This window comes from Rhinichthys klamathensis, unplaced genomic scaffold (assembly GCF_029890125.1).
Source record: "Rhinichthys klamathensis goyatoka isolate OS25496 unplaced genomic scaffold, OSU_Roscu_1.1 h1tg000150l_1, whole genome shotgun sequence".
In the NCBI taxonomy this organism is placed as follows: domain Eukaryota; kingdom Metazoa; phylum Chordata; class Actinopteri; order Cypriniformes; family Leuciscidae; genus Rhinichthys; species Rhinichthys klamathensis.
The window spans coordinates 2,158,127-2,302,305 of record NW_026606685.1 but is presented as its reverse complement, the minus strand read 5'-3'; the positions used below and the strand labels follow the sequence as shown (position 1 = coordinate 2,302,305).

Below are 144,179 nucleotides of genomic sequence, written 5' to 3'. Positions count from 1 at the left end.
ATTATTAATTTGGAATTATTGCAAGCACTTTTTAGCATAAGGGGTCATATGATGGTTCTAAAAATAACATTTTGTGTATTTGGTTGCAATGTGTTTACGCGGTTTTAGGTTCAAAAGTGTCATTATATTACACATACTGTAGCCTACATTATTGTTGCTCCTCTATGCCCCGCCTTTCTGAAACGCGTCGATTTTTACAAAGCTCATCGATCTGAAAAGCGCGGTGTGCTCTGATTGACCAGTAATATAGTGCATTGTGATTGGCCCAAAAACCTTAAGCCTTACCATATTTGGAACATCAGCTCCCAAAGCAATAATGACAGGTGATAATGTCGGTACTGCTGATGACTTTGTCAGCGTGACTGGACCAGATCGTATCAGATTGGTAAGGTTATATCATTGGGTACATAATTACTGATTATAATGATTTACTCTGTATTTTTACGCGTCGCGCCGTGCTAAGGGTGTGAGAACACTATGTAAACATAAATATCTGCATTTGTGATCGAAGAAAGTAACGACAAACAAGCGCTGCTCTATAACAGTTAATGCTCAATACTTGCGTTTAAATAGTCGGTAGCAAATTCTTAAAATATGAAAACATACTTAGGCCTGCAGGCTGTGTCTGTGAGTCAGAAGCGCCAAAATGTAGATGCAAAAAATTGCCCCAGTTTTTAGAATCAGCCTTTGTGCATCAAATATTCATCTTTGACTTGTCAAAGCACACTTTCCTTAAACTGAAACTTTCAGTTATTCTTGTTCAGCTGGCTGACCGTACAAATATTCATATGGTTAGCATTTTTTAAAGGGAAATTACATGAAAATTTACCTTTTGTTAAAAAAAACTGTGAGTCTGCACATGCGCATAACCAGTAAGTAGCAAATCTCGATGGGTAGCATGAATCGTCAGAACACCTGCCTACTCTCGCAGGTTCAGGAAACAAAAATGCGCAGCAACGGCAGCACACAGTCGTACTGTTCTGGAACAGTGTTGTAAATAAAGTTGTTTTCTAATTGTGTCCTCTTTTGGAAGGCCAAACAAAGTAGCTTGTCTTTCGCAACGAAAAACACAGCGCCTCCACGACATGGCGGCGCCGGCGGCAACAATAAGCTTGAGATCAGCTTGAGATGCGCCTTGCCTCGCCTGAAATGTATGCGAGAGTAGGCGGCTGCAGTGAGGGGAGGAGTGAAAAAAGTGCAGGCAAGACGGACAGATCTCTCTTCTCGTAGTTGATCAGACACCTGTGAGATCAGAGATAGATATCGTGGGATTCACGCTCGTGCACGGTGTTGTAAACTGGATGTAATTTAAGTTATGTTGTTTTTATATGAAAATAAATATAATGAACAAGACACCCAAAGTACTTGTTATTTAATTCCATTCCAAATACGTGTTTATCAATCATAATTAATACCGACATATGTGGTTTTTTTTATATAGTTTAAAAAAAAATAAAAATTACCTTGCATAATCCATAGAGATCGCACTGTCAGAGAGTTTGGGAATATTCACACATAACGTATACACATAAAACATGATATCAGAGTTTTAAAATCAAACATTTTAAAAGAGAACAATACATCACGGTTGTTTAAACCAATCAGCATCAAGCTGTGTCGTCAGTAAGTCATTTCCCATCATGCTTTTGATCAGCGCAGTCGGTGGAGAGCAACTGCGCGCGACTGCAGAACCCGACACGGCCGCCTTGCGCTCGCAAGAGTTTTTTTGACATACGTCAGCATTACATCAGAGGAAGTGTAATGCATCTCGCACTGATCACCGGTGATCGGTTCTGCGCAGATTTTGCTCATCTCAAACAAGCCTATTAATACAGCGAGAATAAAAGTTCCGCCTTCTTCTTTCTTTGCGTATACATTTGGGCGGCGTTATGAATAGGCTTGTTTGAGATGAGCAAAATCTGCGCAGAACCGATCACCGGTGATCAGCGCGAGATGCATGCCGGTTAGAAATGTGTCCGAGTGCGGTCCGCCTTGCTCTGATGTCATGCTGACGTGAGTCAAAAAAGTCTCGCGACCGCAAGGCGCACGTGTCGGATTCTGCAGTCGCGCGCAGTTGCTCTCCACCGATTGCGCTGATCAAAAGCATGATGGGAAACGACTTGCTGACGGCACAGCTTAATGCTCATTGGTTTAAACAACCGTGATGTATTGTTCTCTTTTAAAATGTTTGATTTTAAAACTCTGATATCATGTTTTATGTGTATAGATTATGTGTGGATATCCCCAAATTCTCAGACAGTGCAATCTATTTGATGTAAAAAAAATGTTTAATTAAAAATAAAAACACATATCTGTAAAGAAAAAAAATGATTCATAAACATATAGGCCTATTTAAAATGGGATTAAATAAGTACTTTGAGTGTCTTGTTCATTATATTTATTTTCATATTCAAGCAATAAAACTTAAAATACATCCAGTTTATTAGCAACACCGTGCACGAGTGTGAATCCCGTGAATCCCGCGATATCCGCCTTTGATCTCACAGGTGTCAGATCCACTGCGAGAAGAGCGATCTGTCCGGCTTGCCTGCGCTTTTTTCACTCCTCCTCTCACTGCAGCCGCCTACTCTCGACTACATTTCAGGCGAGGCAAGGCGCATCTCAAACAAGCCTAAACTCTGCCCCCACACACTGACGTAGATTTGTGGGGGCCGGGGGCGTGTTTAAACGAAGCGTTTTATGAAGCCGTGGCTGAGCCTTAACTTTTATAAAGAATATCTCTTGAGGTTTGAGACTTTGAGCTTTGTAACTGCTGATCGTATACTTGCACTAACAGCTACATAACACACTGAAGTAAAAGGAAAACAAGAAATCGCATCATATAACCCCTCAGGAACAGTCAGGGAAGTGTAGGCCTACTCTCTTTAAGTGGCTTTTTATTTCATTAATATTATATTATCAGCAAGTACAGTTTAAAAAAATACTTTTAAGACTTGACGTACACTACAAGTGCACATTTTAAAACATAATGATTTAAAATGTACTTGAAAGTTCAGTCAGAGTGCCTCACAGTGAGGTTCAAATGTGAATTAGTTAACCAGATTTGGTCTGAAACCCAATGCAATTTAATTTACAGTATCTTTTATCTGTAAGATTTTTGGTGGTGACAGCCCATGGTTTTATAAATTATAATAGTAATCAAGAAAAGAAAAGGGCATCGCAGGTTCGACAGTCTCTAGGTTGCAAAAAGCACAACAGTGTTTCTTTGTATCCCAAAGACAAAACTACAAAGGTGTTTTTTGTTTGGTTTTCATTGAAAACCCAAAGGTCTGCAACATGATAGGACATCCTCCAGCAACTCAGCTAAGCAACAGACACCTAAACATAACAAAAAGCCAAGTTGAGTAACAAAAGACAAAGACTTTGCAATGACAGGGCTGGACCTACAGAAGAGTTTAACTCTGGTCATGACCTTTGAGGTTATAGTCTGTCACGGTGATGGATAATGAAAAAGATGGATAATGAATTTATTTTCACAGACGCATCTTCCGCAACCCTGTCTGAAGTCAATAAGAGGCAACTTTGCACTCTCATAACCCAGAACCCTGATCATCTCTCAGAAGGTTCTTAATAACTTTGCTGATTTTCCATCAGAAAATAATCCAAAAAATTATATTAGCTGCATATAATGCTTCAACATACAGTTTACAACACCCTGCCTGTGAAATATCACCCAAATAGGTTCAACTTTTGAATGTTGATTAAATATTTATACATTTACAATATTTATTTTTAGGTTAATATTTATATGCAAATATAAGGTATATTTTAGGTCCTGTTCTTCTCACAATTTCTTCAAGCTTTCCCCCTTTTAACAATTCATTTAAATAGTCCCGTCGAACAATTTTTAAGTACAAATGGTACATGTAGTCTCTCAATTTATGAGATCATAAAAATTACTTTTCTAATAATCATACAAGAATATAGCTGTTTAAAAAGTTTTAGATAAAGTAAAAGCGAATCAGGGAAATGCATTGGGAATGGAGGGATCAGGATGCAAATGACTCCGTTTCTGTTCTTGAAGTGACCTGAAAACATATCTGGCTACAAAACAGTGAATGGAAAGCTATTTTAGTCCCAGTCCCCCGCCTGCATCTGCGCAGCACAGGAAGGAAGACACATGGATGAAAATGTGCAGAGGGAATAGGGAAACACTGGCGGTCTGTAATTCATTAATCATTTTTAACTGTTCGACATTTTTAAGTGTCTAACAGGTATTCCTGCATATAATGGCAAGCTATTTTGACTTTTAATCATTCCCAGGACACGATGTTTTGAAATCGACAATTCAATTTTCACAAGCTAAAATGTATCATTCTTGATAACAGGAATGGAGTTTTTAGTAGCAAATGCAATTCTTGATATCATCAATTCATATCCTACAAGTTTTTTAATGTTAAAAGGGCGCAAATGCTATGGAAAGGTAATTACAGATAGCCTATCAAAATGTATTTCTTATACTAGTTAAGAAATTGCAAGTAGATCAACTTTTAAAACGAATTTCTGTGACGCATGCGTACAGTTCAACATTTAGGTGTCCCGTGATATTTAATGATGTTCTTCCCTCACGTTCTAATTTAATACCTTCTGTGCGACTGTTTGTGATCTCCTGACACTTTAACAGCTCCAAAAAATTTAAATAAAACTGGGGGACATTTTTACCTGCGATTTCATTTGCCATTTGGCGGTTGTTATACACCTACCTAGCACTGTCACACTCTTCACATCTCCTCTCTCCAGCATGTGAGAGTCTAAAACCCGGTACCAGCCGTTTGGATAAACTGGAGGTAATTCTCCAGTCTTCCGTCGCCGCCGCACCTCGTTGGCAGCCTGGGCACGAGAGCGCCCGTCCTCCGCGATGTACCCCACCTCATCCACACCGCGGAGCAGCTCCAGAGGAGCGAATAACAGTCTGTACAACCAGCCCATCGCGAGGAGGAACACGCCTGCGAAGATGCAGGCTGCCGCGCGTGTAGGGGCTCCGGCTAGTCCGGTTCTCCTCCACAGTTCTGGGTATCCGAAGAGCGTGTCTGATGGATCTTGGACGAGCATGACGAAAATAGCGGTGAGACCGATCGCGGCCACCGCGGCCGCCTTGAACATCAGTGATGCCCGTGAATTCTCCATGACACCTGCGATGTCACTCGGACAGTCAGTGCTCTCGAAAATCCCTCCTTCCCATTTTTGTTTCTATGCAGACAGAAAGCGGTAGGGTTTGTTTATGCATGCTTTTTCTAAATGTCACACACAGCATATGTCCGTATTGCGCTCAAGAGCGCCGTGGATACGTGACGCGGCGCGGCGCACGATTGACATCCTGAGACCACGCCCACATGCAGGTGAGATTTCAGAGCGATACAAGTACAGTGCAAAGTGTATTGGAAAATTCTTTGTTTGGATGATCAGTTTATTAAAAACGAGGAAAGGTAGATGGAATATATGTAGAACGTATGCTAACTACAAAAATTGTAGCTACATTTTAATAAAATTCCACATTTCTTTTTTAAATATGAATTTCTCTAAACATTATCAAACACCCAACATATTGAGTATTTCCCGAAATATATGAATATTCATTGTTTAGAATATAATCTATAGCAATTTTGTATTTAATGTAGGCTACAGGTTTTTTTATTTAATAAATTAACTTTAATGTTTTTTTGTTTGTTATTTTTGTTACTAATCATATGCGTCCCAGTAGTATGCGTCTTACTACATCTCTTATATCTTACACACAAAAAAATAACATCAGTTATATAACATAATTGATCTTTTTCAACTGATTTCAGCTGCATTATCTGCTTTGTTAAACAATATCAGCTCAGGTTCCCTTTCGAGAGGTTCCTCCTATTGCGTAAGTAGCTTACGCTATGGGAAAACTCCTTTTCTCGAGAAATATTGAAGTCTTTATGTAAAACGCATTGCAGCTGCACAGCATACAGCAATGAGCGAGGCAGCTCGGTCATTGGCTGTGCTGCGGCAACTGCACGAACCTATGACGGGGCGACTCTGAACCCGCTTCCAATGAGCGTGCTTCGCGCCCGCGCGCGTCAGAGCCCGCCAAGATGGGCGTGGCCAAGGGCTATATATTGGGCGCCCCGTCGTCTGAGTTCTTTAGATTTAATCTCCTTCAGCAAAGACCTTCTCTTCACTGGATCCTCCGGATTTTTGGAGTCTTTTTGCCGCCGCCGTCGACAAGCCTACAGCAGGACTGCTACGAGGACGCCGGCGCCTTCAGCCGCCTTCGATCGCCTTCTGCTTAGCCATCCGGCGCGCATCACCTATATCCTTTTCAAAGCATACCAGTGTTCGCCCCCGCGACACTTTTCTAAAAGAGCAAATTACTGGGCGTTGTTTCAAATGCCTTCCTGCGCCTCGTGTCGAGGCCCTCTTCAGGACGGGGATTGTCACATCATTTGCACCCGCTCCCTTGGACCGGACCACGTAGAGGCCGCCCTTACTCGAGGCGGATGCCCCGAGTGTGACGCCCTGGGCCTCACCGAGCTGCGCGCTCGCTTCGCCGCTTTTGCCGCGAAAGAGCCCACCTCCACCGTGCTACCATCCCCTCTGATCGAGCCGCGTAAGAAGCGCCGCTCACAGAGGCCGCCAGAGCACGCGGTTTGCAGTGACGTCACGCCGGGCCAATCCTCGCGTGCTTCACCACCACCCGAAGACTCCCCGCCGCCAGTCCAGTTCACACAGGCGGACCAGCACCCCTCCAGCAGAGCGATGGGTCTCGTCTCGTTTGGCGCGTCAGGGGATGACGACGAAAAGGATGACAGCCTTTCCTTTGATGCTGCATCCGACGACTGGCCGGGCTCGTCCTTCGACCCCGCGCCATCGACGTTAGCGGGCACGAGTGTGGGCTCCAGCATGGACTCGGAGATCGTCCGCATCCTGTCTAAGGCCGTGGAAGACCTCGGGCTCGATTGGTCTTCCCCGGAAGAACCCGCCCGCAGCCGACTGGAGAGTGGTTCCTGCAGAGGCGCCGGCAGGCCCCTCGACAGAGGCCCTCCCCTTTCTTCCCGGAAGTTCACGACGAACTCACGAAGTCGTGGAAAACCCCGCACTCCGCTCGCCTGAAGCCTTCTTTCTCTTTGTCGCTCTCCTCTGTGGACGGCGCGAAAGAAAGAGGCTACGAGGGAACTCCGCCCCTCGAGGAGGCTGTGGCCAATCACCTGTGCCCACCCTCCACCGCTGGATGGAAAGCCAAAGCTTCTCATCCCTCGAAGCCTTGCCGATCTACCTCAGCTCTCGCCGGTCGCGCATACGCCGCCGCCGGCCAAGCTGCGTCAGCGCTTCACTCCATGGCGGTCCTCCAAGTATTCCAAGCCAAACTTCTCCGCACCATGGACGAGTCTGGACCTGATCCTGAGGCATTTAAGGATCTGCGCAGCGCCACCGACATAGCACTGCGAGCCACTAAAGCCACCGCCCAATCCATCGGCCGTGCCATGGCTAACCTGACTGTCCTTGAGCGCCATCTGTGGATGAAGCTAACTGAGATGAAGGATGCAGATAAGGCGTCGTTCCTTGACGCGCCTATCTCCCAAATCGGCCTGTTCGGACCAGCGGTGAAGGAGTTCGCTGAGCGCTGAACGACCCCGTAAGGATTCGCAGGCTATGCGTCACTTCCTGCCCAAGCGATCTAGCTCATCCCAGAGCCGCCAAAGGCCGCCTCAGCAGCAGCGAGTCAAGACGGCACCTCCCGTCTCTCAGCCCAGACCTGAAACTGACTTCCGACGCCGCTCGCGCTCTGCCAACAGGAAGCAACCGCCCGAGCGACGGGGACCTCGGCCCAAGATTGTGCTGAACCCAGAGCCTCGTAAGTCCTCCTAGCTACAGGGAGAAAAAGAGAGAGCGTGTGTCTCGCAAAAGCCGGACTGCTCTCTCCAAAACGTTTAAAACATTACCCAGTCCCCTTACAGGCGGCTGGAAATGTCTATACAGCAGCCAATGGGCCAGTCGCACAGTTCGCTCACCTGCAAACAAACGCCGTTTTTACGGCGACACACAGAAATCACATAAAGAGCCATTTACTTCCTGTGTCATTAAAGGGTCACGTGTCCACACTAAAGTGCGCATTCCCACATATCAAAACTGTCAAAGCAGTGCCAAATGCTTCCCCAGCTCAGGCTGGACGCCCCATAATTGTAGATTGTGTCCCCACTATCATGTATGCCAGAGATGGGGACTCGAGTTTGAGACTCGGACTCGAGTGCGACTTAAGTCGCACACACAGTGACTTCAGACTTGACTTGAGACTCGTCCTCGAAAGACTTCAGACTCGACTCGGACTCGAGCTGCGGGACTCGTGAACAATGTTTATTTTTAGGAAACGTCTGATGAGCTCTCTGTTATTCCCCTCCCTCCGACCCGTTACCTAAAACCTGCCTACATAACACGTACTACGTGCGCGTGGCCACACATGGGACAATAAACATGTCGACTGCACCGGCCGCTGCTGTGCCATTCATCGTAAGCTTTGGGTTTAAAAACTTCAAACAAGACGGGCCAAATAAAAGAAGCGCTCATTGCAAAATATGCGGTATCTGCGCGCGTGCACCTCATGGTGTTCCATGAGGGAGAGAGAGCGCGAGAGGTATGGGTGAACGAGAGAGAGAGAGAGAGGGACGTGCGAGAGGTAGTGCGGCGCGAATGCGTTACGGCGCTCTGCAATCAAATACGATTTTAAATAGGCTTAGTAAAAAAAAAAAAAAAAATCGAAAATCAATGTGTGGCGGTCAGCCAGTGTTGATATTGTGGCGGGCCACCACAAATATATGAACGTATGGGGAACCATGTATTTCACATAATTTGGTTCCAATAGTGTTTTGCATTTAGCTACACTGTGATGTTTTGCACTGTGGCAATTTTAGTGCTGTGAGGTAGGCTATAACATTTTCTATATTTGGTCTTATGGCTCCACAGAGCCAGCACAATAGGAGCCAAGGCCTTTCATTATAATTCAGCAACAGACATGAGAGTCCTTTTTCTTCAGAACCTCAATTTTTACAGATACAGATATTAACTTAAAAGTAAAGCATTCTTGGTGTTTTTGTCATGTTGAAATAGCCTGTTTACACTGATTAGCCTATATACCTAAATCAAAGCTGATACTGTATGCTAATAGATAAAGGAGTCATAATAACATTACATGCTTTGAATTCCTTATATATGAAGTGTTCTAAGCAGCCTGGATGGGTCGCTGTACGTGATGCAACGCTTATTATAACCACAAGAGACTTCAGACTTGACTTGGACTCTAGTTCAGAGACTTGAGACTTGACTTGGACTCTAGTTCAGAGACTTGAGACTTGACTTGGACTCTAGTTCAGAGACTTGTGAGCATCTCTGATGTATGCACCACTACACATAAGCACTGTTCCCACAGTTATAAACACTTCCCCAGTAAAAGCGGGAAATTCTATAAGAGTAGCGCGTGTGCCCGCTGTTATGCACGCACCCCAACTCACAAACACTGTTTATATGGCCAAAAACCTCCCGCCACGAGCGGGGAGTTTTATGAAAGTGGCGCGCGTGCCTACCACAGTCGATGCACCCCCACCCTTAAGCACTGTCCATACAGTCTTAAACTTTTCCCCAACTCACACTGTGAGCATTACGGATGTGGCCGGCGGGAGCCATACGTCACTGCGGCACGCCCCCAGCCAGCATTCAGCCCATATCTGTGCGAGCGAAAGCTTGGGAAAATATCCCCGGCATGCCGAAATGGTTTTTGAACATAATAAAACACGGTTACTCGCTTCAATTCGCTCGCAGGCCGCCCCGCTTCACAGCGGTGGTCGAGACGAAAGTGAGAAAAGATGTTTCACATGTTCTACGCACCGAGGTGCTCAAACTGATAGAGAAGGGCGCTATAGAAACAGTCCCTCCCTCTATGAGCGAGGCAGGTTTTTACAGTCGCTATTTTCTCGTCCCGAAGAAGGATGGTGGTCTCCGCCCCATTCTAGATCTCAGACATCTGAACAAAGCTTTAATGATTCGCTCATTCAGAATGTTAACAACCAAGCATATCCTCGCGCAAGTTCGCCCGGGGGATTGGTTTCTATCAGTGGATCTGAAAGACGCTTACTTTCACGTTCCGATAGCGCCTCATCACAGGCCATTTCTGAGATTCGCTTTCGAGGGACAGTCATACCAGTACACAGTACTACCATTCGGCCTGTCACTGGCACCCCGTACATTCACGAAATGTATGGATGCAGCACTTTCCCCCCTGAGACAGCGGGGAGTGCGAATACTGAATTATCTCGACGATTGGCTAGTCCTAGCACATTCAGAGAGCCAGTTAGTGACACACAGGTCTTGGATTATCAGTCATCTAGAATGCCTGGGTCTAAGAATCAATTTTGCAAAGAGCATGCTATCCCCCAGCCAGAATATTTCTTTTCTGGGAATAGTGCTAGACTCAGTGCAGATGACGGCGCGCCTCTCATCAGAGCGCGCGCTCACTATCCGGCGCCTTGCAACATCGTTCAGAGCGGGCATACGTGCCCCCGTCAAGCGATTTCAAAGAATGCTCGGTCTCATGGCCTCGGCATCAGCTGTACTCCAGCTAGGATTGTTGCACATGCGTCCTCTCCAACGCTGGCTCAAAACCCGTGTCCCCACTCACGCGTGTCGCTCAGGCCACTTTTTAATCAGAGCGAATCACGGCTGCATAAAAGCCCTGACGCCCTGGAAAGCTGTCGACTGGTATCAGTCCGGTGTGAGTTTGGGCGTGAACACAAGGAGAAAAATGATCACGACAGATGCCTCCAAAATAGGTTGGGGGGCCCTTTACGAGGGCAGGCCTGTCTCCGGCTTGTGGTCAAACCCGGAGAAACGCCTTCATATAAACTGTCTGGAATTGAAAGCGGTCGCTTTGGCTCTCAGAGCCCTGCTTCCGTACCTGAAGGACGAGCACGTCCTGGTCCGAACGGACAACATGACGGTAGTCTCATATATAAATCGTCAGGGTGGACTCAGGTCGAGCTCCCTGCACTCGATGGCCAGGGAACTCATCCTATGGTCCCAGCGCAACCTGCGCTCGCTGAGAGCAGCGCATGTGCCAGGTGTTCTGAACCAGGGAGCGGACATGCTGTCCAGAGACAAAGTTCTCCCAGGAGAATGGTCTCTCCACCCCCTGACGATTCAGTGGTTATGGAAAACCTTTGGTAGAGCAGAGGTTGACCTCTTTGCCTCCAAGGAAAATGCGCACTGCCCTCTCTTCTTTTCAAAGAGCACAGACGCGCTCGCCCAAATCTGGCCGAGCCGCCCGCTGTATGCCTTCCCTCCGGTCGCGATACTACCTCAGGTCATCAGTCGGATCAGGGAGGAGAAATGTGCAGTGCTCCTGGTAGCCCCACTCTGGAAGAACCAGACGTGGTTTCCAGAACTGATGCAGATGATGCAATCTGCCCCATGGCCGATTCCGCTGAGGCTAGACCTCCTCAGGCAGGCCAACGGGATGATCCTCCATCCCCGCCCCGATCTGTGGGCCCTCCATGCATGGCCCCTCAACGGGTTCCCGGGAACCTCCCTAGTGGAGTGTTGAGAACCATCACTGAGGCACGAGCGCCCTCTACGAGGCTCTTATATGCCCAAAAATGGAAGGTGTTCAGTGACTGGTGTAAATCCAGGAACCTGAACCCTGAGACATGCGAGATACCGAGTGTGCTCGTTTTCTTACAAGAGCTGTTGGAGGCAGGCCGCACCCCCTCCACGCTCAAAGTATATGTGGCTGCCATAGCGGCATCACACGACCCTGTAGAACAGGGGTGGGGAACGTCCGGCCCCCGGGCCGTAACCGGCCCGCAAAACAGTTTGATGCGGCCCGCGAGTCAAATCCTCCCAAAAAAAAAAAAAAGAACTTCAGAACCAAAAATCTCAGCCATTACCTTTCCTGTGACAGAAAACACAAAATAGGCAAAGTGGCAAGCAGGGCGAGGCCAGTAGCGCGAGTCACCTGCGCACCGGTTTCAGTTTCTCACGGATGAGCTTCGGGGGCGCGCGCGCCGCACCGGTTTCAAGTTTCTCACCGCGCCCCGCACCGGTTTCAAGTTTCTCACTGATCAGCTTCGGGGCGCGTAAAAGGATCGGAACGAAGACAGCGGAGGACCAGGCATGGACTTTACTTTATGTGTGTGTGGTCGTCGTCCACGAGGAGCTACTGCTTTTACTTTCGTTTTGTCATTTGCGTATTAATGTATTAAAGTGGTTTAAACGTTTGCCGGTTCCCGGTTTGTGTGCTTTTATCCACCTCTAAGGCCTTGTCCACACGGACACGGGTATTTTTATAACCAGAGTTTTTCCTACAGCGTTTTAAAAAAAAATCCCGTCCACACATGCTCGGTCTCCGCCTACATGAAAACGTAAAAACACGCTATCAAGCGCGGTCAAGAGCATGCCATGCCAGCAGGCGGCGATATAAACCTTAACCGTAAAGCCACGTTGGCCAATCAGAAGCGCAAATCTGACGTCAAACACAGCGGATAACGGCGCAAACTCTGACGTCGCAAGGCAAAAACCCCGGTTTCACTGTCTACCCGACAACACTGTAACCGGCGTTTCTGAAAATCCTCACCTTGGCAGGGGTTTTCAAAAATGTTCGGTTTCAGTGCGTTTTCGTGTGGACGAACGGCCGAACCGCGTAAAAAAAGTCACGGTTATAAAAATACCCGTGTCCGTGTGGACAGGGCCTAAATAGCTATAAATTAAGCTATGTCGTTTTAGTTTCATATTGTTAATTATTAGTTTCATAGGTTGTTAAACCTAAGACGAACTCTTCATATTGCGCTGCATTACTGTCAGTGTTGTTGACTATTACTGACGGTTGCGCTGTTGACGCTCGCGCAGCCTCTCGAGCAGAAATCTACACTAAGCGCACACACACACTCAGTTAACAACATACTGCCTATAAAAATCTAAATGTGGAGTTTTTATATTTTTAACATATGTTAAGCAACCTCAATTATTTTTCCTGAACACCATCACGATTGAAAATGTGACATTAATTTCCAACAACAGTTCAATAAACAGTTAAAATTAAGTCACTTACATTTTAGATGCAATATTGGCTGTTTTTGTTCTGTTTCAGCAGCGAAAATAGTTCCAAACAAAAATCACAGCAGAACCACGGGGCATCTCACAGGAACACTCACTGTTTTCATTACTGAATGATTCAGCGTTTTGAACGAATCGATTGAGTCAAAGATTCAATGACCCATTCATAAACATCTGTCTCAATCTTGAATGAATCAGCCGTTTGAACAAATCGTTTGAATCATGAATGAATCAATGACTCACTCATTAAGACGGTCGCCTGCCGCCACCTACTGGCGGTTTGTGTTATGTTTAAAAGTAGATCATTCTTTCCAACGTTTCTAATTTGTAAATTTAAATCTATTTCATAACATTATTTTATGCAATTGTAATTTTTCAGTGTAAATGATTTAATTTGATCAGCCCTATAGTGTCTTATTATTCGAAATAATTTAATTTATTGATCAAATTTAGGAATTTAAAATGAAAGATGAAGCATACATTTAATAATATTGGGGGAGGGGATGCCCTTTAAAGGTGCAAGTATTACAATATGCCGATTTAAATATCAAAGCTAATTGAACACTGATGAGAATATTGTTTCAGAATAAATAAATAAATAAAAAAATCGGACGAGAAACTTTTTTGACAAGCGTATGAAAGGCTTAATCTCGAGCCCTGCCTATAGCAATGTCATCAGGATGTGGTCCACCAGAATTTATAGTTTACCCACCTCTTTTTTTACCACTAAACCTCTGAATAAAACGTACGAGTCCCAGTCACGCCGAACCTCTCTTCTTCCTTCCAAACACTGAAGACTGAACCTCATTACAATGGCCCTTAAAGAATGTTTAAAAATTGTAAATGGCCCTTGATAGGAAAAAGGTTCCCCACCCCTGCTGTAGAAGGACGCACACTAGGAAAAAACTACCTAGTTGTTTGTTTCCTGAGGGGCGCCAGGAGAATAAATCCCCCACGCCCCCCCGCAGTGCCGATCTGGGACCTGGCCACGGTCCTGGACGCACTCAAAAGTGCCCCGTTCGAACCCCTCCGAACTGTGCACCTTAAACAGCTCTCGCTCAAAACTGCTCTCTTGCTGGCTCTCGCCTCGGTCAAGAGAGTGGGCGACCTGCACGCGCTGTCATCAAGGGCTGCCTGCCTGGAGTTTGGACCTAACGACAGCTGAGTTGTCCTCAGGCCAAAACACGGGTATATTCCTAAGGTGCTCTCTACACCCTTCAGAGCACAGGTGATATCTCTGGCCGCGCTATCGTCTCCAGCAGACGAAAGCGACGCTAATTTACTCTGCCCGGTCAGGGCGCTTAGAGTATATTTGGAACGTTCTGCCCTGTTCAGACAGGCAGAGCAATTGTTCGGATGCTTTGGCGGCCGCACCAAAGGTCTCGCTGTTTCAAAGCAGAGAATATCGCGCTGGATAGTTGATGCTATAGCGCTGGCTTATGAAGCCAAGGGCCTTCAGTGCCCTTTGGGCATCAGACCTCACTCTACGAGAGGCATGACCTCCTCGTGGGCGTGGTCGAGTGGGATACCCATTCAAGATATTTGTGCGGCAGCAGGCTGGGCCTCACCGTCAACATTTATCAGGTTTTATAACCTACAGGTCCCCTCATTGCACTCCAACATACTGTCGGTCTAACTATGCATTATCTCCTCCCTTATAGGGTCTGTCTCTGACTGACTTAGAGGGTTTTTCATGCATATCAGTACATAAAAAATGTGCTTGTGCGTTTTCCTCTGGACGCCCATTGGGCCGTTCCACATTGTCCCTTATAAAGCCCGCCTTCGGCCGGCTCGTTGGATAATTACTTTGCTTAACGGCTCAGGCATCTGCCTCCGGCTTAATAGAGCGAAGTCAGCACGCACAGCGTTTTACATGGTGTTCCCATAGCGTAAGCTACTTACGCAATAGGAGGAACCTCTCGAAAGGGAACGACTCGGTTACTAACGTAACCTCGGTTCCCTGAGAGGAGGGAACGAGTATTGCGTAAGCTGCCCTGCTTGTGCTTGGTCAGTTCGCTTCAGTCGATTAAACCTAAAGAACTCAGACGACGGGGCACCCAATATATAGCCCTTGGCCACGCCCATCTTGGCGGGCTCTGACGCGCGCGGGCGCGAAGCACGCTCATTGGAAGCGGGTTCAGAGTCGCCCCGTCATAGGTTCGTGCAGTTGCCGCAGCACAGCCAATGACCGAGCTGCCTCGCTCATTGCTGTATGCTGTGCAGCTGCAATGCGTTTTACATAAAGACTTCAATATTTCTCGAGAAAAGGAGTTTTCCCATAGCGTAAGCTACTTACGCAATACTCGTTCCCTCCTCTCAGGGAACCGAGGTTACGTTAGTAACCGAGTCGTTTTCTGTCCTACATGTATAATATATCCATGTTTTGTTCCAGCTGGCCTGGTAGTGGCCTCTTTTCCAGTGACGTCCTGACTAAATTTAGCAATAAAGGGTAACACTAGCGCCAATCTTTTTTCTATCTGGTGTTATTGCAGTGGCTGTTTAGGATTATGTGACCATGCCAAAGGAACAAACAGTCTTCACATTTCTCAATAATATCACTATAACTGCATTAATGTAGACTAGTGCAGGGGTGTCAATTTAGTTCATAGGCTGCGTTTAAGTCCAATTTTTTATGCCCTTCCTAACTTCCCTCCGTCTTGTTCACTCGGATCATTGCTTTGGTTGCACGAGTGCCCACTACTGGTGGAACCCTTGCAATGTGTTTAAATGGAACACCCTGAGCCCTTGATCACTTGGAATCTAAGTTGCGATCTGCTGTGCTGTGATGTCACAATCATGTTGTATTGTGGTCTATGGATCTGCCTGAAGTGTACATATTGAGTAGACTCGCTCCCTCTGTCAAAATAGAGGGGTCTAGGGTCTGTCCAAATAAACTTCCCTCATTCACTTGACGAAGTTGAACGCACTTCAAAGCGGCGATGGGGATTCCCCCGAGGGGAAGTGCTGAGGGAAGTTCACGAGTGTAATGGAGTTAAACGCAGCCCTGGAGGGCCACTGTTCAGCTCCAACCCTTACCTGAACCAGCTAATCAAGGTCTTCAGGATTACTAGAAACTTCCAGGCAAGTGTTTTGGAGCTAAACTCTGCAGGACAGTGGCCCTCCAGTAGTGGAGTTTGACACACGTGATGTAGTGGAACAGTTCTAGAGTTATCTCTTAGAATTGACGTTTAACTGATAGAAAATGTTGTCTTCGTAAACTTTCTCTCATCTAACTGGAGCACCAAACAGCATTATTTTCATGTCATGGCAAATAAATAAATAAAAACTGGTTTTGATCATCTTATATTTTGTTTATTGCATGAATCTTAGCATGATATTAACTGCTAAATGATTCTGTGGTCAGGTTAGCAGTGCTCAGCTCTTCTGGACAGACGGGTAGCTGGCAAAGACAGTAGTCCAGTAGTAAACCATGCGCGTTCTCAACATCTGCTTCACACTGTTCTTGTTCATACTGCTGTGGATGTCTAGGTACTTATGGCCAGTGCCGGCGAACTCGGGCCAGGCTACAGGAACACTGGACTCACCTTTGTTAGGGTCACTGTGAGGGAGAGAGAAAGAGACATTTTAGCTATCATTATGCACCACAAGTGGCACAAGGGTTGTTATACTTAACTAAAACAATTAAACAATATTTTAAATTACAAATTAAATAACAAACTAAAACTGAATTAATATTAATAAAAACTATTCCAGGGGTGTCAAAACCTGCTCCTGGAGGGCCGCCGTCCTGCAGAGTTTAGCTCCAAATTGCCTCAACACACCTGCCAGGAAGTTTTTTTATTCTGCCTAGTTATTCCTATTTCTCGTCTTGAACATTGTGTGACTGTTGTTTTATTGTGCTATATAAATAAACTAAACTAAAATAGTTATAATTTGATTAGCTGGTTCAGGTGTGTTTAATTGGGGTTGGAACTAAACTCTACAGGACAGTGGACCTCCAGGAGCAGGTTTGGACACCCCTGAACTATACAGACATTAAAAAAAAAAACTAACTAATACAAATTACAAAAAAACACAATTAAATTAACAGAGCACCTAAAAAATATGAGATGGGAGGAACAATTATATTTCAATGCTTTTCCGCTCTCTCTCTCAAATGTTTCGCGTTACATCACTCTGTGTGAAACTCTGTGTTCGCTCACAAAATGTTTGCGTTCCCCCGAGAAACTTTGCGTCTGCTTGCAAAACGTTTGACTTGTTTCTCGGGGGAACACAAAAGTTTTGAAATACATTTTTTCCTCCCATCTAATTTTTTTCCATCGCCATGTCCCTTTAGGGGACTAACTTTAACTGAAATTAACATTAAATGAAAAATACAAAAAAAAAGAGAGAAAAAAAACTATAATAGTATCTCCATTTCTCCTATTTTCAATATTGGCAGCAAATGGAATTGCACAACTATAGATAGGCCAAGTAACATACTCTTATATTATATATATGTTATTTTTAGTTTAACGCGTTAAAAATATTTAAAGCAATTAATGCAGCATCCGTTTTTTCTGTCATCCTTTGGCTAGCGTTACATTATTTGATCACACTCTTATTCATGCAAATTCCTTTAAACCATTCAAGCGCGACAAGACAAAAAGAATGCCCTATTTATGTCTATGTGACAGACACATGACGCACAGAAAGACGCACGGCAATATCTTGCGCACAGACAGCGCACCAGAATCGAGTTATTAATGTTGATCAAAGAACAAAGGTAACAGAAAATTACTCACTGCTCATGACTTAAGAACTTTTGTAGCTTTAATAAGGATTAGTCTATTTTTAATTTATAATTTATGCAGTGCAGATTGTTTGCTAACTTTATTCAATTTCTGTATATTTCCTACCTGTTAGACAGGAAGAGCACAGGTAAATATGACATTTACTATGGGTTTATGTGAGGATTGTTTTAAGTTCACTTAAATTAAAAAATTTTTTGAAGCCTAATAAATATAAAAAAGTGATAGATTTCAATTACACTGTAATATTGAATGGCTATAATGTTTCAAATCAATTTCATTGAGACATCAGTAGCAGTATTAGTATCAGTGATATCATTTATTAAAAGATGCCATTAAACAAGTATTTAAAATACACTGTCTTTTTTATTTCTACATTAATTTGGAGATTAACTGTGAAATTACTACATTATAAAACATATCAAAAACGTAACGTTTTTAATCATGATTAATCAGAAGAAATGTGATTAATCTAGTTAATTTTTTTTTATTGATTTGACAGCACTAATATAATTTAATTATTACTGTTGACTCTACACATTAAAGTAGAATAAGATAAAGTATTTTAATATTGGAAGTATTTTTAGGTTTATACCCAGTTTGAGCAAAATTGGTCCAGTAGGCGATCATGTATTTGGAGACGTCACGATGGCGAGGAAAGTAGCCCAAAGGAGTCTCGAACGGCTTCCCAAACACAAACTGCAGGTCTTCAGCGTGATCGGCACCCATCCAGAGTGGGTAGACAGGGATGCGAGAGGGCTCTGTGAACAGGTAGGAGTAGGTTCGTGCAGATCTGATGGAGAAAAAAGGTTGTTTTAAGGTTTCTACTTTTCAGTTCACACTTTAGAGGTCAGTAAATAAGAAGATGAAGTCAGCTTACTTGGCCTGGTCAGTGTGGAGGTACAGGGTTGCTTGGGTTGGCACCAGGAAGATGTAGTCCGTCTCAATGTCCACAATTGTTTTCTTAATATCCTTATCACTAGGGCTACTACCCCAATTGACCGTGTACTCCTGATAAGTTGCGACACCAGCGTCTTGTCCTCTAGCTTCAGACAGTGAAATCGAGAGAGCCCTGACATCTGCCCTGTTATAAATCAATAACAGTTTTTTTTTAATTATGCCGTTGTTTGGATTATTAAAAGGCCCCATGAAACGACTAGACAGGTGCAGTTTTTCTGCATAGGACACATCGGTTTGTCTCTTTGTTGAAAGGCCAGTTGCCTTTAGCTTACATCACTGTTTTTACAGAAAACAAAAATATTTTTTTTTAAATGTGTATATTCCCATACCGTAAAACATTTATAATAATATAAAATGTATCTTAAGCAGCAAATTAAGAATATTAGAATGATCTCTGACAAATCATGTGACACTGAAGCCTGGAGTAATGATGCTGAAAATTGTGCTTTGCCATAACAGAAATAAATTACATTTTAAAATATATTAAAATATAAAACAGTTATTTTAAATTGTAATAATATCCTGCCCGGCCTCCCAAAAAAGTCGCAGTTCGGATTGAAATAGGAAAATGCGTTAAGAGTCTATGGATCATTATTCAAGTGATTATTATGGAGTGTGTAGCTTTTCATTTCTTAAACAACCATGTAGGAAGAAATGAAAAGCTCGAACTCCATAATAATCACTTGAATAATGATCCATAGACTCTTAACGCATTTTCCTATTTCAATCCGAACTGCGACTTTTTTGGGAGACACCTCTTGATGGAAATAAATGTTGTGATGTTCTTTCCATCAAGAGGTGCATCAATTTTTGGTCCCAAAAATTCCTTTTTTTTTATTTGAAAAGTATATTCCTTTAGCTGCACTACTTCTTCTTCTTTTATAAATTTATTTTTATATTAAGCATATGTTTGAAATATATTGGGGCACAAAAAAATTTAAGTATGGGTCTGCTTAAGCTTACTTTTGCCAACTTTTAACGTTAAATAGTACACTATGGCCTCAAAGCTAACATACATAAACCAAAGCCATGTCTCTGATTTTATGGGGTCTTTAAAAATTGTCAAAATGATTCCAGATGACTCTTTGATGTAGCACACTTACACAGGGGTGGACTCCAGAGCATTGTTGATAGAGGGGATATCAATGCTAGCAAAGAGGTGGCCGTCCATGTCATTGACTCCAGCGATGTAGTCAATGTCAGCAGCATTTTGGAAAAGGGTTTCAGGCTCACCGGGGATGAAGTCACCATCGATGACGGGGGACAGAGCCAGTTTGTGCACAATGGGATCTGGAAAAGATAGTCAGATATGATCTTTTGACTTTGCTGATTAAAACCACAGTAAATGCAACGCATGCAACCATTTTAAAGGGACAGTTATTATGTCATCATTTACTCACCTTCATGTCTTTCCAACCCTGCATGACTTTTATACACTGACTTGTTCACTGGTATTCCCATTCTTTGTAATTGTTCACTGATATTCCCATTCTTTGTAATTATATAGAAAAGAACGACTAGTCATGCAGATTTGGAACGACATGAGAGTGAGTAAAAGATGACTGAATTTTGGTTCAACTATTGCTATAGAAAGCATGTAAAGGGCTAAAACACAAGCAGCCACTCTTGAATATTCTTACCACTAGGAGATGCACTGAAGTCCACATTCCCAGCAAGAGTAACAGTCTTTGGATCTGTCATCTTCAGACAAGCCACCATCTTGCTATCAGTGGGACATCCTACCTTCTTTGCGATCTAAAGGTGCACACACACATTTTTACCCATATAGTTTTGAAGAAATAATTGTACCTTTAGAAATAAACCAAGTTGTGATATCTATTCATTAATTATTAACTGACAAAAATTATTGGAATGCCAGTCTGTATGAGAAACAGAACAGGTGATTTCACTAAGTAAACACTGGCAAGTGTAGCCTACAGTAAAGTGTTTCGCAAAAGGTTGGGAATGAGAGTAAACAAACCCCGAAGGATTTTGGGACCACTGTATATTAAATGCTAGTACTGTACACAATGCACTAGGTCTGTTTTATAATGAGTATTCAGCAATGTGGGACATTCATGAAGACGATGCTCACCTTCTCAGCAGATTGTCGTGGATTTCTGTTGACGGCCCAGGGACAAAGAGCAACACCACTCTGTGAGATAGCTCTGCGGACCAGGCCCTTGTTTTTAGGGGAAAGAATCTGTGCAGGATGGGACACACAACAGACCTTAGACCTTTAACCTTTATTACGGAGGACCTCTTATGGTTTTCATACCAATAATAAACCAAGCCATCACGCAAACCTGTTGCCATTAGATTTAAAGTGAAAACATTATTTAGCCAAATTATGAGCCCTTCAAATAACGAGGGCTACTTCAACAGTTTGCATTATTGTGAAGACATTTTCAAAAATGACCTCGTCCTAGCAAATATAGCCAGACCAGCACATGTACGCCCACTCATTAAAATGTAATACATAAGCCTGCAAGCAGAATGTTTTTTTAGTTTTTTTTTTTATGAAGCACCTGGAAGTTTACGCTGGCTCCACCTGCTGACTCGCCAAAGAGAGTGATGTTGTCTGGATTACCACCGAAAGCTCTGATGTTCCTGTGTACCCAAGCGATAGCGGCGTGCTGATCCCACAGGCCATAGTTTCCTATCGACCAGGACATGCTCAGATCATCATCAAGATCACAATCAATTGTAAGCAGATCTCTTGCTTTTATAACGTCCTTTGCTTATATGAAGTGGTGAACATGTAAGACCGCCTAAGATTATGGTTACAATTGACTATAACAGAGGAGGATTGGGAGCGGGTCTGGAGTCAGGTGAATAAGATCTCTGTTTGCAACAGGGTCAGATCTATTCAGCTCAGGATTGCACATAAAATGCACATCACACCGTTCCTTAGAAGTAAATTTGACCCAAGCAATTCTGCATTGTCTAAAATGTAAGGTGGAAGTGGGACACTATATTCATTGCATTTGGGATTGTTCTGTAATTAGGATTTACTGTTCAAAATTTGTTCAATATATGAGTCGAATGTTTGGAGTAGATTTACAGTTGGACCCCTTGTCTTTGATTTTAGGTCTTCCAAATATACTTTTGCCAAACAGATTCGCTAGACGATTATTTGACATCCTAGCCTTTGCCGCTTGGATAAATATATTGTTATCCTGGATCAGTTTTATATATACATATATATATATATATATATATATATATATATATATATAAATTATATATCAGTGCTTTTGCATTCTTTCCAAAAAATGTTTGCACTTTGCATACAGTAAAAATAATAATAATTTGGTCCCCCAAAAAATCTGTTCGCTTGCAAAAGCATTGGAACTGTTTTTTTACCCTTAGGGAGTTTGTTCCCCTTTAGGCTGCATTTTTTCCCTACCGTGATGTATCATATTTGTATGACTTCTATTCAAATGAAATTTACCAGGTGCGTCAGCATCTCCGCTGCTGAGGAATCCGAGGGCTCCGACACGGTAGTTGAACGTCACCACGATGACATTTCCTCTGTCTGCAATCTCCTGTCCATCATAAAGGTAGTTGTTCAAGAAGTTTGCACCCATCCCACCACCCATCAGGAAGCCACCACCATAGATGAACACCATAACAGGCAAATTGGTAGACACTGCAAAAAAGGAGGTTTCAACCCAGACAGGATACATTTATACATTTGACTACATATTTGTACCTTAAAATGTTATTCTTAAAGGGCTAGGTCACTCAAATATGACTACATATTTGTTAAAATGTTGTTCTCTAGTTCATCAAAAATGAAAATTCTGTCAACAAACACTGCAAAACAACATTGGACCCCATTGACTTTCATTGTATGGACAAAAATGTTGTGCGCAGGTCATACAAGTTTGGAATTACATGAGGTTGAGTAAATGATCACAGCATTTTATTTTTTTTGGTAAACGATCCCTTTAACATACTTTTTTTGTCTTGTGAATTAGAACAGGTTTGCGTTACCGGAACTTCCGTGAGGGACCCAGATGTTCAGGTAGAGACAGTCCTCACTGCCCAAGACTTCTTTACCGAGAATATTGAGCTGCATACACCTATTTGCATACTCAGTGGCTTTCAGGACGCCTGTGCAGGTAGAGTCAGCAAGAGTAAGCTGTTAATACACTCACTCACTTATTTTAGACCCCAGCTAGGCCTGGTAATCAGTGCCTAAAAAGGTCTAGACAAGCTTGCACGACAGACAGGTATACACACCATCCCAGCCTGGGTGAGGAACCGGCTTCGCCAATCTGCCAGGTTGAGCAGCGAAAGGAATTCCCTTGAACACGTCCACATAGCGGAAGAGTCCAACACTACGACTCTTTCCCTGTACCATCCCTCCCTCTGTGTACACAGATCCCAGCTGCAACATGTTCACAATTAAATTTGGTTAGAAATTGCAGCACAGCATAGTATTTTGAGCATTTTTGCCACATTGTATGTAATTCTTTTTGCAGGAAAACCATAAAATACAAAAAAACGTTTCTATAGTATCAGGTTTTGATTTTTACTTAAAATACCAAGTTAAAATAAATGTGATAGGATCACATTTTTTATTATTGATAATATTGCGTTATGCTTAAAAGTTATATTTATGTTTAACATAGGCTATTATGCTGAGGCCTAACACTTCATTATGTTTATGTACATTTATTTGTTTAGCTTAATAATTAAGGTAAAGTTATATTGCTAAAGAACAAATAATAAAGTAAATTAATTAAAATTATATCTATTTTAATTGATAATGGGGGAAAATACGAGATGGAAGGAAACGTTATATTTCAGTGCTTTTTTTTTTGTTCTCTACTAAAACTTTTGCGTTTGTTTGCAAATGCAGAATTTCTCTGGGAAAAGTAAAAGTTTTTTATCATGTTCCCTTATGGGGCTACATATTAAAGTTAAAATAGATACAATCTTAATTAACAGACTTGATTATTTCTTATTAATATAATACTTCATAATAACTTCATAATTAAACTATAGGCTACTATCTTTCTCCCACTCTCTCTCCCACTCAAAAGCACACACATACAGTACGGATACACACCCGCAGATAAACGTGTTGTCAGCGCTGCTCTGACGATTTTATCAGTAAAAAAGTTTAACAACTTAAAAGCAACATGATGTTTCTTACTAGCGATGTATCAACAGAGCTCTTCTTGGAGTAGAGACGCTGCTGCCGAACACTATTGACGAACATTGAAACGCAGATTCAGGTAATTCAAAAAGACTACGGTCTCTCTCTCTCATAACAGCATTAAAGGCACACTATGCAAGAATTGTACCTTAATATAACAGCTTCAAAGTCATTTCGGTGGTAAACAAACTCATAGTGGGGCGAATCATCCTAGTAATAAAGCTTGGCGGGGTCGCCGCTGGAAAAACCAGCAATGCAAGTTTGAGAGGAGCGCCCCCGACAAATCTCGCGAGAATCACGACTTGCTTTACGGCAACGACGTCACACACATCAACAACCACATATGAAGCACGAAGACACTTGCGCGCATTTCAGACGTGATACTTGACGATGGAAAAAGCAAAGAAAACGCGGTCGGAAGAGACTTGGAAAAGGAAAAGAGAATCTGACCGCGTGAGGAACCGGAAAAGAGTCCCTGATTCGCCCTCGCTATGTGTGTGCGTGTTGTGTTAGTGAGCGCGAGGGCGGGCGCGGCTGATGAGCTGATCAGCGCCAGCTGTTTTGAATGAGGATGTCCGATATATTGTTTGTTACCTCGTCCTGTCTTTGTCAGTTGGTTGTTGAGGCTACCAAGGTTCTACTCGCCGTGTTCTCCTGCATTCCACTCCTGTGGTTTCCTGAGATTTTCCCGGAGGAATTTCAACCTGTTCCTGCATCTGTGTCTGCCCACTGCGTCCCTGCGTTGCCGAGCCTGAGTCTTCTTCTGTCTGCTTCCATTTTGACCCACACGGATATCTACTATTGTGCTCAATAAATTACTGTTTACTCGCAACTGAATCCTTTGACTATTTCCTTGTGACAGTTCCACTCGGTCGGGCTTTCACTAGTTGGCGCGAGCTAAAAAGCAGCACTGGATTCAACCGCGATGCTGACCTGGCGATCTTGTTGATGGATTAAGTAGCCTAAATCTCTTATTTCTAAACTTGATTGCGTTCTATGTTGTTGCGCTTGCTTGTAGTATGCCATTTTTTTTACGATGCTGTTCATTCATCCATTGTTGATAATTAGACCAGTCCAAAAATGTCCACATATGTCTAGATAGCTATTTACGACAGTGTAAGTGTTCCACAGCGACTATAGGGGTCACTGTTTGACTAAAACACAATTTCTGCATAATGTGCCTTTAAGTGTCTGAAATCTCCGTTACTAGTGCTAGAATCACCTTTTGGAATTAGCAACGGAGGTTTGGGATTAGATGCGTAAGAAATTCCACAAGAGCGTTTCCCGCTAAAATAATGCACACCCGAGGTGTAACCGCATTACCATCTCAATTCGTCGTCAATTATTCCTTACCTAATACATAAACACAATGAACTGTTAAGCATGATAATATTTAAGCATATCATAACTTACAGAAGCTGCATTTGCTGTCCCCAGGATGAGGGCAACAGAGATGAAAACTCCCAGCATCGCCATCATCAGTGGCTGCAAGTGTGGCACTGAAGGGAATTCTGTCCGCTTTTATAAACTCAAATCATATCTCTCTTCATTCCCAGGTGTTACAAAGCCATATCTTACCCCAAAAGATATGGCCCATATCTAACCCCAAAATATACTAGATTACACAGTCCATCTAGTAACTGGACAACACGTGTGCAGTTGTGTTAAACTCTCACGGAAACACATTTCTTTTTCCATTATAGAGAAATATTAATAATAAAACATTTGTGCCACCTTGCAGAATAATGGCAAAGACTTTTGCCAACTAAAGCAATAAACAAATCTATTCACCATCTGCCAAAATTTTTGCATACAATACAGGCTAGTTGTCACACTAATTCTCTATATTGAACATTTCTCAGGGTTGATTTATTTTTTAAATTTACTTTTTGGAACAGTCGCTCTATGAAGGCACGAAGATGAGGATGAAAGGTTTCCAAGATAAATTTAATGATCAACAAGGTTATACAATAGATTAGTGCAGACGCAACCAAACACATACAAGACTGGACAAAGAACAACAGACAAGCAGGAACTTAAGTACACAGATAATGACAGACAGCTGTGATAATGATGATCACTGGCAGGTGTGGATAATGATGTAGTGAGTGCAGGTGTGAGCCGGAGAGGATGATGGGACATGTAGTGTAGGTAGTGATACACGGAACTGTGACAGAATGCCCCCTCCCGGAAGCCGCGCCGTAGAGGATGAGATGATGAAATAGGCAGAGGATGGAGGTGGTTCTGGAGGTGGACGGCTGATTGGGAGGAGGCAGGACAGAAAAACCCAGGGTGCTGATGATGGTGATGGGATCCAGGGCGGAGCATTGAGCCGGAAGCGGCAGATGGTGACCCAGACAACAGCCAGGATAGTGGACCATGGCGGTGGCGCTGGAGGGAGGAGCCATGGTGGTGAGGGCCTCGACGCCACCTTGGGGATGAACGAAGGCGACGAGATGAGGGTGGTGGATCCCATGGCACAGACATATGGCTGAAGAGGAGTGACGCAGAAGACAGTTGACCATGACGGAGCCGCAGTGACGACCCCCCGAGGTGGATGCAGGGATCCGAAGGGCTGAGGTTGAGTAGGAGCGACCGAGGGTGGAGGCGGAGTTCAAGGGAGGGCGGAGCTAGCCTGAGCCGTAGGGCCACAGGGCATCTGACGGCCCGCAGGTCCGTGGCGAAGGTGACAGACTCGGGTGAAGTCGACGGTTTGAGGGAGCTCGGCAAAACCGATTGCTCGATGGTCACAGCAGACATCGAGGGAGGTTTGAGGTGGAATAACATGAACTGAAGCAGGAGGTGGAGCCACAGGCTCCCCATACCCTGGGGGAGGTGGCTCACAGTAGGCCCGTGGTCTAACCACGTAACTGAGAAGAGTCAACGGAGAAACATCGGGACTGGTGGGAGACAACTCGTACAGAGCAGCAGATATGGCTGAGGTCTGGAAAGAAGGCTCAGATGATGGAATGACAAGGACATTTAGAAGAGGAGGTGAGAGAGGGAGGCTGGGTGGGACCAGGAAGTCCAATATAAAATAAGCAGGAAAATGAGGGGTTAACTCTAAATTATAGTCCAGAAACTCACTCTCAGTGACGGGCGGGCATGACGGGAACAGTCTCTGGCTCGGCAGGCATGATTAGAACATCAGGCTGGTCAGGCGTGACCAGAAGTTCAGGCAGGACGTGAAGAACCTCAAGCGTTGACGATCGGGGTGATGAAAGGCTGGGCTCTGGCTTAGTTCCGGACCGGGACGCAACGCTCTCCAGACACCGAATTAAGGTTTCCTTCCATTCCAGTCCTGTGGTGTCTGGGAGGTCGATCAGGTGGTTGAAAGTTGCCCCGATCCGGAACAAGGTTGACAGAATTTGGTCGTCGAGGGAGCTGGTTAGGGCAAGCGTGAAAAATTCCCTCGCGAAATCCAGAAAATCGAACCTTACCCGTTCATCCATGGGTGGTCGAGTCTTATGTAACAGTTCCTCTGACAAAGAACAACAGACAAGCAGGAACTTAAGTACATAGATAATGACCAGACAATGACAAGACAGCTGTGATAATGATGATCACTGGCAGGTGTTGATAATGATGTAGTGAGTGCAGGTGTGAGCCGGAGAGGATGATGGGACATGTAGTGTAGGTAGTGATACACGGAACTGTGACACTTTCTGTATAAACGGACAATTACAAATTGTGTAAACAAAAATTACAAAAAGAAATATTGTAAAATATTATTACTATGTAAATGTTAATATATAGGCCTATATTATAAAGGTGATACAAAGTCAAAGTCAGTCACATGACCCTTTAGAAATCACTCCAATATGCTGATTTGCTGCTCAAAATACATTTCTTATTATTATCAATGTTGAAAACGGTTGTGCTGATTAACATGTTTGTGGAAATCATGATAAAAAAAAATCAGGACTTTTTGATGAAAAAGAACAGCGTTTACATATAAAAGTTGTTAACATATAAAAGAGCACCAGTCCACATCCAAATGCTTTACTTGTGAATGGCGAGTGGCAAGAATGGCTTAGATTTCAAAATACCTGCAGTACTCCGACTCTCTGCCACAAGGAAAAGTGCAAACGTCTGCTTAGACCCTGATGTGGTGCTAAGCACTTTTTCACATCGTTGATGTGGCTTTTTGCATACCCACACTCTAAGATCAAATCTGTGCATACGTACATTTAATAAATCCATGTCTATGGAAAGTCCCGATAAAACATGGAAACCCAACATTTGTGTGTGTGTGTGCGTGTGAAGCTTATGAGTGTGCATTGTTCATGACCCTGTCTCAGGACACAGACTGGGGTCAAAAGGGTTTACGCCCTCTGAGGTTTGCAGTAGGACACTGAAGGACTAAAGACTGTATGTTCCCACAGAGATCAATCATAAGGCAACACATTCAAAAGACTGAAACCTCAGCATGATTTTAACAGCCTGCAAAGCTTAAAGGTTTCTCGACCTGTGCCAACCCTAAGCTGGAGTATGTGGGATAAATTTGTTGCATTCAGAGACACACTTGTAAATTGAGGGAGATATTAAACGTGACAATGAAACTTTTAATCAACTCAACTTTGGATTCATAGGAATTGCTATTACAAGTGAACCTCACTTTGAACCCCAATTTTGCATGCAAATTTATAATCCATGCACCACATGACATTATATGAATAGCTCACCTAAAAAAAGTTTACTTGAATTTCAGTCTGTTTCTCATAAAAAGCCATTGTATGAATTTAAAAGACTTGAAATATAGTACACAAGTTACATGGACTACATTAATGGTACTTTATTGGTGCTTTTGCATCAAACCTCTATTTATATAGCGCTATACTGCTCAAAAAATGAAGGGAACACTTAATAGGCTTTATGCACAGCTTCACTACCTGAACTTCAGCCAGCTCCTTTGTTTCCTGTCTGCCATTATTGGACAAACTGATTCATCCAGGTGTGCCTGATTATTGTTACTGAGGCCAGGCACACCTGGATTAATCAGTTTGTCCAATAATGGCAGACAGGAAACAAAGGAGCTGGCTGAAGTTCAGGAAGTAGTGCAGCTGTGCATAAAGCCAATTGTCACAGTAAGTCACTTAAATTTCAGGCATATCAATCTGTCCAGTTAGGAAGCATAAGTGATTGTGAATCAGTTTCACTTGGTTTGGTGCAAATGAAAGTGACAACCGGTGCACTGGAGAGGCAACAGCAAGACAACCCCCCAAAAGTGAATGATTTTGCAGGTGGTGGTCATAGACCATAGACCATTGTGCCTGATGAAGACCTGAGAGTCGAAACGTTGCCTTTTAATAAATTCATTTGGAGCAGTAATTTTCAGTGTGCAGACTTCACACTTCTTTATTTGTTTATATCACTTAGTTGTCCTGCACCTGAGCCCAATTTGGGTGTTTGGGATGTGCACACCATTTTTGTATTTTTTTTTACTTTTCATAGACCATTGTTCTCTCCTTATTCTTCCTGACTGATTTGTCTTTAGTTTTGTTAGGGCCTTGTCCCTGTCTGTAGCATGAAGCATTACCTGCAACCCAATCAGGTAGCACAGGCAGTCCTGCTCCTCCAGGAGCTGTCGCAAGGTGGTTTGGTGTGTCTCCCAGCACAGTTTCAAGAGCATGGAGGAGATACAGAGAGACTGGTTTGGCGATGGGTCAGTAATGGTCTGGGGACCACATGCTAGCCAATGGTTCCCTTACCGCTGTTAGGTACAGGGATGAAATCCTCAGAGCCATTGTCAGACCTTATGCTGGTGCAGTGGGCCCTGGGTTTCTCCTGGTGCATGTTAATGACTAGCCTCATGTGGCTAGAGTGTGTAGGCAGTTTTTAGATGACGAAGGCATTGCCATTGGCTGGCCGTCTCATTCCCCAGACCTAAATCCAATTGAGCACCTCTGGGACATTATGGAGCATCTGAAGCCACCAAGTAGCACCACAGACTGTCCAGGAGCTCACTTACCCCTTTTCCACCAAAAACGAACTGGTTCGGAACTGGTGCTGGTTCAAAATTGGTTCGGAGTTGGTTCAACTTGCGAACCTTCTCAGAACCTGTTTGTTTTTCCACCATAGAGCGCCCAGTGAACGACGTCGTTACGTCACTGTGTACGTCGCCATACATCTTAGCTAGAAACGCTTGCAAGTACAACATTACTTTGGGATTATCTCTAACTCGTGAACCAAGAAGGCTTTAAAAACAATTGAAATATGTAAGTCTTTTAATCTTTTCCTTTGATATGTAATCTTTTCTGATTAGTTATGTACTCCTGTCTTGTGTATTTTTTTTCTTTCCATTTATTTGTTCTATATTGTGACTGTTTTCTCCTTTGTTTAGGCTACATAACGTTTTCAATAAAAAAAATTGATAAAAAAAAACTAGAAACGCTTGCGCCAACTTCAAGCATAACAATTACAATGGCAACTACAACTACATCGTGTTTCTGCAAATGTTTCTCCTGGCTTTGCAATCCTATATTATGTCAGAAAATATATTATCTAAACCCGCCCCCAGCCCCCGACGTAAGCATGACGTGGTAAAAGAACGGTTCTAGTCCAGCAAAGAGTTGGTGCCGCTTTGGAACCAGTTTTCCTGGCCGAGAACCGGTTCTTTGGCTGTCGAAACACAAAGAACCGGTTCGCGCGCAGGCACCGGCTCCGAACCGGCTCTCAAAATGCGTTGGTGGAAAAGGGGTAACTGATGCCCTGATCCAGGTCTGGGAGGAGATCCCCCCCAGGACACCATCCACCATCTCATCAGGAGCATGCCCAGACGTTGTCGTGAGTGCATAGAGGCTGGGGGCCATACACACTACTGACTTACATTATGAGTTGCTGTAAATGAACTTAATGCAAGTTGGATCAGCCTGTAACTTAAGTTTTTTACAAAGATTTTTGGTGTGATTTTGAATCAAGCCCTTACTGTGTTGATGATTTTGGTGTCCATTGACTGTTGTGACATAATTTTGTTCTTAACAAATTATAGAATGTATATAAAGATGGTTTAAATTGAATATTTCATTCATTGAGATCCATGCCTTTGTAACTCTTTTATGGTTTACAGCTCCATTATCTGCTTTGTTAAACAATATCAGCTCAGGTTTTCTGCCTACATGCATTATATACACTATATACTGTATTCTTTCTCCATGTTTTGTTCCAGCTGGTTGTGGTTTTCCTGTGAAAATCCTGCCTAATTCAGCCATAAAGGGTCAAGATAGCACAAATGTTTGTTCTATCTAATGGTGTTATTGCAGTGTTATGGGTTATGTGACCAAGCCAGAGGAACAGACTCATTTCTCAACAATATTGCTAGATAACTGTATTAATGTGGTGCAAGGGTATCAAACTTTTCCTGGAGGGCCAGGGCCACTGTCATGCAGAGTTCAGCACCTACCATAATTAAACACATCTGAACCAGCTAATCAAGGCATTTTAGCCGGAAAAGGCGTAACGACTGCTAAAGCCGCGTTTCCACCGCAATTGCCCGGAACAATTTGTCCCAGGAACTTTTTTCCCAGGAACTTTTTTTGCCCCAGACCGGTAGCTTTCTGCGTTTACATCGCGGTCTAAAGTACCGGGTAAACTGCGCGCGACTGCTCATTGCTTGCTTGTGACGGACAGTAGACTGTAAAAGACAGTAATCAGTTTTGAGCGCCACATTTATAATAAATATGGAAGAGATTCACACTGTGCTGCAGTTGTTTGAGATGTATTGGTTTACTAACCAGGTAATTAACAAAACGGCAGAAAAGAGACGAGCACTGATACTAAAGCGTGTTCAGAAAGCTCGTAATGCTAACGTTAGATCTAAAATTAGACAGCGTATGTTATCAGCTATTGCGGACATTGACCGTGAGAAGGCTGGGACGAACGCGCAGAAAATTTCTCTTCCGCAAATACGCTTAATAAAGCCTGAATCTCGTCGTCGGTCCAGCTGCCTTTTTTATTTTTATTAAATTCCATATTTGCAGACAGACAACTCTTACTGCATGGAACTTCATTACTACTGCATGAAGCCACGAACTGCAATAGATTCTAAAAATTCCGGTTAAAATAAAATGCTGCGCGGAGTTATCCAATCATAATGCGGCGTGAACACAACCAATCAGCATGTTCAGCGCACAAGCCCCACCCGCGAAAGTTCCTGAACTTTGAAAAAGTACTACCTCGCGAGCAGGGACTTTCGGAGGGGGAAATATCTACCCGGAACTTCATTTAGACCCTGCTCCTGCGGTGTAAACACACCGAGTACCAGGCCAAAGTTCCTAGTTCCTGGGTAAAGTTCCTGCGGTGGAAACGCGGCTAAGGCTGCGATACGCAGGGAAGGAGACGAGGCCGTTTTTACTGGATGTCAATGGAGGAGAGGCTTCACCACGCTGAATAAACCACTTTTGTGATGAAATAGCTTATTTAATGAATCGACAGCTCATCGGCTAATCTTCAACATGTTTGCTTTTGCTCATTCGTTTTGGATTTATCTATTTTTAGAGTTTACACTGAAAAAAATGCTGTTTTACGAGAGAAGTCACGGACAATTGGGAGACAGGTATGATTCAGTTTAAGGCACTTCTCATTCATTTCCATGCTATCCGCAAAGAGTGATTGCACAACTCTGAAAAAAAATTCAATGACGTTCAGGCTGTAATGTGATTGGATATCAAGGCATACATGATCTAAGTAAACTATTGTGCTTTCTCCAATAGAGTCATGGCCCCTTGAATCTCCCAATGCTAGAAACTTCCAGGCAGGTGTTTTGGAGCTAAACTGCAGGACAGTGGTCCTCCAGTAGTGGAGTTTGACACACGTGATGTAGTGGAACATTTCTAAAGTAAAAAGTAAAGTAAAGAAATAAAAAAAATAAAGAAATTTCTAAAGTAAAGAATCTTGGAAATGATGTTAACTGATAGAAAATGTTGTCTTTAGTAAACTTTCTCTCATCTAACTGGAGCACCAAACAGCATTATTTTCATGTCATGGCAAATAAATAAATAACTGGTTTTGATCATCATATATTTTGTTTATTGCATGAATCTTAGCATGATATTAACTGCTAAATGATTCTGTAGTCAGGTTAGCAGTGCTCAGCTCTTCTGGACAGACGGGTAGCTGGCAAAGACGGTAGTCCAGTAGTAAACCATGCGCGTTCTCAACATCTGCTTCACACTGTTCTTGTTCATACTGTTGTGGATGTCTAGGTACTTATGGCCAGTGCCGGCGAACTCGGGCCAGGCTACAGGAACACTGGACTCACCTTTGTTAGGGTCACTGTGAGGGAGAGAGAAAGAGACATTTTAGCTATCATTATGCACCACAAGTGGCACAAGGATTATTATACTTAACTAAAACTAAAACCATTCAAGAATATTTTTGTTACTTACAAATGTTCATATATATAAAAAATATATTTAATTTAGTTTAACTTCATCTATTAAAATAACAAACTAAAACTGAAATACATATTATTAAAAACTATTCCAGGGGTGTCCAAACCTGCTCCTGGAGGGCCGCCGTTCTGCAGAGTTTAGCTCCAAATTGCCTCAACACACCTGCCAGGAATTTTTTTTATTCTGCCTTTGATTAGCTGGTTCAGGTGTGTTGGTTCAGAACACGAAGGTTTTGTGAGGGAACGCAAAAGATTAGGAAAGGAACACAAAAGTTTAGTGAAAGAACGCAAAAGCTTTGCGAGCGAATGCGGAGACTGCAGAAGAAATGTTTTGCGAGCGATCGCAAAGTTTCTCCGGGGACCGCAAAAGTTTTTAAATATATTTTTTCCTCTTTTCTAATTTTTTTCCACCACCATGTCCCTTTAGAGGCTCTGTAAAAATTACTAAAACTATAACGGAAATTAAAATGAAATGAAAAAAAAAAACTATTATAGTATCTCCATTCTCCAATTTTCAATATTGGCACCAAATGGAATTGCACAACTATAGATAAGCCTTGTACTATAGTACTCTTATATTATATATATATTTTAATGATTATAGTTGCCTCTACACATTAAAGTATTTGTAATTATTTTTATGTTTATATACCCAGTTTGAGCAAAATTGGTCCAGTAGGCAATCATGTATTTGGAGACGTCACGATGGCGAGGAAAGTAGCCCAAAGGAGTCTCGAACGGCTTCCCAAACACAAACTGCAGGTCTTCAGCGTGATCGGCACCCATCCAGAGTGGGAAGATAGGCATGCGAGAGGGCTCTGTGAACAGGTAGGAGTAGGTTCGTGCAGATCTGATGGAGAAAAAAGGTTGTTTTAAGGTTTCTACTTTTCAGTTCACACTTTAGAGGTCAGTAAATAAGAAGATGAAGTCAGCTTACTTGGCATGGTCAGTGTGGAGGTACAGGGCCGCTTGGGTTGGCACCAGGAAGATGTAGTCCGTCTCAATGTCCACAATTGTTTTCTTAATATCCTTATCACTAGGGCTACTACCCCAATTGACCGTGTACTCCTGATAAGTTGCGACACCAGCGTCTTGTCCTCTAGCTTCAGACAGTGAAATCGAGAGAGCCCTGACATCTTCCCTGTTATAAATCAATAGCAGTTTTTTTTAAATTATGCCGTTGTTTGGATTATTAAAGGCCCCATGAAACGACTAGACAGGTGCAGTTTTTCTGCATAGGACACATCGGTTTATCCCTTTGTTGAAAGACCAGTTGCCTTTAGCTTACATCACTATTTTTCCAGAAAACAAAGATTGTCGTTTTAAAATGTGTATATTCTCATACACTAAAACATACTGTATGCACTACTGTTTAAAAGTTTGGAATCAGTACGATTTAAAATAAAATGTATTGCATCAGGAAGGATACATTAAATTGATAAAATATGTCAATAAAGACATTTATAATGTTACAAAAGATTTATATTTCAAATAAATATTGTCCTTTTGAACTTTCTATTTTATCAAAGAGTCTTAAAAAAAATCATGTTTCCACAAAAATATTAAGCTGCACAACTGTTTTCGACATTGATTATATTATGAATTGTTTCTTTAACAACAAATCAGCATATTTTAATGATTTCTGAAGGATCATGTGACACTGAAGACCGGAGTAATGATGCTGAATATTCAGCTTTACCAACATAGGAATAAATTTAAACTGTTATTTTAAATTGTAATATTTTACAATATTACTGTTTAGCTATATTTTTAAATAAAAAAACCCAAAAAACTGCCTCAGGGAGCAGAAGAGACTACTTACAAAGACATCTTACCGACCCCAAACTTTTGAACAGTAGTGCATTTTTTTTTATTTCAAAATATAGAATAAAATAGCCAAAAATATATTGCTAAAATAGATGCTAAAATATGTTTAAATACAAAATATGGTTTGTACAACAAACGCTTTAGTTGCTTACATTTCCTCACATATTTTTTATTTTTTATCTTAATATATAAATTTTTCCAAAAAACACGAATTGTATTTTAATATTTGATTTGAAATATATTTTCTCGCACCTTAAAGTACATTTTATATTTTTTTAATTTTACCACTTGAAGGTTTTAATGATTGTTTTCGAATTTGAAAAATATATTCCTTAAGCTATACTTTTTACAGATATTAAGCATATGTTTGAAATATATTGGGGCACAAAAAATTGCAGTATGGGTCTTCTAAAGCTTACTTTTTTCAACTTTTTACTTTAAATAGTACACTAGCATATAGGTGGCCTCAAAGCTAACATACATAAACCAAAGCCACAAAACTGGTTTTATGGGGTCTTTCAATCATTTCTAAAAATGATTCCAGATGATGAATAAATGTATAAATGTAAATGAAAAATGAATAAATGTAGCACACTTACACAGGGGTGGACACCAGAGCATTGTTGATAGAGGGGATGTCAACGGTAGCAAAGAGGTGGCCGTCCATGTCATTGACTCCAGCGATGTAGTCAATGTCAGCAGCATTTTGGAAAAGGGTTTCAGGCTCGCCGGGGATGAAGTCACCATCGATGACGGGGGACAGATCCAGTTTGTGCACAATTGGATCTGGAAAAGATAGTCAGATTTGATCTTTTGACTTTGTGCAAACCTGCATGGCTTTTATACACTGACTTGTTCACTGGTATTCCCAGTAAAAGAACGACAAGTTGTGCAGGTTTGGAACGACATGGGAGTGAGTAAAAGATGACTGAATTTGAATTTTGGTTCAACTATTGCTATAGAAAGCTAGCCTGGCTAACGTCAGACCACGTCTCATTGACATTGAGACGTGGTCTGGGAACCACATGTTCTCGTATTTGAGGCGTGGTTTACGAATGCCCAGAGCCGTTTATTGGGTGCTACGAATGTCTATCAAATGCGCCTGTACGTAGCTCATAGCCAATCGTTTCAATTATACCAGATGACGTATGTAGAGCGAAAGAAATTAGACGAGGAAGAAGACGATGGGTCAGAGATTTATTTGCGTTCTAAACTACTTAGAACAATATCCAAGGCTGCATCGAAAGGTAACTTCACGTCTGCTGCCATGTTTGATCCATAGGTATTAACAAACTGCTTCGGTGTGTCGCATAGACGTTGTCATCGTCTTGCTGCTCCCTCCCCGTTCTGTGATTGGTCCCCTTGCTGAGGCGAAAATTTGGTCCATGGTATCAGACTGCCTAGCAGTGTGAATAAAATCGTGCTGCGCAAAGGCAGTATGGGGAAACCCAGGCTAATAGAAAGCATGTAAAGGGCTAAAACACAAGCAGCCACTCTTGAATATTCTTACCACTAGCAGATGTACTTAGTTCCACATTCCCAGCAAGAGTAACAAGCTTTGGATCTGTCATCTTCAGACAAGCCACCATCTTGCTATCAGTGGGACATCCTACCTTCTTTGCGATCTAAAGGTGCACACACACATTTTTGTTGTGATATCTATTCATTAATTATTAACAAACCAAAAAAATTGAAATGCCAGTCTGTATATGAAACAGAACAGGTTATATCACTAAGTAAACACTTGCAAGTGTACAGTAAAGTGTTTCGCAAAAGGTTGGGAATGAGAGTAAACAAACCCCCAAGGATTTTGGGACCAATGTATATCAAATGCTAGCACTGTACACAATGCACTAGGTCTGTTTTATAATGAGTATTCAGCAATGTGGGACATTCATGAAGACGATGCTCACCTTCTCAGCAGATTGTCGTGGATTTCTGTTGACGGCCCAGGGACAAAGAGCAACACCACTCTGTGAGATAGCTCTGCGGACCAGGCCCTTGTTTTTAGGGGAAAGAATCTGTGCAGGATGGGACACACAACAGACCTTAGACCTTCAACCTTTATTACCGAGGACCTCTTATGGTTTTCATACCGATAATAAACCAAGCCCTCACGCAAACCTGTTGCCATTAGATTTAAAGTGAAAACATTATTTAGCCAAATTATGAGCCCTTCAAATAACGAGGGCTACTTCAACAGTTTGCATTATTGTGAAGACATTTTCAAAAATGACCTCGTCCTAGCAAATATAGCCAGACCAGCACATGTACGCCCACTCATTAAAATGTAATACATAAGCCTGCAAGCAGAATGTTTTTTTAGTTGTTTTTTTTATGAAGCACCTGGAAGTTTACGCTGGCTCCACCTGCTGACTCGCCAAAGAGAGTGATGTTGTCTGGATTACCACCGAAAGCTCTGATGTTCCTGTGTACCCAAGCGATAGCGGCGTGCTGATCCCACAGGCCATAGTTTCCTATCGACCAAAACATGCTCAGATCATCATTTAAGTACTACAATCAATTAATCAACCCATACATATGCATACAGTCAGGCACGGATTAACGCACGGGCCTACTGGGCACTTGCCCAGGGCACTGGGCCAGCAGGGGGCCCTGTAAAATGTACTGTCTATTTTTTTCAAATAATTATTTTTATTTTATTTTTATTTTCAGTAAAATTGTGTTAAATATTGAGGAATAATGTGATTTTTTTGCAGTTGCAAAGTATTAACTAGTAAATAAATCAAATAAATAATTTTAATGTATTGCTGCGCTGTTGAGAAGGACATCTAGAGGCGAGTGAAAAGCATTGCGTAATATAAAAGTCACGCGTAGAAGACGGTTACTCAAAAACCAAAACAAAAATGAGTTTAAAACCACAACCAAGGCAGAACATAGGCTAAGTTGTTTATGTTTTACAATAGTAGCCTATGGGCTTATTTTATTAACGAAATGTCAATCTTCATCTTTATAACAGAAGATATAATACAATACAACAATCTTCAAGAGTAAATCTTCAAATGTGTAACGGATTGTCACCTTAAAAAGTGTCTTTTGTGGTGGAACAAGCAATGCTATATAGCATCTTAATTTAATCTTTGTTTTATTATTTTAGTTCATTAACTAATTGTTAACTCAACTAATTTAACGTAAAGACCTGGATACTAGAATTAGGCTACTAAATAAAACTAAATAAATGTCAACTAGCCTAAATGCATTGATTAGAATTGCCATTGACTAAAGATTTTCTAGTCGACGACTAGTAGTCATTCCTTTAAGCAATTAGTCGACTAATCTCAAGTTAATATTAATTTCTGCTTAAATACTGAGTGGAGGCATATAGCCTATTCCACGCTCAAGCAAGCGCATGCATAAATATTGCCTCAAAGCACCGGCAAAAGCAGGCTAATGATAATATATGTCTGGAAAAAAACTAGGCATTTTTATTGTTTTAATAATAATAAATTAATTAATTAAATCAGTGTCGGCTCGGCTGCAATCATATCTATATCTCCGCTGTAAAGTGGATGCGCCTTTAGAGAGAAATGCACCTTTCATATCATATCAGCCTAATCAGCATTTGCTTTCGATTCGAATTTTTTCGTTTAAAAGTGGACATTTCAAGCTTTATATAGAAATATTCATCATGTATGTGAGGCTATACACTGTGTTTCAGTTCATTTTTGAGACGCGCTCCAGTTCACGCCACGGAGACCATGAAAGCGCGCCCTGTTTGTTTTATTTTTTTTTACAAAAGCACAACGTTTTCTTGTTATTGTGAGTTTACAAAAATAAAAGTAGCTACTTGCGACTGATGCATTATTCTTTTCTGTACAGGCCTATGACCAGAAAAGATTGAGTAGGCCTATTTCAAGTTGTTTCCACTGTTGATAGGAAAATGCAAGTGTTCGCGCCGACGCCTGCCATGCAGTGCGCGCTGCACACTCCGCACACGCACTTGGATATGCATTTATCTAGGTTAAAGTTAGAGCGAGCTGCCATGCCAGACGGATAAGTTATTTTCATGTTTAACAAATCAAATCATGCATTTTCTACCTACCGCGAGTAAGCGCTGCACCAGTTTGAAAAAGGTAAAAGCATAACGAGCGTAACGAGCGAGAGGCCCCACACTGGGGGATGCAGAGATGTTGCTGCGTCTGTTATTATTAACATTTCTGATTGTTTAAATGACCAGCCCTCGGGGGTCCCCTCAAAATGCCTGGCTTGCCTGCCCACTGTTGTCCAAAAAATTGGTGAAGGGGGCCTTTGAGACATCCGTGCCCAGGGCACATCATCGCCTTAATCCGTCCCTGCATACAGTACATATACAATCTCTAAAACAGTGGAGTCAAGTCATGCTTTGCTTTTGTTCACGAACCTTTTGCATTCCCCTGAGAAACTTTGCAAAGTTTTTCGAGGGAATGCTACGGAGCCCCTAAAGTGGCACGGTGAAGGAAAATGAGAGGGAGGAAAAATGATTTGCCAATGCTTTTGCATTATCTCGCAAAACCTTTGCGTTCCCCCTAGAAACTTTGCGCTCCCTCGCAAAAACTTTTGCGTTCCGCCGTGAAACTTTGCGTTCGCTCGCAAAGAGCTCAAAACAAAAGGTTTTGCGAGCGAACTCAAAATTTCTCGGGAGAACGCAAAAGCATTGATTATTTTCGCAAAAGTTTCGCAAGCTAATGCAAAGTTTACTACGGAGGCCCTAAATGGACATGGTGATGAAAAAAGATGGGAGGAAAAATTATAATGCTTTTGCGTTCTCTCACAAATGTTTTCAGCGCCATTCCCCTTTAGGTGCTCCGTTCCTTTGCAAATCTTTTGCGTTCCCCCAATAAATTTACGTTCGCCCGCAAAGAAGTTTTGCAAGTGAACGCAAGTTTCCCTTGGTAACGTAAAAGATTTGTAAAGGAACGGAGCACCTAAAGGGGAATGGCGCTGAAAAAATTATGGGATGGGAGAAAAAAAAATATTTTAATGCTTTCGTGTTCTCTTGCAAAAGTTTTGCTTTCCGCTGAGAAATAATATGTTCGCTCACACAACCTTTGCATTCCCTCGCAAAACTTTTGCGTTCTCCCGAAAAACTTTGAATTCGCTCGCAATAACTTTTGCGAAAGTTTTGCGAGCAAACGCATAGTTTATACGGGTAAACGCAAAGTTTCTCGAGGCTAACGCAAAACTTTTACAAGAGAACGCAAAGAGCATTAACATATAATTTTTCCTCCCATCTCATTTTTTTTTATCACCATATGATCACCATATTTATGACTTATATTCAAATGAAATTTACCAGGTGCGTCAGCATCTCCGCTGCTGAGGAATCCGAGGGCTCCGACACGGTAGTTGAACGTCACCACGATGACATTTCCTCTGTCTGCAATCTCCTGTCCATCATAAAGGTAGTTGTTCAAGAAGTTTGCACCCATCCCACCACCCATCAGGAAGCCACCACCATAGATGAACACCATAACAGGCAAATTGGTAGACACTGCAAAAAAGAGGTTCAAGCCAGACATATTTGTTAAAATGTTATTCTCAAAGGGCTAGTTCATCAAAAATGAAAATTCTGTCAAAGTTTTCCCATCAAACACTGCAAAACAACTTTGGACCCCATTGACTTTCATTGTATGGACAAAAATGTTTTGCGCAAGTCATACAAGTTTGGAATGTCATGAGGTTGAGTAAATGATGACAGGATTTTCTTTTTTTTGGTAAACGATCCCTTTAACATACTTTTTTTGTCTTGTGAATTAGAACAGGTTTGCGTTACCAGAACGTCCGTGAGGGACCCAGATGTTCAGGTAGAGACAGTCCTCACTGCCCAAGACTTCTTTACCGAGAATATTGAGCTGCATACACCTATTTGCATACTCAGTGGCTTTCAGGACACCTGTGCAGGGAGAGTCAGCAAGAGTAAGCTGTTAATACACTCACGCACTTATTTTAGACCCCAGCTAGGCCTGGTAATCAGTGCCTAAAAAGGTCTAGACAAGCTTGCACGACAGACAGGTATACGCACCATCCCAGCCTGGGTGAGGAACCGGCTTCGCCAATCTGCCAGGTTGAGCAGCGAAAGGAATTCCCTTGAACACGTCCACATAGCGGAAGAGTCCAACACTACGACTCTTTCCCTGTACCATCCCTCCCTCTGTGTACACAGATCCCAGCTGCAACATGTTCACAATTAAATTTGGCTAGAAATTGCAGCATAGCATAGTATTTTGAGCATTTTAGCCACTTCCTGCCACAGTGTCAGGTTTAGATTTCCTGCATTTCTATTCTCTACTAAAACTTTTGCTTCTGCTCGCGAAACTGCATTGCAAATACAGAATTTCTCTGGGAGAAGTAAAAGTTTTTACTTTCCCCTTAGGGGCTACTTATTAAAGTTAAAATAGATATAATTTTAATTAAAAGATTCATAATAAGACTTAGTATTATTTCTTCTTATTAAAGGCACCATGTGTAATTTTCGCCGCTACAGGTCGCTTATTTAAAAAAGGCTTAGCTTGATGACGCCATGATTTCGCAGAATCATGGGAGTTCCTCTACAGCCGGAGGAAAACAATCCGATGGGACTCGGGCAGTCATGGATGATGTATTAAAGATTTATTAACGTTATGAAGCAGGACGGGGCTGAAAGCCACTGGAGCGATTGCTAAAGAGAGACAAACGCGACACACGGCTCGAGAGCAGTGGAGCTTTTATTATGCCGCAGACGACCACTTCCTCTTTTTCCGGTCATGCGTATGTGTGGTAACGCAGCACTGTTTTATCATAGTATTATTGAGTGTGTTGAAAGTTATAATGCTACTCTGGTTTGCTGCTATGCGGCTACTATGAGACACTTGTTGCACACTGCAGTAAGCTAGATCAATTTTAGGCATGGTAAAACATGGTACTCGCGGTAAATCAAGAAAACGAGATTTAAACATTAAGACTGTGTTGAGCTATATAACAATGATTAGTTTTCTGTCCATGATTGTATCCAAACAGTTGCTCACCTGTCTAATAAAACGGATAATATATTAAAGAGTCTTTGGTGTTTCCATGGTTTCAACATAATAAAACAGGAAATCGAGGGTAACGCTGGTTTGATGGCATTGATAGGCGACGCACGGACACGGTCCCTGGCCTGGTTAAAATGACTTATTTCTCTGGATTTAAACATTCTTAGAAATATTTGGGATAATGTAAGTAGCCTACACAAGTCAACAAAATATATAACATTGTTTTAGTGGTTTTTGGATATTTTAATCCAAAAATCTTACATATTGTGCCTTTAATATAGTACTTCACAATAACTTCATTATTAAACTAAACTACTAAAGCATAATAAGTTAAACATATACATAACTCTCAAGCATTTAATAATTATATGTATGTTATATGTTATATTTAAATAACTCTTTAAATCCCCAAATTGACTATAAACCTATTAAATACAAATCTTTACTTGAATTCATATCATAGCTTACAGAAGCTGCATTTGCTGTCCCCAGGATGAGGGCAACAGAGATGAAAACTCCCAGCATCGCCATCATCAGATAGTGGCTGCAAGTGTGGCACTGAAGGGAATTCTGTCTGCTTTTATTAACTCAAACGCAAATCATATCTCTCTTCGTTCCCAGGTGTCACAAAGCCATATCTTACCAAAAGTACACAGTCCCTTCTAGTAACTGGACCACATGTGTGCAGTTGTGTTAAAGTCTCACGGAGACTTCATTAGAGCTTTGTGTAATCTCAATGACAGAAACACATTTTCTTTTCCATTTCAGAGAAATATTTATGAATGATAAAAACCTTTGAGCCTTTTGCAATAAACAAATCAATTCTCCATCTGCAAAAATGGGTAAATACAATACGGGCTAGTTGCCACTTTTATTTTCTCTATTGAACATTTCTCAGGGTTGATTTATTTTTTCAATTTACTTTATGTATAAACGCACCTTAAAGTGTTGGCTACAAATAAAATGAAATAAAAAAAAGTTTAGGGTCGGTATGATTTTTTTAAAATGTTTCAGTCTTTTGAAAGAAAGCTGCATTTATTTAATAAAAAATTACAAACAGGAATATTGTAAAATATTATTGCAATGTAAAAGTTAATATAAATGCCATGTATTCCTGTGCATTGGAAGCATCATTACTTTAGTCTTTGGTTCTTCAGAAATCATTATACTATGCTGATTTGCTCCTCAAAAAACATTTCTTATTATTAATGTTGAAAACGGTTGTGCTGCTTAATGTTTGTGGAAATCAATTCTTTGATAAACAGCATAAAAAAAAAAAAATTGAAATCTGTTGTAACCATGTAGAAGTCTTTACTCTCAGTTTTGATCAATTTAATGCATCCTTGACGAAAAGTATTTAAAAAATACTCAAACTTTTGAATATATAAATAAATAAATAAATAAATAAATGCTGGGCAGCAATCAGAAGAGAAAAAAAAAACTATGCATAGAAGTATCTGAAACATACAACTAACAATTGTGTGACTATTTTGATACTGTTAATGAACATTCAGTTAAGTTGCAACTTCTCTTTTATTACTGTATGTCAGATAACAGATGACAAAACCATTTATTATCCAAAAAAAAAAAAAAAAAACTAATTTCTATCAGTGTCCAAAGTTGTTTTTTACATTTACACATCCAATCCTTTATAAGTGCCAGACATGAAACTGAAGGAGAATTACATGTAATCTGCAATCTCAGTTTCCATTTCGTTGTCACTCGCATCAGAAGGCTTGTAATCTTCATCATCATCGTCGTCATCTTCGTCTTCCTCGTCTCCGCTGTCAACAGTTTTGGGTCTAGTTCTTGTAGGCTTTTGGGTGGATGATGCTACATCAATAAAATATCACACAATATACAAAATAAAGCCATTTTTATTTAATAAATATTATTTAGCTATATTTAATAATTAAAGGTGGGGTATGTGATTCTCTTTTTTGTACATTTTTTCAAAATAACTTGAAATCCTATTCCTAACCCACTTACAGCCACTGAGTTAGAAGCACTGAAATGAAAATTAAGCAATTTAATCATCTGTGGAACGGGCAGGACTCGAAAAACTCCAGCCAATCATTTCCAAGACCACCAGAATCATTGGACAGTAAGTCCGTCAATCAAACGGTTGTACCACACCCCCCTCCCCCCAGCGCGCGTGACCCCCGTCGTGCGCATACTCAAAGTTTGTGACGCATGCGCATCTCGTCAGTAAAGCCGGTTCCATGATTAGTAGTGAATCGTCATTACAATCTCTCGCGCATCTGAGTTTTCGCTCGTGCATGATTACGCGTCCATGTTCTTCGAATGGGTGGAGTCAGAGCCGGCGTTGGAGGAAAGAAGGTAGGACCATTTGAATTGTATATTTTCAAAATCTGCCGGTCGTTTTCCAAATCACATACCCCACCTTTTACAATGCATTTTTTGTGTGTGTGTGTGTGTGTGTGTGTTTTACCTGGGCGGTTAGGTTGGACGTGTTGCTGGATCATTTCAGAAATTATATTCCTAAGATCGTCGGCCGTGTGGGGCACACACCAGCCATCTCTCTCATCACACACTTCCTCTTTTCCATCATTCGTATGGATGATATTCTTTATTCTTAAAAGAAGAAAAAGAAAAGTGCTGTAAAGGTCTGGAGGAGTGGGATTGAATTAAATGATTGAAAAGAAAGACATCAAAGTTCCAACCTGATCTCACAGGAAAACGTAACTATGTTAAAAGGTGGCGATTTACTATCAGTGTTCTTTTAGTATTATTGAGAAATGAATATGTTTGTTATAATTATTTTTTTATATTTTTATATTTTCTATTTTAATTTAAATTTTAGTTAAAGTATTAGAATTTTTTTTTTAAATTTTTGTCATTTAAAAGGTACACTATGTAACCAAAACATGTTTTTGTCTTACCCTGATTCACTATGGTAAGCCTATTAGAAGTGTTTATATTTATGCAGCTTTGGGTATTTGGACGGGGCCCCAACTGCATTGGCACATCAACTACCTAGAGTTGCTTGCGCTGGGCCGCTTTAAATCGCCACTACTAGGCAAGCACGTACTGGTCCGAACGGATAGCACTGCGGCCGTTGCATACATCAACCATCAAGGTGGTCTACGCTCCCGTCGCATGTCGCAACTTGCTCGCCATCTCCTCCTATGGAGTCAGAAGCATCAGAACTCATGCTCATGACAGCCCCTCCCTGGCGCATTCCTCTGAGGAAGGACTTGATTTCTCAGAGACGGGGCACCCTATGGCACCCGCGTCCAGACCTCTGGAATCTCCACGTATGGTCTCTAGATGGGACGCGGAGGACTTAGGTGATCTACCCCAGGTGGTGGTAGACCCAGCCCTATCTTTGCGCCTGTACATGGACCGAAAGCAGAGCTTCAGGACCTCAGACCAGCTCTTTGTCTGTTATGAAGGCCAGCAGAAGGAAAAGGCTGTTTCTAAGCAGAGGATGGCCCACGGAAAAGTGGATGCCATCGTCTTGGCGTACCAAACCCAAGGCGTGCCGTGCCCCCTCGGGTTGAGAGCTCACTCTACCAGAAGTGTTGCTTCCTCCTGGGCACTGGCGCATGGGCGCCTCGCTGACGATATATGTAGAGCTGCGGGCTGGGCGACACCCAGCATGTTTGCCAGATTCTATAGTCTGTGTGTCGAGCCAGTGTCCTCCCGTGTACTCGCCCCAAGTGGCCAGTGAACGCCGGGTAACCACACTGCCATTCACCTCCTATTGACCGAATATGTACGCTTATTTTTGCTTTTCATGCGAGTTCCCCAAACCGGCCAACACTGTTGAGTTCCTCCACCACCCTCGGCAGTCGAACGTGGCAGAGTGTCCGACGCCAGGCCTAACACTCTAATGTGACTAATGTGTATTCTTTCAAGGTAAGGCTTCCCTATCGGCGAGCCTGTGTCTTTCCCTTGGCAGAGTCCGCTCTGCCGAATGTAGGCAATTAGCTGAGATAAAATAAAATTCTTATACATTTTTATTTATTTCAGTTAAAATGTATTTTATTTCAAAAGACAATTTTTTAAAATTGTTTTAGTTTTAGTTAACTATAAAACCCGTTTTATATGAATTCGTATGATGTGAATAGTACAGAAATGTATGATTATTAGAAACCAAAATTAAGGCCCCTAAACACACCCATCACTAGGGCGTTAGCAGATCATACGAAAACGTACTTCCAAATGAGATTGTACGAATTAGCCACAAATTCATTCGAATTAGCCACAAATTCATTCGAATTAGCCACAAATTCATTCGAATTAGCCACAAATTCATACGAATTAGCCACAAATTCATACGAATTAGCCACAAATTCATACGAATTAGCCACAAATTCATACGAATTAGCCACAAATTCATACGAATTAGCCACAAATTCACCAAAACGTAAAATACTTACGAATTGCAATGAGATTGTGTTGAAAGTTCTTACTTTTCTACATCCAGATCACACAGCTGGTAGAACATCTGCCGGTATGGAGGGAGCATTCCCTCCCGGAACATGTAGACTGAGTCCTTGAGAGAAAGTTCCACAAAACTGGTTTAAAACGCTTCCTCGACATTAGCTGCTGATCAAGGCAAAATCCACTGTGCTATAACATTTAAATTAAAAATTAAATAACTGAAAATACCTTTAGTATGTACTTGGCAGTAGCAGGTTTGGGTCCTGTAGATGAAGAACTCTCCTGGGTGATGTCAGATACGCTCGCAGGTTGAGGAACTAAAGAAGTGAACGAAACAACCATACACTACCATGAAAAGCTTTGATCATTTACAGTTAAAAAGTTTAAAATACTACACTACCGGTTCAAAAGTTTGGGGCCAGTACATGCTTTAAAAAAAATTGTTTTTATATATATATACTTTTATTCAGAAAGGATGCATTAAATTGATCAAATGTGACAGTGAAGATATTTATAATACGAAAGATTTCTATTTTAAATAAACGCTGTTCTGTTGAACTTTCTATTCATTAAATAATCCGGAAAAAATTATGCATAACAATTTCCACAAAAATATTAAGCAGCAAAACTGTTTTCAACATTGATAATAAATTAATAAATGTTTCTTGAGCAGCAAATCAGCATATCAGAATGATTTCTAAAGGATCATGTGACTCTGAAGACTTAATGATGCTGAAAATTCAACTTTGCTATCAGAGGAATAAATTACATTTTAAAACATATTCAAGTAGGAAAGTTATTTTAAATTGTAAAAATATTTCACAATATTTTCAGTGTTTTACTTTATTTTTGATCCAATAAATTCAGCATTGGTAAGCTTAAAATACTTCTTTACAAAACATTATAACATTTTTAACAACCCCAAACTTTTAAATAGACATTAATCTCTTTAAGTTTTAGAACCCAAAACCTCTTGGATTATAAAGGTCAGAGAGGAAAAACGAAGTAATTATATAATGAACACCTTAAGGGGAACACTGTGTGCCAGAACATTTGTATCTGTGTTTTTGTACCTGCCCTGTTGATAGTGGTTGGGCGGGTGTAATGATAAGCGCTTCTCTTGGATTTCACTGGCATGTCATTGACACCAAATCCTACAGAGACAGAAAATTACAGGAATTATGTGTGTATTGTCATTTGTACTCACAACTTGTGTCAAAAAACGTTCTGCAATCTTATGGACAGTTTTGTATAGCAGTCTTGGCATGTTTAAGTCGAGGAATAAATCATATTTAGGACTGTTATGAATGTGTTTTGGTTGATCGCTCACCATGTTTCATTCCGTAGCGGATCCTGAAGTCTAGAACCTGGTAGATTTTTGCTTCAGCTCTTTTTCGAGGATCGTATCCAAACCTGACCCACAAACTCCTCCACGGCCCTGTTAACTACACGTAAAAACTATTTTCATGTGAGGTTGTAAGATACAGTTGCCATCAAAATTATTCAACCCCCCGGAGACTGTAATAATTGAGCTTTTCTAAAGATACAGAGTTAAAATTAGTGGCAAATTAAAAGTGATAATGTTAATATATAATGTAGTTCTCGAGTTTTAGTTTTATTTTTTTTTTTGGTAATACAGCTACCGGTATGTCATAACGCTACTTATTTGCATGGTATGGTACAAAATTGTGTTAAAACACAGTTAAGCCTTTGGAAACTCTATAATAAAACTGAATTAGCTTGTGGTATTACACATACATACATTTAGTCCATGCATGTGCCAAAGTTAGTTGAGTTGCAAATATGGCCAAGTCAAAAGAGCTCTCACAAAAGCTATAGAGAACAAATTGTTTTATTACATTAGAAAGTCTATGGCTACAAGAAGATTTCCAAAACACTAAAATGTTCCTAAAGACACAGCTGGCAGCCTTATTCAGAAGTTTAAAGTTTGTTGTACCAGAAAACCTTTGAGGGTTTTGAAGAAAAATCACAATATCATTAAGAGGAATAAAATGTTTGATCAGAGCAACTGAGAAAACCCCTCAATTTACTGCCCAAAAACTTGCAAGATGACCTGATGAAAGGAGAACACTAAGACAAGCATGGCCTTTATGTTGGGACATCTTGCCGAATGCCACTCTTGACCAAGAAAAACACTTGAAGAAATGAATATGCTAAAATTCATTTGGATAGACCTGTAGACTGTAGACATTTGGATAGACTGTATGAATTCTTTGAAGTATCAAGCCATTTTGGCAAAGAAGGTGATGCCTTCGGTGCAGAGACTGAAGCTTGATGATCAATGGACTTTCCTGCAGGACAGCCAGCCCAAAAAAAGACATCCAAATCTACTTAAGTTTGGTTCAGGGCTCAGTTGTAGAATGTGGCCTGTACAGTTTTCAGATTTAAATCTCATTAAAAATATTTGGTGGAAAACCAAAGATTATCAGTGATCTGGAAGCTTTTTCAAGTGAGGAATGGGCCAAGATTGCAGTGGAAAGGTGACAGAACCTTCTAAGCACTTACAGGCAGCGTTTATTGGAGGTTATAAAGAATAAGAGAAGTTTGACTTTTGGGGGTTGAATAATATTGTAAATGAATGGGGTTTTATTTCCCCATTACCTTTAAATTCTCAGAATCACTCAAATGTGTATTAATAAACTTTCTATTGTTGAATTGTTTTCATAAAATGTTATTCTCGGCAGCTGAATGTCTTGCAGGTCAAGGGGGTTGAATTTTGATTGCAACCGTATATAGGTCGGCCCACACCAAAAATCTGGGTATCAAAATGTAATGCCTAGAAATAAACATTTTATGATTTTAAAAAACAACTTTCACTATTTCTAAATCACTAATCTAAAAAGAAAAATTGTGACATCGACTATGTGAACAAAAATCAAATCAGTGGTCTTTATTTTTTACACAAACTAAAGGATTTTATGCCAACCATGGAATTTAGGGTTACTTCTGAATGGCAGTCTTGAACTTTAGGCTTTCTGTGCAATAAGATGGGTTTAGAGACAGTATTTTAACACACTGAAAAGAATACCACATTATATTTAAGTTTATTAAACGTAGAGTTTTCTCTGTTAAACTACTCACCATGTAGTACGCCACATAAGGGAGGAGGTGCTTCATCTTCTCAGGGTGAACGTTGACGTTGGCCTTGACGGCATTGCGAGACCATATGGGCCTTTTCTCGAAAAGCTGCGGATTAATCATATTAATCAGTAGTATTTTCAAATGAAACCGCATTGGAGCACAGGTGGGATTATGATAAGATAAGGACATTTTCCCATAATATATAACCAGAGTTGTTGTCCAATAGTTGCTTAAGTTGACGTTGACAGCTTTTTTAAAAAACAACTTATAGTTTTAACCTTTCACCTAGTTGTCAAACATCCACTCCCACGAAGCATTGAGAATTACGTAAACGAGTCTCATATATGCAACATATATGCACTCTTGTTCAAAAGTTTGGGGTCAGAAAGATTTTTTTTTAATGTTTTTGAAAGAACTCTCTTATGCTTACCAAGACTGCATTTATTTGATCATAAATACATTAAAAACAGTTATATTGTGTGATATTATTAATAAAATTTAAGCTGTTTGATATTTTAATATATTTAAAAATGTCCTTTATTCCAATGAATTTACTTGAAATAGAAATCATTTTGTCTTTACTGTCTCCTACTGACCACTAAACTTTTGAATGGCAATGTATCTGAATATTCTTTTTCCAATATATTGTTTTAATATTATAATCAATTAGTACAAAAAAGTAATTGTGTTTTTTTTACAATGTCGTCAGCTTCTTCTTAATGTGATTTTTAGTTTAGCCCCTCATATAATATTTTAAAATAAATATTTTTTTGCTTCAAATCAAATGTTGTAATGTTGTGATCATCTTGGAGATGGTTGATGTATTTAACACATTGAAAACATGTAGAACAATTTTACCAACCTGTTTGAGTTGCTGCTCTACCTTTACATCGCTAGGATGGATGCAGACCTTTTTCCAGCTGGTCACTGCAGCTTCTAGAGGTCCTGATGGAACGGTCTTGTCATCAAAGTTGACAAAAATGGCATTGTTTGGCCGGCGAGCCCGATTCGGGGCAATAAGATGATCTTTTAGGAGAACAGACTGCATTGCAGTCTCCCTGCTGTTTATTGGGAAGCAGACAAATTATGTAATCAACAAAACAAACCACCAAAAACACACATACAGCTGAACTTAGAACAGTTCGGATCATTTGCAGTTGCAACCAGTCAACTTTTCAGGTCCTACTTCAGCTTACCTGTGCAATACATCTGGACGATAGTAATAATCCACAGCCGTGTCCAGGCGAGAGAAAATGGGAGGAGGAAGGAAAAGTGGCACAGGACTGTCATAGAATTCCTTCTTCTCAGGTTTGCACAAAATGATCTTGTCGTACAAAGACACCTGGTTGCCATCTGGATCACTGTGAGATGCCAGGTACTGGAAGTCAGCCATTCCTGAAGAATCAAGATCAAGAATGTGTGAGTATTAAAGGGATAGTCCACCCAAAATTGAAAACTTTGCCATTTTTTACTCACCCCCATGTCATTTCAACCCTTTGAAACAATATATTACAGTATATATATATTTAATCTCTCTGTAGTTTGGACCACATCGTTCTAAGAAATATCTTCTTTTGTGTTCCAACAGGGTGAGTACATGATGATAGAATTTTGATTTTTGGGTGAAGTTGGAATTGCAACTCTAACTAGAAAGTAAAGTTTGTTGGGACAAACTTTGTTGTTGATTTGACAAGCTTTAAATTTAGTGAAGTGGAAAGAAAGAAAGAGTGTTGCTAGCATGAATTAACATGTCTTAGCACATTGCTAGCATGGATTAGCATGTTTTGCTAACATGTTTTAACAGGTTGCTAACATGAATTAGCATGTTGATAAGATGGTTTAACATGTTGCTAGCATGTTTTAACATGAATTAGCATGTTGCTAACATGATTTTACACTTTGCTAGCATGAATTAGCATGTTTTAACATGATTCACATTTTGCTAGCATGATTTAACATGTTGGTAACATAATTGTACACTTTGCTAACATGAATTAACATGTTGCTAACATGTTTTAGCATTTTGTCCTAGGATAGTCATTAAGCTTTGCCAGTGATAGACAGGTTAAATAATACTCTAGAAGTCTTATTGTACAAAAGTTTTGACCCCCTCATTAAAAGCCTGAGACTTTTTGTAGTTTTGATGTTTGAAGAAAATAGTCGGATCAGTTTAAAAAGATACATCAGCCCGAGTCAGAACAGTCTGAAGGTCTGAGCAGAGTTTGGTGGATGTAGCTTGAAAGCCCTAGGAGGAGGTACTTATAATTTTTGCTAAGAATAATAATAATAAGCTTAAATAGTAGATCAGTATGTTGGCTGTCAAGCCAACATAAAAACTAAGGCTGCAATCGCAATTAACATGGAAATCGCACTTAACCGATTTGGATTATTGCGATTATGAAATCGCAAAGGCTGCGATTATTTGTTATACGCAGCTTGTCAGTGACGGACGGCTCTGTGATCCGTAGTAAATGCTGCTCCATCTGAAAGCACTGTGAGTTTGAGTCGCTTATATCGTGCATTTGAAAAAGCAACACGCATCAAACAGCTTTCCAAACATGAGAAGCATTTATGAACCTCTTGTCCAACAAAAGACAACATTTAATAAATCAATCAAAGCATTTCAATCTTCTGTTTATTCAGCTACAGATAGTATGATGCCCATAGGGATTTCCTGGAATGACGGGCGTTATCTACTTCTGCGGCGGGGCATATTTGGACTGTCTGCGTGAGAGCGCCGGCGTTCAGATGGAGCAGCATTTACTACCGATCGGCCGTGCTGCACTGACAAGCTGCGCATAAAATAATCGCAGCCTTTGCCAAATCGCGTGCGGTTTCATTTCGATTAATCGTGCAGCCCTAATAAAAACTGTATTCATGTAGCATATAATTTAAAATAAAAAAGATCAAGAATAATAATATATATTTAAGTTGTGGTAGAAATTTCTTACATTCATTTAAAAATATTAATTCTATTATTTTAGAAAATACTAGATGGTGAATGTAGACTTTTATACCTTGAAATTTATATGTGGTTCCTATAAGTCCCACTATCTCCATGCTGATTTGGGTCTCTGAACTGTTTCCTTTGCGGGTTCTGCGGCGCACTCTGAGCAGCAGGTTGGTGGAGGAGTAGCGGTTTCCATAAGCGGGATGGCAGAAAGGATCTTTCGGCCGAAAGCGGAGTTCAAGTCTTTTAGAAGAATCTGCATATGTCTGTCCAAAAAAAACAAACAAAAAAAAAAAAAAAAATCCCAGATTTAAATACAATCTACTATACACTCAGTATACACATTTATTACCACTAATATATCATCATCCAATAAATTTGGCTAAATGAAATGGAATCATTTGCTAATATAACAGAATTGAAAATCAGATGTCATGTGATTTTTACATAATGTATAAAACACATCTGCTATGTTATTATTATTATTATGTAGGGAAAGGTGTCATTAATCAAATAGTTTAAAATCAGACAAAATAAAATACAATGACACAAAAAAGTCTGTCAAGAAATACATCTAAAAGTATTCCTTAAATGACGTATTTTAAAACAAGGAAGGGACATCACAATTATTGTACTGCAATGTAACAAATAAAACCATGGAATGCAAAGCATTGATGTCAGAGTCTTTTCTCCTCAGCTGTCATTTACATCAGCCATGTAAAAGATTAATGTAAGTCACAAGGACTGATCTAGAAATCAGTATCACTCTGAAATAAAGCAACAAAAATTCAGAGTCAGCCTAAATGAACACAGTCTAAAAGCATGTGTCTTTTTCATTTAAGCAGCAATGCAATATGATCACCTTGGACACTCCCTCTTCGCCGCCAATACTGTCCAGCATTCTGTCCACATTGTTTACGACTCCCGGGTATTCAACACACAATAGATTAGTGTCAGACAGGACAAGTGTTGCTGTATTTCCTGACACAACAGCTGTATCTTTGCTTTCTCCTTCTGTGCGTGGGGAAACCGGATTGTTTGTATTCGTATGATCCATTTTCACACGATTTTTGTTCGACGCTTATGCATACCTAAACCCCATCTTTTCAATGGTGTATTTCTATTAAAGTGTGTCTTGGTAAACAGTTAAACAGCGAGCGTACATGAACGTGTCCGTTTGTGAAAATCGTCCGGGTAGAACTGCAGGCCAGGAGAAGGAACGTTTGTTCCGGCTCTCTGTGCGCATGCGCAGTAACAATCACCAAGCATGGAGGACGTGAGCGGCTGAAGATTTTTACAATAAAATCACCCTGGACCGCCAAATAAAGTAAGATTTTTGAAATTGCCTCATATTTAAACGTATAGTGGTGTTGTAAAAAGCAATGTTGCTCTAATTAACCGACAAGCTTATGTTAATGGACATTGTTGGACAGGACCCTCTCCATGGCCAGTCGAAAAAAAAAAACAATTAAAAAATGTGTAGAAAATCAAAGAGCCATTTGTTTCGAGTATCTGGAAATTAAATATTTGTGCATCGCGATGATAATCAAATATATAGTAGCACGTTCAAGTTTGGAAAAGAATTACACTGATGCAATGACAACATAAATGTTGTAAACATCACTCTAAGTAGTTGACACATAGAAGTTTGTTAACGTTACTTGTTTTTGATTTATTACCCAATGAGACATACATGAGTATGTCAAACCTCAAGTGTCAAACCTAATGTAAGAACCTCAGAAAGGTTTTAGCTAAAATAACAGTACTTCACTAATGTCTTATTGTAAATCATAATAATAATAATATCTGGTAACACTTATATTTATAAGGTTTATAAGGTTCATTAGTTAACATTAGTTAATGTATTAACTAACATTAACTAACCCTGAGCAATACATTTGTTATTGTATTTATTAATCTTTGTTAACGTTAATAAAAATTCAGCTGTTCAATTGTTTGTTCATGTTAGTTCACAGTCCATTAACTAATGTTAACAAATACAACCTTTGATTTTAATTACGTATTAGTAAATGTTGAAATTAATATTAACTAAGATTAATAAATGCTGTAGAAGTGTTGTTCATTCTTAGTTCATGTTAACTAAGGTAGTTAACTAATGTTAACTAATGAACTTTATTGTAAAGTGTTACCAACCATATATATTATAAAATTATTACACAGAGAAAGATGATGCGCAGATCAAGAATTAGCATAACAGTATACTTCTAATGATATATTATAAAATTATTACACTTTATGTATGTTTATTTAACATGTATGTATGTATGTATGTAAGTGGTCAAATCGATTAATCAAGATAATCGCATCTAACATAAAAGTTTGAATATATATACATACACACACACACACACACACACATACATATATAAATAAATTTTTTCCCCGTTTAAACAGAGAAAGATGATGCGCAGATCGAGAATTAGCGTCCGCCCCAATGTGAAGCCCACAGGCCGAGCTCCGGTAGCTTCTCAAGATAATGTTCAGCTTCCCCAGGGTCTTGCTGACTCTGCTCCTTCTGAGGGGTCAGAGGTCATGGCTGAGAAGTTGAAGACTGACCCACCTATAGCATTGGGGCGGAGTAATGAGGAAGCCTCTCAGAGCAGCAGCTCTAATAACCAGTTGGAGGCCATTAGCCATGGAGCGTGAGTCTGAAACTTCAGTCTTATAAATATCAATCTGATTATGTTTATTAAACAGCAATTTTGTAAATCTGAATGTGTAAAATTTTTAGACTTTTAGAATCATTTAATTGGAGTAAAGACATACAGTATGAGACATATTTCAACATTAAATTTTGAAATGAAAATTTAAATTTACATACATGTACATTCCGGGGACACACTTCACGACTAGCTGAAACATTCTAAGAGTGACTGAACACACTTACAGACTGTTTCCAACGACCTCAGCAGATTTTAAACACTGTGAACACCAACTGAACGCGACTCTGCGTGTTTGGGCATGATCAGTCGTAAGTATCAAATAGCATTCATAATCGGCCTTACAGTCGTTAAGTGTGTCCTCGGCTGTAGTTAGTGTTGTCAAAAATATAGATATTTTGATATGCATCGATACTGAAATACCGGTCCCGACTCCCAATACTCCTTTTCTGCAGTATCGATATTCAGAAATTCCAGTATCGTGACAACACTGATGGTATTATCTTTGGTCCTGTGACTAATCAGTATTTCCTTTATGTTTTTTCACCAATTCTAACCATTTTAAATTATCTTTCAGTGTGGGAAATACATTTTTTAAAATTCAAATATTCCATTAAGTTGTCAATTAATGTAGGTCATAAAAACTGCATGTCTGTTAATTACTTATTAGAGACGATACATTTTAGTTGTAGCAATTATCATAGGATACTGCTAAAGCTGCTTTAAAATGGTAAATGGTAAATGGACTGCATTTATATAGCGCTTTCACAGACCCAATGGCCACCAAAGCGCTTTACATTTGCCTCACATTCACCCATTCACACACTCATTCATACACCGACGGGCTTTAAGAATTATGATGTTCCTCAGAATTTTCTTTGTTAGGTTACTACTAGGACTAGATTTTGTTATGTCATTACTTTATGCAAGAGAGATTGCCAGTTTTATCACTGATTCTTTGCTTCACAACAGGGATGTAGCATCTAAAAGTTCTGATGCCCAGGATTCAGCAAGCACCTCTGTGACTTCTGGCCCTCAGAGGAGGAAACGCTTCACAGCTCTGCCCAACTTAGCCAAACCACGAGCTTCCCCAGCCTCCTCTAGGACTCCTAAATCACCATCCAAGTCCCCTGTAAAACCAGTAACACCCAGTGAGACTGAAACATCAACCCCCACTGCAGAGACATCCCTTCAGATACTTGAGCCTGGCCACAACTCCAGCGCTCCTGGAAGACGGAGACCTCCTGGAGGGGGCAGACAGGCCAAAGCACAGCCCATCCCTGAAGCCCCACTGCGGAATGACCAAGAGACAGAGACTCAAGAGGATGGGGGATTGGAAGACACTGTTGTACCGTTGAGCGTCCAGCAAGGGGAGTCCCAACGTCCCCTTAGAACTTCCAAACCTGATACTATTTTGGTTCATGAAAACCCTCCAGAGTGTCCGGTTCCTCCTGCTGTGGAAGACATGGTCGCACAGCAGGAGAGTGTTTCTGAGCCACCTCTGGGACAAAGCCAAACTGATCTGTTAAGAGAAAGACTTAAAAAACTTCAGTCGCCATTGAAAATTCTCAAATCGTTAAAAACTCTGAACGACCCGGCAGACATGGTCAGGTTAGCTCAGGCACGGAAACTTCGGGAGCTTCTTAAAAAAGAAATGAACAAAAACAAGGTGTGTATGTGCTTTACATTAGTTTGTTTTTTTGTTGTGTGCAAAGAAAAAAGGTGGTTCTGTGTTTGATCTGGGCAAAAAAAAAGAAAAGCTTTTGATCTTTATAATATGTGTGTATATATATATATATATATATATATATATATATATATATATATATATCAGTATTTAGGTGTGCTATGCAAAACCTAATATATTGGTAAAGAATAAACAATCAAAAATAGTCAAGGCATGTTTTCCCTTAACTGATTTTCTTAAAGGAACCGTATGTAAGATTGTGGCCTAAACTGGTACTGCAATCACTTTCAAATTACTGTAGAGCGGTGTATCCCCTCCCCCCTGACTCGAGGTTGCCAGATAGGCTGCAGGATCCAGCAAATTCTTCTTCGTTTTCAGCCGTCTCCATCTTTCAAAGGCATCTCCTATACAAATCCTTGTTTTATTTCGGACTTTGTCACAAAGTATTTTGGAATCACAACGAGGTTTTTTTGGATTCGTAACGTTAGACATTTTTTTATCCGACACGTTTGTAGCTGCAGCTGTGGTAACTACAGCAGAGCTGGCAACCCGGATGCCGCAACACTGCTGACTTTGTGATTGGTAGATAGGTGGAGGGTGGCGCATCAGACCAAAACACAACATGACAACATCAACATCAGTTGAGGGCTGCAACTTCACTTTTTAAATAACAATATCCTGTCCGGACTACTGTTGTCAGTGATATAAGTATTTGAAATGAACATGATTTCTTAATGTCTAGTGCCATATCAGGGCCATTTTATGATTAATTGAAATACATTTCTTACATACGGTTCCTTTAAGTAATTTGCATTTTTATGCTCCAATATGACAATAAATACAGACATTGTAGTGAGTGGCAATATTTACCTATTTACACTACCATTCAAAAGTTTGGTAGAGATTTGTTAATGTTTGTTTTGAAAGAAGTCTTTTCTGCTCACCAATGCTGCAATTATTTAAACAAAAATATAGTAAAACCTGTAATATTGTGAAATATTATTACAACTGCTTTCTATTTTAATATATTTTAAAATGTAATTTATTCCTGTAATGGCAAAGCTGAATTTTAAACATCATTACTTCATTCAGTGTCACATGATCCTGCAGAAATCATTCAAAAATGCTTATTAGCTGCTCAAGAAACATTTCTTATTAGTGTCAGTGTTGAAAACTTAATACGTATATACATTAAGTTTTGTCCCAGGCTAAAAAGGATTTTCACTGAATCACAATTGAATCAGTACTGTAACCCTGGCATATTTTGGGACTATCACTTTATGTGGAATTCCTAAGGGAATTATTTCAATGCTTTTAAAATGCTACCCTGACCTCTCCATTGACACTTGAATCTAGGAAGACAAGAAGAAACCAAAGTTGGGAATCAAAGAACGCAAGGCACCTAAAGATCACACCAAAATGACCATGAGAGAGCTGCTCTATTACCTGCCCGTTTCCAACCCAATGAAGTACGTGCTGTTCTTAATTCCTTTGTGTGTTTAGGAAGTCCATGTGAACGCAAGTGTTGATATTGGATTTTCGATGCATGTAATGGGGTGTGCAGGGATTAAGACAAACTGATTATTGACAGAGTGTTTTCTAGTTTTCAATGCCTTGGTTTTCTGTACAGGTCTTTCACTGATGAAGAGCAAAAAGCATCAGAGACAGAATTAGATGACTCTCCTACACCAACGTAAGCCTAATCACCCTGTCAATCTCCAAATAGTGCACAAATGCCATTAAGATGTCTATTCAATGCGGGTGGTGTATTGCAGACATTTAAAAAATTCTTATGGTTTAGATTGGATGTGAATCCATATAATTTTGTATTATTATTATTTGCTTTGCATAGAGTGCTATTTTAAAGGCTCCTAATTTTGTTTTGAAGGTCTCCTACAATAGGTTTACATGCATCCAAGTCAAAAAACACTTTGATTTTCTCATAATATACATTGCAGCATCACCACTTTTCTCACTTTTCACTTTTCTTTCCGAGAACCTACTCTGCTCTGATTGGTCAGACGGCCCAGTCTGTTGTGATTGGTCTTCCTGCTTACAGCGCGTGCATTGTACGAAACGGCCATTACCATATCTGAATTTCAGCTCCGGAGGCTTCCAGCACTTGATACACAGTTATACGAACAGTAACGATGGAGTCGGTTTTACCGTATCATTTCGAGCCTGAGTCCTCATCCTTTGGAAGTGCACTCAAAGAGGATATGCTTTTGTTGACAGCATCTTTTGACATGTCATGAACACGAACCAAACTCTTCCAGGCCTCAGCTTTAAGGGTCAAACTAGACGTTGTTTGCGGGGTTCGTGCAGGAAGTAAGACTGGAATTACTGACGACTCGTTTCAGGCAGTTCAGAATCGGTTCTTTCTTTTGGGAGACAATAACTCCATTCATTGTGCACTTTGATATTTAAAACTTTGCAGACCTATTACATTCACAAACAGCTAAATACCGTTACATGAATAGTCAAATCTGGAAAAGGCATAATAGGGGCACTGTATTAAAAATATGGTATTATTAAGTTTAAACCCTCATCAGAACTTCTTGTTTCTCTTTAGTTCTTCTAAGACTCCAGCTGTTCCATCAGTTCAGGAGACGGTGGCAGAAGATGCCGGTAATGAGGAAGACGAGGAGAGAGTGGACGAAACTCAGCCGGAGGAGGAAGAACCTATGGTAGTTCCCAGGGTGAAGGTGGCGGAGGATGGCTCTCTGATTATAGACGAGGAGAGGTCAGTGATGTTCCTTTTTATCCTGAGCTGCTGTTCATGGAGAAGTGTAGTCCAGGAATTAGTAAAGGTGAAGTGTGCAGTCTTTCCAATGTTAAAATGCTATTTATTCTGTTGTGTGGGTGTGTGTAGTTTAACAGTCCAGGTGTCAAGGGCAAAAGGACCCAATCCGGCAGAAGACAGAGATCCCATATTTGAACGTGGTTCTACCACCACTTACTCCAGCTTTAGGAAGGGCACCTACACCAAACCCTGGTCAAGTGGAGGTCTGAAGTCACACACAGTGCAACTCTTAATTTAAAGTGTGTCGTATACATTTCATTTATATATTTTTTATGTCTATTCCAGAGACTGAATTGTTTTTCTTGGCCATCAGCATGGTGGGGACGGACTTCTCCATGATTGGTCAGCTGTTTCCACACAGATGTCGATTGGAGATTAAGGTGGTCACAATATCTTTGTGTTTTGTGCTCTTGTATGCGTGTATTCATATCACTAAACACTTGTATGCCTGATAAAGTCGTTGATTTCATACTATTGTCCAAAAGTTTTCGTTTCAAAAGTTTACATTTTTTTTAAAAGAAGTCTCTTATGCTCATCAAGGCTGCATTTATTTAATCAAAAATAAGCAAAAACATTAATATTGTGAAATTTTATTATAATTTAAACTAAATATTTTCTATTTTACTACATTTTAAAATGTCATTAATTCCTGTAATGGCAAATCAGAATTTGCTTCTCAAGAAACACTTTCTTATTATCAGTGTTGAAAACAGTTGTGCTGCTTAATATTTATGTGGAAACTGTGATATGTTTTTTATATGTTTGAATAGAAAGCTTAAAAGGACAGCATTTTTTTAAATGGAAATCTTTTGCAACATTATAAATGTTGTTACTGTGCCTTTTGATCAATTTAATGCTGAATAGAAGTATTAATTTAGGACATCTTGAATGTGTGCCACAATAATGCAAGCTCATCTTTAAGAGCCTCAATCACCATATTCTTTGGTGTTCTCTTATTCCCCCAGAACAAGTTCAAGAAAGAGGAGAGATATAACTCATGGAGAATAGATAAAGCTTTCAGTAAGTGACCTTTAGTAGTTAACCTACCACCTTAAACTAACCTCTAAAAAAAGACAAATGAAATTGTATTCCTTATGGAATTAAGTATTAAGACAGTTGGTTGAAAATGAAGTAAACTGAAGTACATTTTCAGAGGAGAAGCGACGTCTGGATCTAGATTTCTTTAAAAAATTAATGGAGCAGGTCCTAAAAGACGAGGAAAATAAGAAAAATAAAAACAAAGAGCTCATCAAGTTGGCTAAAGCACAGAGTAGAGTCCAAAGGAAAGTGAGAGGTCAAGGTCAGTTTATTTTAACTTTCAATCTGTTTAAAATGTACAGTTTTTTGGGCAAATTCTTATGCACACTTAAACTATTGTCTGATACAGCGAAAAGAAAAAGAAAGGAAATGGACACTTCAGAGGATTCGGACAGTGATGTGGTTGCAGGAGAAAAGGAGAATGAGGACCTCTCAAATGATGGAGGAAGTGATACCACTTCAAAGAAACACAGGGGAAGAGGGGCAAATACTCCACAGAGGAGAATCAAGAGGACAAACGGAGAGGGTATGCTTTAAGCAACAATGGAAAATATATTCTGTAATAGACCAGGGCCTGGTTTCACAGACAGGGCTTAGATTAAAGGGATAGTTCACTTTGAAATTAATTTTTGATATGTTTTAGCTTGCCTCAAGGGCATCCAAGATGTAGGTGTCTTTGTTTCCGCAGTAGTTTAAATTTTGATATTTTTAGGTCAAACCGTTCTTGTCTGTCAGTCATATAATGCAGGTCTATGGTCACCACCTCAAAGAGCATGCACAGAGAAGTCCAAATTACACATGATTTAATGACTCGTAAATGTAAGTACACATTGATGGCCTAAGACACGAAACGAGCGGTTTGTGTGAGAAAACGAACAGTATTTATATCGTTTTTACCTCTTGTAACCACAGCCACGTCCAAGTGATCATTCTGAGGTCGCGGGCGCTTCGGTCTTTTCTTCGGTCTTTTTCTTTTCCTTGCCGGAAGTGATCTCTCGCGCGTGTACGTCACTCATACAAATTTTTTTTTTTTTTTTTTTTTTTTTTTTTTTTTTACAACGGGTTAAACATCCTGGATAAGCGCAAATTAGTACCATTTTAATTAGTACCATTTTAATTAGCCGTCTTACCTACGTACATGCGCGAGAGATCACTTGGACGTGGCTGTGGTTACAAGCGGTAAAAACGATATAAATACTGTTCGTTTTCTAACACAAACCGCTCGTTTCGTGTCTTAGGCCATCAATGTGTACTTACATTTACGAGTTTTTAAATCATGTGTAATTTGGACTTCTCTGTGCATGCTCTTTGAGGTGGTGACCATAGACCTGCATTATGACTGACAGACAAGAACGGTTTGACCTAAAAATATCAAAATTGAAACTACTGCGGAAACAAAGACACCTACATCTTGGATGCCCTTGAGGTAAGCTAAAACATACCAAAAATTAATTTCAAAGTGAACTATCCCTTTAAGCCAGGAATAGACCTTAGATCAATTAGGACATTTAAGTAGCTTTTATAAATGTGCCTTAGAAAAACACATTACTGGTGTGCATCTTGAGACAAAACAATGGCACTGACATATTTTAAGATATGTCACGGCAAGTCTGTTAAAAGAGCTCAAACTTGCATTTTAGTCTGGAACTAGGCTTAACCCTTGCCTGTGAAACTGGGGGCAGATTCTTCACATTTCTGAAGAATATCTTAAATTGGTTCAAAGCATATCTTACAATTGAAATCACAGCCTGTGCATAGTGAAACTTACTGGTCAGATTGTTTTTCACATTATTATTTATATAATTCTTTATATTATTGATTATTGATTTTTTTTTGGTTAACATTTGATATTATACATATTTCATTGATGCTTTGTAGCAGCAATAGATGAACCCGAGGACTGTGAAAATGCCACTTCTGATGCTCAGTCACAAGATGACAGGTAAGAATTAACCAAAATATAAGATTCAATCCTAACATTATTACATTTAAAGATGTTTTTATTAATTTTATTTCCAATGTGACGTGTACACTACCATTCAAATGTTTAGGGTCATTCTAATACGCTGATTTTGTGCTCAAGAAACATTTCTTATTATTATCAATGATAATGAAAATGTGAAAATTTTTGGAAATTGATACATTTTCTTTCAGGATTCTTTGATGAATAGAAATTTCAAAAGACCAACATTTTTTTGAAATAAAACTTTTCTGTATCATTATACATGTTTTTACTGTCACTGTGGATCAGTTTACTCGATCCTTTCATAATGAACTATTCATTTCTTTAAAAAAAAAAATCTTACTGACCCCAAATTTTTGAACGATGATGTCATTTTTGCACTACTAGTGCAATTTATGTTATGAGACCATTTGGGTGTTGAAAATGATTCTCTTTCTAGCAGGTTAAGGGAATCTGATTCTTCAGAGAATATAAACAAGAGTCCTGCTATTAAACCAGCTCAGCTCAAGGGTCGATCCCAGAGACCGATCCAGAACTTTAGCCGAAGATGGGGAAACAGGCGCCCTGAGCCCAAAAGCAATATCCGGGAGGGCGGGACCTCAGTCACGGGGGAGGGTGAAACGGACAGGTCCACCAAGGTAACGTTTTCAGCTGTTTAATGCAAGATTCAACCAATCTTACATGTGTATTACTGTACAGAGGCAGTTTCTTTTTTGTGACTGTCTATTTTATCTGTCATTGTATAATTCACTCTTTTTAGGTGCCTTCAGACTTGATACAAGAGGGGAAGAAAAGGCTGTCAAAGGTTTTTCTTGAATTGGAAGATTTAGAGGAAGAACCTGACCTTAGTTCTGTACATGAACAGATATTTAATAAACCAACCAGGTAAGCGTGACAATATTTAGAATATTTCAATCATAACCCGGTTAGGGTTCTCAATGCAATTTAAAAAAATATATTTTATACTATTATAGTATTTATTTTTATTTTGGGCTTATATTTTATATGTTTATATATTTCATTATATGGCTTATATTTTTATATTTTGAGTTTTTATTTGAATTTTTGTTTTTGTAATTGTACAGTGTGTTTGTCATTAAAAAAATTTGCATTTCTATTTAGCTTTAAAATAAATTCTGTTTAGTTTTTGTCATTTTAGTACTTCAGCTTAAACATATTTTATTTCAGTTAGTTGCCTAGACAAGATTTCTTCAGTTTAATTGTTCATCTAATATTGTTAATTTATGTTATTTATGTTATTTTACTGCAATATTATTTTAATTAACGAAAATGATTTTAATTGCTTAATTTTAATTAACAATACCAACACTACAATGCAGATACAATTGTGAATAGATTTAGATATATTATAAAATATATATAAAAACTTTTGATAAATTATTTTGATGGATGTAGAGCTGCACAATTAATCTTTAAAAGATTGCGAACTCGATTCAAACACCCACGTAAACTTATTCCTGGTTTTCCTCTCCTCCTGATTGGTCAACTTGAGACCAATCAGCCCGTTCAACCACACACACCCCACAAATTGAGAGCTCAGGAGGTGCTTGATGCTTCAAATAAAGAAGATTGTATAAATTACATCTCTACACCAGTAGGTGACAACAAGTGACTGTCAAAAATGTATTTGTCATTGAATCATTCATTAAAGAGATAGTTTTTGAACAATGATTCATCCAGCAATGAAACAAGTGAAGTCTTTGAGCGAGCCATTGAAATATTCATTCAAACTGATTTTAAGAAAAAAATTTGAATTAATTAAATGCTTTTAAATAGACTCTGCAGCAATTAACATTTGTCTGAACCTATAGTAAATTACATTACAAGCTGAACTTTGGGAGAATCGTGATCTCTATTTTAAACAAAAAATCGTGATTCTCAATTTATCCAGAATCGTGCAGCTCTAGATGGATGTGTGAGTCAATTTATTTTATTTTTGATGATCTTTTTTTTTTTTTAGGCATTGTTCTGTGGTCTTGTTTTCAGTTTTGCTAGTCATGCTCATTATTATTTCTCTTTTATTTAGGTCAGGAAGGATCCCTAAGCTCTCTCTGCATGTGATGCAGGCAGCGGCAGAGGAAGAGGAAGATGAGGAAGAGCTCTCTGAACCACCTGTGTCTTCCAAAACTTGTAATCAGGGCATCAAGGCACCCGGCCGGAGGGCTAAATTAAAACCAGGCCCCACATTGAAACAGGGCATGCACAGGAGAGGGAAATCTAGACTGGTGACCTTACTGGCCTCTGGAGCTGAAGATGATGATGAAGAGGACGATGACGTAGAAGATTGTGTCCTGAGCCAGGAGGACTTTCCTTCATACCCTGAAGAGGAAAACCAGGCATTTGTGCCAATGAGTCTACGCCCTCTACTGCCCGTTAATTCAGAGGTGGTAGAAACAATGGAAGAGGTTTGTTTTTGTATTAGCATACCATAAAGGACCTTAGTGGAACCCCCTTCATCCCATAGCAGTGTGGCTTTCTCTGTTCAAAAACTCCCCTGCTTGAGTCTGGTGATTTTCTTTTTTGCATAAATTATGTTGGTTAGTATTCAAAGAATAAGGCCAGAAACATATTTTACGCCAGGGGGTGTCTGGCGACCCTCAAGGTGCCACAGTATTCTTGGAAAAAAGTAACATTTACAGAAATTTACATTATAATAAATATTATTTTGCTTTCTAAACACTAACCATAATTATTTTATTACATTAACAGTTTGTAACAATGAAAAGAAATCTGAATACAGTTTTGTGGGAAAAATGTATTACTTGCTTAGAATGTGTTTCTGACCAAAGTGATGTTCAGTTTTGTTTCACCATTTTGTTCATTTTCATTTCTGCATGTCATATCAAAAACTCGCAACCTTCCTACCTTTCATTATCCTTCCCTTTTTTTCTGTCACTCATTCCCATTGTCTCCCAGCTGGACATTTCTGTGAATGTGCCTGATATCCTGGGCACATCCCAGAATGCTTTGTGCCCCGAGATTTCATATGAGCAGGCGGCGTTGCCCGCTGGTCCTGTTACTTATGAACACCAGTTGGACCTGCTTGCTGTAAGTCTCCCCAGCGTCATTGATGTCCCTTACTGTTGTGGTGTCCATTATAAACACACAATTCATTTGTCAGCTGAGTCTAGTTGCTTTACTTTGAAATTGGAGTGTTTTTGTATGTTTTGGTTTTTGTAGTCTTTAATGAGTTGGTACTAATTTGTGTCTGATTTGTTTTTAAGGATGTCATTGAGTTTCTTGACCCAGACCACATGGAAGGTAAGGTGAAACTCTCTCAAGCTTTCCTACCACCAGCAAACATGGAGAAACAAACAATCTACTGTATCTGAATGAACTTCCTCAGGAGTTGTTATTATCTATATTAACCATGCATTTATGCCATATGTAGTCAAAAAGGTCTCCAATATGCAATGACATGTTATATTCCAACATCAAATTATTTGGGCAAAAAATGCACAGATACAAGCTTTTTCTGTTTAGAAACAAAATATGAATAAATGTATTTATTTATTTATGAAATGTTTGTTTATAATTTGACTTTACACAATTGTTCAAATTCAAATAATTCTAACATCAAATTTAGAAGAAATCAAATGCGCCTAGTTTTCTGTTTGGATTTTTTTATTTTATTTATGATATTGACAATAACTTAAATTGACAGTTTAAATCTGTTATAATATTGGGCCAAAAATAAGCTGATAGTAATCTAGTTTTCTTTTTGGATAATTCTCTTTTGTTTATGGTGCATTTATTCATTCATTTATTTATGATACATTTGTTTTATTACAATTTACATAATTGTTCAAATAATAATAATAAAAACAAAAAATACATCCTTTAATGTATAATGTATGATTAATGAAATAATGATTTAAATGATACATATACTATGATATTATAAAAAAATATATATATATATATACTGTATATACTGTAACGGATATATGACAATAATCATAAATTATACTATAAATTAAATATCTTTATTTTTTCCCAGTAGTTTTTGAATTACTTTTCCATACCAATGTGTATATATATTGTGTCATCGACCAAACTTTTAAGAATATTGTATGATAAAAGTTTTCCTTATATCACAAGCCCCTACACACAATGCAAGTCTTTTACCCAAAAGCTTTAATATTCTGGTGGTTCATAATTTATACATCTTCCTTTCAGTATGTAAGGAGATCAACAATGAAGCTGCCCAGACTCTTCTGACCATCGGGAACTCGCCTCAGATGACCCAGACATCCGAAATACCCTGTACAGGTAAGAATAGCTTCATAATGCAACCCTCTTATTTGCCTGAATCCAAACGGGCACTCAAATTCTTCATTAGAAGACTGATTGAATTAAATCTTTTTCAGGTGAAAATGATATTCTTGGACAGTCAAGCATTGTACATGAAGAGGTGGTCCATGAAGAAGTTATCACAGAAACAGCCATCATGTCCGGTCCTTCTGTAAGTTGCGAGTCAGAGTTGAAAGATGATGTTGAATTTTCGACCTGTGAAACTCATATTCCAGAACTTTCTGCTGAAGAAACAAAAGAGGAGCCAATCAAATCACAGACAACTGATGCTCATCTTGGTCCCATTCAGCATGAGACACAGGATTTGTCTTGTTCCAATAGTGTTCCACCGCCTAAAATAGGCCGTTTCTCCAAACCCAAACCCAATATTAGTCAAGGTCTGAGAACCAGACGAGCTCCACAACAGCAAATCTATCCAGAACTTGTTACAGATTCTGTGGAGAGCTCTAAGGGTCCATCTGTCACGGAAAAGGATACAAATGCAACACAACCCATGCAAGAAGATTCAGTTCCTGTGGTTCCTACTTACCCTGAGGTACTACAGCTAGAAAAATCATCTGAAATAAGAGAAGACAGTCTCAATGTTGTTCCTGAAAGAGTGACTGAAGAAGATAATGGATCCGTGTCATCTCTGAAGAGAAAGAATGATGATATAATCACAGAGGAAAAAATAAAAGAACAAGAAGAGGCGGGAGAACCACAACTGACTAATAGGTATTAAAACTGTAGTATATGGCCCATTTATTTATTTTATTCATTTATTTTCACTGATGCTGTTAGTCAGTGATCTATCTTTTGTGATTTAACATTTAATTTATTTTAATTATTTTTGTAAATGAATACAATAAAATCAGTTGAAAATTAAAATGGTTCCTTGAATAGCTAAAAATGAATGCTTCCAATGGCGACGGTTCTATTCCCATAATGTGAGACTGATATTCATGTCGAAAACATGAGTAGTATCAATTATTGTCTGTATGTTGTGTGTTTCAGTGTGAGTGAGTCTAAGAGCACATCAGATGAGCCTGCTAAACCTGTCAGGAGGTCCCGCGGACCCAAACCTAAACCCAACCTGACTCACACACGAACACAGACACAACACAAAACAGGTATGATAATTCAAACCAAGCCACTATTATCTAAAATGTGTAATGGCTCTAAACAGGTGAATCTCACAAAAATATATATATTTATATTTAATAAATATTATATTTTGCATAGTTAAAAAATCTAATTTTTGTAACTGTAATATATATATATATTTTAAATAAAAACAGGCAGAGATTAAATGCAGTATAACATACTACCATGGTTGTATAAATTGTTTTAATGTTTCTATAATAAATAATTGTTCTAATTACAGCAGAGATTTTTTTCTTCTTACAGTTTATTTTTAAAATGTGCATTATTGATGTAAAAAATTGACTGAAAATTTCCTAAAAACCATGCTGAGTTTTATTATGCAAGATTTAATAAGTTAATTTATTAATTAACTTATTTTTATTTAATATGAAATGTGAAATCACATTTATGTTCTTGAGGTTTCATGAGATTCACATAGACAGAACAAATGCAAAAAAAAAACCAAAAAACATTTCAAAACAAAAATATGAATGAGTGCAAATATGAATTTTTATGTTTGCATTTGTTTACTCAGTTATAAATGAGAAACTGCCTGCTGCCGAGTCTTCCACGAGCACTTTCACTAAAAGTCCTGAAGAGGGTGCTGTAGTTACCACAGAATCTGATGTTTCCCAAAGTGCATCACAAGAGGTTGCATCGATCACTGAATCAGCACAGGTAAAATATCAGTTAAAACGGATTTTTAGCCATCGCACGACAAGTAGAATAATTACAATAAGGACATTGGAAGAATAAATATCATGTGTCATGTCTCTTTAATTTAGGCAGTCAAAGATGTCACACCAGTTGTTTCTGAAGATGAGTCCAGGAAGAAAACTGTGGTCATGTTGGATGAGAACAAAAAGACCAGTCCAGTAAAAGTTTTTGAAGACAGCACTGTGAAGCGTTTTGGATGTGAATCCGAAGAGATATCTGCTGAACCCACTCCTGAGGAACCTTTGTTTATACTTTCTCTCACTGAAATCCCACCCACTTTAGATGAGGGGGCGGGCTTTAGGACAGAGCCCCTCCCACCGACAGCGGCGTCTGAGCTGCATTCTCATGGTCAAAGGTATAGTTTGCTTTAAACTGTTATCTGATGCTGTAAAACACTGAGACAATGCACCACTTCATCAACAAATATATTGTGAGATGTCCTGGTTTCACCTTAGCTGACAATTTGTTAACCAAATGAATGCAGTGCATATTTAAGTTTTTTTTGTGAGACTGGCTTTCTGTGTTCTCAAATGTCAGTGTCTAAAACAGATTTCATTTATAGATTTGCAAATGGTACCATATCCTTTCTCTTGTATTTATTTATTTTTTCCACATTCTGTTTAATTTCAGTGCTAATGAGAGCAGGGAGGTATCTCACCTTCTGATCACAGATGCTTTAGTTCCTGTGTCAGAGGATGAGGAAAAGAAAAGTGGAGAGGGGGATGTGGACAAATGGAGGAAAGGAGGATTGAAACGCAAGACACCAGCCTCAGCATCTCAGGGGGTAATACATACAGCTTGACTTTCTGCACTATTGATGCTTGATAAGTAGTCTAATAAGTGACTAATAGTGAGGTCATTTCCTTTCCTAGAGTACCGAAGGTGAGAGTCAGGCAGAACATCACGGTGAGAACATTTTCAGCAAATCTTTATTATTAAAAAATAAACATATGGTATAGATTGTCATCTGTCAGCATGTTGTAATATCTGTTCATGCATTGCACATTTTCTTTATGCCTTAGTAGTGGAATTATTGGGAAGCCCTGTGGCAGAGGGGACTAAAGATGAGAAGGAACATCTGGAGAAGAAGAGAAAACTACCTGAGAGAACCAGGAGAGGTAAGGGAGCTGAAATGACACTACCAAATTTTTTTATGTTTTTGAAAGAAGTCTCACTGAGGCTGCATTTATTTGATACGGTAAAAACAATAATATTGTGAAATATTATCATATAACTGTTACCGTAATATATTTTAAAATGTAATTTATTCCTGTGATGGCCAAGCTGAATTTTCAGCATCATTACTCCAGGCTTCAGTGTCACATGATCCTGCAGAAATCGTTCTAATATGCTGATTTGCTGCTCAATGTGGAAAACATGTGCTGCTTAATATTTAAAAAAAATGTTTTTGTGGAAATCATGATGCACTTTTTTCAGTATTCTTTGATGAATAGAAATTCAAAAGAAAAAGTATTTATTAGAAACAGAAATATTTTTGTAGCATTATAAATCTCTTTGATATAATGCATTGTTGCTGAATAAAAGTATTAATATATTTTACAACTTTTAAATGGTAGTGTATAATAATTAAATGAAAAATAAATAACAATAATAAGTAAAAAAAAAAAAAAAAAAAAAAAAAATATATATATATATATATATATATATATATAACATAAAAAAGTTACTATTATCACTACAGGATCAGTTATTGTTAAAAAAAACTCACATGAAGGATTTGTTCACATTTCATCATTATTTGACCCTCCACTTCTTGTTAACAAATTATTAAATATTAAATTTTTAAAAATCCTCTAATTATATACAGTGTATGTCAAAGATTACAACTCATAAAATTTGGGTTTTACCAATGACCTCTTCTGTGTTTAGCAAAGCTGCAGGTGAAACCCATCCCCATTTCAAGGAGAAATGCTCGAGGTGTGAATGCTAAAGAGGACACAGCAGCGCTCTCTTTAAAAGAAACTAGCCCATTACCCATTTCAACACGAGAGACAAGATCTGTGCCAGAGCAAACTGTGCCTGCTGCCGTTTCAACAACGGACAACTCAACATCAGCCTCCATCTCAGACAGAGAAGCAAACACAGACCTCACTGCGACCAGCGATAATTCTCGTTCACCTCAGCGAGAAAATGATCCTCAAGAATCTTTCCAGAAGGGTCCCTCCCAAGGCATCATGGGACAGGTGGACCTCCCAGGCAAAGAGACAGTTGAGTTAGCTAGTGAACCAGACTCCCAAAGTGTCAGTCAGATCACGCCTATTGCCACGAGTGGGTCACTTACAAGGTGGGTGGCTCTTTTACAATGTCTTGATTTTGTTTTTGGGGTCTACTAGAATGTTTTCGTGCTTAAATGATAAAAAAAAACACACATTATTTTTCACATATTTTACATTATTGCAGCACCTCTCTTCCCAGTCTGGCTGTAACACTCTGTTCTGCTTTGTAACTTTGCAGATCTTTTTCAATACCAAACAGCAACATTATACACTAACGAAAGTTGAAACTGTAAAAAAGCATAATAAGTACTCTTTAAAAAACAACAACATTTATATTGGCTTTGATTTTATCCCTAACAAATATGACATTACAATCCATTTGTTTTATTTTTGTTCTTCTTTAGACCTGGCAGAAGACCCAAGGGGTTCCTGTCCTTCATTTCTTCTAAGAGTACACAAGGACCCCCAGCAGCTCATCGAGGGGCCAAACCAGGCCCCCAAAAACCAGCAGTCAACACCGCACGACCTGAGAGAAAACGGATAGCAGCCGGCCCTGTTACCATGGCAAAAAACCCTGATGTAAAGGGACCGTCACCAACTTCTGCTTCCACCACTGCATCTGTCATTGAGGTATCATACAGTCTGATATTCCAGTACTTCTATGGCCACATTGTATATTGGTATTAATAGAATTGGATTCCATCTTTCTCTGCTCAGCAGAACTCAGAAGAAGAACCCACCAGTGTCTCCAAGTACTTTTTCAGTGACATCTTTACTGAAGTTGATGAGCTAGAAGACCTGGATTGAGGTTGGAATAACGAGCCAGGAACAACCAAGCAAGCAGTGCAAAATATAGATTGACATCAGTAGGGTGTATAGATGTGAATGTGAAGTTTTTACCAAGAAGAACCACAACTGAAGATATGCAGTGAAGGCGTACCTCAATAACTTTCGAAATATTAACAATGTCTTTTATTTTATTATATTTTTTTCAAGGATAAATAAGTACTAATTCACATTATGGTAAAGCAAATATGTTTTTGATACAGTTGCACTCTTCGTGATGTAAAGTTGAAATACGACTCAAGTCTTATTTGAGCCTAACTGTGTATTATTTGATCGTTGGTCTTAACCTTCTGCATTTTATTTCCAGTTATGAATTGGCAACATGTTCATTTCTCTCAGCCAATTCCTTAACATCATTTGGTTATACTTGTATTTTTTCCTTTGTCTTTAGAAAAGACCCCTTTTTATTTTTTTGGAAGTTACTTTTCTTTCTTTATAATTTATATTTATTTCAAGAGCAGTTTTGAAACAAACCTCCATTTTAAATAAGCACTGTCCTTTTTTTTCCAACTCCATCCTGTTTTGTGTGTTGGATTTTAGCATTTGCAACATATTTTGTAGCATTTTTTTATCTTCAGCTTTTAGTCACAAAGCCTAGCCTTTGGTCAGTTTTATGCTGTTCATATTCACTTTTCATATTTGTGTTCAACTGTTCTCAAGGAAATGTTTTACTATTTGTAAATATGTTAATAAAAATGTTGTATGTTATAAAGGTTGAAATTCAAGCATTTTCCCATATGATCTAATCTGTCTAAATATGTATACAATAATGTATTTTATAATGTTTATGTAGTTCAATAGTGATTAAATTAATGCTGCATCTTGCGGAAGAACATTGTAGCTGGAGATACTTCTCCCTGTTTATGTCTTCGACGACGAGTCGCGCAGGTACTGGTACTGCTACTCCGCAGTGGTGCGACGCGAACCAGTTTAAAATAGTCCGAATATAAACACTTACCAATAGCCTATAGATGAAAGTTAACGTAGTAATTCGGGATAAGACAGAAACACGGTTTGGAAAATGGATTCATGATGTAGGCTACTCGCTTATTTAGTACGTGATTTTTTGTTGTTGGTGGGGGGTTTCGATTTTTGTCAGCAATTTTCAGAATCAATAGATTCAAATGAAGATTCGTATTAGCGTATATATGTTTAAAATTATCCAAGATATGTCATGAAATTTGAATGGGTTTTAATGGACGATTCGTTTTTTGAGCCGTCAATCGCCCCCTGGCGGAATAAAAAGTCTGTGCAAATTGGACAACTTACAATCAATATTATCTGCCTGCAGTCCCGGAGGCTGCATTTTCAGGACCCCACTTCTAGGACCGCATTTCTAGGACCCTAGTTTTTTTGTGACAGCGCCACCTACCGAGTCGGAGAACCGCAGTCCCAGGAACGCATTTCCAGGACCCTAGTTTTGGAGGAACGAAAAAAGTGCCACCAAGGCAGTATCTCCACCCAGTTTTAACTACATTAGAGTTTTTTAAAAAGTTTTATTACACCCAAATACTACTTTCTTTATTGCAATTAAACCAGGTTCCTAGGAATGTTGAGAAATTGGGTCTAAGTAGCATACTATAATATAACTCAAGTAAAATAAACAAGGAATCATGTTATAGCCTTTTCAGTCACTCGATGGACCACATTTTCAAGTACAGAGGGAAGACAAGGATGACTCAGGGGGTAGATTGATTGTGTATTTTACAAAATAATATATAACACTTGAACTTGAACACACAAAATCTTTTATAAAATAATATATAACAACTGAAATTGAACACACAAAATATTTTACAAAATAATATGTAACAACTGAACTTGAACACACACAAAAACAAATTTGATCATGACGTGAACCACTTCAATGGATGGACAAACACATGGACAACATCATCACTGACTCCTAAGAGAGAGAAAGAGAAGTGAATTAAATAAGGAACATTTAGTTGAACATGTTCTACTCTCTAATTTTAAATTTCATATTTAAAAGATCTTAGTTACCACAGAGTAATGATAATGATAAAAAATAATGATATCAATCTTCATACCAATTACTGTTCATAATACAATTATTGCATACTGTTCAAAGATTTGAAAAAAAAAAAATGATTTTGATGTTGTGGGAACAAAGGTTCTAGAAACACTCATGTCAATAAAGCCCATCTGAACTGAGAAAAAAATAATAGAGAGAGATGCAAGAAATCTGAATAGAAATAACATTATTGACACGACTTTTCCTGACCATATATAAGTAGGCCTATACAGTAAATGACACAATCTAACACGTGGGATTTTAACAGTCAATTATTATAATGGCCTCTCTGATATGTCTGACTATTAAAATGTCATATGTCTCAACCAACTTTATAAAACCATGTCAAAATGAAGAGACGTACACATAACATGTATTGTGGGTAACGTTAACAGGCTTACTGTGAGCACGTGACAGTGAAAACATTACGATTATTTTAACTGAATTAAAATGGAAAAACAATGAGTAATTAACAAGCTTTCAGAACGAACATGGTACAGTTTATTGTGCTGTAAGTAAGTCAACACAGGCTTAGCCTATCATGCAACAGCTACGTTAAATGAACCGTAGTATTTCATTTTCCAGCATTAGAGGCTAGTATATGATGGCTATGCATTCAAGACTGTTTAGCAAATCACCAGCACGTTGGCAACGTTAACTTTCCAATGAAATGCATCACAATTGTTTTTAAAGTTAAACAAATAAAAATTGATTCGCATTTGATACTCACACTCTGAATGTCATCCATTTTCGCTGGTCCTCTAATTCGGTAGGTGGCGTTGTCACTAAAAACCTAGGGTCCTAGAAATGCGGTCCTAGAAGTGGGGTCCTGAAAATGCAGCCTCCGGGACTGCAGGCAGATGCTACTCCTTACAATAGCATCCCAAAGTTAAATTCACAACGACAATGGTGGCGCTGTTTCAGTCATGGTTTCAGTGTGTTCACAATTCTAGGCGCCACCCATACCACGAACTCAGGAAAAACACCCCGTTTTCCATAGTTGTTTCCACATGTCCAGGAGGATTTTAGAACAAATATACTAATGGCGCCTATACATTTGGGACGGGATTTATCTTAATTTTTAATTTAGCAGTTTCACTTAGTAAACACTCGGTCGCTTCGGATGATTCCTTGAGTTGGATTTTCAACATAGAGCAATAATGTTCTGCAGAAACCAAACTTCCAGAGCCACTGTGGCCCGCGGATCCGCGATGGAGATGGAGGTGAAGAGAGGCCGATTCCGCATGAGTGTGCTGGAGGATTCCGCACAGGTGAGCGATCGCAGCAGCACACCTGCGCATGTGCAGAACCACCACAAACTTATCACAACACTACCGAAAAAGCTCAATTTTATTGCTCAGATGCTCATTCAGCCTACACATACCAATAACTCCACAAAGTCCCCAGACAGCAACATAGTGTCGGCCCAGATCCGGCCCACATCTGGTACGCGTAGAATCCATATGTACCGGATGTGGGCCGACACTATGTTGCTGTCTGGGGACTTTGTGGAGTTATTGGTATGTGTAGGCTATAAATAGGCCTATCAACATTTCCTCAGAAGTTTAGTAGTAACTAGGAAATGAGACAATTGTATACAGTAGGATTATTATAATCCTACGAAGGGCAAAAGTTTCCATTTGAATTCAGTCTAGTCTATTAGGTAAGATCTGATTTTAGTGTGCAGGGTTTTGTAGGAGTTTGGATTCAATATCTATAATTGTGTAGGCTAATTATTTATTACATGAAGTCCCCTCTTCATGTAATAAAACATGGATCAGACTGCACTACGCCGTATTGTTAAGGGATAGTTTACCCAAAAATGAAAATGATATCATCATTTACTCACTCTAAAGTTGTTCCTTCCAAGCCTGTATGATTTTTTTTTGTTCTGCTGAACACAAAATAAGCTATTTTGAAAAATGTCGAAAGCCAAACAGTAGCCAACTCCTATGACTTCCATACGGAGAAAAAAAGTCAATAGCGTCCATCAACCATTTTTCAAAATATCTTCTTTTGTGTTCAGCAGAAGAAAGAAAATCATACAGGTTTGGAACAACTTGAGGGTGAGTAAATGATGACAGAATTTTCATTTTTGGGTGAACTATCCCTTTAGGCTAAATCATGTATTCACTGACATATTGAATAGTTGCATTAATCAGACAGCATACTTCCATTTACAAAGCATACTGTTGATGTAAAAAAAATTGTTGTTGTTGTAAAATCTGTGTTTTTTAGACTGATTTAAAGACTGCCTTTTTTATTTGATAGCCTTGTGTATTCAAGAATCTCTTTCATGTTTTTTTCCTCCTCGGCAGTAATCTCACATGTGTCTCTAGTTTCAGAAAAGTAACAACACTTCAATACACAACATTTCTCAGAGATCAAATTATCTGAGCAGTGCTATCCACACTCATTTTATAGCAACACTTGTCTCATTTGTACTAACTGTTGGCAAAAAGAAAAATGAGCAGCAGCAAGATTTAACATACTATTAGTCAGGGAGAAATCGTTTAAGAGCGAATACACGCGCCCTATTCTTTGGAAGTGTGCCGAGATCAATCTTCAGTTAGTGCTTTTGTGTAACTGAACACTTAGTCATAGTTCGCTATTCATTTAACCACCCTCATGTCACTCTAAACCTGTATGGCTTTCTTTCTTCTGTGGAACACAAAAAGAGAATTTCTAAAGTCTCACTCTTTTCAGTATAATAAAAGTGAACGAGGAGTGTGCCGTGAAGCTCCTAATTAAAAGTAATTTAGTAAAATATGCAAGATATTTCAAGTCGTTTGAACTTGAGGTCAAATAGCATGCAGTAGAAATGCATCAATGCATCAAATGATGACAATTTTCATCTGTAGATGAACGATTCCTTTAAATGCACAATTAAGAACTGGCCGTCATTAATACAATATAATTCATGCATCATAAATAACACTGACATTATTATTTGAGTCTAGTATCTTCATAATTAAACATAAAAAGATAAATTGTTCCAGAATCAAAATCCCCTATACTCAGAAGTATTGAAACTCATGAAGTTACCAGCTGTCTCAAATTATTTTCAGTCATAGCACAAACATTATCAGTTTACAGTCCATATCAACCCTTAAACTGTACACATTATCTAGGCCTAATCTTTTTTTTTCTTTTTTTTTTTTTTTTTTTTCAGATCCTTTGACACATATTCAGTTGTGGTTTGAGGACAGTGTAAATTGATAATTACATTGGTAAATTCCTTCAATTCGTTTGATTTTTATGCATAAATAATTTGTTCCGGATTGATAAACCCTCAGATTTCTTATTAACATACGTATATGCAGTTATTTGTGGTGATTATAAAACACACTTATATCACTCCATTTCAACTCTTACATAACTGTGGCTCTTTACGTCACATTTGAGAGGATGTGAACAGATTAAAGAGGTATTTTACTGGCTCACTATATGCAGACCATAAACTTAGAATGAGTACAGAAATTGAAAAAAAACAGAGGGTTTTTGTTTTAGCGCCGTTTAGCTCTTTGTGTTTCTTGCAGGCTGAATGTTTTCAGAGCTCTCGAGTGTGTGTTACGAGGCTGAGGTTTTTCTGGCACATTAGGAAGAATCTCAGTGGCGAGTTATTTTAGTATTTTTTTATGTACTATTAGAGTATTCGTATTTTGAATTGGCTTTTATTTTTATATTTCAGTTTTAATTTTGGCTTTAGTAATTTTGATAAATTCTTTTGTCATTTTAAATAGTTTTTGTTGTTTTTAGTTATTTCTATTTAATTTAGCTTTTAATTTATATATATATATATATGTTTTTTTTTTTTTTTGCGGTTTTAGTACTTCAACTCCCACTATGTGTTTTAATTAGTTGCCAAGGCAACATTTCTTATTTTGTTAAGTTTTAAAGCTTAAGTTTTTAATCTGATGTTTATATTTTATTTTATTTCAAGCAGCTTTATTTCAGTTAACGAAAACTATCTTTAATTATAACATTATAACAGCACTGCTTTTAAGATGTTAAATATACACTAAGAAAGTGATTGCAACAAATATTATTTATATTTAAAGTGACAGTTTATTCAAATGCAACTAACAATTTCATTTTAGGTCAATTCCACAAGCGAGTTAATTCAAGTAAGCTGGGGCATGTGACAAAATTAACCCCATTTAACAACACGTCTCATCCTAATCTATACAAATGGCTTAAAATACATAAAAATAACCCTGAATTGCACTATCTGGAGGTAAAGCTAAATATCCATACAGATTGCTTCACCCTAACTGAACTTAATTACATGAGACAAAAGGTTCAGGGCTTAGTCTTAGATCATGGCTTATCCAAGCTTAAACCCACTGAAAGCGCTGTCGGTGTGTGTGTAGCTTAGGAGGAGGATTTTCCGGAGATAAAGAGAGTTCAAAAAGTAAAGTAGGTCTTAGACCATATAGCATAATCTTTTCCTTGCTGCATTTTATTTATTTTTTATTATTCAATATTATATATACACTCACCTAAAGGATTATTAGGAACACCTGTTCAATTTCTCATTAATGCAATTATCTAATCAACCAATCACATGGCAGTTGCTTCAATGCATTTAGGGGTGTGGTCCTGGTCAAGACAATCTCCTGAACTCCAAACTGAATGTCAGAATGGGAAAGAAAGGTGATTTAAGCAATTTTGAGCGTGGCATGGTTCTTGGTGCCAGACCGGCCGGTCTGAGTATTTCACAATCTGCTCAGTTACTGGGATTTTCACGCACAACCATTTCTAGGGTTTACAAAGAATGGTGTGAAAATGGAAAAACATCCAGTATGCAGCAGTCCTGTGTGCGAAAATGCCTTGTTGATGCTAGAGGTCAGAGGAGAATGGGCCGACTGATTCAAGCTGATAGAAGAGCAACTTTGACTAAAATAACCACTCGTTACAACCGAGGTATGCAGCAAAGCATTTGTGAAGCCACAACACACACAACCTTGAGGCGGATGGGCTACAACAGCAGAAGACCCCACCGGGTACCACTCATCTCCACTACAAATAGGAAAATAGGCTACAATTTGCAAGAGCTCACCAAAATTGGACAGTTGAAGACTGGAAAAATGTTGCCTGGTCTGATGAGTCTCGATTTCTGTTGAGACATTCAGATGGTCAGAATTTGGCGTAAACAGAATGAGAACATGGATCCATCATGCCTTGTTACCACTGTGCAGGCTGGTGGTGGTGGTGTAATGGTGTGGGGGATGTTTTCTTGGCACACTTTAGGCCCCTTAGTGCCAATTGGGCATCGTTTAAATGCCACGGCCTACCTGAGCATTGTTTCTGACCATGTCCATCCCTTTATGACCACCATGTACCCATCCTCTGATGGCTACTTCCAGCAGGATAATGCACCATGTCACAAAGCTCGAATCATTTCAAATTGGTTTCTTGAACATGACAATGAGTTCACTGCACTAAAATGGCCCCCACAGTCACCAGATCTCAACCCAATAGAGCATCTTTGGGATGTGGTGGAACAGGAGCTTCGTGCCCTGGATGTGCATCCCACAAATCTCCATCAACTGCAAAATACTATCCTATCAATATGGGCCAACATTTCTAAAGAATGCTTTCAGCACCTTGTTGAATCAATGCCACGTAGAATTAAGGCAGTTCTGAAGGCGAAACACAGTATTAATCAAACACAGTATTAGTGTGGTGTTCCTAATAATCCTTTAGGTGAGTGTATATAGGCCTATACATCGTTAACTAAAACTAAAACCACTAAAACCTTTTCTGAAAACTTTCTTACTTGATATAAACCTACAATAAAATATAAACATTAGGTAAAAAACTTAATCTAAACGAAAAATTATTAACTGGAAATAAATAAAAACTGAACTAAAAATCTATTAAACCTAAATGAATAAAATGACAAAAGCAGATTACGTATTAATTACTAAAAATTAAATTAAAATTTACATTACATACATAAGAATTAACATAAAACCATTAAAAAAAACTATAAAAAACCCACTGATGTATCAGCCAACTTCTGCCATTTTTTTTGTTTGTTTGTTTGCTTTGATATGCATCAGACGGTCAGTTAATGGTTTGGGTTAACTGTCTAAGGTTATGACTACTCTTGTCTCTTTCTCCATCAATCTGCAGGACTGTGAGGTTCAGAGGCAGATCGAGAGGGAGGTGAGGATCAGAGAAGGGACCTGTAAGCTTTTAGCTGCATGTTCTCAGAGAGAACAGGCTCTGGAGGCTTCCAAGACTCTCCTCACATCCAACAGCCGCATACTGGCCCTCATGACCCAGCTGCAGCGCATGAAGGAAGCCCAGGCTATGCAGAGAGCAGGACGAAGGTATATCTCTGAGTCTTTGGGCTGGGGTATTGATGTATAGCGAGTTGGAGTGAGGAAGGATGGATGGATCCTATGCTGTCTCCGATTCTGGCTCAAATAAATTATGAATAACTAAATAATAAATGTTATTAAAAGAACAGAATAAAAGAAAAAGTATAACATTATGATGCCTACCTATTGTAATTGTTTTGCTATAAGTGCAGTTCAAATGTTGCTTTTGTCTGGAACAGAGCCTTTGATCCATTGATTGAATGGTTTCAGGTCATCTGATGGAGGGTCTGAGCGATTGCCTTGTACTGGAAAAGTAGCCATTTCAGGTGCGGTTACACAGAGAAAAACAGAACATCTCACCATATGTAGGCTATATTTATTTACTTTGATTTTGTTTCTTTGCTTATCCTCAGATATTCGTATTCCTCTCATGTGGAAAGACTCAGAGTATTTCAAAAACAAAGGAGGTGGGTTTTACAAATATATATGCCCATAAAGTAATTTTTGTCGTTATTTTTCAAATTTTTTCTGTCTTCCTGTCCCTCTTTTCTCTGTTCAGAGCTGCACCAGTGTGCGGTGTTCTGTCTGCTGCAGGTGGGCACAGAGATTCACGATACAGATCTCGTAATAGTGGACAGGACGCTCACAGACATCTGTTTCAATGAACCAGTGATATTGTGAGATGCGTTTCCTTTTACTTCCTATTATTTCTCCAAAATGAATGCATCACTTGTTGATTTTTTCCATAATATCTCATCATGTCATATTTATTAGTGATAATGCTTGATTAGTGTAGCCTTTGAATTGTTTCTGACCAAAAAAAAAAAAATCCCAATAGTAAAATAAATCATTATATATGTATAATTTAAAAAAAATAAATAAATAATAAAGATCTTTCAAGTCAAAAATCCTTTCTGAGTCCTCATATATTGTTTTGATAGCACTGACGCACCTCCAGGCTTTGACCTGCGGGTGGAGCTCTACAGCTGCTGTGTGGAGGAGGAGTTCAGCGCGGGCTTCTCCACTCGGAGACTGAGCCGGCTGGGAAGTGCCTCCAGTAAGAAGTTCATGGCAACTTTGGAGACAGCAGCTTCCTGTAGTTCCCATGGCAGTAGAACCGTTTCGGGAGGAGGGAGTTCACCCGGAGGAGAATCACCGGTTCTGTTGCCCGCTCTTTCTGTACGGTGAGGTGGCAGTATACCGGTATATGCTATCACCTAGAGAAATATCTTATATACCGTATCTGTGTACAGTGTACACACAGATACATGACACTGGAAAAATGTTAAATGTTGAAACAGTCTCACACATGGGGCTGCCAAAACCAGTTTACAAACATAAACAGATGCATCTGTAGTGACTGGCAGTACAGACAGACACACCTTGACTTTTTATTTTCTCAACATTCAGTCTGTCTGAGATGATGGCCAAAAAAGCAAAGCAGAGAAAAAGAAAGAGATGGATGGAGAGAGATGTTGAAACCAGTTAAATATTTTTAGGGTGAATCTCATAAAGCCTGCCAAGAACATGTCTGGGTCATTTTTCATATTTCAAAACATCTCTGGAAGATTTTTTTCTCCCCCAATATTTTTAATCATTAAAAATTAAATGTTGTGACATTATTTTCATGAGAATAAAGCACCACTTAAAAATAATTGATCTCTTTTCATTCTTATTATTTCATTATTTTAATTGTGATTATACGTGATTATATATTTGTATTTATTTTACTGTCTTTTTATTTTATTTTTTATTATTACATTACAGAATCATCATTGACCCTATTGAAAATTACAAACAAACTCAAAATTAATATATCTTGGGCCATTAAGAATTTGGGTGGACAGCTGTGTTTTAATTGTCCTAAAAAAAATATTGAATGTACTTAATGTACAAAAATACAGCCTAATACATTTTTTGTAAAATATATGCAAAATATATGAATTTTAAGTGAAAATTCTTTTACTTTTTTCTTTGATAATATGACCTGGACATGTTTTCTTGAAATACCTCCTATAAGGTTTCACTTCATTAAAAATACAACAGTGTTGTTGGATTATTTTCTTTTCAAATTAAGTTTTCTGATTGTTTTATGTACATCAACTCAAAAAATGTATTATTGTCAGTTCTAAATGTTGCAGTTTTATCAGAACTGAATATTTTGTTCTTTTAAATTCTTAATAAATGTGCTCACTGTCACTGCTCTTGTCCTCAGGGGCCCTAAATATCACCTCCTGGCCCATACATCTCTGACCCTGTGCCACGTACAGAACTCTTTCCGAACCCATGACCTGACTATATCAGACACAGGTAAAAAAAAAAAAAAAAAAAAAAAACTTTTAATGTTCACAGAACCCATTAAATATGTGTTTTACGTATAACGAGGTCCAAAAATCTGAGAATACAATGAAAATCTAGGATCTGTAAAAAAAAAGTTAATTTAAATCTAAATAGATCTCTAACCATCTCGTTCTCGTTTTGTTATTTGTTTTCATCTGTATTTCAGAGGACTCTTCGTTCTGGTTGCCTCTCTATGGTAATGTGTGCTGTCAGCTTGTGGCTCAGCCTCACTGTATGACTCAAGACGTCATGTGTGGAAAACTCAGAATTCGGGTATGTAAGAAATAATTTATTATTGTAATTAAAAATAAATGAACATAATTTTCCAATTCCCTATTCATTCAGCTTTCATGTATTTTTGTACCCTAGTCAGAGACCAATCCTGAGGACTGGAGAGACGTCTACGGGGTCCTGAATGGATCTGTTTTGAAGTGTTACCAGCAGCAAAATGATACAGACTCTTTAGAGACACCAGTGTTTACTATTCCCATTAATAAGGTGAGGATTATCAATGCATCAGTTGTAGTGGCATCTTTTAGTCAACAGAGGGGATTTAGTTCATGTTATGTTATGTGAGTAATTCCAGTAAAAGGCTGTGAAACGTGCTGCACGTGTCTTTCAGTCCAGTATTACAGCATACATGGTTTTAAAAGTTGCTTACTACATGGTCCCTACATGCTACTGCTTATGAAATGCAGAATTTGTTGTTTACACCTGAAACCAAGTATGTGTGTATACTTGCTTTAGGAAACTCGTGTGCGTGCCACAGAGAGAGATCCGGCTCTACATACTCAAAGTATCACCATAACCAACCAGTGTGGCGAAAAAAACACTTACACAATTGTCACGCGCACACCTGAAGACACACATTGCTGGATGGAAGCCTTCTGGCAGCATTTCTATGACATGAGTAAGTACCAGAGCTTCCTAGAATGGTAGAAATCTGCAGATATCTATCTATCTATCCATCCATCCATCCATCCATCTATCTATCTGTGTATATATATGTATATATATATATATAATTTCATGTTATCTTTGTAGGATTAATTGACAGCTCTAATTCGTAATGATTAAAAACTTCAACAACATTTGCTGACATGCAACCTCCGGTATGTCCATAAGGAAATCCTGAAAAGAAAATCATAGCTCTGTCCCTCATCACTATGCAGATTTCCTTATTGTAGGGGCAAAGGAACAAAATTCCTTTTTGTCACGTTTTGCAAACAACACTGTCTCCGTCACTCAACACAGTGTTTGCTGCAGACACAGATAATCTCACTCTTAAAGGGGTCATCGGATGCAAAATTCACATTATACTTATTTAGTGTATACTCTTTATGTAGTCTTATGTAATTGCATAATGCTAAATTATTTTCTGTATTTATGGGAAGTTCAATCTAAAGTTCAATATGCAAGGCTCGTTTACCTTCTTAGTAAGGCCATTTTAATTTTATTTTTTTAAGTTTAGCGATTAGAAATGGATTTATTTTGCTGGAGGGGCCACTGTGTTTCACCAGAGAAACACAAATGAGAGGAAGTCTCACTTATTGACTAAAAAATTAGTGAAAGTTTCAAATGTATTGCACGTGCAAGAATTTTTACACGTGACCTTGAACTTTGAAAGGAATACAGGCTTGTTTTCTTAGAGTCTGATTGAGCGGCGCTCTGGCGACATATTTTTGAGACCAGTTAGGCCTGACTTTTCTATTGTGAAATCTGCATTTATTTCTGAGAAGGTGAAAACTAGAATGACTAGACTTATTGTTGCATTACCGCTTTTTTAAGTTCCTTAGCGAAATAAGCAAAGAGCGCCTTTGAACACAATACACCTTTATTGTTATAGGTACACTGACTATGACAGTTAGATATGGTTTTAGTTTTATAACAGTTTGGCCTGAGAAAATGATAATGGAATAAAAAGGTAGAACAGGGATCTTTTTTAGGGGTGATAAACAAGTAATAATTGCATAAATGTAAACGTGCAATTGCACGTGTTTGCATTCTTACTTGCATGGCCACTTTTTTGGGAATGAGGAACTGATGCGCTTGAAGGACAAGTGTTATCATTACTGACATAGAAAAAACCTACCAAACTGGATTTTTCCCTAATCATTCTTAAAGGCTGATTAACTGATGGAGGAGAACAAGAGCATGGGATTTAAAGTACAACAAACCGTAAATAAATAGGGTCAACTGTCATGCATTTAAAAAAAGGTGCGCTGAACTTAAACTGAGGAAACCAAATTGAAATTCGGCTTATATGACTTTTGTCGTTGACATTTTAATATTTTGAAGAATCTTCAGGCTTATCCATACAACTAGTTCAGGATGTTTGGAGCTGTGATTACTGAAACAGCTGCAGTCATGTTGAACTGTCATTGTATGAGGAAAAAGCATCCTCTTAATTTGTTCTTTCGTGTTTTACAGAAAAATAACAGTACACTTGAGGTATCATGAGATAAAGCAGTGAGGATAGACGTGCTTTAGTGAGCTCCTCTGATTGGCTATATAATTCGTCGAAAATCCTTAATTAATCTCCCTGACTGGAAGAATTTTGAGTCTATTAAGTATCTGGAAATGTATTATTGTTTATGGCAGAACACAATTTACGCCGAAAAGGACGTAAAACACGACCAATTAGCAACACTCCCGAAGCTAACAACCTCGACACGCTAACCAGTAATGGGCGAAGATGTGGAAGGTGAAGTATCGTTACAGACTCTATAATTTGCCTTTTTTTTTTTTTTTGAAGTTAAAGCTGCTGTAGGTAACTTTTGAAAAAATGTATTTGCTAAAACTGTCATTATGTCCTGACAGTAGAATATGAGACAGACAATCTGTGTAAAAATCAAGCTCCTCTGGCTCCTCCCAGTGGTCCTATTGCCATTTGCAAGAAATACACACTCCCGGTCAGAAACAACCAATCAGAGCCAGGAGGAATGTCTTAGCAGTGTCAATCACGCTCGTGTACACGCTGATCACACCCCTCTCTTGCACAGCGCGAGCCGTCGTTCAAACTCAAGATTGCCGGCGTGCTGCAGCTGTGCTTATGACGGAGAAACAACCTAAACTGCCAATTCTCGAGTGACACCTGCTCATAAAACAGAGGTAAAAGGAAAAAGACTGATGACGATAAACAAGCGAAAAAGAAAGAATTACACAGAGCCCATTGACTCGGTGTCAAAACTCTAGCCGCATAACATGTAGATAAAATGTCACGCACTCTGCTAAGCAACAATTGAAACCTGCTAATTCACTGGCTTGTCATGTTGCTGAAATAATGTACTAGCACACCTTATCTAGCATTATATATCGCTAGAATAATTACTTACATACTGTAACGTTAGTTACCGTTATATTAACGTTATCTTATTAGCTATTTATAACTTATAGAAAGAGTGCAACGTTATAAAGTTACATGTAGGCTATTGGAAAATACATAATGATTTGAGGACCAAGTTTGTAGTCAAAATATGGGCAGGCCATAGTCAATGTAAAGCATATTATTGACGTTTAGTCCCTATTAGTGAATGTGCCATATAACTTTTTATCCGCCGTCATCGGTGGCCCTGTTTACTAGCCTGCGCGTTCACGACAGGCTCCACTGTGGAGGACGAGCTGTGGAGGGAGGGCTGTAGCGCAGCAGAGAGCAAGGGGGTGGGTCCTGTAAGTTGTGCTTGTTCAAATTTTCAGGCTAAGTCAACGTTTTCTCAAAACTCCCTACTGCAGCTTTAAAAAATTTAGCTCGGGTGACTTATTTTTGGTTTTTATTCTTCACGCAACGAGATGTACCTTTCACATCATGTAATGGCACTACATTATGTTAATGGAGACCTACACGGTTACTTTAAAGGTCACGTTTAAAGGTCATAATCCAGTTAAAAGAAAGAATGTGCTTGCATATTTGAAAAGGGTTAACACTGATATAGCTTTTATTCAGGAGACTCATCTTACAGATCAGGCGCATAGAAAACTCTAGAGAGAATGGGTTGGTCAGGTCTATTACTCATCATTCTCATCTAGTGGTCGAGGTGTAGCATTATTATGTCATGATTCTGCCATCATGTTATTGATTATTCCTGGTCTTGTGGCAGGATCATGACAGAACCAATGTTTTGTGTACAAGCGCATGGCCGATTGTCATGGCCATGTGCTTGTGTTGTCTCGTCTCTTAACCCCGCCCCCTTGTTATCCTGATTCAGTCTTTATTGCTTCACCCATGTCACCTGTTATGTCTTGATTAGTCTCCTTATTTTATCCCCTTGTGTTTGCTGTCTTGTGTCGGTTCATTGCCAAATGTTACTTGTGAGTACCCTGTGAAAGTCTTGTCTTTGATAGTTATTGAAAGTCTAGTCTTTGTTAGTTTCTCTTGAAGTGTTGTTTGTTTTCTAGTGTTTTGTCAGTGTCGTTGTCTAGTAAGTCACCGTAGTCCTGTCTTGTTTTGCCCCCTCGTGGGCTTTGTTTTCCCGGTTATTTGTTTAATAAATCGTGTTGCCTTGACTACTGTCTGCTATTGGGTTCATCCTTCCTCACCCACATAACAGAATGAACCGACCAGAACCGAACCCAGTAGACATTACGTCCTCTTATGTCAGGCATAACCTTGATGATCTTAAGGATTGGTGGCACAGGACCATCGCTGACTCTAAGAGGGGCAAACTCCCGATTCCCTCCAAGGGAGAGTTATCATTGTGTGAGTATGCCCGGGTCGCCAACGAGAGGAGGTTTTTCCTGCCTGATCACCTCCTAAACCGCTACCTCATTGCGGGTCTCAACTCTCCTCCACCCCTGGCTGAACGGGAAAGCCTGGTTTGCCATTCGTTCGCTGATGTGGTGGATTGTTTATCAAGGAGAGAGTCCCGGGGGTCCATCTTGTCTTCACCACCAGTCAAGCTGCCAGTGATTCCGGAGGGTCGTGTCCTAGGCGTCGTTTCCCAGGGGAATCAAGCTGGTTCCACTCCCGTGACGTCATCCGGACCCGAAGGTCTACTCGGCAAACGAGAGAGACGGCTGTCGTGGGAGTCGACTTCGGAGTCCTCTTCCACTGAGACTGCAGTCCCTGCTGTGCTTCCGCAACTGGTCACAAGCCCGGCTACGTCCTCTGCACCGCGACCCAGGAAGAAGAAGAGGAAGAAGGGAGCCTCTTGTCCTCCGTCTCTGTCTTCCCCAGAGCCCGCTCCAGCGAGTGCCGTCCCAGAGCCCGCTCCAGCGAGCGCCGTCCCAGAGCCCGCTCCAACGAGCGCCGTCCTAGAGCCCGCTCCAGCGAGCGCCGTCCCAGAGCCCGCTCCAACGAGCGCCGTCCCAGAGCCCGCTCCAGCGAGCGCCGTCCCAGAGCCCGCTCCAGCGAGCGCCGATCCCAAGTCAGCTGCTGTGAGAGCTGCGGCCGATCAAGCTGCAGAAGCAGTCCTGTTGTCATTGCCGCTGAGGCTTTAGCTAATTATTTGTCAAATCTTGTCAAAATCCTTGAACCGGTCTGTCCTGCCTTGTCCTCAACACCCGAGCCTGTCACGGTGAGCGCAGCACCCACGCATGTCTCCGTGAGCGCTGCACCTGGTCCTGTCCCTGTGAGCACTGCACTCGATCCGGTTCCTGAGAGCGCAGCCCCCACGCCTGCCACAGTGAGCATCAGACCCACGCTTGGTCCTGTGAGCGCTGCTCCCGAGCCTGTCGCCGTGAGCGCTACACCCAGTCCTGCCCTGTCACCTGCCATGTCCCCCGTCAGAAGTCCCGTTACCTCATCCTCCGTGTCCTCTGTGTCCCCTGTGTCTGAGTCTGTTGCTGCAGCATCCCCGACTGTTTCCCCGTTCGTCCCGGTCTCCACCAGCCCCCGGACTGTTTCCCCGTTCGTCCCGGTCTCCACCAGCCCCCGGACTGTTTCCCCGTTCGTCCCTGTCTCCACCAGCCCCCGGACTGTTTCCCCGTTCGTCCCTGTCTCCACCAGACCCCGGACTGTTCCGCCCAAGTCTCGTCCTCGTGTGTCTTCCGCCAGACCTGCCCTGAGTTCTTGTCCTCAGCCCTCATCCCATGGACCCAAGACCCCCAGTCCTCCCATCCACCCTGGACCACCCCCCATGAACTCTGTGTTTCCTCCACCTCCTTTGCCTTGTATGTTGTTTTTGATGTTTCACCCTAACCCCGTTATTGTTTATTCATGTATGCCGCTTTTAGTGTTTTCCATGTTTTGTTGGTTTTTGTCAATGTCTCGTTCCGTCTTGTCTTGTGCTTAGTGTCCCTTTGAGGAGCGTCTGGTAGCCGCTCCTTAAAGTGGGGGTTCTGTCATGATTCTGCCATCATGTTATTGATTATTCCTGGTCTTGTGGCAGGATCATGACAGAACCAATGTTTTGTGTACAAGCGCATGGCCGATTGTCATGGCCATGTGCTTGTGTTGTCTCGTCTCTTAACCCCGCCCCCTTGTTATCCTGATTCAGTCTTTATTGCTTCACCCATGTCACCTGTTATGTCTTGATTAGTCTCCTTATTTTATCCCCTTGTGTTTGCTGTCTTGTGTCGGTTCATTGCCAAATGTTGCTTGTGAGTACCCTGTGAAAGTCTTGTCTTTGATAGTTATTGAAAGTCTAGTCTTTGTTAGTTTCTCTTGAAGTGTTGTTTGTTTTCTAGTGTTTTGTCAGTGTCGTTGTCTAGTAAGTCACCGTAGTCCTGTCTTGTTTTGCCCCCTCGTGGGCTTTGTTTTCCCGGTTATTTGTTTAATAAATCGTGTTGCCTTGACTACTGTCTGCTATTGGGTTCATCCTTCCTCACCCACATAACATATTAATTCACAAATAGTTACAATTTAACCTGATTAATGCACACTCTGATAATACTGGGAGATATGTAATTGTTGAATGTGAGTTGAACAGGGAAAATATAACCTTGGTAAATATGGTCTAAACCATGATGATCCAATCTTTTTTAGTAAATTACTATTAAGATTAGCTACTGTTAAGGCCAACTGTATTTTTGGAGGTGACTTTAATCTAGTTCTAGATCCTCTTAAGGATAGATCCTCCAAAAAAATCTCCTAAATCAAAAGCAGCAGCTATTCGGAGTCAAGGAAGGACTGACTTGGGGCTATATATGATGTATGGCGCAATCTCTATCCGGATCAAACTCTCTCATGTTTCTCTCCTAGCGTTGCTAGGAGAAGAGTGAAATGTTATTACAGTTTAAAATAGCTGTTTTCTATGTGAATATATAGTAAACTATAATTTATTCCTGTAATCAAAGCTGAATTTTCAGCATTTTTACTCCAGTTTTCAGTGTCACATGATCCTTCAGGAATCATTCTAATATACTGTATATATATATATGTGTGTGTGTGTGTGTGTGTGTGTGTGTTTTGTTTCATGCATCATAACTGAAAATAAAACTATTTTTGGCTGAACTATCCCTTCAATAGTTAGTTTGAATGGATTTGTTCTAGTTATTTTTTAGCAGACGTTTGTTAATCCAACTTGATGCAATGCTTGTTACAAAATGTCTATGTTTTTTGAGTGTGACTTTTCCTGTCATATACCCTGTTTAAATCCTTTGTCTGTTGTTAAGCCTCAGATGAAGGTGAAGATATTTTCCCTTTGTCAAAGTAGTGTGAGGGTTTTAAACTTGACAAGGAATGTTACTGAACGTTGTAAATGTTAGATTCCCAGTGGCTACTAAAATCAGGTGTCACTAATTTTGACAATCACCTGAATTCTTTTTAAATATTGTCTTCAAAATATTTCAGCAATGCCTGATGTATAGACTGCATTGTTGCTGTAGGTGACATCAACCTGACAGAATGTTCCAGCTCATAGTTTCATTTGGGGGTGTTTACTTTGCTGTTTAGTGTTGCTACCGCATAGTTTCGGTCATGCATTTATTTAAAAAGTTGTAACACTTTATTTTGATGGTCCACATTAGACTATACGTAATTTTGCAACTACATGTCAACTAACTCTCATTAGAGTAGTCAGGACTTGACATTTACACCCGCCAATCCGCCAAATGCAGGTGGATTTCAGCAGTGACGTATAACGCAGTCACTGAATTTTGTATATGATATATATATTTTTCAATTGTAGTCTTTTAAAAAGGCATCTGAAATAATAAACTAAGAGCAATGTTGTCAAAAATATTGATTTTGATACATATCGATATTGAAATATCTGCTTCCTCACACACACCCGCCTCCCCTCACTCACTTGTTTCGTTTGCTCCGGAGGAATATTTTTGGTGTTACAGGGTTTGACTTTCAGCGTGGGATTGTGCATATTGCACATCATTTACGTGTGTGCACGTAAAGCCGCCTCTCAGTACTAAATTGAGTTCTTTTTCGCTGCAAATAATGTCAAAATGCCGGTCTCGACGAGTATTCACGTGAAAACAGTCACTTATGTTTTAAGTGAACATAAACAGTTGAGAAAGAAAATGCATGTGTATGCAACAGTATAATGCATCCGTGCGTGATTTCTTAAAGTGACAGCAGCCTAATAAAACTGCTGCCAAATTATGAGATAATATTCAAATATATATATATGGCAGTTTTTCCCCATGGTATCAATGTCAAAATTGTGGCCAGTGAGTGGCTAGTAACTTTGGACTAACTAGCCACAGTAAAACGACTAGCCACAGTGGCTGGTGAGCAAAAAGCCCTGAGAGTATTAGTAGACTGTCTGCTTAATATCTGCTAACACTTTATTTTGATGCTCCTCCAACAGACATTCTACCGACAACTTTGTAACTACATGTAAACTTATTCTACTAACCCAAACCCTAAGCTAAAAGTCTACTAATACTCTGATGAGAGTTAGTTGACGTGTAGTTGCAAAGTAACTTATAGTTAGAATGTCTAAAGTGGACAATCGAAATAAACTTTTTACCTCATGATCATAGAATGAAAATTAGTAATTGCCTTATAACTCTGCTTGTCCCCCTTCAGATATTCATGCATGAAACTGTATTAGATAAGTTAGCAAGACTTGGTTTTCAAATGTGAAGAATTGCCTATGAAGCAACGAAGCATTAATCCATCCCATAATTTAGATTTATTAAATAATAGAAACATTGCAACAGCAATGATGCTAACACAGAAGTAATATAAGTGGCCCATTAAGAGTCTTGTTGACGCATATTGGACCAACTGGAGACGGGCCAAGGAAGTGGCATTCATTCCTCAGTTCAGTAGCATGATGATATAAAAACATGAATTGCTCTTTCAAAGTCTTAAAAAGAGAGAAAAGGCTCGATTTTAGAAAGAAAGAATGAACGATTCCATTAAATAATTGTGATGGACAATATTTGAAAAGAATGGGCAAGCATAATCGATTGATATGAAATGTATTCATTATTCGTTGGCTGTCAATATATGAATTTGATTCAGGAACTGCATTCATAAGAAAGCTTCCCCAAAACTATCTTATACCAAAACCTAAGACAAAGAACAATGGCGTACTTGTTCAGCACTGCTTTGCATTCCTGAACGTATAGGCCACTTGAAATACAAGAGTGCAATGCAAACAATGAGTGATCAAGAATTTAGAGTGTTACTTCTATATCACAAAATCAGATTAAGTTTCATACAAATGATAATATGTGTTGTCAATCAATTAATATAACATAAAATATAACCTTGGTAAATATGGTCTAAACCATGATGATCCAATCTTTTTTAGTAAATTACTATTAAGATTAGCTACTGTTAAGGCCAACTGTATTTTTGGAGGTGACTTTAATCTAGTTCTAGATCCTCTTAAGAATAGATCCTCCAAAAAAATCTCCTAAATCAAAAGCAGCAGCTATTCGGAGTCAAGGAAGGACTGACTTGGGGCTATATATGATGTATGGCGCAATCTCTATCCGGATCAAACTCTCTCATGTTTCTCTCCTAGCGTTGCTAGGAGAAGAGTGAAATGTTATTACAGTTTAAAATAGCTGTTTTCTATGTGAATATATAGTAAACTATAATTTATTCCTGTAATCAAAGCTGAATTTTCAGCATTTTTACTCCAGTTTTCAGTGTCACATGATCCTTCAGGAATCATTCTAATATACTGTATATAAATATGTGTGTGTGTGTGTGTGTGTGTGTGTGTTTTGTTTCATGCATCATAACTGAAAATAAAACTATTTTTGGCTGAACTATCCCTTCAATAGTTAGTTTGAATGGATTTGTTCTAGTTTTTTTTAGCAGACGTTTGTTAATCCAACTTGATGCAATGCTTGTTACAAAATGTCTATGTTTTTTGAGTGTGACTTTTCCTGTCATATACCCTGTTTAAATCCTTTGTCTGTTGTTAAGCCTCAGATGAAGGTGAAGATATTTTCCCTTTGTCAAAGTAGTGTGAGGGTTTTAAACTTGACAAGGAATGTTACTGAACGTTGTAAATGTTAGATTCCCAGTGGCTACTAAAATCAGGTGTCACTAATTTTGACAATCACCTGAATTCTTTTTAAATATTGTCTTCAAAATATTTCAGCAATGCCTGATGTATAGACTGCATTGTTGCTGTAGGTGACATCAACCTGACAGAATGTTCCAGCTCATAGTTTCATTTGGGGGTGTTTACTTTGCTGTTTAGTGTTGCTACCGCATAGTTTCGGTCATGCATTTATTTAAAAAGTTGTAACACTTTATTTTGATGGTCCACATTAGACTATACGTAATTTTGCAACTACATGTCAACTAACTCTCATTAGAGTAGTCAGGACTTGACATTTACACCCGCCAATCCGCCAAATGCAGGTGGATTTCAGCAGTGACGTATAACGCAGTCACTGAATTTTGTATATGATATATATATTTTTCAATTGTAGTCTTTTAAAAAGGCATCTGAAATAATAAACTAAGAGCAATGTTGTCAAAAATATTGATTTTGATACATATCGATATTGAAATATCTGCTTCCTCACACACACCCGCCTCCCCTCACTCACTTGTTTCGTTTGCTCCGGAGGAATATTTTTGGTGTTACAGGGTTTGAATTTCAGCGTGGGATTGTGCATATTGCACATCATTTACGTGTGTGCACGTAAAGCCGCCTCTCAGTACTAAATTGAGTTCTTTTTCGCTGCAAATAATGTCAAAATGCCGGTCTCGGCGAGTATTCACGTGAAAACAGTCACTTACCGTAATTCCTCAAATAAAGACCGGTATTCAAATAAACGCCGGGCCTCTGATAGTGGCCGGGGGCGTGGTCAACGCGGACAAATAAAGGCCGGTCTCAAATTAAGGCCGGGGAAAAAATAGTGTGAATAGGTACACTTTAAATGATTGTACACTCAGCGCTTGTCATATATCACAACTATTAAGTGTTTTTAACCACATGTTTATTTTAGGTTTCAGACATTTAAATAGATATGATTTATAGCAAAACAATAAATTTATAGTTTGTAAAATACACAATGGTGTCTATGGAAGCAGCAATAACAATCCATTCAAATATATTTGGCGACGTGTTTTATTCATATCAGATACACAGTGTAAGTAACTATAAAGTTTACTCTATTCTTCTCCCAGTTCACCGGCCACTTACTTTCATGTATTTCGGGAGAAACTGAAGAATTCACGCGCTGTAACTTAACAAATACAACAGGAATCTCCGAACTGCGGTGCCCATCTCACGTTACAGATCAAGATCATTTATAAAGGGTTTTAAACGACAAAACAAACTCACTCACACGGATTTGAGATTCAGAATAGAAGATAGTTGATGACATGGTAAGCAAGTTTGTTAATATTTAGAAATAAAAGCGCTACATCTGTCATATAGCGCTATTTTGGCTGTGGTGAACACGTGCCAAGCATGACGCGTCACCATGGAAACTTGGCTGGCGGGCGGGCGGGGATCGCGAATTAGAAATAAAGGCCTGCCTCTAATAAAAGCCTGCTTCAAATAAAAGCCGGCTACCATCTGCAGTTCAGGTAAATAAAGGCCCCGGCCTTTATTTGAGGAATTACGGTATGTTTTAAGTGAACATAAACAGTTGAGAAAGAAAATGCATGTGTATGCAACAGTATAATGCATCCGTGCGTGATTTCTTAAAGTGACAGCAGCCTAATAAAACTGCTGCCAAATTATGAGATAATATTCAAATATATATATATGGCAGTTTTTCCCCATGGTATCAATGTCAAAATTGTGGCCAGTGAGTGGCTAGTAACTTTGGACTAACTAGCCACAGTAAAACGACTAGCCACAGTGGCTGGTGAGCAAAAAGCCCTGAGAGTATTAGTAGACTGTCTGCTTAATATCTGCTAACACTTTATTTTGATGCTCCTCCAACAGACATTCTACCGACAACTTTGTAACTACATGTAAACTTATTCTACTAACCCAAACCCTAAGCTAAAAGTCTACTAATACTCTGATGAGAGTTAGTTGACGTGTAGTTGCAAAGTAACTTATAGTTAGTAGAATGTCTAAAGTGGACAATCGAAATAAACTTTTTACCTCATGATCATAGAATGAAAATTAGTAATTGCCTTATAACTCTGCTTGTCCCCCTTCAGATATTCATGCATGAAACTGTATTAGATAAGTTAGCAAGACTTGGTTTTCAAATGTGAAGAATTGCCTATGAAGCAACGAAGCATTAATCCATCCCATAATTTAGATTTATTAAATAATAGAAACATTGCAACAGCAATGATGCTAACACAGAAGTAATATAAGTGGCCCATTAAGAGTCTTGTTGACGCATATTGGACCAACTGGAGACGGGCCAAGGAAGTGGCATTCATTCCTCAGTTCAGTAGCATGATGATATAAAAACATGAATTGCTCTTTCAAAGTCTTAAAAAGAGAGAAAAGGCTCGATTTTAGAAAGAAAGAATGAACGATTCCATTAAATAATTGTGATGGACAATATTTAAAAAGAATGGGCAAGCATAATCGATTGCTATGAAATGTATTCATTATTCGTTGGCTGTCAATATATGAATTTGATTCAGGAACTGCAAAGAAAGCTTCCCCAAAACTATCTTATACCAAAACCTAAGACAAAGAACAATGGCATACTTGTTCAGCACTGCTTTGCATTCCTGAACGTATAGGCCACTTGAAATACAAGAGTGCAATGCAAACAATGAGTGATCAAGAATTTAGAGTGTTACTTCTATATCACAAAATCAGATTAAGTTTTATACGAATTATAATATAAGTGTTGTCAATCAATTAGATAATTTCATAGCAATCCATTTTGCAATTAAGCGTGTCTATTCTTTTCAAATATTGTCCATCACAATTGATTATTTAATCGAGTTATTCATATAAAAGTCATATTTTAAGATTGTCGCTGTTGTATCAGAAGGAATCAAATGAATTTTACACCCTTAGAGATTCACTTTTGAACTTTCCTTTCGATTCCGAAATACCATTTCGCCCACAATGATTTCAGTAATGCTGCATTCGGAAATATACAAACATATTGCCAGTTAGCCAACCGTGCACTATCGACCCTTCACTCAACAGATTTTGGCATCTTGGAAACCAAGTTATATTCTTGAACAAAAGAGAAACACAGATAGATGTGGGTGGATGTGTTAAAATGGGTGATCAACAGAGATAATGCATTAGATGTGGCAAAACAGGTTTTAATAGAACACTACTGGAATAACACAATTTTACAAGGAAGTTTTCATTTTAAACATTTCAAGGAAATAGTTTCCCCCCCTAAAAAAAGTGTTGGAATTAATCATCATGTTATGCTTGATTAACAGTTTTTGCTTACTCAACACACTGTAACATGATAAAGAAATAGTTTTTAATAAGATGCTGATTTTGTTGTACAAACCACAGTACAATAGTCCTGTTAAAATTTCAGTAAAAAAAAACCCTGCCTGTTGTGATTACTACAGAAGCTTGTTTCCGCCACGGAATAAAAAAGGTAATTGCAACTTAACACATTCTGACTTTTTTTTTTTTTTTCACCTCGCAAATGCGATTTTATATCTCACAATTCTAGTCATATTGTCACAGTGGGTTGCAGGAAGGCAGACGGAGACGAGGACACAACTGTGACACATATTACGAGATATAAACTTGCGATTGCGAGAAATTTGCAAGATTTTTTTCTCACAGTTGCGAGCTTATATATCACAATTCTGACTTTATTTCTCGCAGTTGTGAGTTTATAACTCACAATTCTGAGAATTGTTGTCTGAATTGCAAGATATAAACTCAAGAAATAAAGTCAGAATTGTGAGATAAAGTCGCAATTACCCGTTTTATTTTATTCAATTTTTTTGTGGCAGAAACAAAAATGCATTTTAGTCCTAAAGTGGGTATTTAGCTAATTGTGCTGCTATATTCCATCCTTTTAATGTTTTTCAATGTACATTATAAGATGACTCTTTAATTAATTATTTAATATATTTTTAAACAATAAATGTTAGAAAAACATTGTGATATTTTTTTTGTAAGTACATTGTCAGATTTTCACTGTAGGTTATATGATATTCATAATTCTCCTTTCAAAAGCCCAATTTTGTACAGTATTTTAGACGAGTATAGTATATATTTTATATATACATTATTATATATATTATATATAATCACTCTATATGGTAAGGTTAAGCAATTACCTTTTTTTACTGTAGCATTTTTTTTTTTTTACATTCTATTATCTACCATGGCATCACCTCAGTTTGCCCTGTATTTACAAACTCAATCAATACATAGATTTACACAGAATCAGGTCACAGAGAACAACACTTTCTTTGTTCTGGTTTGACAGCAGTTGATAGAAATGGGTGGGTTTGTTAACATAATTCAGTTCCACTAAACAACAGAAATGAAGACAAGAAGAATTAAACACATGCCTTATTGTATAACTTCTGGAGTATTGTGTATGATTCATTTTAAAAAATATATATGATTTGATTTTGATTTTGATTTGATTTTTTTTATAAAGAAAGTACAGATGGGTCTAAAATCACATAGCTGTCACTTACCTGTTGCACAAGCAGAAACAGTTTTGGAGTTCATCTTTTTGAATATTTTACACACTATGTATGTAACATTTGTAAATTTATTTGACACAGAGCAATTTTCACCCCTAGTAAATAATAACGCCTTTTTGAATGTAGAAAATATTTTTTGGAACATCCTGTTAGGGGTGGGCGATATGGCAAAAATATCAGATCACGATTTTTTTCAGGAAAATCACGATTAACGATTTTATCACGATTCTTTTTCATGTTGGTTTTACTATTTTGCAAGTGACTGAGCATTACAGCCAAACTAATGTCCCTATTTAAAAAAAAGAAGCCTTATAGGTAACAAAAGAAAAAAGAATGGCAGACATTTAGGCCAAAGTGGCGAAGATAAAAATCTTTATCATTATTTTCTTTGTTATTAAGAATTAGGAACAAAGATACACATTAAGCATACACAACTTAATATACAAATGAAATAAACAGTGCTTTATTTTTTCAGCTACAGTAGGGGTATTTACCAGTAGCATTGAAGAAAGTAATTAGGCTAAATGAACAAATACGAAAATAAAACACAGCATAGACTTCACTGTATAAATTATATATTGATTATTATTAAAGCTACTACTAAAGTTCTCAGTCAAGAGCAGTGAGTGATTTCCTCTTTGTGTTTTGTTGTTTTATTAACATTAAAGGGATAGTTCTCCCAAACATTTTAATTGTCATCATTTACTCTCTCAAGTTGTTTTAAACCCAAATAAGTTTCTTTCTTCTGTTGAAAATAAAAGTTTTTTGGAAGAATGTGGCTAAACAAACAGTTGCTGTACTCCAGTGACTTCCATAGTATATGTTTTCCTACTATGGAAGTCAATGGGGACCAGCAACTGTTTGGTTAGCCACATTCTTCCAAATAACTTTAATTTTCAACAGAAGAAAGAAATTAATACAGGTTTGGAACAACATTAGAGTGAGTAAATAATGACAGAATTTTTATTTTTGGGTGAACTATCTCTTTAAGGACAAGAGGCAGCTTGTTTACTAACTGGCTACTGTAGCTTTAACCCTCTGGGGTTGTTCGTTTAACAATCACACTTGGGGTGTTCGGGTCCAAATGGACCCAAAGGGCAGGATTCATATTTAAAAAAAAAAAAATCATAATTTTTTCTTTTTTGGTGTTTTGAGATATTTCATGATTTATAATTAATATTTATGCAATAATTATGACCCATTTTTTCCCATTTAACATAATATAATTTTTTTTTTTTTTTTTTTTATCAAAGCTGTATTACATTTTAGAGTGAACAGTGAAGCCTAGGCCTCATGAAAGCAATTTTTGAAAAAATATAGATGCCATCTGGTGGACACACTGAGCATTTTTATCACGCAATAGCACATTTTTACCACTAGTGGATTTACAGCTCTCTGTAGAAAGGCTTGGGGATTCTAGTGATTTTTGCAAATATATACCAATTTTTTTTCAGGTTGTTGATTTTTAAAATATAATAACAGATTCTCAAAGACTATTTTTGTCTTGTTTTTTGTTTGTTTGTTTGGTTTAAATGGTAATTTGAAGTGCCAGTTTTACTTTATAATACAGATTATTATAAATATATAATACATTTCCAATGGGGGTCATTTGGACCCGAAGGTCCTAAGTGTGAGTATTTCTTTTTTTTGTTTACAACCACTTAGACTATTCAAATAGGCTATTCTATTTGAATAGTCTGTGTTTTCATATTGAATAATCTGTGTTTTCATATTTTTGACAATTTCACATTCATTTCCTATGGGGGTCCATTTGAACTCGAAGGTCCTGAGTTTGACTATTTTTTTTACAACCACTTAGACTATTCAGATCCTGTCCCCAATTTTTTTGTGTGTTCACATACCTAATACCATAAAGGTCACCTAGTTTCGTAACATTCCGATTAAGCTGTGATTTTTAAAAATTCAAAACAGATTTATGTAATCTGAATTTATGAGTGTGTATAATTGTGTGTGTGTGTGTGTGTGTGTGTGTGTGTGTGTGTGTGTGTGTGTGTGTGTGTGTGTGTGTGTGTGTGTGTGTGTGTGTGTGTGTGTGTGTGTGTGTGTGTGTGTGTGAATGTGTCTGTTTTGCACTCTTGATGTTTTATAGATTCACCCCTTCACTGTTGTGTGCTTTTTTTATGGATTGTGGCTGATTTGTAGATTGTACGCACCAAAAAACTCTTTTTTCACATTTTTGCCAATTTCCCATTCATTTCCTATGGGGGTCCATTTGGACCCGAAGGTCCTGAGTGTGACTATTTTTTTTACAACCACTTAGACTGTTCACATCCTGTCCCCAATTTTTTTGGGTGTTCATATACCAAATACCAACAAAGTCACCAAATTTCGGACCATTCCGAAGAAGCTGTGATTTTTAACATTTTTTTATTTGAATGATTCGGGTCCATTTGGGCCGAACAACCCCAGAGGGTTAAGAGCTGCACGCGACGCGTCTAATATACACGCATTTGACACGCAGATTTTCTCTCCTTTTTTTTCTGTTTGCTTTCACTTTAGACATAACCAACTTTGTTTATGTAAACCTTGTGTGTATTTGACAATATTAGCGCAATAAGACTCGAAAGATAACTAATAACGTAGTCCAGTAAACAGACGCTGTTAGACAGGCTTTTAGTGCCCGTGTGCTTCGGGTGTATGCGCTCAGAAAGCACACGTCAGAACAGCGCATCAGCACGTGAATTACATGTTTAACCAGCAAGGCTTTAAAGCACATGCAAATAATGGACTTCTGTGAACTGCAGTGTCCCGTTCCTCTGCGTTAACATTTGTTGTATGTTGAGACGGACATCGGCGCCAGAACTGCAACTGATAAAATGCACGATACTACGATATTTCTTCAAAAGCAGATCGTGGAGACATTTTAATCGTCCACAACCGTGATATCGCACACCCCTACATCCTGTGACATTCATGTTCAAAAGACTTGGATTCCTCTGCACTGAATCACAACATTGAATATGATTATTGTTTGTTTAATAAACTGGAAAGGGTACATTGCATGTTCTGCAAAAGTACATTTATATCTGATTGTTGAAGAGGTGTTACACAATTGCCATGTTTTGAAAAGAGAAGGACACGTACATTGAAGCGGTTATAATCTGTCTGGTTTCTGTACAGTCGGCTTTGGTTTCTCCGCAATGATGTCAGGAGATTATTATTGTTTGTCGAAAGGAGTCCTTTCTGCATTCTTTTTTTGCCCCGTTTTATATCCTTGTCTAATGGCTTATGTGTCATCAGTTTGGAAAGTCTGTTTGGTGTGAAGTCACGATAAATGTAACTGCGACAGGTGTTCTGTTCTTAATCTAGGTTTTTAACATATGTTCCTGAATGCTTGAAATTCAATACATATCTTACACAATTATGTAGACACAAGCATGTACCTCTCAAGAAGCATCCTTGCAAACTTCTGCATCTTCAGCATTTTCATGCAAGTGATTTATTACATGGCGTGCGAGAATGATGTTTTATGAGCTGTTTTATGACTCTTTCTATTTTTTCAGTTACACCAGAACCCTCATTTACGTTAAGTCCTCGGGCATTTAAAATGATGCACTCACACTCAAACTAATTAACTAAGAACCTGTACTGTTCTATGTAGGTCAGTGGAAACAATGCTGTGATGAGCTCATGAAGATTGAGGAACCGTCTGCAAAGAAAACTGTGGTGACGTTAAAACAAGGCTCCCTGTATCATGAAATGGGTAAGAGCAATGTTGGAATGTCAGAAGTCAATAAGGTTTTTTTATTGTCTCTTATTCTAAGACATTGTACATCCTATACATTTTGAAAATAAGCCTTTTTGTATAATACTTGAATACACTGTTTTATATGAACAAACAAAAAACTTTAGTAGAGCTCAGTGTAACTGTTGACTAGGGCTGTCACTTTTGTGAAAAAATCCTGATCGATTTTTGAGACATAAATGTTCATTGAATCGATTGTAAAATCGATTTTCCATGTCTAAAGACGTTTCCATTTTCAACGCCAAATATAGGCAAATCCACGGACAACTAACAGGCATTAGGACGAACGTAAAGAGTGCGCTTGAGACGCGCACAAGTCAGCAATATTTCTGATGATTTATTGGCATGAAGTTTCGTGCACAATGACAAACAGGAGTGCAAGATTCTCGAAAAACAATAAGCATAGTGGACTGCCATAACATCAATGAAAAACATTACTGCAGGCTTCGACATGGCTGTGTTTACGATTAGAAATGTCAAACAAATTTCGCCTATGTAGGCGATTGTAGGCCGAATCTGTATCTGTATGCATGAGACTGTCTGAATACCGGCAGAATTCACATTTTTGTTGTAAAAAAAAAACACATTATGCAGAAGTATAGTATAGTTTGTATGTGTGTTTGTCAGAGCCTGCAGTTGCTGTGTGACGCGCGTTCGCTGCGGGCGTGTCGTCGTGACGAGCTGGACGCACTCCGAGAGAAGGCCGTTAAAATCGATTCCCTATTTTCGTTTTCGAGACTTGTGTTGGTTGGTCCGATCGATTGTGCAATCGATTTTCGAACGTAAAGTGACAGACCTACTTTAAAAAAAAAAAAAAGATCTATGTACGATTGGTGAAAACCAGACAAACTTATACATATTATGTTTCTTTTCACAGTGTGTTAAATATATTAAAAGGATAGTTCACCCAAAAATGAAAATTCTGTCATTAATTAAACCCGTAAGACCTTTTGCGCACAAAATGTATTCTCTTCACTTAATAACATTAAGGTTGAACCACTGTAGTCACATGGACTATTTTAAAGATGTCTTTACTACCTTTCTGGTCCTTGAAAGTGGTAGTAACGTTGTAGTCTATGGGGGTCAGAAAGCTATCGGATTTCATCAAAAAGATTTTCATTTGTGTTCCGAAGATGAACGACCGTCTTACAGGTTTGGAATGAGTAATTAAAGGTGCTCTAAGCGATGTCACGCGTTTTTTAGGCCAAAACATTTTTTGTCACATACAGCAAACATCTCCTCACTATCCGCTGGCTGCCTGTCCCCTGAACACACTGTAAAGAAACGCGATCTCTGTAGACAGCCCAGGCTCCACAAACAGCAACAAAAACAAACTGCGGCGACCCGCTCCACGAAACATAACAAACTGTTCCAGCCAATGACCGACAAGAAGGGTTTGGGGGGTTAGTGTGCAGATGAGGAGGAGGGAGGGTCTAGCTACCCTCCGTTTTGTTTGACAATAGTTCGAACGTCAACAAGAAGTGACGTCACCCAGGATCGCTTAGAGAACCTTTAAAGGCAATTTTTATTTTTGGGTGAACTAACCCTTTAGGTTACTCTTTTAGCTTTAAATAAATGGTGTTGTATGTGTTTTTCTGAGGTGAAATGTAAGAAAGTTAAATGTACAAATAGTGTTTTGTTTTAAGGGTGAGGTAGGGAAAACCTGTCACTCACATGAGATCGACCAATAGCAAACCACAACCATCCAATCAATCCCCAATGGACAATATCAAGCCCCGCCCTAAGTATTTTCATGTTCAAGAAGCCGTTTCACAATAGGGAATAATAGACTATCGCAACTTCTGTTTCATGTGGACTTGAAAAAAATCTCATATTTAACATTTAGAATACATACTGTACTGTATATATGGGTTTGCTGACATTGGGTCTGTTTCAGGAAGACAGCGTTTTAAAGAGAGTGCTGTATGTTATGATTAAAGCCATTTTTAGCAGCATCGTTTCAAAAATATGCAGGCATACAGTGTATTTGCAAAAAAAATTAAAATTGAATTGTAATATTTACATAGTTTGCTGACTATATCCAAACAACTAGATCCAAACAAAAGTTTGAGTAAACATTTATTTAAAAACCTCAACCAAACAGTAACCAAAAATAATTTAACGGTAAAATCACATTTTCAATTTTGCATTATTATTGTTAATATTTACAATCAAACGGATCATATTTTACATAATACATACAAATATAAAATATATTTATGAGACTGCTGGCTAATAGCACATGTATTATTATTAAAATAAATGATTGCCATTGCAAAATAATTTAATGCACCAGAATCGTCCATTGCAAAAAATATGTATTGTATACAGTTTGATATTGTTGGACTAACTGTATAATTTTAATCTAAAGCCTTATGCTTCATATAAAAATTTTTTTTGTCACTAATTAATTCCCTTTCTGCCATTAATATAATTTAATAATTTTGAAGAGCTATTATTCACTCTAAAATGTAAATCCAAACTGTTACATGTTACATTCCTGGATGTGTGTTTTTTTGTTTGTTTTGTTTTTACACAAATGGAGACTAAACTAGGTCGTGGTATCCAGATGCAGCTGCACATTTTGATTGAATCTTCTGTTATGCATAACACACGTCCTGAAAATACATATACTACCTTTCTTTTGAATTTAGACATAGTATGATGCTAATTTAAGCATAGTGCACATTAAGCACGCTGCAATCACCCCACCTTGTAGGGTGGAGATCCTTTTCAGAGGTGTAAGTTGACCGACAGGTGAACCGAGCGCGAAGCCAGACGTGCCGTCAGGCTATTCATTTCATATTGCTTGTGTGGCTTATATAGCCATTGAAGTGAGATACAATATGTTGTATATGACATATTATGTACAGCATCTTTAGACTGTTGTTCTGTGAAGATCATACCAGAACAGAAAGAGCCAAGAGAGACAAAGTGAAAACAATGCATGTGGATCATGATGTGTTGACTGATTAAAAAAGCATAAATCCACAACAACTATATAGAAAAAAGGCAATATTGTGTTCACTAACTGCCTATGTTAGTGCTCTTATGACATCCATATGACTTTCTTACTTCTGCAAAACAAAAAACAAGATATTTTAAAGAATGTTTGAATCAAAATCTTCTCGAACAAGAAAATGTTTTGAGGGCATGTGAGTTTTTTTTTTTTTTTTAAGTGCCTGGATAAATCATTTATAATAAACACCGCAATATTCCATAAAACAAGAATTTGCATTTCTTGCAAAAAGAAGTTTTGATTTTATGGTGACTTTAAATGATAAAATGTAATAATTAGGGCCGTCATAGTAGACATAGTAATACTTATATTTTTAATGCCATTACTTTTTTTTAAAGTAATTTATTTTAGATATAAGTTTCAATCAGTTCGTTGTGATTATTATTTTTTATCACTACATTTATTATCATTATTTTTAATATTTAGTCATGTTTATTAATATATTTTAAATGTTTTAATGTAAAAAAATCTATATTTATTTATTTATTTATATTAGGGCTGTCAATCGATTAAAATTTTTAATCTAATTAATTACATACTCTGTAATTAATTAATCTAAATTAATCGCATACACAATCTTACAATGTTTACATGGTACAATTTCTGGTAAGCTACGTTTTTATTATTATTGCTTGACACAAATTTCACGATTTCAATTTAATTTAATTCTTGTGATTTGATGCAATATTGACTCATTTGGAGAAATATTAGGTACACAAGATAGGCATTCATTTTTCTCAAGAAAAAAAAAATCTCACCCAATGCTGTAAAAATACAGAGAGCCATATCAGCTGGTAGTATTTAAGGTTAAAAATAGCTCAAATTAAATATAATGTGTGTTTATTACAGATAACTTTGATATAAGTAAAAATATAATACATATGTAATATAGTAGTAGGCTACATAAATTTAGAAAAATACTCTCTATGGCTCTTTTTTTATAGCCAACTATAACATGCTATATGGTCATGAAATGGCTTTCCTGAGGTAACTTAGGCTAAATGTTATGTGACATAATTGTTCTCCAGCTGTTTTATTGACCTCTTTTCGCGGTTGAAAAACACTGATTGATCGAGGAATATACATTTCGGTAAGTTTTAGGCTGCCCTACTGTATCTTTCAACATTGGTCATTCGTGTTTATTTACTATTAGCTAGAGATGATCGGTTCACGTGCCGCTATAGGGATCTGTCATGTCACATTTACAAGCGCCAAAACGGTATTTATTGTTTGATTTTCGTAATAAAATTGACAGAATCTGAGAGCTGAGATTTTTTTAATATCATAAGTAACGTGCTCTGTCTTGTCTGTTTCCGTGTCCTCTCTTTGGTGCGCGATTTTTCTGTGCGTGAGAAAATGGTTGTGTGACGTGAGAGCGCGTGAAAAGTTACAACCAGAGCCGGCCCGAGCATTTTGGGGGCCCTAAACAGAATTTGATTTGGGGGCCCCCTCCCACTGCGCGGAGTCACCTGTGCTTGATGATTATTGACACAAATATCACGCAATATAATTACAAATATCACGACACATTATAAATGAATACAGTGAGGTTGTATTAATACAAAATAAATAGGCCTACTTAATAAAAAATAGATAGCCTACTTGAAATAATAACTTTTTAACTTTAACTTTACTCTTTTACTAACTCTTTGAAACTTCTCAAAACATATCAAATAAATTATTTGCTAAATAATGACAAAACTGAGAAATCAGAAACATAATAAGAGCAAGGGTTCAACAATGACAATTATTGTTGAAAACTGTTGAAAATATTATTATTTCTGAACTGTCTCGATACAGTGTAACTGTCCTCAAAATCTTTTTTTGATTATTATTGTAACAGACTGTTGGATTGTACATGACAGAATCCAACAAAGTCTGTTACTATAATACCGGTAATGATGTACTGGCGCTCGTTGTATGTGTGTATGCAATGTATTAGTGGCCAGGGGGCCCCAAGCAGGCGCTTAGTTCGCTTATGCCTCGGGCCGGCCCTGGTTACAACACACACACACACAAGCGCGCTTTCTCTCAGACACACACTCCTGGATGCTTTGCATTGATGTGGTACTTTAGAGTTGACGAACTCCGTTTGTTATAAGTAAATGTTCCAAACAATGATCCAAGCAGCGCGTTCTTGTCTCCCTCCTTCTTTTTACATGAATGGTGGCTACGGCTAGAACGGCTCCGCAAACGTCAAAACGGAATGGATTAATCTGCGTTATTTTTTTTAACGCGTTATTTCTTCTCAGATTAATTAATCGAAATGAACGCGTTATTTTGACAGCCCTAATTTATATATATATATATATATATATTAAATAAATATTTGACAAAAATAAAATATTTGTACATTTGAATATTTTTATGAACAATTTTCACAAAATCTCTAAAGCTAACAGAACTGTAAAATGTACATTAAAACTGTGATTTAAAAAAGTAATTGGTGACATATTTGCAAAGTCGCTAACTACGTGGTTTCTTAAAAGTGTTCTTTGTCTACTTTTTTTTAAATACAGTTATGCCGTCATCCACCCAGACCAGAAACCTTCTGCTGCCTCTGAACAGACCGGTTTCTTCTGAGATCCAAAGCCTGCTGTCTACCTATTATAATGACAGGTGATAAAGATTCAGACAACTGTCACACAAGCACATAAAAACACGGACACAATGCATGTTTAATGCCCTCATGTGCACTCTGAAGCCATGTGTGTTGAACAACATGCACAAAGGCATGTGCCAAATACCCTCAAATCAGATAAAGCATGCATTGTGCCGGTACACAGTGTACCTGTGACACCTGAACAAGTTCTTGGCATTCGTGTTAATTTTAATGCCCGGGAGTGGCTTCCCTAGCTGCCAGGGATGTGTAATTAATCGTAACCGATAACAAGATAATCAGGGTCAAACAATTATTTGTGTTCTGCTGCATTATGTTCTGCACACCTTCCTTTCCTTCACATCAGTGCGCTTTCGTTCCTCCCTAAAAGCCTGAACTTTTCAAACATCCAAATCAGCCAAATAAGTGAGTGTTGTGAAATGCAGTCTTTTGTTGCTAAACCTGAGGAAGTGTTTGAAATTAAACCGTGTTAATTAAAGAACATTAAGCCGCAAAAGAGACACTGGTCACCAGGTGGCTTTCTGTGTGCGCACCGAGACGGAGCCGAACGCTGATATGCAAAGTATTAGGATACATGCCTAAACGGTCTAATAGCCAACACACAAAAAGTCAAAGTGCCGTTTTGGGTTTTGTCTTAAAGGAGCAATGTGTAAAAACTTTGAGTATCAATTAACAGAAATGCTATATAACATCCATAGCTATGTTATCAGTGGTGTATAAAGAACTTACTTAATAAACCTTAATAAAATTCTTCTTCCTCGCTGTATTATGGGTTTGCTATGTGGGGAGAAATGTGCTGGTTACAATTATTATATTATATATTAAGACTCTTGATACTCACCTGACTATGGCTTTGTAAACTTTGTCCATGATGTGGTTTATAATGGACTGTGGTACAGAAACAGTGACAATGTTTCACACTCTTGGCTTACTCTGGCTATTCTCTGCTGTCACAGACGACGATATGTTTGTCCCGTTTTAGCCACCGTAGCTTCTTCGAAAGGGAGGGGTGAGCAGTGGACTGAGCCCTTAGTGCAACTCGCAACCGAACTGCTAGATGTCGCTAAAAAATACACACTGCACCTTTAAGTGAACATGCACAGTTTATTTTATTTATACGTTTATTTATATAGGGACAGTACAAAAAAACATGATTCCAGTCGAAAACTGGAAAATATGTTTTGAACATCGAGAGTATAGCATAAGCTAATTTGCGTCTCGGGTCCCTAGAAAGTTTTTTTTTTTTTTTAAATACAAATAAATTCAAAACTATCATCAACTAATCATAGAAATAAGCTAAAACAGCTTGTCATTTATACACATACAAATACAAACCTAAATGACTTTAAGGATGCTTCCAACCCTGGTATGAATACCGTAACTAATTAAAACAAACATTTATTACATTTATTACGTGCAGTTCTGGTTTATTTTAAACCACCGCTTTCCCTTCAATGTAAAATACTTTATTTCACGTACTGCTTTAAACTCATTTGGCAACATGTTCCAGAGTTGGTAGCCCTTTACAGAAAAGGCTCTTTGCCCTTGTGTAGTTCTACGGAAATCAATCCTACAATTCCCACCTGCTGTTCTCCTAGTGATACTACTTGTATCATCCTGTCTCTTTAGAAAGAAAGTTAAGAAAGAAAACACGCGTGTAACAGTATATTGTATTTTGACATTCGGTCTTAAAGTGACAACAGCCTAATAAACCTGCTGATAATCAAACAATAAAAGACAAAGGAAAATCCTTCACTCATCTTGACTAAATAAATGAAGTAGCTTTAATAAGGTTTAGTCAGTATTTAATTATACAGTAAGAAAATGCAGTGTTATTTTACATTTGATTTATTCAGGCTATTACTTATCTGAACACCACTGTTAGTACATCTTCCTGAAAAAATAATACACTATTTAATGTATTTTTGTTCAGTTAAATGTATTTGTCTGTTTTGTTTGTAATTAGTTTCTTTGTTCTTATTGTATTGCTGACTGTTTACTTGTCTTCTGTTTTGAGGACTTACTTTCAATTAACTTAGTAGTAGCTTTTGACGAAGTATCGATCGATAACTGTGACATTTCACTGATATTTCAAATTTGTCATACCTTGAAATAAGACTGATCATATCGCCCACCAATAATCATGTAAAATAATCGTGATTTCAATATTGACCAAAATAATCGTGATTTTATGCCATAATCGAGCAATTATGCAGTATAACACGTTTAGACATGATTAATCTATACAACTATCAAAGTGTGGGTGTGGTGTCACTGTCACACATGCCAAACTCTGATTCACTCTCATCGATATATACATCGTGATGAGTGATGATTTATGGGTTTAAATATCCTCATACTTGATGGGGCAGCTGACAACAAACAAGTCTGTCTTAGACTACAGTACAAGTGAGCTTTGTTAGGATGTGTTTTACTAAAGCACATATACACTGTATTGCGTGTGTGTATATACACTCACCTAAAGGATTATTAGGAACACCTGTTCAATTTCTCATTAATGCAATTATCTAATCAACCAATCACATGGCAATTGCTTCAATGCATTTAGGGGTGTGGTCCTGGTCAAGACAATCTCCTGAACTCCAAACTGAATGTCAGAATGGGAAAGAAAGGTGATTTAAGCAATTTTGAGCAGTATTTCACAATCTGCTCAGTTACTGGGATTTTCACGCACAACCATTTCTAGGGTTTACAAAGAATGGTGTGAAAAAGGAAAAACATCCAGTATGCAGCAGTCCTGTGGGCGAAAATGCCTTGTTGATGCTAGAGGTCAGAGGAGAATGGGCCGACTGATTCAAGCTGATAGAAGAGCAACTTTGACTGAAATAACCACTCGTTACAACCGAGGTATGCAGCAAAGCATTTGTGAAGCCACAACACGCACAACCTTGAGGCGGATGGGCTACAACAGCAGAAGACCCCACCGGGTACCACTCATCTCCACTACAAATAGGAAAAAGAGGCTACAATTTGCAAGAGCTCACCAAAATTGGACAGTTGAAGACTGGAAAAATGTTGCCTGGTCTGATGAGTCTCGATGGTAGAGTCAGAATTTGGCGTAAACAGAATGAGAACATGGATCCAATCATGCCTTGTTACCACTGTGCAGGCTGGTGGTGGTGGTGTAATGGTGTGGGGGATGTTTTCTTGGCACACTTTAGGCCCCTTAGTGCCAATTGGGCATCGTTTAAATGCCACGGCCTACCTAAGCATTGTTTCTGACCATGTCCATCCCTTTATGGCCACCATGTACCCATCCTCTGATGGCTACTTCCAGCAAGATAATGCACCATGTCACAAAGCTCGAATCATTTCAAATTGGTTTCTTGAACATGACAATGAGTTCACTGTACTAAAATGGCCCCCACAGTCACCAGATCTCAACCCAATAGAGCATCTTGGGATGTGATGGAACGGGAGCTTCGTGCCCTGCATGTGCATCCCACAAATCTCCATCAACTGCAAGATGCTATCCTATCAATATGGGCCAACATTTCTAAAGAATGCTTTCAGCACCTTGTTGAATCAATGCCACGTAGAATTAAGGCAGTTCTGAAGGCGAAAGGGGGTCAAACACAGTATTAGTATGGTGTTCCTTCCTAATAATCCTTTAGGTGAGTGTGTATATATATATATACATATATATATATAAACCCTATAAAAAGGGTGTTCATTGGCATGTTTTTTTTTTTGTCAATTTGGAAGGATTTTTTTATATATATAATAAAATGTATTATCATTTTATTAGTTTTTGTTACTGGAGAATTGAAGCATAAAATGACTAAGCAAAATGACTTAGTATATCAAATATTTTTGGAAACATTTATTTTATTTTAATTTTAATGCCCCTTTTGTATAGTATGAGTGTGGTGGGGTGTTTATTGTGGGATGTTTATTGTAAAAAAATCTTTTTTAAATTACATGATTTTATTGCTGTTACGATGCAGAGCAGGAAGCAAGAAGCAGGATCCAAGTGCAGCAGTGTTTTTATTAAATAAACTAGACTCAGACTTCGAAACAGAACAAAGGACATGCAACCTAACAACATCAATAACCCACAATGACTGAACTAAAACCCAGGGCTTATGCCGCGTTCCAGGCAACCTGTAACCCGTGTTTTTCCAACTCGTAACTGGGAGTACATCGTTCCAGGCAACCTGTAACCCGTGTTTTTTCAACCTTATACCGGTGAAAGTGCACTGGAACGGCAGTCAAACCCGTGACTTCCCACCCGTGAATTCGTACTAGATCGATTACTCCCAGTTTCGAGTTGAAAAAACACGGGTTACAGGTTGCCTGGAACGCAGCATAAAATACACAGACAACCAAGCTAAACAAGATAACAAGGGGGCGTGGTTAATAAGAAACACCTGGGAAGACTAATCAACATAACGGGAGACAGCTAAACATGAAAAGACAGGGGAACACATGACAGACAAGAACAAGACACAAAACCCACACTGTGACATAGCCGCTGCCGTCCAGCACAGAGCCTTCGCCGCTGGTCCCGTCCAGCACAGAGCCGCTCCACGTCAGCCCTGCCGAGCCTGCTCTCCACGTCAGCCCGATCCAGAGACTGTTCACGTCACGTCCGCCGATCCATGAGATTAATGATGGGTATTAAAGGGTTAGCTCTGTTATGCCATTTCAAACCTGTATGACTTTCTTCTGTGGAACATAAACAAAGATAATTTGAGAAACGCCTCAGTATTTTTAGTCATAGTCAAAATAGTTTGGTTACCAACATTCAAAATATATTATTTTATGTTCCGCAAAACAAAGAAAGTCATAAATAAGTTGCAGTCTTGCCATGTGCCTGTTCACTCATGTCAAACGATTGACAACAATTCTTTCTTAAGGTTAGACAGAGAAGATGGATGCAAGTACCAGCTGCATCTGTATTGAATAAATGTGCCAGTGCAGATGTGTGACATTCCAGTGGCCACCTCCTGCTCTATGTTTTAATTACTATGTGCAACGTATGGGTGTTTCTGCTTGTGTGTGGGCTGCTGCTTTACACGTCTACACACGTGTGTTTTCATTTCCCCGAAAAACCTGAGTCAGTGTCGCTGGGGACTTTTATGTACTATAGCATGAGGAAGTTATGGATAAATCAAACCTGACCCTGGTTTGTTGATCCTCATGTTGGGCATTCCTGATCTGATTACGAAACTGTTATGACTGTTTCTAAGCTGCGACAAAGCACATTTATGTCAGTTTGTGTTTTTATTTTTGTGTTACTGTGTACACTACCATTCAAAAGTTCGGGGTCAGTAAGATTTTAAGATTAACTTGATCGGAAGTGACAGTAAAGACATTTAAAATGGTATAAAATATTTTCTATTCATCAAAAAATCCTGAAAAAAGACGTATCACGGTTTTCACAAAAATACAAATTTAAATAATAAACTATTATATTATAAAGATATATTAGTAATATTAGAATTGTTTCTTAAGCATGAAATCAGCGTATTAGAATGATTCCTGAAGGATCATGTGAGGAATATATTAAATTCATGGCAATCACAGGAATAAAATACCTTGAAGATATATTACATTTATATTAATAATATATATATATTTATATATTATATTTTAAATTGCAATCTTATTTAACAATTTTACAGTTTTTACTGTATTTTGTTTAAATAAATGCATCCTTGGTGTGCACATTTTTAGAGAGGTCTTTAAAAAACGTAAACAAAACGTACTCATCCCAAACTTCCTCTTTCATGCAATAACAGATCTTTTTTTTGTCAATTGCACGCTATAGTTTTTTTAAATAAGTAAATTAAAGGATTTTTTTTTTACACATTTAAGTATTTTCTTAATTCTAAGTATTCATTATGTATTTTCTTAAATACAGTTAACTCACTTGTGAATGTTCAACTTTGACAAGGTTTGCAGTTGTACCACAAGTGAACTGTTATAGCTACAACCAGTAAGTCACTAATTATAATAATATTATCTTAAGTGATGCAAGTCTCACTTACATAAATTTGTAATGTGGCCTGTAAATGGTTTAAGGCCACATGAATCGAACATGCAGCCCATTTTACTTCATTAAAGGTGCTCTAAGCGATGTCACACGTTTTTTAGGCCAAAAATTTTTTTGTCACATACAGCAAACATCTCCTCAATATCCGCTGGCTGCCTGTCCCCTGAACACACTGTAAAGAAACGCGATCTCTGTAGACAGCCCAGGCTCCACAAACAGCAACAAAAACAAACTGCGGCGACCCGCTCCACGAAACATAACAAACTGTTCCAGCCAATGACCGACAAGAAGGGTTTGGGGGTGTGGTTTGGGGGGTTAGTGTGCAGATGAGGAGGAGGGAGGGTCTAGCTAGCCTCCGTTTTGTTTGACAATAGTTCGAACGTCAACAAGAAGTGACGTCACCCAGGATCGCTTAGAGAACCTTTAAAGCTGCTGTAGGTAACTTTTGAAAAAATGTATTTGCTAAAACTGTCATTATGTCCTGACAGTAGAATATGAGACAGATAATCTGTGTAAAAATCAAGCTCCTCTGGCTCCTCCCAGTGGTCCTATTGCCATTTGCAAGAAATACACGCTCCCGGTCAGAAACAACCAATCAGAGCCAGGAGGAATGTCTTAGCAGTGTCAATCACGCTTGTGTACACGCTGATCACACCCCTCTCTTGCACAGCGCGAGCCGTCGTTCAAACTCAAGATTGCCGGCGTGCTGTAGCTGTGCTTATGACGGAGAAACAACCTAAACTGCCAATTCTCGAGTGACACCTGCTCATAAAACAGAGGTAAAAGGAAAAAGACTGATGACGATAAACAAGCGAAAAAGAAAGAATTACACAGAGCCCATTGACTCGGTGTCAAAACTCTAGCCGCATAACATGTAGATAAAATGTCACGCACTCTGCTAAGCAACAATTGAAACCTGCTAATTCACTGGCTTGTCATGTTGCTGAAATAATGTACTAGCACACCTTATCTAGCATTATATATCGCTAGAATAATTACTTACATACTGTAACGTTAGTTACCGTTATATTAACGTTATCTTACTAGCTATTTATAACTTATAGAAAGAGTGCAACGTTATAAAGTTACATGTAGGCTATTGGAAAATACATAATGATTTGAGGACCAAGTTTGTAGTCAAAGTATGGGCAGGCCATAGTCAATGTAAAGCATATTATTGCTGTTTAGTCCCTATTAGTGAATGTGCCATATAACTTTTTATCCGCCGTCATCGGTGGCCCTGTTTACTAGCCTGCGCGTTCACGACAGGCTCCGCTGTGGAGGACGAGCTGTGGAGGGAGGGCTGTAGCACAGCAGAGAGCAAGGGGGTGGGACCTGTAAGTTGTGCTTGTTCAAATTTTCAGGCTAAGTCAACGTTTCCTAAAAATTCCCTACTGCAGCTTTAATGTGATGCTTTGCCAAGTGAAAGGATATTCAACAAGAAAAAATGTAGGCTGGGACTTTATTTTATACACCAAGATTTGAATGGATCAAATGTGAGTCTACTATGAAAAAAAGGCTAAATAGCTTTGTTGTTGTTCAACATTCACACTCTTACGTTAAGTTAAAACATCACACTCTTACTTGATCTGGACAAGTGTGTGATTTTCATGCGATTTGGGCTATTTTCAGTTTACATTATAAATGCTAAATATAACATTTTAACATCATTATGAGACTAAAATCCACATTAGATCGCAATCGGAAAGTAATACAAACATTTGATGGTTGTTTAAAGTGAGTTTTGAGTGAAAGTGTAATAATCTTTTAAATTGTCTAATGTAGATTGATGCTAATTGTAGCTCTAATGCATCTGTTGCGCCAGGAGCTATATTCTATTATTTCACAATCTATTTTGTTAAAAGAATTCACATAAAGTCCCAAAAATACTTTTTGGTTTTTATTTCTAGAAAGACTTAGGTGGATAAGGTGGATTAATGTATTGTGGGATGAATGTGGTTTTGATGGGAAACCCAGAATAAAGGCTAATAATGGCTGAATACAAACAAAAGATTAACGATAAAAGAAAAATGAAGATACCGGTAGAGGTGTGAAAGGTTCGTTGAGTGAGAACAACTGAGCAAGAATGGAGAGACGTTAGACAATAGATTGCAACTGGGTGTTTAAAAGGTCAATAAATATTTCATTAGCATCTTATCAGCCTTCTCTAAAAACTCACGACATAATTTTATGAAATTATTCACCGAATACATTGTTTTAGAGATATCAATCCTCAGATTTGAAATTAAGCATGACCACACTTTTGGCTTGAGCTTAATTTCAGAGCAAGATTACAAAAAAACCCAAAACATTTTATGTCTTTAGAATAAGTTAAGCTGAAAAATCATCCACAACATCAGGGACTTAAAAAGTAAAAAGTAAACAAGGTCCATTTTGATTTCATGTTGACTTCAAGTGTAAGTGCCAAGTTCAAAAGCTGTTAATCGGCTAATTTAACATATATATATATAACAAAAATATATTGGTCGACCTCTATCAGAGAATTTAATTTACTCAATTAGTTTTCACTATGAAAGATTTTGGGACCCTATGCGAGAAAATGAACCCAAGTATATCGTTATTGTGAATTATTCTGGCCACGATGATCGTGTAGGGAAAAAATCTGAAAAACTGACAAGCCATCTCTCACAATTCCGCCCGAAAACACTCCCATAAATACACAATGCCAGCGTGCCCGAGTGAATTGCAGAGGTTATGAAGAAGTAGTAAATATTGACTCTTGGCATACATTGAAAGCTTTTGCCAATAAAAGCCTTGAAATGCTTTTAATGAAATGCTTATCATTGTTTCCCAGTGTACCATAGAAAGGTGTGACAAAATCATTTACAAATACTGAAGCAGCAAACTTTAAATTGCGATTGCAATTCATACTCCAGTGACTTTATCTGTGGTTTAATTATGAGTCATTATCAGAGCACACTTAATTTTTTAAGTTATATTTTAAGACATATTATGGATTAAATGTATTCACAAACACTAACATACACGTTGGAGCCATAGTCCTGTGGGCACCGCTCAGACACATTTGCCTGAGACAGTCAGGCAACCCAAGTTTGAGTCCCGCCTCATGGTCCTATCCCGATCCTGTGCCCCTCACTCCTCCCCTATGCCTTCCTGTCTCCTCAATCTAATAAACGCAAAAATGCCCCCAAAACATAATTAAGAAAAACAAACATGCATGTACACGATTTATTTCTCACAGAGTGACTTTTCCGGTTTTATTGTGTGCCAGACCACACAATATCTTCAATATAATTAATTTGTTTATTCACACTCCTCTCTCTCTGCTTCTTTGTTTCAGTTACTGAAAGGATGGAACAGGAATAAAGGAAAAACCTGTTTTGTGCACAGCTCAACACACCCCAATACAGCAGAGGCCATACAAATCGTGCAGATTTTATTTTGTTGAAATTTTATAGGCCTGTTTATTTGTCCAAATTCAAAATGCACACATAAGTTCTTCATAACCAGATACCTTATTGGCTTAAAACTGTTTGTCATGATCACAGAATTAACCCTAATATTAGATGACTGTACTTTATCCCACTAGTTATTTCGCGACTTACAAAAATCAATGAATCAATCAATCAATGAATTTATCAAGATCAATCAATCAATCAATTAGTTATTTAATTAATTTACTTTGATGTTTGATTTGAAATTATTATTGTGGAGTGTTACAACAGACAATAAACTTGCACAGCTACATAGGAAATTGTAAGAAAAAAAAGAAAAAAAGAAGTTGCTGTATAATCATTTAAAGTAGGGTTATGTTATAAAAGCTTTTTTTCTGTAGTTATTTCTCAGTTTTAAATTGTTAAGGTGAAAAACATACTGTGCATGTACTGCATCATATTTTTTAGTGCAAATTTCTTAAAGAGCCAGACCATTACTGAGCACTGTTTGATTCTACAGCCCTTATTGGTCATTTAACTTTCCATTTCATGGTTTGCTGGATTAAAATCACTCACCATCCTGTAGAATTAGCTGAAAACAGTTTTAATTGCTACAAGCTATGTAAATCTTGCATGACAAGAGTTTGACAGATGAAGGTGTTTATTTTTTTTGGCGAGTAAGTAATTATTGAATCACCCAAGGCCCATTATAGGGAATTGAGCAACCAAATCTCACGTCAAACTTTTGTTTGACAGGTAGCACATTCAAAAGATCTTTATTAGGAGCATGACTTTTACTTCCTTAATGTCAAATCAACCTACCAACACGGTTTCAAATCAATATGAACGTGACCCCAACACTAAATCTTATTGGATTTGGATTTTGGATTCATCAAGATGCATAACAGGTTGTCAGTGATAGCTGGAAAGGTAGACTGTATTGACAATAGGCATGAATCTGTTGTTTCTTTATGTATATGACAATTATGGTCTCAATTCAAATTGTGTTGATAGTGCCATGATAATAAAATGAATGTTTAGAAAAACCCAACGCTTATTTGTGGCTGTGTGTTTGCATGTATTTTATTTTGCTTATGTGTGAAGGGGTATATGCGTGTATCGAGAGAGTTTATGATATTCTAGTAGGTTCCTGTGCAACCAGTAAAACAACTTGTATACGTGATACCTAAATTCCTAGAAATTCAGAGGTACTGTATTTCAAGAGTTTCATATTCAGTACAAAAGTAATGGAGACAATCACAACACCTAATCTAAAGGGTTTAAACTAGAGTCATTCTGTTTGCTTCTTGGAAATCATTTGGACATCTCAACTGTAACATTATATTATAGTGATATTATTATCTTATTTATTCGGGAGCAAATTTTGTGTGTGATATTCAGTGTTGGGCAGTAACGCGTTACTAGTAACGCGTTACTGTAACGCAGTTACTTTTGACAGTAACTAATACTGTAACGCATTACTTTTTAAATAAAGTAACTCCGTTATCGTTACCATATGGTGCGTTGTCCGTTACTTTTTTAAATTAATTAGTTGCTGGAGCGGCTGAGAAGTGTGCGCTGTTACACAGTACGAGATCACTGAAGAGACTGCTAGCATTATACAGAGCGAGAGGACACATAAACTCACTGGCTGAGTTGTTTACGTTAACACGTGAGGCCGCGCGAGCACGGAGATTACAAGCTGCACGGAGAGCGCTGAGCACTTCAGATGCGCATTTAAAACACAGACAGCGAAACGGTATGAATACAGAACACTAAAGTACACATTGCCATATCATTATAAAGTAATATTTTGTCTAGATGCTGCATCAACAGAGAAAGAACAGAAGCTTGCCGTCGAGTCTGAGAGGAATAACATTAGTAACGGCTAACTTACCTCAAGCGATTAAAGCAATGTGACCAAAACACACGCAGACCTGACCCAGATGTTTTATGTCGCAATTGTTACCATCTATTTGCATTAGTTTATATCCAGCTGGTCACTGTTATGCATTCATTAGCCGGCGAAGTTGTATTTTTAAAGCTGACGTGATTGCAATGCTTACATTGATATGTTCATGCAGCGACATCAAGTTTCCTAATCAAGTGTTCTAAAATTTAAGCAAATAAAGTGAAAGACTATACATGTAATATATAGGTCTACATTTATGTAATTTTAATGCTCTGGCCTTTGCAGATATTTAAATATGGCCATCTTCTATAAACTTGAATCATATAAAATGGTAACACTTTACAATGAGATTACAATTTTAGCATTAAATATGGTTAATAAATGTTGTAGAAGTATCATTCATTGTTAGTTTTTTAATTTCAACATTTACTTAATACATTTGAAATTGAGTTTAAATTGTTATTGTATCTGTTATTACCTTAGTTAATTAGCCTACTATGAACTAACAAGAATGATCAAGGTACAATTGTATTGCTCAAATATTCATTCATGCAGTAAAAACGTATTACTGTCAGCTGCATGAACATATCAATGTTGAGAAAGCAAACACATCACTAGCTTTACACATGCTTGTTTTGTTATTTATTTCAGAAATCCTTGTGATATATTCAGTTTGTGCTGGTCTGACTTAAATAAAATAGTGTTTAAAAATTACTTTCTGTTTAAGTCAGTTTTGTGTTTGTATAGACCATAACGCATAAAAGGGCATTAATGGGAACATTAAAGAACTTTCTTTAAAAAAGTAACTAAAAAGTTACTTTTCACAGTAACGCATTACTTTTTGGTGCAAGTAATCAACAAAGTAATTGAGTTACTTTTTGAATGAAGTAACTAGTAACTGTAACTAGTTACTATTTCTTAGTAACTAGCACAACACTGGTGATATTGTACTGTAAACATATATTTTTTTAATTATTCTAAAAAAACATTTATTTAAACTGTTTTTGACATTAAAGAAATCAAGAATTGCAAAATAAAATGACAAAAACAAATGATCAGGGTTATATATAAATTTTAAAAAATAAAATATAAAAAATATTTTCAAAACAGTTCTATGCTTTGCTGCCAAAGTATCGGTGCTTCTTCATAAAGACTTGCTAAAAAGTTTTTAAAAATACAGCTTTGCTTATTTGAACAGTCTTATAAATCAAGGGTATTTACAGACTTAAGACCCAGAGCTGACTCTTTTCATGTTTATATACATTTTATACAAAAGGTTTAATCACTGAAAAACATCCGTCAAGTCCATCCTCAACATTTCTCTTTTCAGTTCATCTTTTCAGAAATCCTAGAGTTATGCAACGCAAGAGTCTGATTTGGCAAGATTAAGACATTGGCCTAGGTGAAAAACGGCAAATTCTTAAAATGTCTGCCCCCTTTCCAGTCTATAGGGCAGGTTTGCCAGAAGGAATTTGAGGTGGTCTGATGTCAAAGCTGGTGAAGTCAAGATATCCTTTGTCGCAATGTGAGATGTTGCCATCACTTTCTCTGGCTTTCTTCCAGGTTTCATGGTCAAAGAGAGTGGAGTGTCTTCACTGTAACTGCGGGGTCTGGGGTTCATGCTTTCATGGTTGTATGTCATAGGAACTTGTGCCTGTTTAGGTTGAGAGGGCTTGTGTATATCCCTGTCCATAGAGTGCTTGAGAGAGTTGTTTACATAATAAGAGCTCATCATCTGGACCTTTGATTCTGCTGAGATGCCATTGCCGCAGAGGAGTTGGTGCTTCTTTATACCGTTATCTTGAGGGATAGTATCAGAAAGGTTTCTAAAAGGGCTCTTCAGTCTCAAATTGGTTGGCTCCTCGCATGTGGTGGGACTCTCGGATGTATCTGAGCGTGATCGCATGTATAACTTGTGCTCAGGTTGTGCTTCAGCTTTGGTTGGGCATTGAGAAACAGGTCCGTTTCCCGTTAATGCCTGGTTGGAAACCAGTCCTCTCCTAATGAGCTCATTTAGAAGCTTTAGAGGAATCTGGATCTCCATTTTGCCGTTGGTATCCAGGGGTGGGTGTCCAAGGGTACTGCTTTGGTTTAAGATCCCTCCTAACTTAGGTGTTGGTGCAGCAGAAGACTCTTCCTTCAACCAGTCCGTGTATTGGTCTCGTTCCCGTGCTTTCATAGAGAACGCTTCGGAGTAGTTCACTCTACGATTGAAAAGATTCACTGAAGGAGGACTTGCTCTACGTGGGACTGGATTGGCACTGGAAGAGGATGTGAGATCAATGACCTCAGCCATCACTGGGCTCGGTCCTGCTCGGACATTCCCTGGCTCTCCTTCTCCTGAGGAAGTTTCTTCCCCTTGTTCTGCTCCTTCTTCGGTCGTCAAACCCCTTGGAGGGTAAAGAGGGGAGGCTTCGTTGAGGAACTTGGGCTTTTTAGAGGGAGGTGGGCCGAAAGATGATGGTGTGTCACTCAGTGTCTCAAGACTGTTTTCTTTCCGACTGAGGTTAAGGGGTTCCTCCAAACCGGTTGATGACTTGTACTCTTTAGCCAGGTGGCGTAGCCTATCAAGTGACTGATCGCAGACCTGAACATCCACAGAGGACGTGCCCAAGTATGAGACAGGCCTTCGGGGAAGGTCTTGAGAAGGACTGAAGCTTAGGTGGGGCCGCGTAGATTCCCGAAGAGCGATATAATTGTGTAAAGATGTACTTTCGTGTGGGAAGTATGGAGCAACATTCAAAGGCATGTTAAAAATCGGTCTCTGATGCTCCGTTAACATGTGCGGAGAGGCCTTGAGAGGAAAAATAAACGAGTAGCATTTGATTAATCCTCTCATAAAACTTTTCCATTTCTAGAATGCTGTTGTGAGAAAAAATGTTTAATATATTACGTTTTTTAGATGTCATACCTGAGGGAATGCCGGGAGGTGTCGGAAATCTGCCCGTTTGCCAGTCCTGGGGTATTCATGCTCAAAGTCGTTGAAACTGCTGGGGTGGAAGTGCTTTTGTAATCGAGGCGTCCTGAAGACAATATCGTCCCTGTATCCACTTTGGTGACACTCAAAAGGTAGAAGTAGCCTGGTTGGACAAAGAGAGGTTTGTGACTAAAATGTTTTTGAATAATTATATTATTAATAATATGTTTTTTACTATTAAAAATGTAAGCAGCTGCTGTCTAAAGGCCAATTCACACTTCACCGACAGACGCAGACCAACGGCGACAGTCACCAGATTACCGCACGTCACTTCTCAGGCATTCTATGAGTGGCAAAAGGCGTTTCAGCATGTTCAAACCTGACAAATTTTCTGTTTCCGTCTTTCGGTGCAGTGTGAATTGGCCTTAAGGTTACATGCACTTACTTTTCATAGTGTCTGCGAGTGCAGGTGGCTGCACTGGTGCTGCGTGGGTTTCCTCCAAGTATGTTGTAAACTTTCTTCCACAACTGCTGTGTAGTAACCTGGAGATCACACACACACACACACAGGACGTGTTTATTTCTTGCTGGCACATGAAAGCAATTTGAAGTATGCAATCAGTTACTTAAAATAAAAGACATAAAGGAAGATGCTGTAAGGAAGCAAAAAATAATTAAATAGCCGTTGTGGACGGAGAAAAAAAACGATAAAAAAATTCTCAAGAAATTCTTATAAAAGTCCAAGATGAAGTTGTCTTCAATGTAAATATCTGTTTACCTGTTGATAGCCTCCTAGCTCCTTTACTGTCTTGTACATTAGGAACATATCAACTGAAAAGGGAAAGAAAATGCAGATTTTAATACTCTGAAATAAGCTTGTTTTAGACATGCGAACTTAGACTACGTTCACTGCGCTATGTTTACTTGTCTCTCTCACTCACTTTGTTTGAAGCCGAGATGAGGTATTCTCTCAATTGGTGTGTCTCTCTGTTTCATAAAGAGGTAGAGGTCTTTGAGGAATCTCTCTTCTGTCATCTCCTCTCCCAGTTCTGAGCTCCTCTCCTGCGGGCCGTCCCGTTCCATCATGCTAACCTGGCAATACAGTATCAGCATGTTTAATATTATCCAGATACACTACCAGTGAAAAGTTTGGACACACCTTTACTTTATTATTATGCTCCACAATTTAGAATAGTATTAATGTAATCAAAGCAATGAAATCACACAAGCGTTGTCATTATGTTCTAATCCAAACTTAATTTTTAACAGTATTGAAGAAGTTTGCATGTATGCTGGACACTTGATCGCTGTTTCTTCTTCACTCTCTACTCCAAATCATCCAATCAAACAAATTCATAATAATCAAAATAATAATAAAACATAGTTTTGCAAAGATATTCTAAAGTGGACACATTTTATGTCTTCAAAGCTAGTTTGAAATATTTAAGCTTAAGCTTTACGATTGAGAGGTTTTTAATTTCATGAGAAACAAATTCAGCGTGTCCAAACTTTAGTGTATATTTAGAGACAATTTTTGTTTTATTCTACTTATATTTGACTATATTTTATTACAATAGAATTTTTTTGTTATTTTTAATGCCTTAAATTATGGTATTATAATAGGCCTGTTTGTTAAAATTTGTATTAATCAAACTTGATGAATCCCTTATTCATAACCCAATTGTCAGTCTAATTAAATTCACCAAATTATTTTTGCACAGAGTAAATGATGCAAGAACCTTCAAACTTTTTTCAACCCATCCTTAACCTGTTAACTCTGCAAAGCTCAAACAGTTAATCAGTAGTAAGATATAATCAATGTAATGTTTTTATTTGATCATTATATCAAACCTTCCACTGACCTATAAGATTTGTGTGCCCATCTCAAGTCGACAGATTAATATCTTAATCGTGACAGATCTAGAACATATAAAGCTTGACTATCTCAAGCACTCTGTGTACCATGACTTGTTACAGACAGTATCTAATCTAAACATGTGTGACGCACATGATGCTTATCTGCGCACGAGAAGAAAAGGCGGCTTGACAGCAATATTAAATCTCTTTATGTTGACACTTGTTCTCATATTTCCTTCCTCTTTGATTTTTGTTTTTTGTTTTGTCCTTATTTCTTGAGGCATGTTTGGAAAGCGTTGAAAGTTAACATGCACCACAAAAATACAGCCTTCTTTCTTGCTCATAATCTTTAATTATGATTGAATTATGATTGTCTCATGTAAAAAAACAAAAAAAACCCCTCAAAACCAGTGATGGATTTAGTAAAATTTTGATAATTGATGTGTTTGTTTCTGATCCAGCGTGATGCATAAGCTCCAAACATTGTCAGGCCTTTAAATGATGTGCATGAACAAAGCTGTGGAAGCAATTACTTAACTCAAGAAATGTGTTTGTCTTATTGACAACTCACTAATCTGACACTGACAATGACTGATACGCATTCACTCCAAGCAGATTCTTACATACTATTCATCTTTAATCATAATGTAAACAGTTTAAGACAATCAAGTGTGATTTTGTTTAGTGTATTACCAATGTATATTATCTTTTCTGAGATTTAAAAGAACCAGTACTTGCAGTAACTTGCTTTTGTCCTTACAATGAAAGTCAATGGGGTCCAAAACAAGAGAGAGAGAGAGAGAGAGAGAGAGAGAGAGAGAGAGAGAGAGAGAAAACTTGCCCTGTAGCTAAGCGACCATTCATTTTGACCCAAAATTAGCATCATCCACTTCGTCTTACCTGTATCTCTTTAGATTTTTGTCAGTGGTATGATGGATTGCTGGATAGTTCCTTAGCAGAGAGGAATGTAGAATCCAGAGAAAGTTTATCCAAGTTTTCGGCCCTTAGCAAACTAAGCGAGCGGTTTGTTTCACACAAGCGCTTAGTGATGCCTACATGCCGTTTCTCTACACCAGAATGAAATCATGGCCACTTAGCACTTCATGTCATTTCAACCGTCTTCCTGTTTGGAATGTCGGACAGGTTATTCCTGTTCTGAAGACAAATGCCAACTTAAGTATAAATATCGCTGATAATTACTCTGAGATTATTATGTTAATATATTCGTCATCAAGATCCGTTCTTCCCAGGGGAACTTTGTCATCATTTTTCTCACTAATTACTTTTTCTTTTTAACACCACATGAAACGATGTCCCCACCCCGACATTATCCAAGTTTTAATGACATTGCATTCCACAGTAATGTGCAGTTTTATATCAATAAAATTAACATTTATTCTTAGTCAGATTTACATTGAACCTTAAATTAACTTTTCTTTTTATGATAGAAATTGCCTTTTAGATGACCTTTGATCATTTTTATACATCACATATAACTGGTCTTGCTCACGTGTTGCTTTTTCATGTATGGCTCTGGACACTTTCTCATTTAAGTAACAACTTAGTCTGGTAAAATTATTTTAAAAAACAATACACAGTAAGTGTAGGCAACATTCATTTTGGAATGCATACTGAGCTCATATTTTGCTAATAGAATTAGCTTTCTTATATTTCGGAATCTCTTAACTTTTCATAGCAGACTTTGGTATCACGGCACATCTGAGCATAGTTTGAGACATTATTGAGAAATCTGGAAATTGAAAATGAAATATTTTGATTATTTTTTTTAAAGTTATGATTTTCAATGGTTTTCATTTTTGGGTGAACAACCCCATTTACGGGGTCTTTTTCTCAGAAGAAAAATGTAAGAACTGTGAGACTTACGCAAGCGTCTCCTTTTGATCTCCATTTAATCTCATTGTAGTCTGAATGAAACAATTCTTCTTATGTAATGTGTTATGGCTAGACAATACAGTTTTGTTGGACAGATAGAAGTTCTTGTGGTTTATGGCAGACTTAAACTTAGTCACTGGCCGCCGTCTAGTCCTGCGGCTTCATCTTCAGTTGGCATTTGGAATTGTTGTTCTCATGTGCAGATCATAAAAAAACACCACAAATAGAACCCGTTCTCCCCTTTCTTCCCTCCGTAATCGTAACCTGAGTGGAAAATATGTCACTATACAAATAGAAACAGAGACAGCTTGGAATGAAATTATGTCTCGACTATCGCAGCATGTTTAACTCTGTTATTTGTCAACTAGCTCTAAAAGGGCATGCTGAAAACAGTGTTAAAATGAGTCCATTCATCATGTTTTAAAGCATTCATTTGTAGTGATGCTTGTCAGACTATTAAGAGCTGAAGTGCGACGGTGTTGTTGACATGTTTTTGTCAGTAGGATAGACTACTTGTGTTGTTTTTCCACACTTATACTACCATATATTTAAGGGCATGCGCTGCAATAATACCACAATTTTCTTGTATTGATAAACTTGTTTTGTTTTCTTATTGAAATACCGGCTGCTGGAAACTCTATAAGCACATACAGTGGCTCCAGGAAGTATTTGGCTCCGTAATGCAAACTTAATAAGATATAAAGGTTTTAAATCAAAGTCTCATTTATTATGAGATACTGAGATATATAGCACACTTTTTAAGCAAAACATGTCACAGATATAAGCTTGTTATGTTTTAAATGATACAAATTTTTCAAAACGAAGACAAAATACCACAGTACATTCACTAAAATCACCTTGAGAGCAGCTGGTTAAAAGTCGGCGTTAGGTAAAAGTTCAAATTAGTACGGAGTATTGAAAAAAAAAAAAAGATCGATCGGTAACACTTTATTTAGAAGTGACGTAGTTGCACGTACTTAATAGTATTAAAGGGTTAGTTCACCCAAAAATGTAAATTCTGTCAGTAATTACTCACCCTCATGTTGTTCCAACCCCGTAAGATTTTCGTTCATCTTCGGAACACAAATGAAGATATTTTTGATTAAATCTGAGAGCTGGATCACTAGGCTGCTTAAGGGATCGAAACTGACCGGCCCAAAAGTTATGAAAGACATCGTTAATATAGTCCGAGTGACTACAGTGGCTCAACCTTAAGTTTATCAAGCGACGAGAATACTTTTTGTGCGCAAAAAAACAAACAAAAATAATGACTTTATTCAACTAATCATTTCCTTCTCTGTTCGGTCGTGATATTTCACGTAGTGATATTGCGCAAAGCTTCTAGGTTGTACATCACGCATCACACACATGACCAGCGTCGGCCAATAGTGAGCCTGCGTGTGACGTGCAACCTAGAAGCTTTGCGCAATATCACTACGTGAAATATCACGGCCCACAGCGAAGGGAATGATTAGTTGAATAAAGTCGTTATTTTTGTTTGTTTTTTTGCGCACAAAAAATATTCTCGTCGCTTGATAAACTTAAGATTGAGCCACTGTAGTCACTCGGACTATTTTAACGATGTCTTTCATAACTTTTGGGCCGGCCAGTTTCGATCCCTTAAGAAGCCTATGGAGGAGTGATTCAGCTCTCAGATTTAATCAAAAATATCTTAATTTGTGTTCCGAAGATGAAGGAAAAGTCTTACGGGGATGGAACAACATGAGGGTGAGTAATTACTGACAGAATTTTCATTTTTTGGGTGAACTAACCCTTTAACAGTAAATTATGCATAATTACGAGTAACTAAGTAACTTAGATTCCTGCTGATTGCAATGCAGCAAAACTATTTACGTTTAAGGAACATAAATGGATATAGCAAGAAACTCCCCTTGAAAATAAATAAATATGCAGAGAATTTCCTCATTTCTTTCTCAGATCCTGATTAGCAACGTGAGACAATTAAATGATTGGCAGTAAATCTTTAACCTGCTTCCTGGTAGCATCTTTTTCCAAACTCGTTTACAACAGTTTCCACATTCTGGTCCATTCCACAATTTTTTTTGGGCAGCTTACATTGATCATACGTACATGCTCAAAAACACGTGCCGTGCGTCCTTGCATAGGGACATTTACATACCGTAAATGATTTTTGCACTTTTGATGACCAATTGTGTATTTTACATGAAATAGCTCGCAATTGGGATGTATGCCAGAGGAAGCCTGTCCAGTTGTCAAGAAGGGTTTCTTATAATCTGGTGCTGCAATTAATTTTTTTGGTTGAGCCTCATTTGTGGTTGTTAGTGGCAAATGCCAGCATGCACAATCTGTTGACACTCAATCAATTTAATTTATGTTTTGTGGTTTGCAATCTGTTGAAAGCACAAAACAAAATATAGCTGCTAGCAGCGATGACGGGTCCAACCCTCGACGCCAACGCCCCCCCGGTGGTTTTAGGGGAACTGTGCAAAGTGGGCAATATGCATTTACAGCGGGTAAATATAAAAAGATATGTCAATGTCGTTTGAATATGCCACATTTACTTCAGCAGCTGGTGCCACTATGACTCCAGAACTTTAATAAAACATCATATGTCAGTTTTTATTTGTAAATGATTTGTCTGGATCAATGCATCACAAACACTTTTCAAACCCATAAAGATCATATTATACTATTTACATAATCATATTAATATTCTTGAGACATGCATATGCCACCACACCCTCATTGAACAAATAATTCAAATAATTGTCTGATAGTTTTCAGTAAATGACGTAGGTGTCCAAAGCATTTCAAATATGCTATCGAAAGGTTCTCATAATTACCAGTATCAGATTAACAGAATTGTGACAAGATCTGTTTTCAAAGCCCGAATACCAATGAATTTTAGAATGCCAGTGGTGCATTTTACACCTGCATCAACATTACAGTAGGCTACTTGTAGTGAAAGTGTCCTTGGATTCGATTTTTCTCTATAGCAATATGCACTTATTGAAAGTTGTAAAGTTTGCACTATTGCTCTGTAATCTGTTTGTTAATTGATGTGATTCAATTTTCGTATCAGTCATATGAACAGCTGACACGATGACTCAGAAAACAGATTCATTTCATGTATTCTTTGGAAAGAGAAATCCATCTAAAGTTCTAAACATACATATCAATCACATGAATTGCCTCACATAACATATTTAGACACCTTCAGTAGCAACGTAGTTCATTAAAGCAACACTATGGAACTTTTCAACCTTCATAATATATTTCCAAGTCCCTTGTGATGGTACATCGACTTACAATAGGTTAAATGACACGTCTGCCATAGCCTGACGTGGTCTGTATCGCTTTTACTCGCACTATGTAACTTCGGGTTTCGGGTAGTAACCCGAGCACAAAAAGAACTACAAAACTCGACTGCTTTACGGCATACGTCACTTCCCCCACCACTTCCTCAAATTGTCTGTGGCCATTGCAGACTTCCCAAGTCTCCCGGGAGTCTCCTGCGTCTCCCTGATCCCCGCAAATTAGTTCAAATCTGCCGGAATCTAGAGCGCTCATGCGAGACAGAACATACTGCGCGCATAACATACATAGCGCGAGCACGACAGAGAGGGAGAGAGCGAGAGACCTTACGAGTGTGCCTCACGAAAGCTAGTCAACTCGCCCCCCCCCTCCCCCCCCTGGATAAACAGCGAGCGTACGCGTGCGATAGTAGGCTGCGGTAGGCTAAATTATTTACGACAGCGGTAATGGACAATTCCGCTCCCAACCTGTAGGGCGACCGCTGAGGAAAAGTTCCTTGGTGTTGCTTTAAAAGGAAAAATTAATAATAAATACAAATATATGCTCTGAAACTATACATAACCTACACTGGAGTCCACTTGTGATTTTTTTTTGTTGAGTTCTTTCTAATGCAGTGAACTTTTTTTTTCAGTTAAAAATGATATTAACAATATAGCAATTTGAGTGAAAAGCTGAATAGAAAACATGAATTTATGATGACTTAGTAGGCTATTTGTATGTCCTTTTGCTTCAATAGAGTTCAACACCCACTTTTTCAGCTGCCAAATCCTGATGATCACATTCTCTAGCATAATTTGAAAAATACTCTTTAGGTAACGCTTTATTTTGATGGTCCACTTTAGAAAATTTTACTAACTATAAGTAACTTTGCAAGTATGTCAATGAACTCTAATTAGAGTATTAGTAGACTGTCTGCTTAATATCAGCTAACACTGCCAACTTACATCAGGGATGGCATAAACATTTTTGGGTGAACTATCCCTTTAAAACTGGTCTGAGACTTTTGAACCCTATTGTATATTAAGTGCATTTGTGGACACAGTTCTGAACATGTGCTACTTGCATACAGTATAATTGCGAGTAAATCACTGAAAGGCCTCCGGTGATTGGCTGAGAGAAACATCTATTGGTCATCTGTCTCTTCTATGATTCGTGCACAGTCCCCATGGTATCTGCTGCATGAAAGAGATGGAGAGAACCATGATCAGTTGCAAAAATAATATATGACAAGGTGGATGTTGAACCAAATGAAAAAATATGCAATGGATAAATGTTTTTTTTTTCCACAATGGATTACATTACAACACAAGCTAAAGAATAAGAAACAACACAGTTTAAATGTTTGGGTTCTGTAATATATTTGAATGTTTTTTTTAGTCTCACCAAAGCTGCATTGTTTTAATAAAAATTACAGTAAAAATGTAATATTGTGAAATATACCATAAATGTATTTCTTTTTTAATGTTTTGAATTGTCATTTATTCCTGCAAATCTGAATTTTCAGCATCATTCCTCCAGTCTTTAGTGTTACATGATCCTTCAGAAATCCTTCTATGTTAATTTGCAGCTCAAGAAACAATTTATTGTTATCAATTATCAGTTGTTCTGTCTTATATTTTTAAGGAAAATGTTTACTCTATTTGCTACATTCCGAGTTACATTTTTAGAAATGAAATTTCTTTGTATCAACACAAAGGACTGGGTGTTACACCATTTCCGATGCCTTTCCTGTCACTGACGTCTTAAAAATGTTACAATTCAAGTTCAGGGCTATAATTAGAAGACTACATTTGCATTAAGAGCATTAGTTTCCGTACATTTTTGATGTATGGCAGAAACTGCCATTAATCTTTCATCTTCTTCAGCAAGAACTGATACTAAACAAAAAATACACAACTAATTCCTGAATGTTTTTTAAGAATATATTCTTTATATCATTTGTAATTGCAATCAATTACAATTATTTTGAATTCACTATTGATTGAACACAATAGCAATGATTGACCTGTGAACTTATAAACACACAACATACAGTATATATATATGTTTTTTTATTTTAAAAAACATCTGTTATGGCAGAGCTGAATTTTCAGCATTATTACTGCAGTCTTCACATGATCCTTAAAAAATGTAGTGCCCAAGAAACAATTATTCTATTATTGCTATAGTTGAAAAGGATTGTGCTGCTTTTTTTCAGGATGCTTTGATGAACAGAAATCTTTTGAAACATAAATATTTTACTGTCATTTTTTAACATCCGGTAACACTTTAGTATGGGGAACATATTCTCTATTAACCACGACTATTGCCTCAATAAACTCCTAATTACTGCTTATTAATAGTTAATAAGGTCGTTTTTGTACACTCTAAAAATGCTGGGTTGTTTCAACCCAAATTTGGGTCAAATATGGACAAACCCAAATGTTGGGTTAAAAATGTAATTAAAAAATTTACAGTTGAAAGTGAAAGTTGAAGTTGGGTTAACATTTTAAATTACATTTTTAACCCAACATTTGGGTTTGTCCATATTTGACCCAAATTTGGGTTAAAACAACCCAGCATTGTTTAGAGTGTAGAGTTGAAGTTTAGGTATTGAGTAGGATTAAGGGATGCAGAATATGATCATGCAGAATAAGGCATTAATATGTGCTTTATAAGTACTAATAAACAGCCAATATCCTAGTAATATCTATGCTAATAATAGCGAGAATTTATTTTATGTCTATATAGTTTTTCTTAAGATTTATAGTTTTTAGTTTTAATAAATTTAGTTGTAGTTATTTTACTATGAAAAATTAGAAACTACCTGAAATTTTTAATAATAAAAACAAATATATATTTTTATCATATATATTTCTTTATTTTGTTGTTGTTCATTTTTAGTTCATTTTATGTCAAGTAACGAAAAAGTTTTTTTTAGTTTCGGTTAATGATAATAACATTAAACGGATTAATCTACAGTGGTTTTCACCGTAGATTTAACAAAAGTTTCAACAATATAACTTATCATTCACTGCTAACCGATACTAGTAAGTCAACTAATATTTCAGTTCCTGAATAAATCTATAGTGTCACAGCTTATCTACTTATCTAGTCTTATCTACATGTCAAGCAGCCATAGGGTTACCTTGGATACTTTTTATGTTTATTTGCTTAAACATTCTTGTCTGCTTACAAAATGGCAGCATTTGTCCTTAAGGAGGGGAACGTTCTTACTGTCAGAATAATTTTGAAAGCGGCAATGATTTGAATGGAAATATGGATCTCGCTAAGCCAGGTCTCATCAAACATAGCAGCCAGCGGTGTGGCCAACAACGCCACAACGCTAACGCCTTTCTCTAGTCTGAGATTGCTTGTAGGTAAACATGGCAAGAATAACCTTAATAAATATGATTGACATTTTAATAAACAATTTATGTGTGCACACAGAAAAACAAAGACATCTAGATATTCTGTTTGGGTCGATGAGCCGGGGCTAGAATGCTGTTTTTTAATAAATGCCAGCTCAGGGAAGTTGTCACAATTTTAATTGGGGCATGTTGTCACACGTTTTAAGATTGGGGGAAAACTGTATATTTTTTTCTTAGGGAAATAATGGTGGAAATGTTCAGAAGGTCTTTTGTAGTCAATACTTTAAAGTATGCATCTAGAAATGACTTTAAAAGTGTGACAACTTGCCCCGGTCTCTCTTATAAAGCACTGTATTGGATGCCAAGTGATTTAGACTGGCTCCATATCAAGAATTGTCATAGTGTCATAGGTAAAATCCCTTATTAAAAAACAAAGATGTTGGTTTAGAACTCGGGCTTTACCTGCAACATAAAACGAATCGGTTACCTAACGTAACCTCGGTTCTCTCTAGAAGAGGGAACGAGTATTGCGTAAGCTAGCTTACGCTGCGGGAAAGATTCATCTTTGCTGAGATATTGAAGCCAAAAATTATTTCATAATTTGTATCCATACACAACGCAGTTCCTCTGCGGCAGACCTAGAGCAGGCTAGCTAGCAGCTCATTGGTTCGCTCAGAGAGAACTGCTTAAGCCTATAGGAGAGCGGGGCTGAACCCGCTTCCAATGAGAGGCGCCCGCGCGCTCATTGCGTCATGGCCCGCCAGAATGGGCGTGGCCATGGTGTATATAACAGTCTCTCCCAGGCTTATATGTTGATTTATTTCAGCGTGAAGCGAAACGCTAGTAGCGCAAGCACGGCCGGGAACGCAATACTCGTTCCCTCTTCTAGAGAGAACCGAGGTTACGTTAGGTAACCGATTCGTTCTCTTACGAGAGGTTCTCTCGTATTGCGTAAGCTAGCTTACGCTGCGGGAACACCTGGTCAACGCCGTGCGCGCTATGAATCCACTCATGAATCCCAGGGAGATACCGGGGGATTTTAACGTGGAGTGAATGTATTATGAGGCCGGCAGAGCGGGCACATGAAGTGTATACATAAGCATGTATGAGGCCGGCAGAGCGGGCACATGAAGAGTATAAGCATTTAAGGAGAGCACAAGGGGCGAACCGGTTGTGTGAGGGACTCCCAGTAATGCAGCTTCTTAGGGAGCTGGTCGTTTAGACAGCTAGTAATTTTGCCTGCAAGGCGGGAACTTCCAAGTTGTAAAATCTGACAAAAGTGGACGGGGAGGCCCATCCCGCGCCCACACAAATGTCATGAATGGAAATTCCACAGGACCATGCCCACGATGAGGCCATGCCTCGAGTGGAGTGCGCCCTGATGCCCAGAGGGCAGGGCAGGCATTTAGATGCGTAAGCAGAGGCGATAGCGTCTACTATCCATCTAGACAGTGTCTGTTTAGAGGCGGCCAGACCTTTGGTGCGCCCCCCAAACGACACGAAAAGCTGCTCAGCGCGTCTGAACGCGGCAGCGCGCGTAGTGTACAATCTCAGAGCCCGCACCGGGCAGAGGAGATTGGCGTCGCGCTCACTATCGGATGAAGGCAGAGCCGATAGGGAAATAATCTGAGCCCTGAACGGGGTACCAATCGCCTTCGGGACATAGCCATGTCTAGGTTTGAGAATGACAACAGAATCATTCGGAACAAACTCGAGACACGCGGCGCTGGATGAGAGCGCGTGAAGATCCCCCACGCGTTTTACTGAGGACAGAGCCGTCAGAAAAACGGTTTTGAGCGAGAGGTATTTTAGGTCCACAGACTCGAGCGGTTCGAACGGGGGTGCTTTCATAGCTTCGAGAACTATAGAAAGATCCCAGATAGGAACCGAAGGGGGGCGCGGAGGGTTCATCCTCTTAGCTCCCCTGAGGAAGCGGATGACTAACTCGTCTTTGCCCAGGGACTGAGCGCGTCGGGGTTCAGAGAACGCCGCGACGGCTGCCACGTAAACCTTGAGAGTGGAGGGGGACCTGCCCTTGTCCAGCATCTCTTGAAGGAAAACGAGCAAAGACGGCACCTCGCATGACCGTGGGTCCAGATGTTTGTCGGTGCACCATTTTGAGAACACAGACCATTTAGACGCATAGAGCCTTCTCGTGGAAGGTGCTCTAGCCTGTATGATAGTGTTTCTTACTCCTTCTGGCAAATCAACGAATAGTCGTTGATCACCCATGCATGTAGCGCCCAGCGCCGTGGATGGGGGTGCCAGATCGTGCCGCGAGCCTGAGAGAGGAGATCTGCTCTGACTGGGATGGGCCACGGGGCTGTCTGCGACAGCTGAGTGAGCTCCGGAACCCAATTCTGACTCTCCCAACGCGGGGCTATGAGGAGCACCGAGTGGCGTGTGTCCCTGATCCTCTGAATTACCTGTGGTAGCAGAGCGATCGGAGGGAATGCATAGAGCGGGCGGCGAGGCCATTCCTAGGCTAGCGCGTCCTCGCTCCTTGAGAAAAATATTGGGCAGTGAGCGTTCTCTTCTGACGCGAAGAGGTCCACCTCTGCTCTGCCGAATAGCCGCCACAGTATTTGGACCGTTTGTGTGTTCAGTGACCATTCTCCTGAGGAGATGAGGTTCCTGGACAGTATGTCTGGACCGTCGTTCAGATGGCCCGGCACATGCGTCGCTCTGAGCGAGAGCAGGCGGCTCTGAGACCAAACTAAAATGCGGTGTGTCAGTAGGAAGAGATTCCTGGACCTGACACCGCCCTGACGGTTGAGATAGGAGACCACAGCCATGTTGTCCGAACGGATCAGGACGTGGTGTCCCCGAATGAGCGGGAGGAAGCGCGAAAGCGCGTTCTCGACCGCAAGCATTTCCAGACAGTTTATGTGTAAGGGGCTTTCCTGTGTCGACCAATGGCCGAAGGCCGGTGAGCCCTCGCAGACTGCACCCCAACCCGTGTTGGATGCATCTGTCGAGATGACTTTTCGGCGAGAAAAGTTCCCCATCGTGACGCCCTGTCGAAACCATTCTGCTACTGTCCATGGCTGCAGCGCCGTGAGACATGTCTGCGTAACTCTGATCAGCTGGCGGCCCGTGTTCCACGCGCGGTGGGGTACACGGCTGTTTAACCAAAGCTGAAGCGGACGCATGTGCAGAAGGCCCAGCTGAAGCACAGCGGAGGCTGAGGCCATGTAACCCAGCATCCTCTGAAAAGTTTTTAGAGGTGAGCGGGTGCCCATCTGAAACGAGGCGGCCAGTCGCTGTACACTGCGCGCGCGCTGTGTAGACAGGCGAGCCGTCATCGTGACCGAGTTCAAATCTATTCCTAGAAAGGAAATCGATTGACTGGGTTGAAGGGAGCTCTTTGTCCAGTTGACAGAGAAGCCCACCGTTTTCAGATGGCCGAGGAGAACTGCGCGGTGCGACAGAAGCTCCGTCTGTGATTGGGCCAAAATCAGCCAGTCGTCCAGATAATTCAATATGCGCAGCCCCTGGCTCCGCAGGGGGGCGAGCGCCGTATCCATGCACTTCGTAAATGTGCGGGGCGCCAGAGATAAGCCGAACGGGAGAACGGCGTATTGATAAACATGACCCTCGAAGGCGAAACGTAAGAATGGCCTGTGACGGGGATTTATCTGGATCTGAAAATAGGCGTCTTTCAGGTCTAGAGAGATGAACCAGTCCCCCTGGTGCACCTGCGCGAGTTTCCTGGTAGTGAGCATCTTGAACGGTCTCTTCATGAGCACTTTGTTCAAAGACCTGAGATCTAAAATCGGTCTGAGGCCGCCGTCTTTCTTGGGAACCAGAAAATAACGGCCGTAAAACCCCGACTCGGTCATAGATGGTGGGACTCTCTCTATGGCGCCCTTTTGCAACAGCGTCGCAATTTCTGAGCGGAGCGTGCCGGCGGCCAGCGGGCTGACAGTAGATTCGAGCCGCGCGCGCGCACGAGGCGGGCGGCGGCGAAACTGTAGCAGATAGCCGTTCTTTATAATGCTTAGTACCCACGGGGAAATGCCTGGAATGGCTTCCCACGCTTTGGAGCATGCGGCTAGTGGCCGAATGGCTATATCGCCCTGATTGCTGCACATAGCGGGCTGGACACAGTGTGTGGGCGCGCTTTGAATGTGTGTGGCAACGGGATTTGCACTCAGAGAGGAGTCTATGGGCCGTGAAACAGAGCGAGCAGAGAGGGGACACGCGCACGAGCTCGTGGGCGTGTTTATGTTCTCTGATATTAGAGCGGGCTGTGCCCGTTTCATGTGATGGGGCTCTGATAGAGACACGGGGTATGTTATGCTTGTGTGTATGGGTGAGCACATGATTGTGGGCACATTTTCTACACAACTGGCAAATTTTCTCTTTTTGAGATTTCTCTGGGTAGCCGTAAAAACGGCTTTTTGTCGCTCGCAAGCGGGCTGGAACACCGGCTTGTTTGTGGCGGTCAACACTACAGCAGTCGGCGAAATAACGGGGACTGGCAGAGGGCGAAGCTTTGACGGCGGTCCGGCCGCAGCGGGAGAGCACCGTCGTTTTCTTGACTTTGCTAGGCAGACTTCTGATGATCAGGCCTCAGCGTGATCTTAGGTCGCGGGCCTCGTGGGGGCGGCGGTCTGCGGCGGCTGTCAGAGCGAGAGCGAGGGCGGCCGCCCTGTCTGCGCTGGGCTGTTTGAGTCTGCGGAGGGGGGCGCTGTGGTGGAGCTCTGGCAGGAGGCTCGCGAGAGCGGCCCGCGGAAGAGCTAGCGCGGCGGGGCAGAAACAAATTCATCGCCTGAGTAGCTTTCTGGACCTCAGAAAAGCGATCGACGATTCCCGTGACAGCAGATCCAAAAAGACCCGTCGGGGAGAGGGGCGCGTTAAGAAACGCGGCGCGCTCAGAATCTCCCATGTCGGCGAGCGTGAGCCATAAGTGTCTCTCGGCAACACAAAGGCTGGCCATGCATCTCCCCAGAGCTTGTGCGGCGGCTTTAGTGGCGCGAAGGGCGAGGCCCGTAGCACTTCTCAGATCCGTGACAGCGGGGGAGGGGTTTCTACCGCCTTCGGCCCACTCACGGAGAATATCGCTCTGTAATACTTGGAGGACAGACATCGAATGTAGCGCTGCGGCGGCCTGACCGGCGGCGGCGCAGGCGCGAGCATGAAAGCTCGAGGTCGCTCTGCAAGCTTTCGAAGGAAGCGTGGGGGAAGAGCGCCATCTAGCAGAGGGCGGGCAGAGGTGTGCGGCGACCAAGTCCTCGACGGGCGGCATGGCTGAGTAGCCTTTCTCGGCGGCTCCGTCCACCGAGCGCAGCGAGGCGGATATATCAGAGCGGTTTCTAGCCGAGAGCGGGGCATTCCAGGACTTCGTCAGCTCTGCGTGAAGTTCAGGCAGGAATGGAGCGGCCCGGTTGCACGCGGGGGTCGAGCGCCGATGAAAAAAGCTGCCGTCCATCCGGTTCGGGGCCTGCTCGGGTGGAGGAGACCACTCGAGACCGAGGCGTTCGACGGCCTGTGAGAGGAGGCGCATTAGTTCCTCCTCTATCCCGGCGCGGATCCCCGCCGATTCTCTCGTGGATCCGAGAGATGACCATTCTTCACTGTCTGATGCGAGCAGTGAACAGGAGTCCTTCTCCTCCGCGGCGTCATCGGAAGCGACAGAGCGGCCACTCGGCGGCAACTGTATGTCCGGCAGGGGCGGGGAGGGAGAGCGGGAAGCGGGAGGCGGCGGCGGCGGCCCGCATTGTTCCGCTGGGGGCTCCGGCGGCCTCTGGGAGCGGCGTTTTTTCTTACGCGGCGAAGAGAAAGGCGGCGCGGGAGCGGATTTTGCTGCCAGAAGTCGTGCCCGCAGGGACGACAACGGCAGGCTCTCACAGAAGTCGCATCCTCCATCCGCGAGGGCGAGTTCTGCGTGCCCGAGTCCCAGGCAAAGAGCGCAGATGACATGGCGGTCTCCGTCCTCGAGACGAGCGCGGCAAGAGCCGCAGGAAAAACGAGACATCTTTAAAAAGACGCTCGGCTCTTTTAGATATAATAGAGAAGGATACAGTCGTCGGATGGCGCTAGCTTGCAGGGCGGCTGAAGGTGGCGAAGACGGCCGGCTTCTTAAGGGTCCGGGAGCTCGCTAGAGTGATGCCTTCTCGACGGCGACGGCTTTTCTCAGGACAGCAGAAGCGTGCAGCTTGCTGAAGATGAAATGAATCAACATATAAGCCTGGGAGAGACTGTTATATACACCATGGCCACGCCCATTCTGGCGGGCCATGACGCAATGAGCGCGCGGGCGCCTCTCATTGGAAGCGGGTTCAGCCCCGCTCTCCTATAGGCTTAAGCAGTTCTCTCTGAGCGAACCAATGAGCTGCTAGCTAGCCTGCTCTAGGTCTGCCGCAGAGGAACTGCGTTGTGTATGGATACAAATTATGAAATAATTTTTGGCTTCAATATCTCAGCAAAGATGAATCTTTCCCGCAGCGTAAGCTAGCTTACGCAAAACGAGAGAACCTCTCGTAAGAGAACAGGCTGTTTGCTACTTTACCTTTGAGACTTATGATTGGCTAATCTCCATTATTTTTTTGTTTATTTGTTTATTTATTTAGCTAATGCTAATTTTCAACTCCTGTCCCTGATTGGGATTTTCTAAGTACATTATAAAACATTCACATTTCTTCAAACATACGCTTACTCACTCACTCACTTACTCACTCACTCACTCACTCACTCACTCACTCACTCACTCACTCACTCACTCACTCAAACACACACACTCACACAAACAGACAGAAAATGACAATATTTAAAAATGGCTATAGTTTTGGTTTGTCTTTAGCCATCATTGTATATGGAGTTAAGCGGAGTGGCTGAAAAGTAACATTAATAGAACGTTCATTCTAAGTTATCTGATCTTTAATAATGCTCTCAAAACTTTAGCAAAAAAACATTATTTAAACATCATTCATGGAAGGTTTTTTCTACAACGTTTGTGTTGGACATTCGTCTAACATTTTTTAAATGTTGCTACTCTTGTTTCAGAATGTTCCGAAAACATTAAAAAGTAAAATTCCCATAATGTTTGCAAACTGATCAAATTGAATGATTCCTTACTGTTCAGATAACCCAAAAACATTTTTTTTTAAATAAAAATTCTGAAATACTTTTTTCATAACTTAATATGAACATTAGCAAAATGTTCTTAGTTGGGTACATATTACATCAAACATATTTTAGAGTTTTGTGGCTTTTATGCGTGTTAGCTTTTAATGCAACTTCTTAATATACTTTTAGCAGATACATGCATTTAGAATTTACGATAACAGTTTGCAACATAAGCTAACAATGAGCAATATATTTTTACAGCATTAACTTTTTTTAATGTTAGTTAATAACAATGTTCATGTTCATGTTAGTACACAGTGCATTAACTTATGTTAACAGATACAACTTTTGATCTTATACATGTATAGTGAATGTTGAGATTAACATTAGCTAATATAATAAATATTGTAGAAGTATTGTTCAATGTTAGTTCAATGTAGTTATCTAATATTAACAAAAAAAAAACTTATTGTAAAGTGTTACCGAATTTACAATCTTTCTCTAACTCGGAATATGCTGAAAATATTAATGACTCTTCCTGCAACTATACATTGTAAAAAATTATATGATCAATCAGTTATAACAACATATGTTTTTACATTGCTTTAACTCATCAAAATAAGTTCAAGTTTCAACTTGTTATTAAATTATACAAGATTCAACTCTTTTTTTTAAAGCTGCAGTCTGCAGTTTTTCCTCTTTGTCGCCATCTTTGTTCGAAATCTGCAATTGCAGTTATTCGCAGAATTATCAACTTTACGCGAGTTGTACCTCGGCACGGCAGTGTGGATGAATCCAATGTTTGAGGAGAATGTGCAGCTGTCAGTCACCGCGCCGGTGTAATACTGGCATTCGGAATCACAGATTATTCTTTTTGGAAGTATGACCAACATAATCATTTTCACCCTTGTCATCTGAACAAGTAAGTAACATCCACGTTTGTTCTGACCAAAAGCATTGCAGTAAATCGCGCTGATTAAATCTAACGATCGCTTATCATATCACGTCAAACCGTGCAAATTATACTTTGTTGTCAAATTGTTAATGTTATCAACATCAGCATTGCGTGACTACATTTAAAGCCCTTCAGATATTTATCCTTGTTTTCGCATGGGCCGGTTGCAATCTCTTTTTCCAAACTCTCAGTCAAAAGTCTTTTGCATTTTACAACGGGTGAATCTCCAGTTGTCACTGGTGATTGTCGTTTGAACCTTTCTGGATCCGCCATCAAATTGATAAGTTTAATTATATCAAGTGCTGTGAGAAAAGGCTATAAATCTCCAACTCCAACATCCTCACAGGCAATATAGCCTACTAGCCGAGACTCCTTCTTTATGTGTACAGATGTGACGTAATGACGCAAAGACATGCTCGAATCTCCCGCGGAAACCCACCGCACTGGAATTAAAAACATTATTACAAGCTTACCGCTTTGAATCGAGCTAAGGCAATGAGATAGTTTTGAACACTGGCTCTTTATGTACTTGCTCAAAAAATTATTTGGGATAATTTTTAACCCAAAAAAGTTACGGACTGGAGCTTTAAGCCAGTTTAATGCAATTTAAGTTGAATTGACTTAAACGTCCAAGTTGATTGTACTTAAAAATTTAAGGCTGACACTTTTCTTTTTTTTTTACAGTGTACACAGATTTATTTTTATTTTATTTTCTCCAATGAAATGCTTACTAGAATAAGAATATCACAAATAACTGAAGGAACTTTTTATAGTTCTTTATACATAACACTAAACCACAACAACAGAAAAACGGTATGTTGTTGCATGCCTAATATTTTTGGCAGGATGAGGTGAATACTGATGTAACAGTTAAAGCATTTGCACTCGGTGTACCTGATAAAAATGTCTCCTCTTTGTCTGTCTGTTTGCGATTGACGTCTCATCTATCCCAGAACCCTTTGCTGTTCATGGGTCACTGCGAAAGTTTACTTTTTCTGTTCTTTTGACAAGAGATTAATTTAAGGTTGAGGTGTATACTAAGTAGACTTTGGTAGAAAATTATAGTGTTATATTTCCTTCCAGCAAGAGCACTTTTGAGATTTACTATAATTATCATGATGAGATTTTCTCTAAATCCCAAAATTGGGGTAATTATGTATAGCTGTTTTATTGAATTCTAGGATATCCCCATCTGAGACTTGGTACATGACAACGATGTACTAAAAACGAAAAAAAAAAAATTCCTTCGCGTTTTGCACGTACAGACGACAACATTGTCAAAACGATTCCCGTTCACACGGATCTGCGAAAACTATTAAAAACCCTGCATTATGCATGCCAGGCCAGTAGTTGGCGATGTCACTTTGTAAAGAAACTACGCGCCTATAGACTGAACAGAATGACGTCACCGTTTACACAAATTCGCGTTTTCGTAGTTTGCACAGACAAAAACAGTATCGTTTTCAAAAACTTGCACTTTGAAACCTGTTTTCAAAAGTCTGTTTTCAGGCCCCCAAAACGCATAAAAAGTGTCCAGTTTTTTGTCAAAAACGGTGTCGTGTAAACACCCTCTCAGAAAAACAACAACCTACCTGGTGTGAAATGACAACAAATCTGCAATTAACACAGAATTACCTTCCACACCTTGAGGTTTAATAATTAATGCCAATCAAAACCAGAAACAGCATTCTTTGATAGAATGATCTGTTCTGAGATAACAGCTCACACCTACCAATTATCTCCTTATGTTCCTCATCTATCACTGGCTGTCTTATCATTCCTCATGTTACAGGGTGTTTCCGTGATGGCTTTACAATCCTGCAGAAATGTGTGTTTTAAGTCTTCATTCTCGTGATCAGATTCACATTTTAAGATCTGCTCCACTTCTGTGTCCCTGACAATGAGTGATATAGCCTCCTCTCCCTCTTCAACATCACTTATATCATTGGTCAGATCCAGCTGATGAGTACAATGCTTTAGGCCTATTGCAGTGTCTGCAAAGTAACAAAAAAAAAGGTTACACTTTCTTTCGATAGTCCATTTTAGACATTCTACTAACTTAAAGTAACGCTGCAACTACTTGTCAACTAACTCTCAGAGTATTAGTAGACTGTAATAGACTGTTACATTAGGTTTAGGTGTTAGGGATAGGGTTAGTAGAATAAGTTTTGCAGTAGAATATAGTTGCAAAGTTACTTATAGTTAAAAGAGTATAAAGTGGACCATTGAGTGTTACCACAAAAAGAAATATTTCGAATCAACCAAGTGTTGAATGTATTTTACATTTCTTATTTAAACATAAAATTTGTTTTATTATTTTGGTAACACTTTACAATAAGGTTCATTAGTTAACATTATTTAACTACCTTAGTTAATATGAACTAAGAATGAACAATACTTCTTTAGCATTTATTCATATAGTTAATATTAATTTCAACATTTACTAATACATTATTAAAATCAAAGCTTGTATTTGTTAACATTAGCTAATGCACTGTGAACTAACATGAACAATGAACAGCTGTATTTAACTAATGTTAACAAAGATTAATAAATACTGTAACAGATGTATTGCTCATTGTTAGTTGATGCATTATTTAATGTTAACTAATGAAATTTTAACTTAAAACCTAAAAATATTTTTCCTGGCATAAAGCTCATCTAAAAGGGTACCTGTCACAAAACATCCTCATATTTGTCATATTTGGAAGAAAACTGTTGGCATTGTAGTCAAAACAACTCTTTGACCCCGAAACATAATTGAACTTAATGCACTGAAGTCAAAATCGAAAGTCTAAGTTTTATCATTTTTTTAAATCTTTCTTTTCAAAACAATTAAGATTTATATCACTATCGGCTGTCAGAAAGAAATGTTACTAAGAAAATTGAGTTTAAACAACTTTACATTATTTCACAGAATTTGTATTTATTCAAACATGCAAAGTTCGGGTTTGGAAGAAGTCTCTTCTGCTGGCTGCACGTATTTGATCAAAAATATTATAGTAAACCCGTAACATTGTGAAATATTACAATTTAAAACAACTGTTTTCTATTTGAATATATTTTGTAAAAATGTAATTTATTCCTGTGATCAAAGCAAATTTTTCAGCATCATTACTCCAGTCTTCAGTGTCACCCTTCAGAAATCATTCTAATATGCTGATTTACTCAAGAAACATTTATTGATCCACTTCTGTGTCCCTGACAATGAGTGATATAGCCTCCTCTCCTTCTTCAACATCACTTATATCATTGGTCAGATCCAGCTGATGAGTACAATGCTTTAGGCCTATTGCAGTGTCTGCAAAGTAACAAAAAAAAGTTACACTTTCTTTCGATAGTCCATTTTAGACATTCTACTAACTTAAAGTAACGCTGCAAACACTTGTCAACTAACTCTCAGAGTATTAGTAGACTGTAATAGACTGTTACATTAGGTTTAGGTGTTAGGGATTGGGTTAGTAGAATAAGTTTTGCAGTAGAATATAGTTGCAAAGTTACTTATAGTTAAAAGAGTATAAAGTGGACCATTGAGTGTTACCACAAAAAGAAATATTTCGAATCAACCAAGACACTGTATTTTACATTTCCTATTTAAACATAAAATTTGTTTTATTATTTTGGTAACACTTTACAACAAGGTTCATTAGTTAACATTATTTAACTACCTTAGTTAATATGAACTAAGAATGAACAATACTTCTTCAGCATTGATTCATATATTAATTTCAACATTTACTAATACATTATTAAAATCAAAGCTTGTATTTGTTAACATTAGTTAATGCACTGTGAACTAACATGAACAATGAACAGCTGTATTTAACTAATGTTAACAAAGATTAATAAATACTGTAACATATGTATTGCTCATTGTTAGTTGATGCATTAACTAATGAAATTTTAACTTAAAACTTAAAACCTAAAAATATTTTTCCTGGCATAAAGCTCATCTAAAAGGGTACCTGTCACAAAACATCCTCATATTTGTCATATTTGGAAGAAAACTGTTGGCATTGTAGTCAAAACAACTCTTTGACCCCGAAACATAATTGAACTTAATGCACTGAAGTCAAAACGAAAGTCTAAGTTTTATCTTTTTTTTTTCATCTTTCTTTTCAAAACGATTAAGATTTATATCACTATTGGCTGTCAGAAAGAAATGTTACTAAGAAAATTGAGTTTAAACAACTTTACATTATTTCACAAAATTTGTATTTATTCAAACTATTCTCTTCTGCTCACCTCGGCTGCACGTATTTGATCAAAAATATTATAGTAAACCCGTAACATTGTGAAATATTACAATTTAAAACAACTGTTTTCTATTTGAATATATTTTTTAAA

The 144,179-nt window shown here is 38.9% G+C and overlaps 8 protein-coding genes across 9 annotated transcripts in view; 2 read left to right on the top strand and 6 right to left on the bottom strand.

The window, feature by feature from the left end:
- Positions 1-5,313, bottom strand: part of zgc:92275 (cholesterol 7-desaturase nvd) — a 15,540-nt gene extending 10,227 nt beyond the window's left edge. The window contains exon 1 of the mRNA XM_056258343.1: positions 4,725-5,313. Coding sequence (XP_056114318.1) covers positions 4,725-5,148 — 424 coding nt within the window. The 5' untranslated portion in view covers positions 5,149-5,313. The remainder of the gene's footprint in view (positions 1-4,724) is intronic.
- Positions 5,314-16,386: 11,073 nt separating this feature from the next.
- LOC130090782 (bile salt-activated lipase-like) lies at positions 16,387-25,449 on the bottom strand. Its single transcript, XM_056258342.1, has 11 exons — positions 25,384-25,449; positions 23,049-23,196; positions 22,800-22,919; positions 22,255-22,452; positions 21,329-21,459; positions 20,896-21,003; positions 20,441-20,555; positions 19,904-20,090; positions 18,721-18,924; positions 18,436-18,633; positions 16,387-16,648 (listed from the first exon to the last, which is right to left on the bottom strand). The coding sequence occupies exons 1-11, from the start codon at positions 25,447-25,449 to the stop codon at positions 16,465-16,467; spliced, it is 1,659 nt and encodes a 552-aa protein (XP_056114317.1). The 3' UTR covers positions 16,387-16,464.
- A 7,525-nt stretch (positions 25,450-32,974) lies between these two features.
- cel.2 (carboxyl ester lipase, tandem duplicate 2) lies at positions 32,975-42,776 on the bottom strand. The gene is made up of 11 exons (XM_056258341.1): positions 42,667-42,776; positions 41,211-41,358; positions 40,962-41,081; positions 40,482-40,679; positions 37,535-37,665; positions 37,102-37,209; positions 36,699-36,813; positions 35,788-35,974; positions 34,299-34,502; positions 34,014-34,211; positions 32,975-33,243 (listed from the first exon to the last, which is right to left on the bottom strand). The coding sequence occupies exons 1-11, from the start codon at positions 42,730-42,732 to the stop codon at positions 33,060-33,062; spliced, it is 1,659 nt and encodes a 552-aa protein (XP_056114316.1). The 5' UTR covers positions 42,733-42,776; the 3' UTR covers positions 32,975-33,059.
- Positions 42,777-43,783: 1,007 nt separating this feature from the next.
- gtf3c5 (general transcription factor IIIC, polypeptide 5) lies at positions 43,784-53,823 on the bottom strand. The gene is made up of 11 exons (XM_056258340.1): positions 53,523-53,823; positions 52,728-52,926; positions 50,907-51,105; positions 50,573-50,771; positions 49,711-49,815; positions 47,939-48,053; positions 47,682-47,762; positions 46,837-46,925; positions 46,638-46,720; positions 44,651-44,793; positions 43,784-44,031 (listed from the first exon to the last, which is right to left on the bottom strand). The coding sequence occupies exons 1-11, from the start codon at positions 53,715-53,717 to the stop codon at positions 43,880-43,882; spliced, it is 1,560 nt and encodes a 519-aa protein (XP_056114315.1). The 5' UTR covers positions 53,718-53,823; the 3' UTR covers positions 43,784-43,879.
- Positions 51,038-72,464, top strand: zgc:162472 (uncharacterized protein LOC553495 homolog). 2 transcript variants are annotated; one of them, XM_056258338.1, is made up of 28 exons: positions 51,038-51,129; positions 55,076-55,323; positions 56,314-57,010; positions 58,385-58,497; positions 58,659-58,721; positions 59,601-59,771; positions 59,901-60,034; positions 60,117-60,211; positions 60,797-60,851; positions 60,985-61,125; positions 61,219-61,395; positions 62,751-62,811; positions 63,272-63,470; positions 63,593-63,717; positions 64,880-65,258; positions 65,770-65,901; positions 66,078-66,114; positions 67,033-67,125; positions 67,224-67,881; positions 68,161-68,276; positions 68,825-68,967; positions 69,075-69,361; positions 69,637-69,790; positions 69,879-69,912; positions 70,029-70,124; positions 70,897-71,311; positions 71,648-71,873; positions 71,961-72,464. In XM_056258338.1, exons 1-28 carry the CDS (start codon positions 51,079-51,081, stop codon positions 72,048-72,050), a joined length of 5,190 nt encoding a protein of 1,729 aa, XP_056114313.1. In that variant the 5' UTR covers positions 51,038-51,078; the 3' UTR covers positions 72,051-72,464. The 2 variants fall into 2 exon arrangements, with proteins under 2 accessions (XP_056114313.1, XP_056114314.1); XM_056258339.1 differs by lacking the exon at positions 51,038-51,129 and adding an exon at positions 53,915-53,987.
- Positions 72,465-75,180: 2,716 nt separating this feature from the next.
- rtknb (rhotekin b) lies at positions 75,181-116,775 on the top strand. The gene is made up of 13 exons (XM_056258336.1): positions 75,181-75,395; positions 80,266-80,465; positions 80,727-80,782; positions 80,870-80,923; positions 81,016-81,133; positions 81,398-81,640; positions 82,672-82,766; positions 82,963-83,069; positions 83,166-83,294; positions 83,544-83,706; positions 101,363-101,464; positions 107,045-107,144; positions 116,487-116,775. The coding sequence occupies exons 1-13, from the start codon at positions 75,285-75,287 to the stop codon at positions 116,491-116,493; spliced, it is 1,485 nt and encodes a 494-aa protein (XP_056114311.1). The 5' UTR covers positions 75,181-75,284; the 3' UTR covers positions 116,494-116,775.
- A 2,978-nt stretch (positions 116,776-119,753) lies between these two features.
- On the bottom strand, positions 119,754-124,352 carry arid6 (AT-rich interaction domain 6). The gene is made up of 6 exons (XM_056258335.1): positions 124,167-124,352; positions 122,351-122,501; positions 122,188-122,240; positions 121,855-121,952; positions 121,404-121,572; positions 119,754-121,286 (listed from the first exon to the last, which is right to left on the bottom strand). Exons 2-6 carry the CDS (start codon positions 122,493-122,495, stop codon positions 119,913-119,915), a joined length of 1,839 nt encoding a protein of 612 aa, XP_056114310.1. The 5' UTR covers positions 122,496-122,501; positions 124,167-124,352; the 3' UTR covers positions 119,754-119,912.
- Positions 124,353-141,306: 16,954 nt separating this feature from the next.
- LOC130090733 (myb-like protein X) overlaps positions 141,307-144,179 on the bottom strand; it is an 18,957-nt gene continuing 16,084 nt past the window's right edge. Inside the window, exon 13 of the mRNA XM_056258246.1 lies at positions 141,307-141,826. Within this exon, the coding sequence (XP_056114221.1) occupies positions 141,585-141,826 (242 nt within the window). The 3' untranslated portion in view covers positions 141,307-141,584. The remainder of the gene's footprint in view (positions 141,827-144,179) is intronic.

What these genes read in the sequence shown, in the direction of transcription:
- LOC130090782 (XM_056258342.1), bottom strand. Translation starts at nt 25,449, where the DNA reads ATGATGGCGATGCTGGGAGTTTTCATCTCTGTTGCCCTCATCCTGGGG. An exon ending in CTTCAGTGCATCTCCTAGTG is followed by an intron (nt 20,091 to 20,440) that starts GTAAGAATATTC and finishes TATCTTTTCCAG; the next exon opens with ATCCCATTGTGCACAAACTG. An exon ending in GCTCTGGAGTCCACCCCTGT is followed by an intron (nt 18,925 to 19,903) that starts GTAAGTGTGCTA and finishes GATTTATAACAG; the next exon opens with GGCAGATGTCAGGGCTCTCT.
- cel.2 (XM_056258341.1), bottom strand. Translation starts at nt 42,732, where the DNA reads ATGATGGCGATGCTGGGAGTTTTCATCTCTGTTGCCCTCATCCTGGGG. An exon ending in TCCTCACCCAGGCTGGGATG is followed by an intron (nt 41,082 to 41,210) that starts GTGCGTATACCT and finishes CTCCCTGCACAG; the next exon opens with GTGTCCTGAAAGCCACTGAG. An exon ending in ACTAAGTACATCTGCTAGTG is followed by an intron (nt 35,975 to 36,698) that starts GTAAGAATATTC and finishes TATCTTTTCCAG; the next exon opens with ATCCAATTGTGCACAAACTG.
- zgc:162472 (XM_056258338.1), top strand. Translation starts at nt 51,079, where the DNA reads ATGCCAGGTACTGGAAGTCAGCCATTCCTGAAGAATCAAGATCAAGAA. An exon ending in GCTCAGTCACAAGATGACAG is followed by an intron (nt 62,812 to 63,271) that starts GTAAGAATTAAC and finishes TTCTCTTTCTAG; the next exon opens with CAGGTTAAGGGAATCTGATT. An exon ending in CAGCCTCAGCATCTCAGGGG is followed by an intron (nt 69,791 to 69,878) that starts GTAATACATACA and finishes TTCCTTTCCTAG; the next exon opens with AGTACCGAAGGTGAGAGTCA.
- gtf3c5 (XM_056258340.1), bottom strand. Translation starts at nt 53,717, where the DNA reads ATGGATCATACGAATACAAACAATCCGGTTTCCCCACGCACAGAAGGA. An exon ending in GCGAAGAGGGAGTGTCCAAG is followed by an intron (nt 52,927 to 53,522) that starts GTGATCATATTG and finishes TTTTTTGGACAG; the next exon opens with ACATATGCAGATTCTTCTAA. An exon ending in TAGAGCAGCAACTCAAACAG is followed by an intron (nt 49,816 to 50,572) that starts GTTGGTAAAATT and finishes ATTAATCCGCAG; the next exon opens with CTTTTCGAGAAAAGGCCCAT.
- rtknb (XM_056258336.1), top strand. Translation starts at nt 75,285, where the DNA reads ATGTTCTGCAGAAACCAAACTTCCAGAGCCACTGTGGCCCGCGGATCC. An exon ending in TTCAATGAACCAGTGATATT is followed by an intron (nt 81,134 to 81,397) that starts GTGAGATGCGTT and finishes TTGTTTTGATAG; the next exon opens with CACTGACGCACCTCCAGGCT. An exon ending in TTACTATTCCCATTAATAAG is followed by an intron (nt 83,295 to 83,543) that starts GTGAGGATTATC and finishes TACTTGCTTTAG; the next exon opens with GAAACTCGTGTGCGTGCCAC.
- arid6 (XM_056258335.1), bottom strand. Translation starts at nt 122,495, where the DNA reads ATGATGGAACGGGACGGCCCGCAGGAGAGGAGCTCAGAACTGGGAGAG. An exon ending in AGCTAGGAGGCTATCAACAG is followed by an intron (nt 121,953 to 122,187) that starts GTAAACAGATAT and finishes TGTGATCTCCAG; the next exon opens with GTTACTACACAGCAGTTGTG. An exon ending in ACCTCCCGGCATTCCCTCAG is followed by an intron (nt 121,287 to 121,403) that starts GTATGACATCTA and finishes TTTCCTCTCAAG; the next exon opens with GCCTCTCCGCACATGTTAAC.